Here is a 144,179-nt window from a genome sequence, read left to right on the forward strand (position 1 = left end):
CTCACACCAGGTCCAGCTTACAGTTTCATTCTGTGACTAGCCCTCCCCCACCTGCCCAGCAATTTCCTCTTAAAGAGGTGGCTGGAGCTAAAGGCATAGTCAAGGTTAGTGCTCCTTTTTCTTTATCCGACCTCTCCCAAATCAGTTAGCATTTAGGCTCTTTTTCATCAAATATAAAAACCCAGCCTGGTTCATGGCTTGTTTTGCAGCAACCCTGAGAAGCTTTACAACCCTAGACCCTGAAAGGTCAGAAGGCCGTCTTATTCTCAATATGCACTTTATTACTCAATCTGCTCCCAACATTAAATAAAGCTCCAAAAATTAGATTCTGGCCCTCAAACCCCACAACATGACTTAATTAATCTCACCTTGATGGTGTACAATAATAGAGTAGAGGGAGCCAAGTAGCAACATATTTCTGAACAATTCCTTGCCTCCACTGTGAGAGAAATCCCAGCCACATCTCCAGCACACAAGAACTTCAAAATGCCTAAGCCGCAGTGGTCAAGTATTCCTACAGGCTCTCCTCCATCAGAATCTAGCTTCAAGTGCCAGTAATCTGGCCACTGGGCCAAGCAATGCCCACAGCCCGGGTTTCCTCCTAAGCCATGTCCCATCTGTGTGGGACCCCATTGGAAATTGGACTGTCCAACTCCCCTGGCAGCCACTCCCAGAGCCCCTGGAACCCTGGCCCAAGGCTCTCTGACTGACTCCTTCCCAGATCTTCTTGGCTTAGCAGCTGAAACTGATGCTGCCCAATCACCTCGGAAGCCTCCTGGACCATCACAGATGCTTTTGGTAACTCTTACAGTGGAGGGTAAGTCCGTCCCCTTCTTAATCAGTACGGAGGCTACCCACTCCACATTACCTTCTCTTGAAGAGCCTGTTTCCCTTGCCTCCATAACTGTTGTGGGTATTGATGGCCAGGCTTCTAAACCTCTTAAAACTTCCCAACTCTGATGCCAACTTGGACAACATTCTTTCATGCACTCCTTTTTAGTTATCCCCACCTGCCCAGCTCCCTTATTAGGTCTAGACATTTTGATTAAATTATCTGCTTCCCTGACTATTCCTGGGCTACAGCCACACCTCATTGCCACCCTTTTCCCCAGTTCAAAGCCTCCTTCACATCCTTCCCTTGTATCCCCCCACTTTAATCCACATGTATGGGAAACCTCTACTCCCTCCTTGGTGACCGATCATGCACCCCTTACCATCCCATTAAAACCTAATCACCCTTACCCTGCTGAACACCAATATCCCATCCCACAGCACACTTTAAAAGGATTAAAGCCCGTTATCACTCACCTGTTACAGCATGGCCTTTTAAAGCCTATAAACTCTCCTTACAATTCCCCCATTTTACCTGTCCAAAAACTGGACAAGTCTTACAAGTTAGTTCAGGATCTGTGCCTTACCAACCAAATTGTTTTGCCTATCCACCCCATGGTGCCAAACCCATATACTCTCCTATTCTCAATACCTCCCTCCACAACCCCTCTACAACCCATAATTCTGTTCTGGATCTCAAACATGCTTTCTTTACTATTCCTTTGCACCCTTCATCCCAGCCTCTGTTTGCTTTCACTTGGACTGACCCTGACACCCATCAGCCTCAGCAACTTACCTGGGCTGTACTGCCACAGGGCTTCACGGACAGCCCCCATTACTTCAGTCGAGCCCAAATTTCTTCCTCATCCATCCATTACCTATCTTGGCATAATTCTTCATGAAAACACAAATGTTCTCCCTGCCAATCGTGTCCAGCTGATCTCTCAAGCCCCAACCCTTTTTACAAAACAACAACTCCTTTCCTTCCTGGGCATGGTTGTATACTTTTGCCTTTGGATACCTGGTTTTACCATCCTAACAAAGCCATTATACAAACTCACACACACAAAAAACCTAGCTGACCCCATAAATTGTAAATCCTTTCCCCACTCCCCTTTCCATTCCTTAAAAAACAGCCCTAAAAGCAGCTCCCGCACTAGCTCTCCCTAACTCATCCCAACCCTTTTTTCATTACACACAGCTGAAGTGCAGGGCTGTGTGGTCGGAATTCTTACACAAGAGCCAGGACCGCACCCTGTAGCCTTTCTATCCAAACAGCTTGACCTTACTGCTTTAGGCTGGCCCCCACATTATTCTGGATACCACACCTGACCCCCATGACTGTATCTCTCTAATCCACCTGACATTCACTCCATTTCTCCATATTTTCTTCTATCCTGTTCCTCACCCTGATCACACTTGGTTTATCGACGGCGGTTCCATCAGGCCTAATAGCCACTCACCAGCAAGGCAGGCTATGCTATAGTATCTTCCACATCTATCATTGAGGCTACTGCTCTGCTGCCCTCCACTACCTCTCAGCAAGCTGAACTCATTGCCTTAACTGGGGCCCTCACTCTTGCAAAGAGACTACGCATCAATATTTATACTGACTCTAAATATGCCTTCTATATCCTGCACCACCATCCTGTTATATGGGCAAAAAGAGGTTTCCTCACTACACAAGGGTCCTCCATAATTAATGCCTCTTTAATAAAAACTCTTCTCAAGGCTGCTTTACTTCCAAAGGAAGCTGGAGTCTTTCATAGCAAGGGCTATCAAAAGACGTCAGATCCCATCACTCAGGGCAACGCTTGTACTGATAAGGTAACTAAAGAAGCAGCTAGCATTCCAACTTCTGTTGTCATGGCCAGTTTTTCTCCTTCTCATCAGTCACTCCCACCAACTTTCCCACTGAAACTTCCACCTATCAATCTCTTCCCACACAATGCAAATGGTTCTTGAACCAAGGAAAATATCTCCTTCCAGCCTCACAGGCCCATTCTATTCTGTCGTCATTTCATAACCTCTTCCATGTAGGTTACAAGGCACTAGCCCATCTCTTAAAACCTCTCATTTCCTTTCCATCGTAAAAATCTATCCTCAAAAAATCACTTCTCAGTGTTCCATCTGCTATTCTACTACTCCTCAGGGATTTCTCAGGCCCCCTCCCTTCCCTACATAACAGGCTCAGGGATTTGCCCCCGCCCAGGACTGGCAAATTGACTTTACTCACATGCCTCAAGTCAGGTAACTAAAATACCTCTTGGTCTGGGTAGACACTTTCACTTATTGGGTGGAGGCCTTTCCCACAGGGTCTGAGAAGGCCACCATGGTCATTTCTTCCCTTCTGTCAGACATAATTCCTCAGTTTGGCCCTCCCACCTCTATACAGTCCGATAATGGACTGGCAATCGTATTCCGTGGAACCTTCATACCCCTTAACTATCCTTAATCTTCAGGAAAGGTAGAACAGACTAATGGTTTTTTAAAAACAGACCTTACCAAGCTCAGCCTCCAACTTAAAAAGGACTGGACAATACTTTTACCACTTGCCCTTCTCAGAATTTGGGCTTGTCCTCGGGATGCTATAGGGTACAGCACATTTGAGCTCCTTATTGGATGCTCCTTTTTATTAGGCCCCAGTTTCATTCCAGATACCAGCCCAACTTGGACTGTGCCCCAAAAACTTGTCATCCGCACTATCTTCTGTCTAGTCATACTCCTATTCACCGTTCTCAACTACTTGTAAATACCCTACCTTTGTTTACACTGCCGGTTTACACTTTTCCTTCAAACCATCATAACTGATATCTCCTGGTTTTAACTCAAACCACCACCCTTAAGTCTCTCTTAAAGTGGATAGATAATCTTTGCTCACAAGGTACACTCCAATACTTTCACCCTGATGAAGTCCTATTTTTTACTTTTATACTCACTCTTATTCTCGTTCCAGTTCTTATGCCACCCTCTACCTCTCCCCAACTATCTCCACCATGCTATCAATCTCACTCACTTTCTCCTAGCCATTTCTAATCCTCCTTTAACAAACAATTGCTGGCTTTGCATTTCTCTTTCCTCCAAAATCGCCGAGGCCTCGACTTACTCACTGCTTTAAAAAAAGGGGACTCTGTATATTTTTAAATCAGAAGTGTTGTTTTTACCTAAATCAATCTGGCCTGGTATATGACAACATAAAAAAACTCAAGAATAGAGCCAAAAAGCTTGCCAACCAAGCAAGTAATTATGCTGAACCCCCTTGGGTAACCTCTAATTAGATGTCCTGGGTCCTCCCAATTCTTAGTCCTTTAATACCTGTTTTTCTCCTTCTCTTATTCGGACCTTGTGTCTTCTGTTTAATCTCTCAACTCATCCAAAACCATATCCAGGCCATCACCAATCATTCTATACAACAAATGCTCCTTCTAACAACCCCACAATATCACCCCTTACCACAAAATCTTCCTTCAGCTTAATCTCTCCCACTCTAGGTTCCCACACCACCCCTAATCCTGCTCGAAGCAGCCCTGAGAAACATCGCCCATTATCTCTCCATACCACGCCCAAAAATTTTTGCTTCCCCAACACTTCAATACTATTTCATGTTATTTTTCTTATTAATATAAGAAGATAGGAATGTCAGGCCTCTGAGCCCAAGCTAAGCCATGATATCCCCTGTGACCTGCATGTATACATCCAGATGGCCTGAAGCAAATGAAAATCACAAAAGAAGTGAAAATGGCCGGTTTCTGCCTTAACTGATGACATTCCACCATTGTGGTTTTTTCCTGCCCCACCTTAACTGAGTGATTAACCTTGTGAAATTCCTTCTCCTGGCTCAGAAGCTCCCCCACTGAGCAACTTGTGACCCCCTCCCCTGCCTGCCAGAGAACAACTCCCTTTGACTGTAATTTTCCATTACCTACCCAAATCCTATAAAACGGCCCCACCCCTATCTCCCTTCTCTGACTCTCTTTTTGGACTCAGCCTGCCTGCAGCCAGGAGAAATAAACAGCTTTATTGCTCAAACAAAGCCTGTTTGGTGGTCTCTTCACTGGATGCGCATGACAATGTATATGCAGATTTTTAATATTACTATGCATTTTGTGTCTGTGAAATATTTATAATAAATTTTTTAAGTCTTCAATAGAGCGCTAGGCAAACTCTAAAGAATCTAACATGGATTACAAATGCCTTCACAGTTTTGCTGACCTTGTTTATGTCTCTAATCTTGCCACTTCCAGTTTGTACACTATAGTTTGGTTATTCACATTTATTCCTCAGAAGATCTCCAAGCCTGTGCCTGTACTCTGCTGTTTCTTTTCCTCTTCTCATTGAGTCTCACCTTAGTTGTCAATATCTTCTCTGGCACCTTGTTTGTGTCTAGGTTAAGTACTTCTATGTACTCCCAGCATATTTATTGTTTTCTTTTTCTTTTCTTTTTTTTTTTTGAGACGGAGTCTTGCTCTTGTTGCCCAGGCTGGAGTGCAGTGGCGTGACCTCAGCTCAGTGCAACTTCCGCCTCCTGGGTTCAAGGGATTCTCTTGCCTCAGCCTCCCAAGTAGCTGGGATTATAGGCACCCGCCTCCATGCCCTGCTAATTTTTTGTATTTTTAGTAGAGACGGGGTTTCACCATGTTGGCCAGGCTGGTCTCAAACCCCTGACCTCAGGTGATCCATCCACCTCAGCCTCCCAAAGTGGTGGGATTAAAGGTGTGAGCCACTGCACCCGGCCCAGAATATTCATTACTTTCACCGTCACTTATCACTTATATATTGTAATTGCTGACTTTCTTCTCTGTATCTCCCATTACAATATAAGTGTCAAAAGCATGCAGACTGTGTCTTATTCACCCTAATATCCCTGGTCCTGGCTTAGTGTCTTGGACTAATGGACCTTCAATAAATATTTGCTCTGGGAATTCATTAATAATGGGATGGTTTATTTCACATTCTTGAGGCAGCTATAATTTTCCTTTTAATGTGAAGCCATTTTATAATCAGTATTTAGATGAAATCATAAAGTCCTATCATCCCATAGTGTGTAGATTAGAAATCACTACTTGGAATAAAGTTCTCTCCTGTCATTCGTATTGCAAAGTTTGGTTTCAACATCATCTGTCACCTAAACTACATCTTGATTTAGTTATTAGGATTAGCGCATCATTTAAGTGTTCATCACACTCTACTTTTGCAGCTTCCAAAATGGTATTATCTGGGTCATTTTGAGGCATGATCAAGAGTAGAAAAATAAGTGAAGCGATCATACAGTTAATGAGGGCATCCTGTTGCTAAAATCAAAACCTAATGTGGATCCTTGACTTGTTATGAACATTTGGCTCAGGGAATGCAAAGGGCTATTATTTGGAGAATAGTGATTGACAGTCAAGAGACTTATATGGTGGCCCTTACTACAATGGACTTACCATTTTCCGTAAGCCGGTCCTTAGTGTAACAAGTACAGAAATCTAATTTTGTCAGCACATTAACAATGGGTCTATTTTCCAAGGATGGGCTCGAGATAGGCAAGAATAAAAGACTAATACATCAAAATTCCAATCTAAAATTAATGGTTGAGTGGACTAGAATCACTCATCAGCACATCCCTGTAGATAAACTGCATACAAAGTCAAATAAGCAGAAGGCTGCTTGGTGAACATGGGATACAGAATAAGGGGAGTCAGTTGTTTCATTATAATGTTTAATGGCATTGCATTTTGAAAGCCTGATGTGTCCTGTTCCATGGGAATTAAATTTCTGTGACTCAGATGAAGACTCACAAAACCTGAGAAGCACCATCCCCCTCTTCACCAACCATACCTTGCCAGATGGCCAGTGACAACTTGGGCCTCTGTGACCCCTTTTTCTTTGCATTCCTGGATGAATAACATCCCATCCCCCAATCTTATATGCATCTGCTTGTCAGTTTTTTCTTTTTGTTATATTAGAATCTTCAGTGTGGTTATTGCTAAGTTGGTCCCAGCAAGCCATTATGTCTCTTTAGATGATTTTGCAGATCTCTATTCCAATTCACTGTGTGATCATTTCAAATTTTTAACTTTCAAATAACTTTGCTTATTTCTATGATTCTTATATTTTGAGGAAGCATTTCACTTCAGTGTCTGTACACTGAAAACACAAAAGCAGAATATTTTTAATGTTGCATCTTAGGGAATAGGAATTAGGAATATTACTAATGATGGGATCTACTCATTCGAATATTTATTAGACATTTTAAACTATTCTTCTGCATGGGCATTCATACACACACACACACATAGATGCACACAATATAGGGCAATTATTCTTAGTTCTTAAAGCTTTTCTAATTAGCTCTTAACCACAGATAACACAAGAGGAGGGGGAAGGAGAGCAGGAAGAAAAGGGGAAGGAAAAGAAGAAGGAACTTAATCATCCAGATTTATATTAAACAAAATATATTGCAACGTGTGTATAGCTTCAGTTTGACGAATCAGCCCCATCCAGCTGTTTTTTTGTTTGTCTGTTTTTGAGACGGAGTCTCACTCTGTCACCCAGTCTAGAGTGCAGTTGCCCAATCTCTGCTCACTGCAAACTCCGCCTCCCAGGTTCAAGCGATTCTCCTGTCTTAGCCTCCCCAGTACCTGGATTACAGGCGTGTGCCATCACGCCGGGCTAATTTTTGTATTTTTAGGAGAGACGGGGTTTCACCATGTTGGCCAGGCTGGTCTTGAAATCCTGACCTCAAGTGATCTGCCTGCCTCGGCCTCCCAAAGTGCTGGGATTACAGGCATAAGCCACTGCACCCAGCCCCCATCTAATTTTTAATACCATCTTTTCCAAGTATTCTTTCATACTAACAATGATGTTTTTCTTCTTCTTTTTTTCTTTTTTCTTTTTTCTTTTTTTTGAGATGGAGTCTCCCTCTGTCGCCCAGGCCGGAGTGCAATGGTGCCATCTTGGCTCACTGCAACCCCCACCTCCCACGTTCAAGCAATTCTCGTGCCTCAGCCTCCCAAGTAGCTGGGACTACAGGTGCACACCACCATGCCCGGCTAATTTTAGCAGAGACAGGGTTTCATCATGTTGGCCAGCCTGGTCTCAAACTCATGACCTCAGGTGTTCCACCTGCCTTGGCTTCCCAAAGTGCTGGGATTACAGGCGTGGGCCACTGCCCTGGCCTTTTTTTTTTTTTTTTTTTCCAGACAGGTCTGTCTCTGTCGTCCAGGCTGGAGTGCAGTGGCATGACCTTGGCTCACCACAGCCTTGCCTGCTGGGTTCAGGCAATTCTTGTGCCTGAGCCTCCCGAGTAGCTGGGACTACAGGTGCCCACCACCACGCCTGGCTAATTTTTGTATTTTTAGTAGAGACGGGGTTTCACCATGTTGGCCAGGCTGGTCTCAAACTCCTGACCTCAGATGATCCACCTGCCTTGGCCTCCCAAAGTGCTGGGATTACAAGCGTGAGCCACCAGGCCTGGCCTAACAAGCATTTTCTATTGTTCTTTATTTCTGAATTTTCAACAAGTCCTAGATATGTGCTGTTGTTTCTTTTGATGCTCTATTGTATGCTGTACAAGGATTATTTCATTTTGAACATAATTTCAGTTTGATGCTATGGCTATTTATCATATGTGTTGTTTTGCTGTACCTATTTTTTTTTTTTTTTTTGAGAGAGAGTTTCACTGTTGTCACCCAGGCTGGAGTGCAACAGCTTGATCTTGGCTCACTGCAACCTCTGCCTCCTGGGATCAAGCAATTCTCCAGCCTCAGCCTCAGGAGTAGCTGGGATTACAGGTGCTCGCCACCATGCCCAGCTACATTTTTTTTGTATTTTTAGTAGAGAGGGGGTTTTGCCATGTTGGCCAGGCTGGTCTTGAACTTCTGATCTCAGGTGATCCACCCACCTCGGCCTCCCAAAGTGCTGGGATTATAGACGTGAGCCACCATGCCCGGCTTGTACCTATTTTTTTTTTTTTTTTTAACATCCAGCTTATGTTACTTCAGCATCTCCTTACTTTCATCTTCACTGAAGCCTTTTTTTTTTTGCTACGAAAATGAAAAATTTAAATGTCATACAACATTGTATTAGATTGATTTGCCTTTTTTTTTTTTTTTTTTTGAGACGGAGTCTTGCACTGTCACCTGGGCTGGAGTGCAGTGGCACAATCTCAGCTACCTACAACCTCCACCTCCTGGGTTCAAGTGATTCTCTTGCCTCAGCCTCCCAAGTAGCTGGGACTACAGGTGTGCACCACCACACCCAGCTAATTTTTGTATTTTTAGTAGAGACGGGGTTTCACTATATGTTGTGCAGGTTGGTCTTGAACTCCTTGACCTCAGGTGATCCACCCACCTTGGCCTCCCAAAGTGCTGAGATTACAGGTGTGAGCCACTGCACCCAGCCCCCAAAATTGTATTAGATTGAAAAGACATAAAATTACTCTGTTAAATTTCTATAAAAGTTTCTTAATACTTATTCTTAACTTCTGATCAGTAACAAATAGTTCTTTGACGGGTACTGATGTCCAAACTACATTTTGAGTAGCACTATCCTGTAAAATCGGGATTATTATTTCTATTTTTTGTTGAAAACAACAACAACAACAACAACAGAGGCTTGCATAAGTAAAGTAGCTTACTTGCATTTGTTGTTTTCCTTTTTTGTTTGTTTGTTTTTGAGACAGAGTTTAGCTCTTGTTGCACAGGTTGGAGTGCAATGGCGTGATATTGGCTCATTGCAACCTCTGCCTCCTGGGTTCAAGTGATTCTCTTGCCTCAGCCTCCCAAGTAGCTGGGATTACAGGCGTGTGCCACCATGCCCAGCTAATTTTTGTATTTTTAGTAGAAACAGTGTTTCACTATATATTGGCCAGGTTGGTCTCGAACTCCTGACCTGGTGATCCACCCACCTCGGCCTCCCAAAGTGCTGGGATTACAGGCATGAGCCACTGCACCTGGCCCAGCTTACTTGCATTTATTCAGATAATTAATGGCAAAGACCAAATTTGTACCCAGGATTGATTCCAGGTTCTGAAGTTTTAAATAAGCATGTTATAATAATTCTGTTCTACAATGGTTCGACAAGAATTCTAAACTTGTGCTGCCCACTAACTGCTAGCCACACATGGCTTTTTAAATTTAAATTGATTTAAATCATATAAAACTAATTTTATTTCTTCAGTTGCACTAGTGACATTTCAATTACTGAAAAGCATGGATGTCTAGTGGCTACCATATTGGATAGTACAGATAGCAAGCATTTGCATCCTCACAGAACGTTCTATAGGACTGTCCTGCTCTAGAATATCAATAATTTATCTTAGAGATCATTTGTTTAACTTATAAGTTTGTATTAGATACTTTTGGGTTGCCTGGTTGGCACACAACAACACTCCCTCCCTCTTCATGAAATTTCCCTTTCATCCCTAAACAATAAAACAAGGCAGGTTTTATCTTCTATGACTCTCTGACCCATCTCATCAGTCATGGCTGATTGAACCAGCTAAAGCCAAGCCAGATACATGTGTCTTTTATCTTTAGGAGAAAATGTATAGAGATTTTTAAGTAATTTACTTTGGTGAAAAAGTAATAATAATTTACTAATTTGCTAATTAGCTAATCCCAATTATGTTTGGTTTCTTTTGTTTGTTTATTTTGTTTTGTTTTTTTGAGACACAGTTTCACCCTGTCACCCAGGCTGGAGTGCAGTGACAGATCTTGGCTCACTGCAACCTCTGTCTCCTGGATTCAAGCGATTCTCATGCCTCAGCCTCCCCAGTAGCTGGGATTGCAGGTGCACATCATCACGCCTGGGTAATTTTTTGTATTTTTGGTAGAGGCAGGGTTTTGCTGTGTTGGCCAGGCTGGTCTCAAATTGCAGACCTCAAGTGATTGACCCACCTCAGCCTCCCGAAGTGCTGGGATTACAGGTGTGAGCCACTATACCCGGCCCCAATTATGTCTTAAGAGGAAAAAAAAAATAAAGGCCTACAAAGGGAAATTGGACCTAGGGTCTCAAAGAATACTCGGTCTCAGGTGAAACAACTATAGTCAAAAGATGAGGCTGCATTGTAATAACATGGGGGCATGTAGCACTCTGTGGATGAGATGAAGGAGGGGTAGTTACCAATGAAGAGGAACTAGTCATGGGCTTTGTACGTGTACTTATAGCCAACAATGAGTGTGTACTTACTACCTACTAAACTTTAAAAAAAAAAAAGATTCCATAGAGGGTGACTGATTCTAAGTCTTAGGGTAGAAAAAAAAAATGGAAATTTATTTATCTATCTATTCATCTGTCTATTAATAGTATTACTAAAAAGCAAGGATAATTTCCAAAATTTTAGTGACAATGTTTAAAGGACAAAGGAGACATCTTAAAGCAGTTCCCACCCACCACATTTGAGTATCAAAATTATTATTATTATTCTTAATTGGAACAAATTGCATATATAAAGCTCATAAATTAATAATTATACTGGAAAAATGAAGATTAGTATAATATGTGCAAAAGTTAGTTTTAATATAAAAGTGTGAATATAATAGGAGATATTCAATTTTTACTGATTTTTTTTTGAGACGGAGTCTCATTCTGTCACCCAGGCTGGAGTGCAGTGGCACGATTTCAGGTTCAAGTGATTCTCCTGCCTCAGCCTCCTGAGTAGCTGGGATTACAGGCATGCACCACCAAACCCAGCTAATTTTTGTATTTTTAGTAGAGACGGGGTTTTGCCATGTTGGTCAGGCTGGTCTCGAACTCCTGACATAGTGATGCGCCCACCTCGGCCTCACAAAGTGTTGGGATTTCAGGCATGAGCCACCGCACCGGGCCAATTTTTACTGATATTAATTTAAAAAGGAAACATTAATATATAGGTGTTCTAGAACATGTGGAAAAGATGATAAAAAGAAAAAAACACATATTTTAAGTATGCATCTGTTTATAAAATATAGGTGTTTACTTTTTTCTAGCTGTATAAACAAGATATAACTACATAGAGAACTCTAACTGACCCAAATGCTTCCTGAAAAAGTAGATACTATGTTGGAATCAAATAGACTGATCAGCCCCATTGGTAATATATGATAACCAAGCAGAAAGTAGATTTAGCAAGTGATTAGTACTAGTGGTCATAATAACTACTTTGAAGGGGATTCATATAATATTCCAAAATATTATATAACCAGCTGTCCCAAATATAAGAATTAACTGAAAGGTCGATCTTCTGGTAGATAAAAACCTTTAAAAGACCTTTAGATGGCCCTATTTACTGAATTATAAGTGAGATTCTGATATGGCCTATAAAGTTTCCAGTATTTGTTTCAAACCAGATCCAGTATATTACAATGACATCACCTTACAGAGCAGAGTGGGTCAGTGATTGTATGAATAGGGAATTGTCATTCACAACCAGTTGGGTTGTGCTCAGACTAACTTCTTTAGGCAAGTTATTTGACTTTTCTGTATCTCAGTTTCCTTACCTATAAAGGAATTATAGTAGTTTCCATTTCATATGGTTATTATGAGGATTAAACAAGTGAATACATATGAAGCACTTACAATAATGCTTTGTACATAGTATGTGTTAAATATTGTGATTTCTGGGAAAGACCCAGACATTTTACTGAAAACACTGAAATCTGTATAACCGTGTGCATTTACAGCTTCATTGAGAAGACTCATGAAGCTTTATTTTAAAAAGTACACTACTTAAATTACTCACAGCTCAAAAAAACTAAGCAAATGGCCAGGTGCAGGTGGCTCAAGCCTATAATCCCAGCACTTTGGGAGGCTGAGGTGGGCAGATCACTTGAGCTCAGGAGTTCCAGACCAGCCTGATCAATATGGCGAAACCCCGTCTCTACTAAAAATCCAAAATTAGCCAGGTGTGGTTGCGGGCACCTGTAATCCCCAGCTACTCAGGAGGCTGAGGTAAGAGAATTGTTTGAGCCTGGGAGGCAGAGGTTGCAATGAGCCAAGATCGCACCACTGCACTCCAGCCTGGGCGACAGAGCAAGACTCTTCTCAAAAAGAAAAAAATAAAATAAATAAAAGCTTCTGTCTAATGTCTGTCTAATGACCATGGCTTGGATATGAGTTCCATTGGACTATACAAGGCTCTATCCTGACTAAGAACCAGTGAACCGCAACTGATATGAGATTGTTGAAGGATGAAGCTTTTGGGAGTGCAGGGAGGTCAGAAGAATATGGTACGTTTATTGCAACCTTAGAGAGTGTGAAAATACTATTTGGCAAACAAATGCAACACCTTATTGAACTGGTGTCAGGACTCACGCAGTGAATAACAAACCACCACCCCTAATTCCAATACTAGTGGCCAACTGAGAGGATAAGTGTAATTTTTTCAGCTGTTGGCATGCCCTGCATAGGTTTCTCCTTCAGGGATCTTTCCCCATCTCGGATAACTTTCTCAGGATTTAGCTCCCCCACCCTCCAACCCTCTATCCGTCTTCCATCTTCTCTGCTTTCCAAAGAGGGCACTCTCAGGAACTTCAGAGTACTTAGGTAGTGGGTTGAGTTGATCTTTTACAGTAATTCTTTATCTGGGCAAAATGTGTTTGGTTAATCTTACCTGAAATCTTACAATAACATAATTTCAGGGACTTAAAGGAAACAAAATGGCAATGACAACCAAAGAAACAAAGTAAAAAATTGGACAATAGCAACCCTTAGCACACTATCACAGGACCCTAAAAATAGGTGACTTTTCCTTAACTTGGGAATCTTCATTGTTCTTTGTAGAAATAAAAGTATTACTCTCATTCAGTTATTGACCAGTCTTTACATACTGGATCTGGACTGTGGATTCTGTAAGTCAATCTCCTGTAATTGTTCACTGCCTGCCAATGAACCCTGCCTTCCACTTACAGTTGCCTCTGGGAATGTATCCATGTTCTGTTTCCTTAAGTACTTTCTCCTTCTACTAGGTTTTTTGTGGTGAATCTTTAACTTTAGATCAAATTCTCACTTCCTCCTTGATTTTGCAGCCTGCTGTCACCCAGGACCTTGCAACTAAGGGCTGCTTTGCACTAGTTCCTGTGTCTTTCACTGGTCTTGTTAGTTATTCCAAGTTTATGGCAACATTTATTGAGGTATTACTACATAGGCTTTGCCTATATTAACTCATTTATTCCTATGAGTTAGATACCATGATTACCCTCATTTAAAGTTAAGTAAATTGGGCTTCAAGATTAAAAAAAAAGGTATACATGGTAGAACCAGGTTTGGGTTGGGCAGTCTGGGTTCAGAGTGATGTGCTTATTATTGTCTTCACCCCAGCAAGATACAGTCTATTCTGCTATAGCATATGTATGTAACAACAATTAGCTAATACACAATTGGCATATAGGACATCATATCAGTATAATTTGAAAGTTGAATAAATTCAGAGCAATTTTTTGTAGGCAAAGGGAGCTGTATAACAATAATAGAATTATAACCTATTGCAGGAGTGATAAAATACCCTCAGCTTGGATGCTGCACAGGCAGGAATCCCTTCAGGTCTATTTTAAGAAATAGAAAAATGAGTACTTTGTTTCATAGCTCCTCCCCAGGGAGGTGCACCTCTAGCCTTGCTGAACTATCAGCTTGTACAGGTTGTACTTTCTCCTCTGCATACCTTTACAGATGCCCCTCTATAGCTCAGTGGTCTTCCATCTACACTGTCTTCACAACTGCATGCCAGCATGCCAGCATTTCTACTCTATTGCTGTTTTGCATTTTTAGTATCCCCTGAAGCAGTTTGCAGATACAACGAGCTGCCTACTTGACCGTCCAAAGTTTCTCAGGGGAGGAGGGTGAGGGGGGACCAATTGTTTTTTGAGTTTTTTTAATAGAAGTTTGGCCATAGATTTGCATAGGTTTTGAGTGGTCTTCCCCAATCCCATTTTGTTATTTTTATTGCACAGCAGATTGTGAGGCTCGTCAGTGGTATATACGTCATACATAGGTTATAGCATCAACTCAAACACCCCCAATTAATCATCATTCTAAACTTGTAATTATCATCCCAAGCTTAGCATTTTCATCATAATAAATAAATTTTTATGGGGTCAAGGCACTAGACTTATTGTTTGTTTTATTACGAACAATATTATGAGGGTATTTTATCACTCCTGCAATAGGTTATAATTCTATTATTGTTATACATCTCCGTTTGCCTACAAAAGTGATACAAAATTTATCTAAAAAACGGTTTCTGCCAGTAAGATGCTTAAAATCTACCAATGAAGAGAAAATATGTACATTAAAAAGACAAATAGTAAGGTTGTTAGTGATAGACAAACATGACAGCTAAGCAAAATGTATGGTACCTTTATGATATTGTAGGAGAGACACTAAACTTATAATCAGACAAGCTGGATTTGAATCTAGACTCTATCACTTGCTTTGTGACCCTGGAAAAACACGTAAACTTTATAGGCACTAGTTTTCTTAGCTTTAAAACAGGAATAAGTCTAGGCATGGTGGCTCATGCCTGTAATCCCAGCATTTTGGGAGGCTGAGGTAGGCAGATTGCTTGAGGCCAGGAGTTCAAGACCAGTTTGACCAACATGGCGAAACCCCATCTCTAGAAAAAATACAAAATAAAATTAGCCAGGTGTGGTGGTGCAGGCCTTTGGTCCCAGCTACTTGAGAGGCTGAGCCATGGGAATTGCTTGAACCCGGGAGCTGGAGGTTGCAGTAAACCCAGATCATGCCACTGCACTCCACCCTGGGTGACAGAGCGAGACTGTTTCAAGATAATAACAATAATAATAAAATAAAAATAAATAAAACAGGAATAATAATACAAAGAATAATTAAAAATTAAAAACAGGAATAATAATACTTGTTTTACAGAATTTTGCAAGAATTAAATGAAAAATATATGTCAAAGTGCCTGACACTTTCAATGCAGGCACTGAATAAATGTTAATTTTCTTTCTTTCTCTCAAACAGTGCACAAACATCATTCAGGTGTCTCAGTGTATGTTTCTAAGGGCTGTACATAAATACAGCTGGGTCATTATTTTGTAGTAATTAAGAGTATGTTATAGATCTGTGCCTTCAATGCTCAACAATGAAGTCACTGCAAAGTCAATCAGGGTTTTTGATCACTGGGAAGTCAAAGTTGTGTCCTCCTGACTCTGTCCCATTCTTCTTGGTTTTTGTTCTTTGTTTTTCATTGCGGCTTTATTGAGATATAATTTACATACCATATAATTTACTCATTTAAACTATACATTCAATGTTTTTTCATATATTCAAATAATTGAGAATCATCACCACAATCAACTTTAGAACATTTTTTTTTTCCAGATGGAGTTTTGCTCTTGTTGCCCAGGTTGGAGTGCAGTGGTGTGATCTTGACTCACTGAAACCTCCGCCTCCTGAGTTCAAGTGATTCTCCTGTTTCAGCCTCCCAAGTAGCTGGGATTGCAGGTACCTGCCACCATATCCGGTTAATTTTTGTATTTTTAGTAGAGACGGGGTTTCGCCATGTTGGCCGGGCTGGTCTCGAACTCCTGACCTTAGATGATCTGTCTGCCTCAGCCTCCCAAAGTGCTGCGATTACAGGCGTGAACCAGTGTGCCTGGTCCCAGAACATTTTTATCACCACAAAAGTAAATACCGTATGCATCAGCAACCACTCACTATTTGCCCCCTGTATTAGTCCAATTTCACACATCTATAAAAAAACTACCTGAAACTGGGTAATTTACAAGCAAAGGAGGTTTAATTGACTCACAGTTCTGCATGGCTGGAGAGGACTCAGGGAACGTACAATCATGGTGGAAGGTGAGGGGGAAGCAAGGCACTTCTTACATGGTGGCAGGAGAAGAGAGAGAGCACAGAGAAAACGGCCACTTTTAAACCATCAGATCTCATGAGAAAACTCTTATTATCACAAGGACAGTTTGGGGGAAACCACCGGCATCAGCCAATCACCTCCTACCAGCCTCTCCCTAGACACATGAGGATTACAATTGGAGATGAAGTTTGGGTGAGGACACAGAGCCAAGCCATGTTACCCCCAAACCCTTTATGAATAATTCTATATAACCTGGAAAAACCCCTGAATGTCTCACCATTTCCTCAGCTTAGTCTAAGAACCTGCCACATTTTGAAATGTGTTCTTTTCTTTCTAGCATGGTTTGGATAGATATGTACAGAATGGATGGAAACAAGGCAAAGATCTTATACCAGCCACTGGTCAATGGCTAAAGTGCTGAAGGTGATTGAGCAGAGCAAATAGGGAGCATGGTCTGGTAGCTCTGTTTTCAGCCTAAGGTCAATTCTTAAGGACTCAACATGCAACCAGAAAGGAATCTGGTGAACAGCTATCCTGATGACCAATAAAATTGACTCACATGTGATATTCAATATGTATGTATAACGCTTTACTGACTCCTAAACAAATATCTACTTCCCACTTGTGTATCTAACCTGAAATACAGATGGGAAGTAGACATTTCTGTCTCCTTGTTTTTCTTACTAAATTCTTTAATTTTTCTGTAACCAATAAAATTGACTCATATGTGATATTCGATATGTATGTATAACTCTTTACTGACTCCTAAACAAATATCTACTTCCCACCTGTGTATCTAACCTGAAATACAGATGGGGAGTAGACATTTCTATCTACCTGTTTTTCTTACTCAATTCTTTAATTTTTCTGTAATTTTTATAGGTAGATCAAGTATTATGGATAAGCGTTAACATTTGGAATCACAAGACCTGGGTTTGAGTTTGGACACATTCATTTACTTATTAGTTGTACAAATTCAAGCAAGCTACTTAACTGCTTTGAGCCTCAGGTATCCATCTGTATCATGAGATCATGATAATACTAATCTCAAAAGATTGGTGTAAATATTATATAACACAATGTGCATGAGAATTATTTGAAAATTAAAAGTACTATACAAATGGCTAGGTTTTAAAAATTATTATTGCTGTCATCTGCACTTAAAAAAGCTATATATGTCAATCTAAAATATCAGCACCAGTTTTTCCATGTTGATGACACAATTTTTTTCAACTAAATTAACACCTCATCTCTACTGTTTCATTTGACAAGAATAATTGAGTTCCGCAATGAACCAAATTATTCCTCCCTTGAAAAATACGAAATGTACTACTGTATTTTCTTTTTTAAAAAATAATTTTTAAAAGTCTACACCCTTGATATCTGATGCACTATTGTATTCTCAATTGGTAAGTATTGAGAAAAAAATAAGTTTATCTTTTTTGTCATTGACCCACACTAGTCCTCTTTTGAGGTGAATGGGCCCAAGACAGCCAGGTAGAACAAGTGAATGGTTTTAAATGAATTTGCCTTCTAACTTCAGCTCACTCTGTGGTAACTTTTTCTTTAGACTAGAAAATTGATGAACATTTGAATTTTTTTTTTTTTTTGAGGCAGAGTCTCACTCTATTGCCCAGGCTGGAATGCAGTGGCACAATCTGGGCTCATTACAACCTCTGCCTCCTGGGTTCAAGTGATTCTCCTGACTCAGCCTCCCGAGTAGCTGAGATTACAGGCAGGCACCACCATGCCTGGCTAATTTTTTGTATTTTTAGTGGAGACGGGGTTTCACCAGGCTGGCCAGGCTGGTCTTGAACTCCTGACCTTGTGATCCGCCTGCCTCTGCCTCCCAAAGTGCTGGGATTACAGGCGTGAGCCATTGCACCTGGCCGAACATTTAAAATTTTATATGAACCAGGAAACAGGTCCTCAGCAGACACAGAATCTGCGGGCACCTTGATCTTGGCTCTCCCAGCTTCCTGCACTGTGAGAAATAAATTTCTGTGGTTCATAAGCTACTCAGTCTATGGTATTTTGTTACAGTAGCCTGAGCAGACATGGAGCACAAGCAGACTAAGATATAGGGTCATTGCTGAATGCCCCAGATGTTTGAGGTCTTTACACCCTGGTATGAACTCAAATGTCTCCCAGGATTATGAGCTCTGGGAACTGCTCAGCTTTCAGCTACCTAGCAATTGTTCTTTACCTAGCCTTATGGAGTATCAGCAATGCATGTACAGCTTAGTTTTCAACCAAAGACACAAGGAAATGACTTCTAAAGATTTCTAGAGCTCTTCCTCTGAATAATTTCTTCCCCTCTGGTACTCTGCCAGGCCTGTGGATTCTGATCTCTGCCTCCTTAACTAAAGGAGACCATCATGCTCTGCTTGGGATCCCTTTCCTGCACTGTGGTCTGGAAGGTTTCTCCAGGCAGAAAGCTAGGATGACAGTAGGGTTCATCCTATTTGTTTCCCTTTTCTAAGATATCATAGTTCCACATGGTCTGTTGTCCGAATATAGTTTTTAAAAACCATATTTTGTCCAGTTTTTTAGTTGTTTACGGTGGGACAGGATGTAAGATACCAGTTACTCTGTCATTGTTTGAAGCAAAAGCCCAATTCTCTTCTTTGGAAATGCATTTTCATTTGAATACCATAAACTGTTTTCAAGTCCTTTTTGAAAGTTTGTGGGAGCATGCTGTTAGAAAAAATGAGGTCAGTCCTTAGGGTATCTTCTGGGTCTCCACTGTGTGTTTCCTCATTAAGAGCAGAGTCACTCTTTCTCTAGACAAGGGCTGTTCAATGGAACTTTCTGTGATGATGGGAATGTTCTCTCTCTGGGCTGTTCACTACAGTAGCCACTGCTCACATGTGGCTGTTGAGCTTTGAGATGTAATTAATGCAATGAAGGAACTGAATTTTGACTTTTTTTCATATCAATTAATTTAAACTTGAATAACTGCACATAGCTAGTGGCTGCTGTTTGGACAGCACAGATCTAGAAAATTATTTCTGTGTTTTAGAACCCAGTTGTCACCCTAAGGCCCTTTTGTTACCAGCTGCAGCTGAATAAACCTTCTAATTTTCTAGTTCTGAACTTTCCCCCAATCTCTTTAGTTAGAATACTGTCCCTGCTCCTCCATATCTATTAAAATTCTACCTATCCCTGAGATTAGGATTTGTGAATTCCTTCTTTCCTTCTTTTTCTCTTCTCTCCTCCTTCCTTCCCTCCCTTCCTTTCCTTCCTTCCTTCGTTCCTCCCTCCCCCCCTTCCTTCCTTCCCTCCTTCCTTCCTTCCTCCCTCTCTGCTTTAATTCCTCTCTCCTTCCCTCTCCTCCAGCTTTCCTTTCTTGTTTCCATCTCTCCATTAACAAGCAGTTGTTGAGAACTTACTTTGTGCCAGGCCCTGCCAGACTATGAAGGTGAACAGATAAATAATATGTCATCTATGACCTCCAGGATATATGAGTCCAATAAGAAAGGCAAATATACAGACAAGTAAATTATAATACAGTTTAGTAAGTGCAACAACAGAAACAAATAAAAGATTAACAAATAACATCTATGTGTGTTTGTTGTAGGGGGTGCTTGTAAGGAGGATGGAATTGGGCATGGAGAGAGAAGGCTTGCAGGAGGATAACTTGATGTTAACTCTGAAGTTTGAAACAAAAATTGGAGGTTGCCAGGTGGAAAAATGAGGTAGAACATTCCAGGTCGAAGGTGTGAATTATGAAACATCTCTATCTGTTAAGGAGACTATTAGCAGTTCAATATTACTGGAGAGCAAAGTAAGTTTGAATATGAGGAGGATGGAGAGGAGTTTTTGGAAAGTGCTAGATTATGAAATTTAAGAAGTAAGCAGGATTTACTACTTCTTTGATATTATCAAGGATCCTTGACTATATTGTGTCAGTGAAAGAGAATATTGAAGACTTTTAATCACAGGAGTGAGAGGGAAGCTAGATAGAAGGCTGTTGCAATAGCTTTGATAACAAATAGTAAGGGTTCCAATCAACATAGTGGCAGTATGAATGAAAAGGACAAGACTACTGGAAGAGACACAAATGGGAGAGAAGACTAATGAGAGGATGTCAAATTGGCAGGGCTTAGTTGGCTAATTGGGTGTGGGATGAAGAAGTGGGAAAAGCCCTGAGTGACTTAGATTTATGACTTTGATTATTAGATGGGTGGTGATCATTCCAACCAAGATTAGAAAGAATTGCAGTTTTGAGGTAAAGGATAATGAACCCTATTTTGGACATACTCAATAATCACTTGGCTATATAGCTCCAGACTTTAAAAGACATGTCTAGACTGAAGGCAGATAAGATTATATCTCTACTTCATTATATACAAAGTGAAGTATAGTGCCATGTATATACTAGATACATTATATACAATGCCAAGCATAGTGCCCTGTATATAATATGTACTAAGTAAATATTTTTGACTTGACTTGATTTTTAAAATCAGGATGAGCAAACAATTGAGACTTCTTGGTAGCATTTTGAATGGGCTTGTAAGCAATATTCTACCTCTTTGAGTGTATTTTTGGGGAAACAAATTTGCATTATTATAATAGGTAACATTTATTTTGCATTTACTATGTGCCAAGCACTGTTCTAAAAACTTTACTTGTGTTAATTCATTTAATACAACAACCAAATGTAGAATCAGAGGATTAAATGTGACATATCTCAACTGTTCATCAATTGTTTATCAAATGTGACATATCTCAAATGTATTCAAATGAATGCATTTTGAAGTTTATTTAAGGTTTTCATTTTATTCTATACTTACCATTCAATGTTAACAAAAGGAATTCCAAGGCTGGGAGCCGTGGCTCATGCCTGTAATCCTAGCACTTTGGGAGGCCGAGGCCGGCAGGTCACCTGAGGTCAGCAGTTCAAGACCAGCCTGGTCAACATGATGAAACTCTGTCTCTACAAAAATACAAAAATTAGCTGAATGTGGTGGTGCGTGCCTGTAGTCCCAGCTACTTGGGAGGCTGAGACAGGAGAATCGCTTTATTCCAGGAGACAGAGGTTGTAGTGAGTCAAGATCACACCACTGCACTCCAGCCTGGGCGATAGAGCGAGACTCTGTCAAAAAAAAAAAAAAGAATTCCTATACTTGGCTTTTAAGATTGTAAGGCATCCTGGTGAACAGCTATAAGTTAAAGGAATTTATAGAGATAAATAAGAGATAATTTTTATTTTGAGGCTGCAGAGGGCAGACAGAGTTCTGAAAGATAAAACTAGTTTAAGTTACAGATTCTAAAAAGGCAGTTAAGTTGAGAACATTTTCAAAAATATCAGTTTTCTCTTTTGTAGTATAGAGACATGAAGGAAAATTTATACCTTCAACCATCCTGTTCACTTTTCTTTTACTTTAAAAATATCCTTTTAGTATTGATAGAAAAATAAGTTATTCAAGATGCTTGAGCTTCAAAGATTATGGCTTTATTAGGCAAATGTATCCTTTATTCTCTGAAGCATTTTTCTTGTTGAATTCCTGTTCCACTTGTTAATTGGTCATCTTGAGTAATAATAATCAAATGAACATCTGTGATTTCTTAAGAAATAAATACTAGTTAGGTTGCTTTTTTGTTTGTTTGTTTGTTGAGACGGAATCTCTCTGTCAGCCACGCTGGAATGCAGTGGTGCCATCTCAGCTCACTGCAACCTCTGGCTCCCAGGCTCAAGCAATTCTCCTGTTTCAGCCTCCTGAGTAGCTGGGACTACAGGTGTGTGCCACCATGCCTGGCTAATTTTTCTATTTTTAGTAGAGACGGGGTTTTGCCATGTTGGCCACGCTGGCCTCAAACTCCTGACCTTAAGTGACCCACCTGCCTCAGCCTCCCAAAGTGCTGGGATTACAGGTGTGAGCCACTGCGCCCGGGAAGATTGCTTTTTTAGGCAGAAAAACCTTGGAATGTATCCTTTTCTTTTTATGTATAAAAGTAAATTTATGGTTTAATAGATTCCTCGTTTCATTTTATTTTATTTACCTATTAAAAATTCTTTTTTTTGATACAGGATTCCTCTCTGTCACCCAAGCTGGAGGGCAATGACACAATCATAGCTCACTGCAACGTCAAACTCCTAGGTTCAAGCTATCCTCCTGCCTCAGCCTCCCAAGTAAATGAGGTAGAGCTACAGGATAAGCCACCATGCCCAGCTAATTTTTCAATTTTTTGTGTAGACAAGGTCTCACTGTGTTGTCCAGGCTGATCTTAATCTCCTGGGGTCAAGCAATTCTCCTGTCTTGGCATCCCAAAGTGTTGGGATTACAGGCATGAGCCACCCTCCCCAGCCAGAGTCATTATTTTAAATTGATGTGTGAGAGTCTGTTGTAACACCTGTGGTGTACAGATCAGTAATAATTGTTCTTGTGTTTTGTAATTGGAAAGGATCAGTAATTTGCCCAACGTCACAGAACTAGTAAGGAGTAGAACTAAAATTTGAATCCAGGTGTGTTAATTCCAGACATCAGTAGCTCAATCACTAGTTTTTTGTTTTTGTTTTTGTTTTTTTTTAGATGGAGTTTCACTCTTGCTGCCCAGGCCACAGTGCGGTGGTGTGATCTCGGCTCACTGCAACCTCCGCCTCCTGGGTTCAAGCAATTCTCCTGCCTCAGCCTCTGGAGTAGCTAGGATTACAGGCCCACACCACCACACCTGGCTAATTTTTTGTATGTTTAGTAGAGATGGGGTTTCATTATGTTGGCCAGGTTTGTCTTGAACTCCTGACCTCAGATGATCCACCCACCTTGGCCTCCCAAAGTGCTGGGATTACAGGTGCTCAATCACTATTCTATTCAGCCTCCCTAGAGCAAGACACATACCACCTCACCACAAACAGCCACACCGTGAATATAATTATTAGGAGATAGAAAACTCTCTGCATTTTCTGAGCATCTCCAAAGCTTAGCTACTCTGACTTTGTGCTCCTATGGTATCTTGTACATTCCTCTATTGTGATAGTTAATCCAACAAGATGGAATTATGTGTTTATGTGTCTCCCCCACTAGTATATGAGTACCTCCAGGACAAGGACATGGTTCTATTCATCTTCTACTTACAGTATCTGAATCATAGCTTATGTTCAATGAATTTGGCTGAGTCAATAAATGAATAAACACTAGACTTCCTTTTGTCCAAGCAGGAGGTAGAGTTTTTAAAAAATATTTATTTACTAAGAAATATTTATTACACACCTACTATGTACCAGACCTTGTTCTAGGTGTGATATATATAAGGAAACAAAACAAAAAAGGTATTGTCCCTATAGACATTAATTCTAGCGAGGAGACAGATAACACCTAATAAACACAATAAATAAGTAGTTTATAAATCTACAGTCTTCTAGGAAGTAATAAGTGCTATGAGGAAATTAGAGCAAAATAAGGGACATCAAGATTTGGGGAGGAGGCTGGATGTGGTAACTCATGCCTATAATCCCAGCACTTTGGGAGGCCAAGATGGGAGGATTGCCGGAGGCCAGGAGTTTAAGATAAGCATGGGCAACACAGTGAGACCTGATCTCTATAAACATTTTTTTAAAAAATAGCTAAGCATGGTGGCACATACCTGTAGTCCCATCTACTCAGGTGGCTAAGGTGGAGGATCGCTTGAGCCCAGGAAGTTGAGGCTGCAGTGAGCCGAGATCACACTAGTGCACTCTAGCCTGGGAAACAGAGTGAGATCCTGTCTCAAGAAAGGAAATTTACAAGAAAATGGGTTGAAATTTGAAATAGTGTAGTCAGGGTAGTCTCACTGAGAAGGAGGTGTCATTTGAGCAAAGACCTAGAGGTGATGGGGGAAACAGCTGTGGGCTATTTGGGGGAAAGGTATTCCCACAGTAGCAGGAATGAGGGAGTAGTTTGTGCAAAGGCCCTGTGCAGGAGCATACCTGACTTGTTCAGGGAATAGGCAAGGAACCCACTTTAAACGGAGGACAGAAAAGTAGGAGATAACAGCAGAGAGAATATCGTAGGGCAATTAAAAAACTCTGGCTTTGGCCGGGCGCGGTGACTCACGCCTGTAATCCCAGCACTTTGGGAGGCCGAGGCGGGCGGATCACGAGGTCTAGGGATCCAGACCATCCTGGCTAACATGCTGAAACCCCGTCTCTACTAAAAATACAAAAAAAATTAGCCGGGTGTGGTGGCGGGCGCCTGTGGTCCCAGCTACTGGGGAGGCAGAGGCAGGAGAATGGCGTGAACCTGGAAGGCGGAGCTTGCAGTGAGCAGAGATCAGGCCACTGCACTCCAGCCTGGGCGACAGAGCGAGACTCCGTCTCAAAAGTAAAAAATAAATAAAAATAAAAATAAAAACTTTGGCTTTTACTCTGAGTGAGATGTAAAGACATTAGAGTCTTAAGGAGGAGGGACATAACTGGACATGTATTAAAAGGATCACTGGGGTTGCTATGTTGAGGGTGGACTGTGAGAAGGAAGAAATGAGGTCAATTTGGCTGCTGTGGTAGTAATCTAAGAAAGAGACAGTCAAGGCAGTGGAGGTGCTTGTGTCTCTGAGGGTTTAAATGAAGGAATCAACCATAGTATCAGTTGGGTAATGTCATAATGATACTTTATAAAAATGACTCTACAGGCCGGGCGCCTTGGCTCACACCTGTAAATCCTAGCACTTTGGGAAGCCAAGGTGGGTGAATCACAAGGTCAGGAATTCAAAACCAGCCTGGCCAACATGGTGAAACCCTGTCTCTACTAAAAATACAAAAATTAGCTGGGCATGGTGGCGAGCGCTTGTAGTCCCAGCTACTGGGGAGGCTGAGGCAAGAGAATCGCTTGAACCTGGGAGGCGGGGGTTGCAGTGAGCTGAGATCGTGGCTTTGCACTCCAGCGTGGGCGACATAGCAAGACTCTGTCCCCCCATAAAAAAAAGACTCTATGTGTTATAGTTGTTTGGTCTAACTCTCTCACTCTCCTGTAAACTGTTCAACACTAGGGACTAAGTTTGTCTTTGTGTGTGTGTGATACGGTCTTACTCAACTCAGTTCACACAGCTTCCACCTTCCAGGCTCAAGCGATCCGGGTGGGGGGTGGGGGTAGGTTGCAGTGAACACAATAAATAAAATAAAATTTTTGAGCGAATGACTGGATGGTGATATTATCCACCCTAATGCTTGTGACCCAAAACTTTTGATTAAGGCTCTGTTTTAATAAGCGAACATTTAGCAAGAAACAGGGAAATGGACTTAGAATTTCTGCTTATGGAAAAAATGCCTCAGGGGCTGTATCTAGTCTCAAAAAAATGTCCTGTAAAGATTAAAGACATTTTTAATAAGTAAATATGAAGTTATAAATGGGAGAGCATGACTTCAGAACTATTTATAATAAAAACTATTCTACTAGAAACTCAAAAATGCTCCAATATAATTGGATAAAATTACCCAGTAGTCTTTAAGGTTAAATAATAAAAAAAAATTTTTTTAGTGACAGGGTCTCTCTCTGCCAGCCAGGCTTGAGTGCAGTGTTTCAATCATAGATTACTGCATCCTCAAACTCCTGGGCTCAAGGGATCTTCCCGCCTCAGCCTCCCAAGTAGCTGGGACTACAGACAATGCCACCATGCGCAGCTAATTTTTAAAAAAGGTCTTTTAGAGATGATGTCTCAACATGTTGCTCAGGCTGGCCTCAAACTCCTGGCCTCAAGCCAGCCTCCTGCCTCAGTCTCCCAAGTAGCTGAGATTACAGGTGTGAGCCACTGAGTCCAAAGCTAATAATTTGGTTTTTTGCCATTTAAATAAGGTGGTTATGTAGTAGGCAAACTCTTTTTGGTTTATGAGTGTCAATCTGAAGATATAAGACTTAGAAGCAGTAGCAGATATGCTTATTTTTTCTCCATTTTTTTCTTGAACTGCAACTAGAGGAGGACCAAATCAGTCTAGCTTACTTTCTCTCTCTCTCTCTCTTTTTTTTTTTTTTTTTTGAGACAGGGTCTCTCTCTGTCACCCAGGCTGGAGTGCAGTAGCACGATCTCCGCCTCACTGCAACCTCCGCCTCCCGGGTTCAAGCAATTCTCCCACCTCAGCCTCCCGAGTAGCTGGGATTAAAGGTGCTTGCCACCATGCCAGCTAATTTTTGTATTTTTAGTAGAGAAGGGTTTCACCATGTTGGCCAGGCTGGTCTCGAACTCCTGACCTCAAGTAATCTGCCCGCCTCGGTCTCCCAAAGTGCTGGGATTACAGGCATGAGCCACAGAACCCGGCCTAGCTTACTTTTTCTACTGTCCCATTTTTCCTCCCATCTTAATGACTTTTCTTATGTTTTCATATTCATTTTTTTCTTTGGACAGATCTATACTTCAGAAAAATCACTCCAGTGGGCTTTAAGCAGCAGCAGCCTATCTATTTGTAGATTTCCTACATATGCTGGTTTATAATTCATTTTGGAACAAAGTTCCTTTATTAAAAAGTTGGCTTCATTTAAAGCAAATAACACAGTAAATAACTTGGTGATACTGATGTATTCTGATTATTTATTTTTTAGACTTCTTCAGGACAAAGATTAAGTCTTGGTATCCCCTTGATTGCCTAGCATTTATTCAGTCATTTAACAAATATTTATGGGGCATTTTCTGTATGACAGATACAGAACTTGATGCTGGTGACACTAAGATAAAATATTGCTCCGTTACTTTCAGAAATGCATAACTTAGCAAAAGACATTTAAATAGGCAATTACAATGAAACACAATAAGAATTCTTATTGAGACCACATCTGTGGTAGGGAAACTAATGCTGGGGGTAGTAGCTTCAGGTATATTTTAACTAGAAAAGGAAAAGCTTGAGCTGAGATGTAGAGAATCAGATGAGTGTTAGTTCATCTGGAAAGGGGAAGGAAAATTCCAGGATAACAATATGTATAAAGACTCATAATCATGAAAGGATATTGGCATATTCAAGGAACTGAATGTAGCATGGTATGGTTGGAGAAGGGTAGGGAAGGCAAGATCATGATGGGTTTTGGATGGTAGGTGAAGGAATGCAAACTTTGTATTATGCAAATCACTGAACAGTTTTAAACCGGGGCATACTATGATCAGTTTTGCATTTTCGTTTTCAAAGTTCTTTCTGATAGCAGAATGGAAGCAATACAGACAGACTAGGACACATAATAAAATACTTCAGCTAAGACAAACTATTATGCTTGCACATAATTGGCACTGAATAACTGTTGAATGAATACAGGAATGAAGAATGAATAGAGTTCAATATTTGTACTCTTGACATATCACACACATATATACAGCTATAGAGACACAGTACAAATAAAAGCCCTTTCTTGAGAGGAGGGACTTGAGAGTATTGACATGATCAAAGCTGCACTTTAAACGAATTATTCTGGCTGTAATGTGCAAGGTGAACTAACAAGGGTGCAGGCTGGAGCACACAGTAGCACCTGATCAATGATGCTGCAATGAAGTCTGGGCGTGGTGGCTCAAGCCTGTAATCCCAGCACTCTGGGAGGCTGAGGCGGGCAGAAACGCTGGCGTTTGAGACTAGCCTGGGCGACATGATGAGATACCATCTCTTAAAAAAAAAATACAAAAATTATCAGGGTGTGGTGGTATGTGCCTGTAGTCTCAGATACTTGGGAGGCTGAGGCATGATCGCTTAAGCCTGGGAGGTTGAGGCTGCAGTGAGCCATGATCTTGCCACTGTACTCCAGCCTGGGTGACAGAGTGAGACCCTGCCACCCTCACCCACACCACCAAAAAAAAAAAAAGGAAGAATGCTGCAAGGGGGATGAGGAAGAGAGAACACATTTAAAAGATACTGTGATTGGGTGGGCGTGGTGGCTCACGCCTGTAATCCCAGCACTTTGGGAGGCCAAGGTGGGCGGATCACTTGAGGTCAGGATTTCAAGACCAGCCTGGCCAACATGGCGAAACCCTGTCTCTACTAAAAATACAAAAAATTAGCTGGGTGTGGTGGCACATGCCTGTAATCCCAGCTACTCTAGAGGCTGAGGCTGGAGAATCACTTGAACCCAGGAGGCGGAGGTTGCAGTGAGCTGAGATCATGCCACTGCACTCTAGCCTGGGTGACAAGAGTGAAAACTCCGTCTCAAAAAAACAAGAAAAAGATACCATGATCATGAAGAGATTAAGAGAGAATTGAAGCATTTGCTGGAGAGGGATGAAATATTAAGAAGATTTTTTTTTAAAGGAGTGTCTTGAGCATGATTATACACTGTGGGGAAGGAGTTGGAGAAGAAGACATGACAAAAATGTTGGAGAAGGTATGAGAGAGGATGGAATCTGGAGTTTAGATTCTTCATTCACTGGTTGTGTGGCTGGAGCAAGTAACGTCAATTCTTTGAACTTCAATGTGTTCACTTGTAAAACTGAGATAATTTCTGTTTTCTGGAATGATGTAGGACACTAGAATAATAGGCATTCAACAAAAAGTAGCTGTTTAGCTATTACTATTAATGTAAGGGCATAACTTTCAGGTAGGCGAAAAGACACTAAGTGGGTGGAGGAAGTTTAGGGGGGCAGAAAGGAAAATGAACAGAGTTCACACCTATTTTCTATAAATATGTCAAGAAGAGAATACAGAAGAGAGTCCTAGAGAAGGGGTTTAAAAGGGAGTGATAGGCCAGGCATGGTGGCTAAGGCCTGTAATCCCAACATCTTGGGGAGCCGAGGCAGGAAGATCGCTTGAGTCCAGGAGTTTAAGACCAGCCTGGGTAACATAGGGAGGCCCTGTCTCTAATTTTTTTTTTTTTTTTTTAAAGACAGAGATTGGGGAAAGCATATAATAGCTGTGGTGGTCATTCAGAGAATAAACTGACTAACTGTGGACATCTAAAGAAATTTTTAATTGGTTTTAAAAGATCAGAGGAGAGAATCAAAGTACTCTCCATTTCTTTCTCATAAAAAATAGCAAGTGGAGGAGTTTGGAATTACTATTTATCATGTTCTCAAGATATCTTTTCCTATACCAGAATTATTTTATACTTTTTTTTTTTTTTTTTTTTGAGACAGAGTCTTGGTCTGTCACACAGGCTAGAGTGCAGTGGCACAATCTTGGCTCACTGCAACCTCTGTCTCCCGGGTTCAAGTGATTCTTGCGCCTCAGCTTCCAGAGTAACTGGGATTACAGGTGGCGTGTTTTAAAACCTGTCCAGAGAAGCTCTTTAAAATTGCTGTTGGCCAGATTTGGAAGCTAACGCCTGTAATCCCAACACCTTGGAAGGCCCAGGTGGGAGGATCGCTTGAGGCTAGGAGTTTGAGAACAGCCTGGGCAACATAGAGAGACCCTGTTTTTATAAAATAATAACAATTAACTGGACGTGGTGGCCCACACCTGTAGTCCTAGATACTCAGGAGTCTGAGATGGGAGGATAGCTTTAGCCCCAGAGTTTGAAGCTGCAGTGAGCTATGACCTTGCCACTACACTCTAACCTGGGTGGACAGAGTGACACCCTGTCTCAAAAAAATAAAAATAATGAATAAATAGATACATTGTTGTTACAAGAAATCTATTACAATAGAAATGGGAGACAGGTGATAGGACAGGAGGAAGTTAATAGGTGTATGAAGAAAAGAGTCTTCTCTTTTGAATTATTTCATATATAGAGGACAAAAGAAAACTTCCTCTTCACCCTCTGAAAGTTCACTGAAAATCACTGACAAGAGGCAGATTAATGGGAGAAAAGGCAAGCAAATTTATTTGATCATAGTTTTACGTGACACGGGAGCCTTCAGAATGAAGATCCACAGATGCAGGGGAAACAGTTCAATTGTATGCTTAGGTTCAAGAAAGTATGGACAGCTGTTTTAAAATATGATTGGACAAAAGGGTTGTGATCTAATTTTTTTTTTTTTTTGAGACATAGTCTTGCTGTGTCCAGGCTGGAGTGCAGTGTGCGGTGGGGCAATCTTGGCTTACTGCAAAATCCGCCTCCCAAATTCAAGTGATTCTCATGCCTCAGCCTCCTGAATAGCTGGGATTACAGGCATGCACCACCATGCCTGGATAATTTTTGTATTTTTAATAGAGACGGGATTTTGCCATGTTGGCCAGGATAGTCTTAAACTTCTGACCTCAAGTGATCCACCCACCTCGGCTTCCCAGAGTACTGGGATTATAGGCATTAGCCACTGTGCCTAGTCCATGATCTAATGTTAAGGGACTGAGTTGTAAAACCCAGCAAGATCTGTCTATCTAGATTCTTCTTGACCTCTCTGAGCATGCATTTCTTCCTTCTGAGTATGGGGCAGGACCCCCTCTGGAATGGGGGTCTTATAACCTATAGTAAAAAAAAAAGTTTGATAATTTTGTTATGGCTAGTTTTTACACAGAAAGACAGGAAGAAAGTTACAGTAATATTTTCAGGTTTTATGGCTGCCTTTGGGAAAAAGGGGACCAGGTTTCTGTGACTGGCATTAAGGAAGAGGGATTCTAGTTTCTATGGCTATCCTCAGGGGAGAATGAAAGGCCAGAGGCAGAAGGGCAGAAGGTCAGAGAGAGCTACTTCTGAAGCCTTCATTTTCGGGTATCATTTTTGAGACCCTATACATACTTGGTTTCTTATTCTAAGGCTTCTGTGACCTTTTATCATCCTAATGATAGGCATTATGAATCTAAAGATAGCTGATTAAATGTATACCGTTTCATAGAAAAATTGAGTCAAAAGACATGATATGGTGGGGAAAACAATAGTATTTATTGTACAATTTGGCTGTGTTAGACACATTGATTTCTTTTCCCAGAGTCTCCTATTTTCACAACAAATGTTCTCTCATCACCATGGTTACTATGGGAGCAACCATTATTAGAGCTGCCTCATATTATTATATCTTATGAAGCTGTTAGTATCTCTTTCAACTCCACATTCAGTGATATCACATTGGTAGCTTGAAACTAACCATAGTGAGAATATTTACACTTCATATTGGCAAGGGGCAAGAGGCAAATTGACACCTCCTCCCTCCCCACTCCAACAGCCAACTGTTACATATTGTCAGCACATCACTGCATTTAGTATTCGATAATTGTCCCTTTGGCTATAAACACTTACACAGAGATGGGCACCTGACTCCGGCTGAACCAACCAGACCTTTTCCTGCAATTCATGAAACTAGAACTGAGAATAAAAGCCAAATACTCTCCAGTGGCAGACACAGTAATAAGTAAATCTTAGGACATGTTGGAGAGAAAAGGGGGAATGTATATGTCAATTAGGTCGGAGAGTTAACAACAACAGACCTACAAAGAGAGAAATAAAAATGAAATAGAAGTACAAAGGTAGGCTGGGAGCGGTGGCTGACGCCTGTAATCCCAGCACTTTGGGAGGCTGAGGTGGGTGGATCACCTGAGGTCAGGAGTTCAAGACCAGCCTGACCAACATGGGAAGCCCTGTCTCTACTAAAAATACAAAGATTAGCTGAGTGTGGTGGCAGGTGCCTGTAATCCCAGCTACCTGGGAGGGTGAGGCAGGAGAATTGCTTGAACCCAGGAGGTGGAGGTTGCAGTGAGCCAAAATGGCGTCACTGCACTCCAGCCTGGGCGATAGAGCGAGACTCCATATTTAAAAAAAAAAAATAAGCAGAGATGAGAGATGGTGAGATAATTTAGGAATATTTAAGCTACTCTTCTATTCCTAAAAACACCTCCATTTCTATTCATGGGTTCCACTAGACACTTCATTTTCATTATAACAAATTCTTCTTTGTGCTAATTTAATTCAAATAAGATTTCTGAACTTTACAAGCTAAAAGAGTCTTAATTCATATGTGGGTCCTCAAATATCTGCTCTTTTAATCTGAAAGTCTCTCAAAGTCTCTTACGTAGTGGTGCTGAAAAAGGTTCCTCTTTGCTGTGGCAGGATAGCCACCAGGCTATCAACTGAGAATTTGATTTCTGTGCTGTTTCTATAAATCAGGTGGAACCAATCCTACCTCTTTGCAATTTGGTCTCTTATCATTCTTTTTACAAAATAACAAATTAATGTTCTCTAACTTTAAAAGTTTTCTGTAATTTTTAATTTTAAAATAAGCTTCTTCTTATGCTTGAAGTTTTAATCTTCTGTATCATAAATATACCACCTGGATTATGAAAAAGAGGGATAATATTTATAACCTTTTTGCTCACCTCAAAACTGCTGTTTACATAAAGCCATACTTACCCCAAGTCAAGACTGCAGGGTACAGTCGTGCGAGTTGTGTTCTTTGCAAAGAGAAGACTTTGTGTCCTGTACAGGACTACCCTGCAGTCTTGGTACAGTTGTTCAGGCCGTGAGTGAGTAGAGGCCCATCATGGGGTTAGGGGCTCAAGCTCTCCAACTTTGTCATGGGCCTACCAACCTACCTGACACTACCCAATAGTGAACTTGCTCTTCTATAAATTCTTATAAATTAGTTACCATCCTTTATAGCACATTCATTTGCTAAGTTTCATTTCCCCTTTATTACATAGTGAAATATCTTGAGGATGGGAAACTGCATTTTATTATTCCTCCAGGTGCCTAGAACTGAGACATTTGATTTGGCCAATGAATACCTGATAAATGAAATAATGTGTTTATAAGTGAGCCATTGTACATCAAAATAGCACAAACCTTTAGGTGTGTTATATTTTGTTTATTATGTAAACATCACTTTCACTACAACTGAAGAGCTCTGTATTACAGCAATATCTATGGGCCAAAACTCTGAGCTAAATAGGCCATGAAAAATGGTATAAGAAAATATCCAACTTACAAAAGAGTAATACAGGCACAACTTAATCTCAAACTGAGACCAAAATATAACTAGTTATTTATTGAAACATAAAGTACTTTGCCTCATTGAATATGTATGTGCCAGGTAAGGGAAATAAGCATTCTAATCAAATTGCAATGCAGGATTGGAGCAAGTCAAAGGGAAGACCAATCATTTGCAAATAGAGGAAATTAATTCCATTAAGTATGCCACAAAAATTCTGGCATTGAAAAATTCAAAAATTTTAGCTCTGTGAACTTGAAAAATATCTAGAACCATTGTTCTAAATAGACATATTTTACTCAGTTCTCTATGTGGGCTCTATTGATAGGCCATTCTTCCCAAGTTCTTATTCTAAGATTCTGATCAGTATGTATCAAGAAGCAGGAACAACTCCAATCTGTGGTTACATTCAAAGCAGGATGTGTTGATTTAACTCCAAAGATTGGACTACTGGGAGCCATATAATCAATAACCTCCAGTGATCATATTTCAGTATCTCTGCCAACTTAATTAATGTCCTTGGGCATGGATTTCTGTGTACAATATGTGCATACTGGAGCATCAATCACTCTAGATAGACCTGAATGCTTGATCTTGATTTTAGATTCCTAGGATATACTACCAGTATATCACGGGCAATAGAGAGTCTCTGGGATAAAAATTATTTGGATAGAAGCTTCTTCTCCTGCTCTCCCTTGGCCAAAATTTTCATGTTGACTAATTGCAATCTATTGATGGTTAGAATCTTACTTGAGTGCCAGTGAACTTCATTTCTGATGGGAAGATTGCCTACAAAATGGGCTCTGAATTTTCAGATAATTTTATTATTAATTCCATAGTTTAGGCCCAAGAATTAGCTTGAACCCAAGTGCACAGAGCTAAATTACCTAGTTTGTGTCACTGAAGTAATTCATTGAGAATCAAAGTCTCTGAAGGTGAACAGTATCAATTTCATTATATATAGAGGAAAATAAGCACATCAGATAAACTATTTTCTAAGCAAAAATGTCAAATTTCCTGCAGGAACCACAGCTGGGCCCTGGGCTCAATTCCTTGGAACATGCCAGTCTGACACAAGGAGTAATCAATGGCCCTTGGAGTCCTGTCCTACCTATGAAAGAAATAGGTGAAATTTCTCTATTATTCCTTCCTTCTGACTATAATCTTCTCTCACTGCCCGCTCCTCTTTAGGGATCCTCCATTTCCCAATTGCCTGCATTTTGATACTTGATACTCTGAAGAACATGGAGTAAATCAACAAACTAATTCACTAAGATGGTAATGACTAATTATATTTATTAAAGTTTCTGATCTTGTGTCCCCTTTACTATTATGGAAGGAGCTCCTAGACCTCTGAAGTGAATGAGAGGGGGACCCCAGGACCTAGAAGCACGCACCTTAGCATGAATAACACTCCCTTAGTGAGCCAAATGCACACCTGGGCCTGTCTCTCTCAGCATGACTTTCCAAGCCTACACCTCTTTTGTTCCCCCTACAAACAGCCCTCTGGCAAGCCCTCTCTCCCTAGCTCAGCCAAACATATCTGGCTTCCTCTTAAACTCAACCTGACACTTAAGAAAAATATACACACAAACACACAGGCACAGGTACAAACTCACACATGCACGTAACATCACAAAGAAACCTAGAAAACAGTGGGGACTGTTTGAAGGGAGGGGTATTTTCTTCTCTTTGTTTATCTATCTTTTCTAAATTTTTGTGGAGTTGATTTGAATTACTAATTCAATTTGAATATCTAATAACAAAATAAAGATGTGATTTTTAAATAAAAAAGACATTAATAACTAAAACATATTATCTCCCTCTCACATCCCTATTTTTTTTTTTTTTTTTTTTTTTTGAGAGGGAGTCTGGCTCAGTTGCCCAAGTTGGAGTACATGGTGAGATCTCGGCTCACTGCAACTCCACCTCCTGGGTTCAAGAGACTCTCCTGCCTCAGCTTCCCAAGTAGCTGGGATTACAGGTGCACGCCACCACACCCGGCTAATTTTTGTATTTTTAGTATAGGCAGGATGTCAGGCTGATCTCGAACTCCTGACATCAAGTGACCTCCCTCCTCAGCCTCCCAAAGTGCTGGGATTACAGGCGTGAGCCACTGCGCCTGGCAACACAGATGATAATTTAACTGCTCCCCCCTCCTCCAGTGCCACATCCTTCCCAGGATATCTGTTTCCCAAGATTTACCCTCTTATGGTCACTTTACTCTCCAATCTCTAGTACCAAGCAAATCTCAAATCACCCCCTACGGTTTTTCCTCTCAGCTCCACAGGAACCCAAGTGTGGAATTCAGCCACTTTTCCTTGATTTTTATTAAAAAACTTTTCTATACTGCAGACTTTAGTGGAGGTTCTGGGGAAATGCATAAAGTTTATGTCAATGCTGCATGAATAATCTAAAATTGCTACTAGGCTTACTTGTTTTTAAAAATGTACACTCAACATGTCTGCTGACTTGGGTGCAATCTCTAGCTGTGTTGCTCAGCTGGTGTGCTTTTCCCTCTGTCATTCCTACTTGATTGTCATTGGCAATTCCTCCCTCTCATGGCCTCCAAGTCTCTCCCTATAGCCTCTACCCTACCTGAGATCTCGCCTTTCACATCCCAAGGCTCATCCTTCCATATGCTCTGCTTCCCCATGGGCATGATCTCTCCTCCACCCATCTCTGCAAAGAAAAGGGACCAATGTGGAGATTATTTCTCTGCTGATATGAAGTATGCTGCCCCTCTCCTGAAGTTAATTTCAGTTTCATGTCACATTTTTTTTTCCTTTGTAACTTTGGTCATTGTTAAGACTTAGTACAGGTTTGGTTTCCTTGAACTAATTTTCCTGACCCACTACCCCTAACCTTCCTATCTCCACCCTATTCTCATCAGGGTAAAGTGTCTATCTTTTTGCAAGATACTAATAATACATGTTTTAGAAACCTCTTCTCTCCTAGAAGACTACATAATTCTCAAATAAAGAAACCAAATCTTATATGTTTATTTAATGCCTCATTTCCTGACAACATCCCTTTGATAATTATGTGCATAATAAATGTATTTTAAAATTTTCATACCTTAGAAAAATTTGCATGTCGAGAGGGCAATCTTTAATGTCTTTTTAACCCTTGGAACTCCTAATTATTCATCAAGATTTAGCTTAATTTTCTGTCTTTCATGAAACTTTCTCTGAGTCCCTATAATACTTTATTCCCACCTTTATTATAACAATACAATATTTTCTTTTCTTTTTTCTGGGCATGGGGGTGGACAGAGTTTTGCTCTTGTTGCCCAGGCTGGAGTACAATGGCACAGTCTCGGCTCACTGCATCCTCTGTCTCCCTGGTTCAAGCGATTCTCCTGCTTCACCCTCTGGAGTAGCTGGGATTATAGGCGCCCGCCACCATGCCCATAGTTTTTGTATTTTTAGTAGAGATGGGGTTTTACCATTCTGGCCAGGCTGGTCTCAAACTCCTGACCTCAAGTGATCGACCAGCCTCGGCCTGCCAGTGTTGGGATTACAGGCTTGAGCCACCGCACCTGGCCAAAATTATTCTTCTTTAATGAGCAGGTTGTCGAATGAATTTAGAAATTTTATTAACCTTCACAATTTTGGCGTAAGAGCCTGTTCAAACACAGCTGCACTAAGCTAAATTACACAATCTAAATCATTAAAGTAGTTGGATAAGTGTCAAAACTTCTGGAGGGATTCCACATTGACTTCATTTTACTTAAAGCACATTTCAAAGCGAACAGGCGTTGGTAACAAAGATCTCTACTAGAACTGAACAGCAATACCCCCAAGGTATGCCTGTATGTAGTGTTTCACTAACATTTCTGGCCACAGAGCCATTTGTTCATTACAAACTTTTCTAGGGACACAGTTTGGGGTGGTTTTCTATTAAATATGTCTTATATGGCCGGCTTTCTTTTTCCTAGATACCACAATCTTCAGTGTGAGTTCATTTTTTCTCAGATTTCTCTATATGTCTTCATTGTCAATCCATTCTTTTTATTGGTAAGCTTAAATTCAGAGCAACCCCGTTAGTTCCTTTATCATTGTTCTCAACTGGAGTTGTTGTTTTGTGATTGGAAATATGTGGGGTTGTGCAACTAGCCACCAGGGAAGATGAATGCCCTGCAATTAGCCAAACAGTCCCGCAACATGGAGAATTGCTCCCCCTAAAATGTTTTCTCTCTGATATAAAGTTATAAGCGAAAGTCAAGAGCTTTTCAATTGCTGCATTACTAGTTGAATAAGACATCTGCATGCCTGGATAGTGCAAATTACCTATCTTTTTTTTTTTAAATCTCTGTGCCACTTATGAACATTGCAAAAGATATTGCTTACTTTCTGTATTGGGTCACACGACCTCTGCATAGTATTCCTCTTCAAAGGTACTGCAAATATCAGTTTTGATAGAAAAATATCAAAAGTAGCTCTCTGACCTAAGTGCTTCCCATTTATTCTACTTGCCTTATACCCCTTTCCTGGCCTGCCAGATGCTTTTAAGAACCTATTTTTGAGAACTGCCAAGTATTATTTTACCCATTTTACAGAAGAAAGTGAGACTTACAGAGATTAAGTCAATTGCTCCCTCAAGGTCACAGAGACAGCAGGTTCCAGAGGTGAGCTTCAAACCCAAGCATTCTGACTCCAAACTTCAGGTGCTTAACTGCTATGTCTGAGTTGTTATTTATATTATGTTTTTCAGTCATATTTGACTCCTTTTACATCATTGTGGAATGCATCCAAATGATTTTGGGATTACTTCTTCATCTTAAATGTCTGAAGCTGTACTCAATTCTCAGCCTAGATACTCGCTATATTAATATGAGTATGTCGCTTATCTTCTTTGTATCTATCACTAAAAGAAAGCAATTGTGCTAGAAATTTGCTCTCCAGTGTCTCTTGATATTAACTTTAATAATTCCATCAACAATATCTAGACCTTTTTATTCTCAAGACATATAATTTTCAATTATGCCATATCAAAACATAATTGATATGATTGCATAATATCTTTTTGTTACTATTTTAAAAAATTGTTTCCACCAGGAAGTGAAGGTAGGTGTCATAAGTGCTATCTGGCTTGGTGCAGTGGCTCATGCCTGTAATCCTAGCACTTTGGGAGGCCAAGGCAGGTAGATCGCTTGAGCTCAGGAGTTCAAGACCAGCCTGGGCAAGATGGTAAAACTTCATCTCTACAAAAAAAACCCACAAAAAATTAGCCTGGCATGGTGGCGCATGCCTGTAGTCTCAGCTACTTGTGGGGCTGAGGTGGGAGGATCACTTGAACCTGGGAGGCAGAGGTTTCAATGAGAGCCAAGATGGCACCACTGCACTCCAGCCTGGGGAAGACTGAGACCTTGTCTCAAAAAAAAAAAAAAAAAAGTGCTATCTGACAGGCTTTGGCCCATTGTAGTAATCTACAAGTCTACCAAATTTAGATCTTATATTGTAATATCTTCTTTCCCCTGATCCCCAAATTCCCTTCATAATTCTCATTATTTCATTGACAAAAGCCCAAGGATGAACAAATTGTTTTCTTTTGAGGTAAAACAAAACAGATCTAATAATTGCGTATGTTTATGCTTGATAATAATAATAATATATTTTATGAACATCCCTCCCAAGTCCCGATTGCACTGTTTTGATATTCAGTCACGGTATCTTTATTCATAGCCTGCCTTTAATGAGAATAGTAGAGGTCTTTGTGCATAAACACAAGAAGTACAGTGCTATTTTCATAGTGTTTAAGAAGTACTTATTATAAAATAATGTACTCTGTGTTTTATAAAAGGATCAAACAGTAAAGAAATATAAAAAATGAGAAGTTTCCCATTTCCTCTAAAATATCTGCTTTTGCTGAATCTCCTTCCCAAGAAGAATTAATAATTCTTCTGTAAGTGTTATGATATTTTGTTGTATGCAACATAATTTATATGAAAAATTAGCACACACCTCAAACTATATACCATTTATTGGATTTAAAGTGGCTATCATTTAATCATTTAAAAAGCTTTTTTTCTAAATACAGTTGTCTTTCTAAAATGTTTAAATTAGGGTTTTTGGTAGTATTATTATTGTTGAAAAGGTAATATGTGCCCATGATATAAAACTTGAACACAAAAGAGAATAAAATGTAAAGAAAATCACCTTTCCACTGCAGATCCATAGTCTCTATGACCAGAAGGATTTTTATACATATGAAATCATAAATATCTGTCTGAAAATAATGCAACATAGTATATATTCTTTTGAAAAAGTGGAAGCATGATGTATACGTTACTTTGCTTTGCTGTCTTAGATATTAGAGATCAATAGGCCAGGTGTGGTGGCTCATGCCTGTAATACCAGCACTTTGGGAGGCCAAGGCTGGTGGATCACTTGAGGCAAGGAGTTCGAGGCCAGCCTGGCCAACATGGTGAAACCCATCTCTACTAAAAATACAAAAATTAGCCAGACATGGTGGCTGCATCTGTAGTCCCAGCTACTTGGGAGGCTGAGGCAGAAGAATCTCTTGAAACCTGGAGGCAGAGGTTGCAGTGATTCGAAATGGCACCACTGCACTCCAGCCTGGGTAACAGAGCGAGACTCTGACATACCAGCACATCTCAATCTCTTCCTGCTTCTTGGCCATACTGTAGCCATCACAGAGTAGTATCATAACCAGTTAACCAGTCTTTTAAGAATGAATAATTAAGCCATTTTTCACTCTTTTGCTATTAAAAATAGTAACGTAGGTTTAAAAAGCATCCTTGCTCATCTCTGTACACATATTAAGAATATATCTAAAGGATAAATTCCTGCAAGTAAAATTTTCTACAAAAGAAATTGCTGAGTCATAGAAAGGGGATATTTTAAATCCTTGATACATATTAAGCTGCATCCAATAAAGTTTTCTCAGTTTAAGAGAGTAAAAAAGGCCTGATTTATAGCATTTGTATTGGGTGCTATCTTTTTTTTTTTTTTTTTTGAGATGGAGTCTCACTCTGTGGCCCAGGCTGTAGTGCAGTGACATGATCTCGGCTCACTGCAACCTCCGCCTCCTGGGTTCAAGCGATTCTCCTGTCTCAGGCTCCCAAGGAGCTGGGATTACAGGTGTGCACCACTACGCCCAGCTAAGTTTTGTGTTTTTTGTAGAGATGGGGTTTCACCCTGCTGGCCAGGCTGGTCTCGAACTCTTGACTTCAGGTGATTCGCCCACCTCGGCCTCCCAAAGTGCTGGGATTAATAGGCGTTAGCCAATGCACCCAGCCTAGTGCTGTCTTCTGAATGATTCTTTATTACAGTACACTAAATAAAATGTCTGTATTTATGCAACTCAGGGTTTGTCAGCAAATATTAGGAGGTAAAACTAATTGGAACTGTTTTAGACCCTTTTGGCCCCTAAATGCCATATCATATTACACAAAAATACCCACCTATAGTTATACATAAATATTGAGGTGAGTTGCAGTTGATGTTATATTTTTAAAAGAAAAATATTAATTAAATATGTATTAATATACATTAGTGTTTTGAAGTCTATCCATTTTTTCCCCCAGCCATACAAAGTTTGGTAGGATTCTAAAAGCTTGTAGGCCCTCAAGCACCACTCCTCTAGTGCTTAATGGGTTAAATGTCCCTAAAGCTAATTTGAAAAGCAAATTGCCTCATTCTTTCTCTTCATATCTTTCTTTCAAACTGTAAATTTTAAGAGCTGTTTATTCCTTATTCTCCTTGTTCTTAATTTGTTTAATAAAGTTTTAGATCTTTAGCGAATATTTTGCAACAACAGAAATATCCCCAAATTTCCTGGTGCTAGAAAACAGCCACAATAGTAAGTAGGTCAAGTCTGTATTGCTTAGGGAACAGGGAGATTTTTGTTTTAAAGCAGTGATTCTTCTGAGAGTAGGGCTCTGGGCGCAGGTGAGTGGTAAACAATCCTTTTTCCTGCAGGGATGTTGCTGTTGTGTAAAAGCAAAAGCATTTTGTGTAAGGATGTTAGGCTCCAGTAAGTATTTCAAAGCCACATTATCTTTCTCATTAGGGGGAGTTTCTCTCTGTACTTTAAAAGAAGATAATGATGCTTGAAAAAGCTCAAGATTGACTAACTTTTAGGAAGCTGCCAGAGTTGTGCATAGACGTCCTCACTACAGTAGCTTCGTTATGTCTTACGAACAATTTAACCTTCACTTCTAGTCATCGTTTCGTCATCGTAAGCACTGGGTCATTACAGAGTTCAGTGTACCTAAAACGCAAGCTGTGACTGATGAGAATCCAAGCTGCAAACTGGGCGGCTTGGGCAACTGTTTTCTTAACCACCCTCCACGTTGTGGCTTACGTCTTTTAGCACCGCCCTCAGGGCAAAGGATGGTGGTCAGAGGTAACTACCACAGTAAAAGAAGGCTATTTATGTGGTCTGTTTACAGTTACCCGGTTTCAACACTAAGCCAGCTTTCCGCCACGTCTCGGGCGAACCTCCGGCCTGAGGTCACAGAGACGCCCGGGTGGCTCTCAGGAGCCAGCATGGCAGCCTCCTCAGGACGGGTACTCAGGAATTTCGCCCGCAGGGACTAACACCACTTGGACCCAGGGACTCCAGCTTCACTCCGCTTTGTGCACTGGGTGGGGCGGTCGCGGTGACGTTTCAGGCAACGCCTCTGCTGTCAGCCAATAAGGAGCGGGAGACGCGTCGGGCCTGCGCTCAATGGGCCGCGCTGGTCCCGCCCCACTGTGATCGTGAGACTGCAGACCCGCTAATAAAATCCACCCCAACAATCGCTGTGTGCCGCTTTAGTGCGCTCGCCGTCGGCTCTACCTGCGTGCTTTAGCTCCTTCTCGCCTGATCCTTCTGTCTCTCCCAACCCCGGACACCCGGCTTCGACTGGTTATATCTTCGGTGTTCTTTTCCTCTCTTCTTCTTTCGCGGTTCAGCATGCAGGAAAAAGACGCCTCCTCACAAGGTTTCCTGCCACACTTCCAACATTTCGCCACGCAGGCGATCCATGTGGGCCAGGATCCAGAGCAATGGACCTCCAGGGCTGTAGTGCCCCCCATCTCACTGTCCACCACGTTCAAGCAAGGGGCGCCTGGCCAGCACTCGGTGAGCTGGGTCTGTCTGGGGCTGTCCACAGTTGGGCGGTAAAAGAGATACGGCTTATGAATTTGAAAGGCATGTAAGTAATTTATAATATGACTTATAAATTAGGAAGGCAACCGAAAGATGTTTCTACACTGTAATTCTTGCAGCACAGCTTTGTATCGGATGGTCCAGTGATCGTATTTCTTTTGATAAGCAGGACTGGAAGGAGCCGTTTGTCCAGCTTGCCATTTAGATTTGGCCTGAAATTCAGGTGATTTTGACAAATTTGCAATTAAAAATCGAAGGTCATAACTTTTTTGAGTTACCTTTAGCAGCATAAATTTTAAAGATGTAGTACGGAGTCAGCTTAAAAAATATTAAGGGTCTGATAACTTGACTAGAATTAAGATTGTTTCCAGTAGCTGTATGAATAGTTATTGAGTACCTACTATATGCCAAATACGTGCTCGTATATATCATGTGTATTACATGTATTGTCTCATCTAATCCTAACAACAACCCTAGTCTGAACCGAATTCTCATTTTTTCCCAATAAAGAAGCTGAGATTTAGGGAGTTAAGTAACTAGCCTTAGACTAGTAAGTATTGGAGATGGAATTCAAACTTTAGAAACTTGAGGTTGCTTTAGGAACCAACTCCTAGGCACTCAGCTACACTATGCTATCTCTAATAATGCTAGTAACAATTTAGCCTATTGCGTCATTTAAGCACTGTGGCTTAGTGATTAAGAACACAACTCATGACCGGGTGCAGTGGCTTACGCCTGTAATCCCAGCACTTTGGGAGGCTGAGGCGGGTGGATCACCTGAGGACAGGAGTTCGAGCCCAGCCTGGCCAACATGGTGAAACCCCATCTCTACTAAAAATAAATAAATTAGCTGGGCATGGTGGCGGGTAATCTCAGCTACTCGGGAAGCTGAGGCAGGAGAATCGCTTGAACCCAGGAGGCAGAGGTTGCAGTGAGCCAAGATCTCACCATTGTGCTCCAGCCTGGGTGACAAGAGTGAAACTCCAACTCAAACAACAACAGAAAAAGAGAACACAAATCTTATAGTCAAAGGCTAGGTTTGCATTCTGACACCACTTCTTCTGAGCTGGGGGACCTTGGGCAAGTTAGTTAACCTATCAAAACCTCTGACTGATCCTGTATAAATGGGGATAATAATAGTATCTACCACATAAGTTGTTGAGATGTATTTAAGGCTGTATAGTACATAATAATTACTCGATGGTAATTTGTTTTTTCATGATGTTCACATTTACACTATTTCCATTTGATCCTCACAACAACCAGGTCAGAAGGCAGGACAGGTATTATGTACTTTTTATAGAAAAGGAACTGACACAGAGTCATACATGAATGATCTGTAAAGCCTACGAAGGAGCCCTCTTTGTTAATCACATAGCTTTTTTCCCCCTTTTGGTGGCATACTTGATGGATCTTAGAGAATTTAAAAGTTGCTGAGATTTGTAAGAATTAGTTAAAGTCTGTAAGTCCAAAGCCTTGATTATGCTTTGGAAACCACTTCAGTGTGTTATATAAGTTGAGGAAAATCCTTACAGACAGTCCCTTGTTTTGTGAGATACAGTTCTAAGGCCATTTCTACAACTGGTTTAGAATACTCTTTACTGTATTTTAGAATCAAAATATGTACACAGCCTCTCTTTCTTTCTTTCTTTTTTTTTTTTTTTTATTTTTCAGAGAGAGTCTTACTCTGTCACCCAGGCTGGAGTGCAGTGGTGCGATCTCGGCTCACTGCAACCTCCGCCTCCCGGGTTCAAGCGATTCTCCGGCCTCAGCCTCCTAAGTAGCTGGGATTACAGGCGCCTGCCACTGCGCCTGACTCATTTTTTATTTTTTTTAGTAGAGACGGGGTTTCACCATGTTGGCCAGGCTGCTCTTGAACTCCTGACCTCGTGATTCACCCGCCTTGGCCTCCCAAAGTGCTGGGATTACAGGTGTGAGCCACGGCGCCCGGCTCACAGCCTCTCTTTCAAACATGCAGTTCGTTTCTTGTGTAGGGTTTAATGAAAGTGTAGCTGCCCAAGCTTTGGAACTTAGTGCAAAAGTTTACCATTCAGGTGTGATATTAATAATTAAATGTTTCCAGGAAGCCAGCAGGGATGGTTAAATCCACAAAAACTCTGCTTAATATCTTTTTTTTTTTTTTTTTTTTGAGACAGAGTCTTGCTCTCTTGCCCAGGCTGGAGTGCAGTGGTGCGATCTTGGCCCACTGCATCCTCCACCTCCTGGGTTCAAGTAATTCTCCTACCTCAGCTTCCCGAGTAGCTGAGATTACAGCTGCCCGCCACCATGCCCAGCTAATTTATTTATTTTTAGTAGAGACGGGGTTTCACCATGTTGGCCAGGCTGGTCTTGAAATCCTGACCTCAGGTGATTCACCTCTGAAAGTGCTGGGATTACAGGCATGAGCCACCGCGCCCGGCCCTTTTTAAAAATCAGCTAAGACCACTAAAGGGAATTTGAAGAGCTGAATGAGAAACGGGAGGTACCTTTCTGTGGCAGAAGCCACGTGAATCCAAACTTTTTTTTTTTTAATCTGCAGGGTACAGCTGCAGGTCATGGTAAGAAGGTGATGGTGGGGAGGGGTAAGGATATCCTGGAGCCCTATAAAATATGTCTGCTCAGGTTGGGCGCGGTGGCTCACGCCTGTAATCCCAGCACTTTCGGAGGCTGAGGCGGGTGGGTCATGAGGTCAGGAGATGAAGACCAACCTCCCCAACGTAGTGAAACCCCATCTCTACTAAAAAAGTACAAAAATTAGCTGTGTGTGGTGGCGTGCCTGTAGTCCCAGCTACTCTGGAAGCTGAGGCAGGAGAATCGCTTGAACCCGGGAGGTGGAGGTTGCGCCACTGCACTCCAGCCTGGCAACAGAGCGAGACTCCCTTTCAAAAAAAAAAAAGTCTGCTCAACTTGTCATAAACAAGGGCACATAGCAACAAAACTTTTAGAAGTTATTGTTGTTAATACTGGGAGCTTCTGAATCAGAAACAAAGGTGAAAGAGTGGTTGTGTTTTGTTATGTTATGTGAAGCAGAGGGAGAAAATTATAGGACTTCTAATTAATGTTCGAATCCTTGGTTCACAATCCGGTTTTGACACTCCCTAGGTACTATTGCATTTGGCTTCACTTTCCTCAAAGCCAGTCATAAGGATTAGTAGAATGACTGGATGAATATAGCTAGCAGGGTGCCATATATGTAAAAGGAGAATAATGCAATTTTTTTTTTTCCCGAGACAGAGTCTCGCTCTGTTGGCCAGCCTGGAGTGCAGTGGCACTATCTCGGCTCACTGCAACCTCCGCATCCTGGGCTCAAGCAATTCTCCTGCCTCAGCCTCCCGAGTAGCTGGGATTATAGGAATGCAAATTTTTAAAAAGTATTGTGTGGAGCTGTTTTGCCAGGAATTGCTCCCTATGCTTTGAGCCACTTTTGTAGAGCCAAGATGTGAATGAATGTTGAGCATTGGTAGGATGTGATCATAACTTCCTGTTGTATGCTAAATAGAACTTGAATCAGCCTGACAGATGGCTCACTCCTGTAATCTCAGCACTTTGGGAGACCAATGTGGGAAGATTGCTTGAGGTCAGGAGTTCAAGACCAGCCTGGGCAACATAGCTAGACTGCCTCTACAAAAAATAAAATTAAAATATTTGTTAGGCATGGTGACATGCACCTGTAGTCTTAGCTACTCAGGAGGCTGAGATCGGAGGATTGCTTAAGCCCAGGAGTTTGAGGCTGCAGTGAGCTATGATTGCCCCACCGTACTCTAGCCTGGGCAACAGAGTGAGGTCCTATCCTTAAAAAAAAAAACTTGTATCACTTAATCATTTATTTCTTAGGAAATGAAATACAGGTTAGAATTAGGTTTATTCTGTTGGCTCATGCAAGTCCCTTTTCCTAATGTTTCCAGATTAATGAAAAAAGGTGAGTCTAACATAATAAACATACTAATAATAAAAACTGTCATTTATTTAGTGATTAGCATGTGCCAGGAAACATGTAGTGAATTTGTGCATTATCTCATTTTATCTTCACAACAATTTTATGAACCAGATATCTGTATTTTATTCCCATTTTACAGATATTGAGATTGACTCTTGGAAATGTGAAGTAACTTACCTAGTGTCATGCAGCTCATAAGTGGCAGATACAGAATTCACATAGAGTTTGTTTGACTTCAGAGCATCTTGACTATAGCCACAGCACTGTTCTGCTTCTGTATTAAAGCAAGACATATCATGACTAAAGAATAGAAACTAATTATGGTAGGGTGAAACTATAGTTCTCTATGTTAGGACTCTGATAATAAACTGAAATCTCTTAGGATGAACTCGAACTTGTTTTTTTCAGGGTTTTGAATATAGCCGTTCTGGAAATCCCACTAGGAATTGCCTTGAAAAAGCAGTGGCAGCACTGGATGGGGCTAAGTACTGTAAGTAATTTCCATTTCACAGTCTAGAATCTATTTTTAAATGTATAGAGAAAACCATAGAGGCACAGAATGTGGAACTGAAAAGAAACAGATTTGCTAGTTCAAAATTCCTGTTCTACTGCCTTTGAATTCTTTGCCCAAGGTCCCTCAGTTGGTATAATATGCATATGTGTAATCATCAGGTAAAAATACGTATGAATAGAGGACAAATGAATAAAGGAAAAAATTCACACGAATACTACATTTATTAATACTACATTTATCATGTAGTATTCATGTGAAAACAATCTTCATCTGAAACTGTCAGTATAAATAAATAAATGGAAATTAAATTTAATAACACCACCTATTAGAATATAAAATCTTTTTTTGAGACAGGGTCTCTCATTCTGTTGCTCAGGCTGGAGTGCAGTGGCACAATCTCTGCTCATTGCAACCTCCTCCTCCAGGATTCAAGCGATTCTCCTGCCTCAGCCTCCTGAGTGGCTGGGATTGCAGGTGTGCACCACCACACCCTGCTAATTTTTTTTTTTTTTTTTTTTTGAGACAGAGTCTTGCTCTTGTCGCTCAGGCTGGAGTGCAATGGCAGGATCTCGGCTCACTGCAACCTCCGCCTCCTGGATTCAAGCAATTCTTCTCCTTCAGCCTCCCAAGTAGCTGGGATTACAGGTGCCTGCCACCACGCCCAGCTAATTTTTTGTATTTTTAGTAGAGATGGGGTTTCACCATGTTGGCCAGGCTGGTCTCGATCTCCTGACCTCGTGATCTCCCGCCTTGGACTCCCAAAGTGCTGGGATTACAGGAGTGGGCCACCACGCCCAGCCTTTTTTTTGTATTTTTAGTAGAGATGGGGCTATTTTGGCCAGGCTGGTCTGGAACTCTTGGGCTCAAGTGATCTGCCCACCTCGGCCTCCCAAAGTGCTGGGATTATAGATGTGAGCCACCACACTTGGCCTAAACTTGCTTATCCTCTGGTTTATTCACCTAATAATTTGTGCCTGAGAATAGCACTAAAGTTATTTTCAGTGGTCAATAACTCCTGATAATGTGCTGTCAGAGATTAGAGATTAACTCCCTAAACTTTTTTTTTTAATGAAGAGAGTCTTGTGTATTCATTGTGATTACACTTATCAGACAAATCTCAGGTCTGATTGCGAGTTTTGTTAAAATATTTACTGAATTGCATATTCATATAATTAACGTATGAATCATATCTTTGCTCTATTCTTTATGTTTGAAATTTCTCTTTTCTTTCTTTTTTTTTTGATATGGAGTCTCCCTCTGTCACCCAAGCTGGAGTGCAGTGGTGCAATCTTGGCTCACTGCAACCTCCACCTCCTGGGTTCAAGCGATTCTCCTGCCTCAGTCTCCCTCGTAGCTGGGATTACAGGCATGTGCCACCATGCCTGGCTAATTTTTGTATTTTTAGTAAACACAGAGTTTCACCCTGTTGGCCAGGCTGGTCACGAAATCTTGACCTCAAATGATCCACCTGCCTTGGGCTCCCAAAGTGCTGGGATTATAGGCATTAGCCACCACGCCTGCCCTGAAATTCCTTTAGTTTGCTATTTTTAAACTGTAGTTTAACTGGCAATAGGCCTTTTATCTCAGATATTTGTAAAGAATTATTTTCTTGAAGTGTTTCAGAGAAATATTATTACCAAGGCAAAATTGACTTAACACAAAAGTATCTGTCCACATTATATATTTTTTATTTTAAAGATATCTTATTCTTGAAATAGAAAAGGAGATTTTGTAATGGTATTAATCAGGGGCCTCTAGCAACTCAGCAGTGATGGCTTCCTATCTGCATTAAAGTAAGTCAGGTAAATACTTGGAGGTGTGTTGTAACCTATAGGCCTGACTTTTCAGCTTACTCTAACTTGATTTTTATTTTAGGTTTGGCCTTTGCTTCAGGTTTAGCAGCCACTGTAACTATTACCCATCTTTTAAAAGCAGGAGACCAAATTATTTGTATGGATGATGTGTATGGAGGTAGGTGACCCCTCTCATTTATATTCTGTAAACTTGTATTTTACAGATAATAAAGTGAGCCCTGAATTAATATTAACAATGTTGCCAGTATTTTTGATTATTTATTATAGTTTACAGGTGTGACAGGTACCTCTATGCTCTCTCAGACTTGGGAAAAGAGGAGCATAAACACTTAGGGTCCATGTTCTGGAACTGCTTATAAGAGAGATTATTTATTTATTTATTTGTTTATTTTTAGATAGGATCTCACTCTGTCACCCGGGTTGGAGTGGAGTGGTACGATCTCAGCTCACTGCAGTCTCCGCCTCCTGGGTTCAAATGGTTCTCATGCCCTAGCCTCCTGAATAGCTGGGACCCCAGGCGCATGCCACCACACCTGACTAATTTTTGTATTTTTTGTAGAGACGGGGTTTCGTTGTGTTGGTCAGGCTGGTCTGGAACTCCTGAGCTCAAGTGATCCTCCCTCTCCAGCCTCCCAAAGTTTTGGAATTACGGGCGCGAGCCGCCTCACCTGGCCAGAGATTATTTACTAAGAATAGTATTTAAGGTGCTAGAATGAATACGTAGCACTTGATCAACTTGCAGACATATTCTGCTCTAGAGAAGATAAGGTTTAGAGAGACAGTGTTCTCCTGTAACTTAATTTTTACCTGTAATAAAGATGAAATACAACTCAGGTTACTCTCAAGAGTTCAACCCCACACATCCCCTTTTGCTTTTTATTTTTTGTTTGGCACCAGGGAAACTTTCAAAAATTTGTTGAGAGATATGGGCCTCTTTTCCCAAAAAATGTTCTTAAGACTACACTGAGTGATTAGCATTTTAATTTTAGGGGTCTCATGGATTGAACCGCTGAAGCCCATCTATGGCTCTAAATTTAAGAACTTCCCATTAACTCTTCATTTAGCATTAGGTATATCTCCTAATGCTATCCCTCCCCCCTCCCCCCACCCCACAACAGTCCCTGGTGTGTGATGTTCCCCTTCCTGTGTCCATGTGTTCTCATTGTTCAATTCCCACCTATGAGTAAGAACATGTGGTGTTTGGTTTTTTGTCCTTGTGATAGTTTGCTGAGAATGATAGTTTCCAGCTTCATCCCTGTCCCTACAAAGGACATGAACTCATCCTTTTTTATGGCTGCATAGTATTCCATGTGTATATGTGCCACATTTTCTTAATCCAGTCTATCACTGTTGGACATTTGGGTTGGTTCCAAGTCTTTGCTATTGCGAATAGTGCCGCAATAAACATACATGTGCATGTGTCTTTATAGCAGCATGATTTATAATCCTTTGGGTATATACCCAGTAATGGGATGGCTGGGTCAAATGGTATTTCTAGTTCTAGATCCCTGAGGAATCACCACACTGACTTCTACAATGGTTGAACTAGTTTACAGTCCCACCAACAGTGTAAAAGTGTTCCTATTTCTCCACAACCTCTCCAGCACCTGTTGTTTCCTGACTTTTTAATGATCGCCATTCTAACTGGTGTGAGATGGTATCTCACTGTGGTTTTGATTTGCATTTCTCTGATGGCCAGTGATGATAAGCATATACCTAACGCTAAATGATGAGTTAATGGGTGTAGCACACCAACATGGCACATGTATACATATGTAACAAACCTGCATGTTGTGCACATGTACCCTAAAACTTAAAGTATAATAAAAAAAATTTAAGAACTTCCATTCCAAAGAAATTAAATGTTAGCTATTTAAAGTGGTGAATGTGGAGAAGACAGGCTTGCCCTTGCCTTTAAGCCCACTGATTTTTGTATTTAAAACAAAAGCAAGGAATTTTGTGAATATACATATACATATATTCCAGATGCTTCCAAATAATTAAAATGTGATTTCTAGAATATTATCATTTTATCTATTTCCTATCTGAACAAAAAGTTAAATCACTAAGTCCTTTAAAACAGCAGTTCCCAACCTTTTTGGCACCAGGGACCGGCGTGTTTTTTTTTTTTTTTTTGAGGTGGAGTCTTGCTCTGTTGCCAGGCTGGAGTGCAGTGGCACGATCTCGGCTCACTGCAACCTCCGCTTCCCGGGTTCAAGCGATTCTCCTGTCTCAGCCTCCCGAGTAGCTGGGATTACAGGCATGTGCCACCACGCCTGGCTAACTTTGTGTTTTTAGTAGAGCCAGGGTTTCTCCTTGTTGGTCAGGCTGGTCTCAAACTCCCGACCTTAGGTGATCCACCTGCCTCGGCCTCCCAAAGTGCTAGGATTACAGATGTGAGTCACTCGTGCCCGGCCTCAGGGACTGGTTTTGTAGAATACAATTTTTCCAGGGACAGGGGGATGGTTCCAGGATGAAACTGTTCCACCTCAGATCATCAGGCACTATTTAGATTCTCATAAGGAGCATGCAATCTAGATCCCTCGAAAGTTAGATTCTCATAAGGAGTGCACAACCTAGATCCTTCCCATGAGCAATTCACAGTAGGTTTCCTCCTGTGAGAATCTGATGCTGCCGCTGATTTGACAGGAGACTGAGCTCAGGGAGTCATATTGCTTACCCGCTGCTCACCTCCTGCTGTGTAGCTGGATTCCTAACAGGCCACAAACCTGTACCTGTCTGTGGCCTGGGTTGGGGACCCCTGCTTTAAAGGAAGGGACTTACTCTTAGTAATCATTTTATCCCTCAGAAATTTGCACAATGTTTCGTATTTTATCTTAGTTTCTTATATTAGCTTGTTGAGTTGAAATTATAGAAATCTGAAACCTTTAGATACTTTTATAATGCAATATAAAAGTCTCATGGCAAACATAGGTATAAAATCCTGAAAATTGTTGATTTTAAAGAACTTTTTACATTATTTTTCAATTTTATATTACCTAGGGTCAGTCTACATACCATCAAAAGTCTAGTTTCTCATTAATGACAGAATATTCTTTTGTTGTTGTTGTTGTTATTGAGTATCAATATCAATTTTTTCTTTAAGTTTTTATGTGTAAAAATCAAATCTAGGTGTATTTATAAAAAATTATTTTAAGTCAAATGATTTACCTTGTTTCACTGTAAAAATCTGGTAGTTTGATTTATATTGTCTCATTTTATCGATTAAAACTTTCAGAACTACATAACAAAAAGATCAAAAAAGTACAAAGAATAGTAACCAATTCTTTTCCATTACAAAGTATATTGAAATTTATTTTGAACCTTTCATTGACATTGATTCATTTAGTTTAGAGTTGAGAACTAGGTAGAAATTGTTTGAAAAGATATGATGTTTCAGGAAGCATGTCACTTAGTGGAGATTGGATGTTTTGAAAAACATTATTTGCTTCATGCTACTTTTGGATCTCAAGTGTGTTTTATTTGACTCTTGAGCCTTTAGAGAACAAACCTTATTATTCTTTACTATATCAGATAGCCAAACTATTTAACCAAACTAGAATTGCTTTTAGTTGCATTTTCCTTGGTGACTGAGAGTTCCATATATTTTGTAAGTGTTTATACATAGAAGGAATGAATGTTTCTTAATGCAATGTTCTTTTCATTTTATCTGATTCCCTTCTGTCTCAGGTACAAACAGGTACTTCAGGCAAGTGGCATCTGAATTTGGATTAAAGATTTCTTTTGTTGATTGTTCCAAAATCAAATTACTAGAGGCAGCAATTACACCAGAAACCAAGGTAACTCAGCTCATTTTCAGTTTTGCCTGTTTTTCCTTCGATGTTTTGTTTTCATCATTTCTGTTTACTAGAGGATATAATTTAATGTGAATAACAAATTTTATTTTATGCCATTGGAAACATCAACAAAATTAAGATAGACTGTCATCTCCGGGGTGTTATAGCATAATGGTAGTACATGATTTCTGGAGTAGAATTCAAATTGTGATTCTGTTATCTTAGTTAGTATATTATCTTGGGCAAATTATTTAACCAAAGTCTCAGTTTCTTCATTTGCAAAATGGAGATAATTATACCGGTTTTATAGAAACGGGAGTGTGAGAATCAAATGAGATAATGAATATGAAATGCTTAGTATAGTTCCTGGATACATGGTAATTGTTAAAAAAATTTCTATGCAGGAGCACCTAATTTTTAACTGCATAGCCAAAAGAGTATTGGTAACAGAAGTCATCACAGAGATTGGACTATAGAAAAAGAAGCCTGCCAAACCCCCAAACTCGAAGCACAGTGGCTTTGCCGGGCTGTAAGGGATGCTGCCCAGATACTAGTTAGATGTGGAGAATAGGCCACAAGCAATCTTTAGCTTCCATCCTGGGAAATTTGTATGCCACCGGAAGGTGTTTTGTGTCTGAGTGAATGGCATATGTGATATTCTTTCTTGGGACCTTATTTAAATTCTGTGTGGATAAAAGAAGGACCAGTGTCTTTTATAAGTCAGCTGTTTACAACTTTTTGCTAATGATTAAAAGGTTAGAATTGTACCCAAGATTATGTTGCAATGAATGCTAAAAAATAAATATCTTTTCATGTACAAATAATTACTTTGCACATTAACATGGTTGAGCTTTTGGTAATTAAGGTTTGTTTCCAGAAGAACTTGTTTTTTATCTTGCTTGGGAGAAAAGTCACATTAAAATAGCTGGTCTGAGTCTTTTTTTTTTTTTTTTTTTTGAGACGGAGTCTCACCCTGTCACCCAGGCTGTAGTGCAATGGCGCAATCCCAGCTCACTGCAAGCTCTGCCTCTTGGGTTCAAATGATTCTCCTGCCTCAGCCTACCGAGTAGCTGGGATTACAGGCGCCCATCACCATGCTCAGCTAATTTTTGTATTTTTAGTAGAGATGGGGTTTCACCTTGTTGGCCAGGCTGATCTTGAACTCCTGACCTTGTGATCCGCCTGCCTCAGCCTCCCAAAGTGCTGCGATTACAGGCATGAGCCACCGTGCCGGGCCCTGGTCTGAATCTTTCTAAGGGAGGAAAGCAAATTATGAGTACAGTAAGTCTTGTCAACAGAATTTTATATAGTGACTCTACCAACTTGAATTAATACCTTTTCCTTCCTAAAATATCAGGTTTTTCACTTGAAGTAGAATGTTTAAGTCCATGTAAAACCTACTTTTTATTTATTTGGTAATTTTTATTTTTTTTATTATCAGTAGGAATAATAAATTCTTACCAGGAATAATTTTTATAGATTCTTTAAATAATTCAAGATTTTTGTAGAATATGTATTATTTAACCATCTTATCTTTTCCAGAGTAAAACTCTAAAGTCAGAAGAGTTTAAACCAGATCTCTTGCCCATTTAAATAACAGGTAATAAAAAAAGAATCAGCTGGGCACAGTGGCTCATGCCTGTAATACCAGCACTTTGGGAGGCTGAGGCAGGAGGATCACTTGAACCAGGAGTTCAAGATATATAGCGAGACCCTTTCTCTGCAAAAAAAAAAAAATAATAATAATAATTGGCCGAGCATGGTGGCACATGCCTGTAGTTCCAACTACTGGAGAGGCTGAGGTAGGAGGATCACTTGGGCCTGAAAGGTCGAAGCTGCCGTTAGCTGTGATCATGCCACTGCACTCTAGCCTGGGCAACAAAGTGAGACCCTGCTGCTTAAAAAAAAAAAAGAAAGTAATTCAGTACAATGGCATTTCGTTCAACAAATAGAATTCTTTTCTTTGGTCTTTTTGATAACTATCAAGCATCTACCATGTGTCTGAATTGTGGTAGGTTTTGAGATATAAAGGTCATTGTTACTTTTTAAGTAGGCGGTAACCACGTTTTCTGTTGTGGGTGTCACTTTTCTTCTTTAGTCTAAAGCCCATGCTCTTCAAGTCTTAGATACTTATTCTATAGTTTCTAGAGTTTCTGGCATTAAGTTCATATTAAATATATTTTTGGCATCATAGGGATAATTCTCTTTCATTAAAATTCTAGGATGTATTCTTACACAATCTATGTTATTCATCTCTGAGACAAAATTTCCAGACACTGAGCTGTCTTTGGAATACACTTTCTTTTTTAAGAAAAGTACAATAATTAACTTTAGTACTTTTCTGTTTACATGTACGTTATCTCACTTGATCTTTACAAAAAATTCTGTAAGATAGGTATTACCAACCCAATTATACAGATCAATAGGATACATTACATACCTACGGCTTCAGAAATTTGCAGGTAAGGCTGGGATTCAGATTTGAACCTCCCAACATCATCATCCATGTGTTTCCATTATACAATGTAGCTTCCCAGATTGTTACAATATATGAGATGTATGTTTGTAAAGTATATTTTTACAAACTACTGTTATTTGCTGAATTATTTTAGCTTGTTTGGATCGAAACCCCCACAAACCCCACCCAGAAGGTGATTGACATTGAAGGCTGTGCACATATTGTCCATAAGCATGGAGACATTATTTTGGTCGTGGATAACACTTTTATGTCACCATATTTCCAGGTAAATGAAAATAATTTTTTTTGGCACAATTAGTAGACCACATATATCTGTAATTAGGAAAGAAAGGACTTGCTTAAATTAAAATCATGATCAAATTCATGAAATCTAATCATAATTAATTATTTACTGGATCGAGAATTAAATTTGGACCTCTTCTACCATTAGTTAATATCTTTTCAAACCTATGTTAATATCCTCTATGTTACTTTGTGTTTTTTATTTATTAAAGCTTACCAGTTCTCAGGGCTGTGCGTGGTGGCTCACGCCTGTAATCCCAGCACTTTGGGAGGCCGAGGCGGGCGGATCAGGAGATCAGGGATCAAGACCATGGTGAAACCCCGTCTCTACTAAAAATACAAAAAATTAGCTGGGCGCAGTGGCGGGTGCCTGTAGTCCCAGCTACTCGGGAGGCTGAGGCAGGAGAATGGCATGAACCCGGGAGGCGGAGCTTGCAGTGAGCTGAGATGACGCCAGTGCACTCCAGCCTGGGTGACAGGGTGAGACTCTGTCTCAAAAAAAAAAAGCTTACGAGTTCTCTTAGAGTGTGTAAACTCTGAAGAAATGGCCTTATTATGTGATTGTATCTGCTAATACCTTATGCATAGTAAGGACTTGAATGTTTATGCATTGATTACAAATCAGTCATATTTTTCAGTCACCTTGAATATTTTTATATATATTCTAAAAGAAAAGTGATGCTCAATGATTTCAGTATATATTATACATATTATTTCTCTTCTTCTAGTTTTTATTCCTTCAGCACTCCATATACTATGCCTAGATCTCTTTAACTTATTATTATTTTGAACTTTTACTTTATTTATTTTACATTATAGCTGTAAGTATTTATAGTGCTCTTATGTTAGTCTCTTTGGGTGGCCATAACAGAATACTATAAACTGGGTGGCTTACAAACAGCAATTTATTTCTCACAGTTCTGAAGGCTGGGAAGTCCTCAATCAAAGTGCCAGCAGATTCAGTACCGGTGAGGGCCCACTTTCTGGTCCATAGATGGAGCCTTCTCGCTGTGTCCTCACATGGTAGAAGAGACAAGGCAGTTATCTGGGGCCTCTTTTATCAGGGCACTGTATTAGTCCATTCTCACACTGCTATAAAGAAATAATCCGAGACTGCGTAATTTATAAAGAAAGAGGTTTAATTGGCTCACAGTTCTGCAGGCTGTACAGAAAGCATGATGCTGGCATCTGCTTGGCTTCTGGGGAGGCCTCAGAAAACTTACAATAATGGCAGAAGGCAAAGGGGAGCAGGCACAACACATGACCAGAGTAGGAGCAAGAGAGAGAACGAGGGGGAAGGTGCTACACACTTTTAAACAACCAAATCTCACAAGAACTCACTCACAATTGTGAGGACAGTCCCAAGGGGAGATGACTCTAAACCATTCATGATATATCCACCCTCATGAACTAATCACCTCCCTCCAGGCCCCACCTCCAACATTTGGGGATTACAACTCAACATGAGATTTGGTGGCGACACAGATCCAAACCATATCAGGCAAAAATCACCCTAATCACCTCCCAAAGGCCCACCTCCTAATCATACTAGTGATTAGATTTCAATCTATGAATTTTGGAGGACACAAATGTTCAGACCATAGCAGCTCTCTTTAAAGATTTCTTTCGCTACCTAGCCCCCTCTGCATTTGTTTCCTCCCCAGACCACCCCTCCCATACATCTATCCTTTCCTTTTTTCTCTGTCTTGTGTCTAGTTTCATCCTCTTTTGTGTTTCACTTTCTTTTGTAGATCACTTTGGGATCTCTTTATAATTAACTTGTTTCCTGCCTTTTCCACACAAGTTCTCCCTCTCTTTCCTCTGAGTAACCCAACTCTTTCCTTTCCTTGTTAGGAGATACCTTCTTCCTGCTCTTTTCTTCCTGCCTGTACCTTGTCATACTTAGTACACTTCCTGTAGTTCATCTCTATTCTGCAGAGTTCCTGAAAACCAGCTCATTTTCTCTGGCTCTTCAATTGGGCAGATGTTTACAGGTTTTATTGTTTACATTTCCCCCCTTCTGTTCTGGGTCCCTGAAGTTGATCCAGGTTGCTGCCTCCATGTGACTGGCTGACTCCCTGGGCAGTTGGTATAAACCTGCTTTTCACCTTCCTCCATTTTATTCGAAGGCATTGTCATGGTTTATTTTCCTTTCCTGAAGCACACTTCCTGGCTACATTGCATTCAGACACCTTCGTGGGCCATCTGCCTTTGGCTCATAATGTATCTTTGATTGCTGATTTTATCAGGTAAAGCAGTCTGTTTCCCAGTGAAAAATCTTCTGGCATTGTCTATTTGGCATCTTCTATTTGTCCCAGGTGGTTTTCAGTGTAAGATTCCTTATCGCAACTCCTTAGCCCATATGCCACTTACATTAGGCCAGTTAATACAGCATAGGATAGCTTTAGCTGAGACACAGTGAGTCCTGTATATTCCCAAAAAGATTGCATACGTTTTGTAGCCTGGACCTGCCCGGGTTACTCATCAAACCTGGCCCTCTTTCTCCTATTACTGTCACTAACATAGGTCTAGTTTTTCTACCTTTTTGAAGCCCACATCACATTCCGCATGCCAATGATTGGAATTTGCTTCATTTCAATTTGGATTTATTCCAGCTGAAATACTCAGAATCGCATCATCCCTAAGTAGCCACATGTGTTGTTTCCATGAAGCAAATCTTCCTGAAAAAAATCTTCTCATTGTCTTACCTTAATGAAAATGGAATATATTCTCTTTCTTCCCAGTCTTTTGTCCTCTGGATCTTCTGTAAGTCTCACGAAAGGCAAAATAGACCTACCATCATCAAGTTTCAGAGTAGCACCTCTGGAGTCAGGCAGTCTGGGTGTGAGTCCTGGCTCTACCAGCTTTTTAATCTGAGGGATCTATCTCATTTTTCTTAGTCCCCTTTCCTCACCTGTATGATGAGAGCCATAAAGGTACTGATTTTATTGAGTTAGGTATTTTGTACACTGCTTCCCTGGGTTATATAAAGTACGTAGCATGATTCTCAGAAGATAATGAGATCAGAGGTGTTAGTGATTTGGTTTTTATTTTTCCTTCTCTTTTGGCTGTAGAGTTTACAGAATGTTAGCACTAGAAAAGACCTTAGGCCTCACCTACTTTGACCCCATCCCTTTAGGAACCCTAAATGAAAAGTTCCCATAGCCACCTATACTAATATCTTCCAAAGACTAAACAGCTCTAATGAGGGTGAAATAAAAACACACAGTTCTATGTTTAGGAAAATGTAAAGGGAAAGATGTTGATAATGTATGTTTTTGTTTGTTTGTTTGTTTTGAAATGGAGTCTTGCTCTGTCGCCCAGGCTGGAGTGCAGTGGCGCGATCTCAGCTCACTGCAACCACCGCCTCCCCGGTTCAAGCAATTCTCCTGTCTCAGCCTCCCGAGTAGCTGGGATTACAGGTTTCCACCACCACCCCCCGCTAATTTTTGTATTTTTAGTAGAGATGGGGTTTCACCATGTTGGCCAGGCTGGTCTCAAACTCCTGACCTCAAGTGATCCACCTGCCTAGGCCTCCCAAAGTGCTGGGATTACAGGCGTGAACCACCACTCCCGGCTTGACAGTGTTTTATTAAGTGGAAAGTCTACACTTTTCACTCTGGTTGTAAACAAATACATTTTAAGACTACAGGATTAACCTAGAGGACATTATGTTAAGTGAAATAAGCCAGGCACAGACAGACATATATAGCATGATCTCATTCATGTGTGGAATGTAAAAAATGTTGATCTCATAGAAGTAGTGAATAGAACAGCGGTTACTAGAGTCTGGGGAAGGGAGGGTGGAGGTGGGGAGGACAGAGGATGGTCAATGGGTACAAAGTTACAATTAGAAGGAGGAATAGAGGAATAAGTTTTGGTGTTCTACTGCACAAAAGGATGATCATAGTTACAATAAGATACTGTATATATCAAAATAGGAGAGAGGATTTTAAATGTTTCTACTACAAAGAAATGATAAATATTTGAGATGATGGGCATGCTAATTACCCTGCTTTTGATCATTACACAATTACACATGTATTGAGCATCACATTATACTCCATGACTTAAAGGATTAATTTACAGGAAAATTGGGTGAAAGAAAACACTTTTAAAAATTCCTTTTCATTTTTATTTTTCTTAATTCTCCCAGTTTCAGACATATTTATTTATTTATTTATTTATTTATTTGAGACAGAATCTTGCTCTGTCACCCAGGCTGGAGTGCAGTGGTGTCATGAAAAGCTCACTGCAACCTCTGCCTCCTGGGTTCAAGTGATTCTCCTGCCTCAGCCTCCTGAGTAGCTGGGATTACAGGTGCGTGCCACCATGCTCAGCTAATTTTTTTGTATTTTTAGTAGAGATAGGGTTTCACCATGTTGGCCAGGCTGGGCTCAAACTCATGGCCTCAAGTGATCCACCCACCTCAGCCTCCCAAAGTATTGGGATTACAGGTATGAGCCCCCGCACCCAGCAAATTTCTTTCTTTCTTGTTGTTTTTTAAGATAAAGTCTTGCTCTGTCACTCAGGCTGAAGTGCAGCGGCTTGATCATGGTCCACTGCAGCCTGAAACTCCTGATCTCAAGTGATCCTTCTGCCTCAGCCCCCTAAATTGCTGGGATTACAGGAGTGAGCCATTCTCCAACTCCCAGCCGTCTAGATTTCTTGTAATACCTAATACAATGTACATGCTTTATAAATGGTTGTTACACTATATTGTTTAGGAACTAATGACAAGAAAAAAGTCTGTACATGTTCAATACAGACACAACTGTTCATCTATTTTTCCAAGTATTTTTTTACCCATGGTTGGTTGAATCCATGGATGTGAAACCCACACATAGGAAGGGCTGAGTAATTAGGAATCAAGATCATGACAAACCCCAAATGTAAATAATCACAGCATACGTCATGAGGTTTTAATGATTAAAAATCTAAGCAGATGAGTTTATACTTACTCTACATAAAAATTGCTGAATGTTCATTTCAACTATTTTATGTGTTTAATGAGTCATAAAATACTAGAGTCTCTACTGTAGGTAATAAATTTAGAGTCCTGTCAGCAATTGCTATAAAGAAACAGGTTCAAGAGACCAGTTGACCTGGGCTTATCTGCGCTTTCCAAGAAACTTTTGCCTTCAGATTCAATACTGGATTCAATACTTTACATTTTTCTTTGGTGGGAGGGAGGCAAAGGAGAAATAATATCAGAGATCCTGGAAAATTTTAAGATGCACATACTTTTGCAAAGTTAGTATTGATTAGAATAAGAATGGAATTTATAATTGCAAATAGGCAGGTAATGAAGCATATTTTCAAATTGTTTCTCATTTAAAGTAAAAAACTTGTTCTTTCAGCGCCCTTTGGCTCTGGGAGCTGATATTTCTATGTATTCTGCAACAAAATACATGAATGGTAAGATGCATACTTTGAATGTTCTTTTTCATGGATAGGTGAAAATTGCATAGGGCTTGGCTTTTGATCCCTTTTCTTTGATTATTTTGTAGATTATTTCCTGTGACTCATAGAGAGAGTAAAAAAAAAAATCCTTTGATTAAATGTAGGATTTCATTAACAGTACACAAAACTATGCTCATGATTTATGAGAAGAGGATTAAAGTTGGCCATAAAAAGTTATGCTTTTATCTTGCTGACACCTTAAAGAAACATTTTGTTTTTATATAATTTTTATTTTCTTGTTTTAGACATAGCTTTTGCTACTGTCCAGTTGAATAAAGGTTACTTAAACTTATTTTATAGAGCTTTTTCCCTGAGAGTTTTTTCAAGTGAAAATCACATTTTGAAAATTATAAAATAAAGAGTAAACATAAATTGTTTCTAACTGAAATTTTTGTTTGTTTGTTTGTTTTTTGTTTTTAGGCCACAGTGATGTTGTAATGGGCCTGGTGTCTGTTAATTGTGAAAGCCTTCATAATAGACTTCGTTTCTTGCAAAACTGTAAGTATTAAAAAGTGCAGGTTCCCTATGACACTCTCAGTGACTACATTTGATATTTGTATTTCCACTAAGTGATGTGAAGTGATGGCATTCTAATAATTTATGAAGAAATGAAAAATAGAGGAGAAAAATTCTGATTTTTTTTATTTATTAATTTTTTTTTTTGAGATGGAGTTTCACTCTGTTGCCCAGGCGGGAGTGAAGTGGCGTGATCTCAGCTCACTGCAACCTCCACCTCCTGGGTTCAAGCGATTCTCCTGCCTCAGCCTCCTGAGTAGCTGGGATTACAGGTGCCCACCACCATGCCCAGCTAATTTTTTATATTTTTAGTAGAGACGGGGTTTCACCGTGTTGACCAGGCTGGTCTCAAACTCCTGACCTCAGGTGATCCACCTGCCTTGGCCTCCCAAAGTGTTGGGATTACAGGCATGAGCCACCGTGCCTGGCCAAAAAAATTTTTTCTGATTTTAGAGGAAAGTGTTATAAAAATAGTTATTGCAGGCTGGGCACGGTGGCTCATGCCTGTAATCCCAGCACATTGGGAGGCTGAGGCAGGTGGATCACTTGAGCTTAGGAGTTTGAGATCGGCCTGAGCAACATGGCAAAACCCTGTCTTTACCAAAAATACAAACCAATTAGCCAGGTGCAGTGGCATGTGCCTGTGGTCCCAGATACTCAGAGGCTGAGGCAGGAGGATTACCTGAGCCTGGGAGGCGAAGGTTGCAGTGAGCTGACATCGTGCCACTGCAATCCAGCCTGGGCAACAGAGTGAGATCCTGTCTCAAAAAACAAAAAACAAAAACGGTTATAGCATAGCAAGGCTTTATGATATGATATAAGAAATGAGTTTTTTTATTTTCATGTCCATCTTAATTATAATCATAATTTGATAAAGCCCTAGTGAATTTTTAGTTTCAAGACTTAATGGTTTTTTTTTCTTTTTTAAAATTACATTTGAAATGAGGGCTTTCATATACTATACCTTTTATATCACGAATGATGGTTAATTTTAAATAGCACTTACAGTATAAACTTACATTTTTCAATAGATGTCTAAACACCATTTCCTATTTACATTGCTTAGTTTATCTCCAGTATAGTTAAAGATTAAGCCATTGTAACTTGACAGGTAAAATATAAACATGATTAGGAATAAAAATGTCCTCCACAAGGGAAACTGAAACTTATTGCTTGATAAGTGTCCTTTGGTTTATAAAAAGTAGAAATGAAGTATATATCCTGGAGGCATGTGAAATCATTGACCGCTTTGCACAAAGGCTAAATAGAATATTAGTAGAATATTCAGTAATAATAGGACTTGAACTGCTGTTTTTCTCTGTATGTTAAAATAATTTTTCAAAGAAATACAAGGTTAGGCTATGAACAATTTATGATTTTATTAAAATCATAGAAAGGACTACTTATCTTCATATTTGAGAAGTTTATATCATTGTGCTTTTACTTAGTTTTCAGCATATTTGCTTCCCCTCATTTTAAAGTAAATTTCTCTAAGCATATTCTATGCTTTGTTCTTCTGCTTCTGATTTGATATATTATTTTCCTCCTAGAACTCAAACATTGAGCTTTACACCTAGCTTCTGAGAGTCACTGTAATGGAAAAGAGAAGCCAGATAATTTCTTGGCCATACCCTGCCTTCAAACTTATCCAGGATGTGTTCATTTTGCAGCTCTTGGAGCAGTTCCATCTCCTATTGATTGTTACCTCTGCAATCGAGGTCTGAAGACTCTACATGTCCGAATGGAAAAGCATTTCAAAAACGGAATGGCAGTTGCCCAGTTCCTGGAATCTAATCCTTGGGTAGAAAAGGTTATTTATCCTGGTATGTTAATTTGATTTCTAAGCAGATCTACTAGGATTTCAGCAGTTATCCTGAGCATCGTGTTTATGTAACATTTATTTGTAAGTTAGGTGCTTTCACGTATTGTTTTTGTTCATTTATTATTGAGCACTGCCATGTGTCAGGCTCTGTGGTGGGTCAGGTGGAAAGAAGATAGACCTGGTCTCTACTGTTGTATTGCCTCTAGTTTAGTGGATGCTTGGATAGTAGAAAATCAGTTTTATGCATTAGTTGTTCCTGTGGTGGTCTGTGATTTGAAGGCTTGTGTATACCTATTCAAAGATTTTAACATTAGACTTTTCAGTTGATTTGCTTATAATCTTGTCTGTCTGCTATTCAGCATTAGCTGTCACTTTAATCTGATAGAGGTTTGTCCCAGTTGAGACTTGATATTAGGTGCTAAAATTCCCCTGAGGTTCTCTCTCTCTCTTTTTTTTTTTTTTTTTTTTTGAGACGGAGTTTCACTCTTGCCCAGGCTGGAGTGCAATGATGCAATTTCAGCTCACTGCAACCTCTGCCTCCCGGGTTCAAGTGATTCTCTTGCCTCAGCCTCCCGAGTAGCTGGGATTACAGGTGCCCGCCACCACGCCCAGCTATTTTTTGTATTTTTAGTAAAGACGGGGTTTCACCATGTTGGCCAGTCTGGTCTCGAACTCCTGACCTCAGGTGATCTGCCTGCCTTGGCCTCTCAAAGTGCTGGGATTACAGGCGTGAGCCACTACGCCCAGCCCCCTGAGGTTCTCTCCTGTATTTCTCTCCTGTATTTTTATTCCTTCACCTCTTCCAGCATCTAGAAAGTCTTCTGTGGAGTTGGCTGACTTACATCTTACTTTTTGAATTTATTTTTACCAGTCTTTTAAGCTGTGGTGGTCCTAAGTAGTTCTTTTCTTTTTAGATCCTTTTGAGGGTTCTAGCATCTAGAATATATAGAAAAATTAAGACTGGAATTTCACTAGGAAATTCACAAGGAATTTAGAGAAACCAAAGCGAAATACATATGAAACTAAATGCCCTAAAGGTACTTTAGGTAAAGAGCTGTTGATTGATATATATTTTGGATGGAGGGAGAGAGAAGAGTTTTGAGCTATGCCATGAAGAATGGGCAGCATTGGTTAAAAGGGCATAGACAAGGTATTGGAGATTTATTCAAGAAATTTTTATTAAACGCCAGCTATGAGCCAGGCTTTGCACTAGGAACTGGGATCCAATTAGTAACAAAAGAAATGGATTTGCCCTCATGGAGCAACTCTGGTGGCTAAGACAGATACTAAGCAAGAAATTACAGGATATAATTAACAAGGGAAGTCCAGGTTGAAGGGACAGCATGTGCAAAGGTCCTGAGATGAAAGGGAGTGCAGTGGTGCTGGCATAAAGAAAGCTGAAGAGGGTAGAAAAGATGAGGCAACATGAAGCTGGAGAGATAGGGGCCCAAGCAAGTAGTCAGATGTGAGCATGGCATAATCCTCGTCTTAGGCTTATTTGCAGTTAAGTAGACAGTGAAAAATACCACCCTCCCCCCCCAAAAATTACATGTTTAATTCTAAAATAAGACTTATGATACCTTATGATTACAGGGCTGCCCTCTCATCCACAGCATGAGTTGGTGAAGCGTCAGTGTACAGGTTGTACAGGGATGGTCACCTTTTATATTAAGGGCACTCTTCAGCATGCTGAGATTTTCCTCAAGAACCTAAAGGTAAACTTACAAAATAGGTTTAAAATTGTAGGAGGTAAGGCCTTACAGCAGTTCACTATCTCTCACTTCTACTCAAGCCAGATAATGTTTTTGTATCTGCAGGTTACACTCATAAACCTCTTTATCATGAAATGCATTGGGTTGAAAACAACTTAAACAACAATGTAGCAGACATCTAAATATGTTCACTTACTTAACTCTCCACATACTACAATCAGTTTGGAGACACAGAGTATTCTAATGCATTTATTTAAAAGTGAACCCCTTTTTTCAGATGAAATAGGTAAAACCTCGAAGTAGTGTGCAGTTAGTGCACTGCACAAGGGCTGTTCTAAAATCCATCCTGTGAATGGCTTTCCAAACCCTGTGCCTCCTAAGCTGCATCTGACTGGGGTGAGGCCTTTGTCTAATTTTCAAAAAGCCAGGAGGAGGCTCTCAGGGGCCTTGAGCAAGAGGCCTGTCCAACTCCATACACTGGGCTTAACCTTGAGCTCATGCAGTTTATATACTACAGAATAGATTAACAGAAAGCTGCCAGATTAGTCAAAGTGTTCCTGGTGTCACCTTAATTTAATACATTTACCAAAGTAACTTTTAAAACATTTGTAAAGTTTTATGACACTATCACACTCAACATAAAAACAGTGGTTTTTTTTTTTTCCCCTATTCCAGCAGGGATTTAAAGGATGTATTTCATAAGTGATATATATTAACAAGGAAGTATGTATAACTTGGGAAGCATTTAGAGATTTTTTTATTTAAGTGGTAACCACAGAGCAAAGTCTCAAATGCAATAATTTTTTTTTTTTTTTTTTTTTTTTTAGGCAGAGTTTCACTCTTTTGCCCAGACTGGAGTTCAGTGGCATGATCTCGGCTCACTGCAACCTCCACCTCCTGGGTTGAAGTGATACTCCTGCTTCAGCCTTCCAGGTAGCTGGGATTACAGGTGCGTGCCACCATGCTCAGCTAATTTTTGTATTTTTAGTAGAGATGGGGTTTCACTAGTTGGCCAGGCTGGTCTCGAACTCCTGACCTCGGTGATCCGCCTGACTTGGCCTCCCAAAGTGCTGGGATTACAGGCATGAGCCACTGTGCCTGGCCTAAAAACATTTATTTTTAGATTTTAGTATTTTTATTTTACTAGAAAATCTAAATTCATGTTTTCTTTGCTATAGCTATTTACTCTGGCCGAGAGCTTGGGAGGATTCGAAAGCCTTGCTGAGCTTCCGTAAGTATAGTTCTGTTTTTCTCAGTATTTTAAATTTGATGTCAGCTTTAATGATTGGGAAAGAAATATGATAAGGTCAGGGATAATTCAAGATATTTAACAATAAGAATAGCAGGACATTAATCAGAATGGACTCTAACCCTGTCAAGATGGAGACCCTGATAAAATCTCATGGAGGGCTTCTTGTTAGTGAGCGGTGTCCTCCCAAATGTTGCTTCCTTCCCTGCTCTGTCAAAAAGAGATTCCAGCAGTAACTGTATTCTAGGATCTCTGATCTCTGACCTCTAAGCAAGGGCCACATGTTCTACCCTACTCAGCCTTAGAGGGGATTGGAGACTTTGTACTAGAAAAGCTGTTTTCAAGGCTCTTTGGGAAACAGAAAATGTGTCTCTGATGAAACTCCTCCATGCCCTTGATTGTTGGAGAACAGCCCTACTAGATACTGTCAAATCTTTTGTTTTCTGTTCTCTGTAGGATAAACCTTTAATGTCTTCATGTTGTGTACAAGATAAATCCAAACCCTAACTTGGTACCAGGCCCTTCAGTATCTAACCCAATCAATTCATCTAGTTTTTTCAAAGCATCAGAGGATATTGGTACAAGAAGCAGTCTAAGATCATACAGTCCAGCAGCTTATTTTACAGGCAAGGAAACAAAGATCCAGAAAGTTGAGCTGATTGACTCAAGTGTCACACAGGAACGTGTTCGCAGCTTCACTCTTGGATTTGCATCAGAAACAGTGAGGGGAGGTAAAAGGTGCTTGGATCTAGATTTGAGATCTGCTTCCACCAATTAGTTAACCTTTAAACTTCCATTTTTTAACACATAAAATGAGATTAATAATTAATGATTTTCGGCCTGGTGCAATGGCTGACGCCTGCAATTCCAGTACTTTGGGAGGCCGAGGTGGGCCACTTGAGGTCAGGAGTTCAAGACCAGCCTGGCCAACATGGTGAAACCCTGTCTCTCCTAAAAAAAAAAAAAATTATCCGAGTGTGGTGGTGTACACCTATAATCCCAGTTACTTGGGTGGCTAAGGCACGAGAATCGCTTGAACCCAAGTGATGGAGGTTGCAGTGAGCCGAGGTTGCAGCAAGCCAAGATCGCACCACTGCACTCCAGCCTGGGTGATGCAGCGAGACTCTGTCTCAAAAAAGAACCAAAACAACAACAAAAAATTAATGATTATCATTTATTGATTACCTGTCCCCCCAAGCATTCCTGATATATATATTACCTTTATTATATGCTACTATGACCATATGTTGTAATTACTGCAGGGTTAAGTCAACATCATAACCTAACTATTTTTAACTGTACTAAATGTATACGGTGTATTTCTGTGTCTTCATTTTTATAAACATTTATGGAATAACTTGTTTTGCAAGCATTGTGTGGAGAAATGTCAGGTCCCACCAAAGTTTAGGCCTATTTTCTGTCTTTGTATAGGAGTTTACAGTTAGACCAAAAGTCAGGCAGTCTCACCAAGTTAAAAAAAAAAAAAAGATGTCTAAATAATGACTTGAAATAATTCATGTAACGCAGATTTTTGTTAGTCTTTCCGGAAGATGCCTGCTAGTAAGTTTGGATGCACAAGAGGGCACACTCAGCATGTGAAATGGGTTTGTTTTTCACAGTAATGAAATGTGTATTACGTTAAGACTCTCTTGTTTAAAAAATTGTCTTAAAATAAATCTCTCCTGATTTATTTAGGGATTTTTGTTTAAAGTTGCTTGGCCCCCAGACACTCTGGTTTAGGCTATAACCCCGATGCCAGAGGATGAGTGGATTTAGGTCAGGGCTTGTCTGTTCTATCACCCTTCATTCTGTGTCTCCCAACTCTGCTGCTACTAGTGCAGCATTGCAATATGGGAGGAAGGAAGTGAAGCTAATGTGTATTAGCTTAGTCTCCCAGCCTCACAACACATGTAACTCTGTGACCTTAGAAAAGTTACTCATCCTCCCTAAATCTCAATTTCCTCAATTTTAAAATGTGGACAACACTCTACATAGCTCTTAGGTTTGTTGCGAGAACATGGGGAAAAAAATCCCTAAGCTAATGCCTTCGTTCATACTAAGTACCCAATAAACGTTAGCACCTACTATGAACTATTATCTTTTATTAGACATCTCTACTACATTCCAAGTGCTTAGAAGTGCTTTATACATGTTCCTTCAAATTAATGTCTGTGACAAACCTTTAAGACAGGTGTTATATCCAATTTTTATTCATTAAAAAAATGAATTAATGCACACAAACCACCTAGTAGAGTATCTGTCTCATGGTAAGCACACAGTAGATGCATCTATTATTATTTCAGATAAGGAAATAGGCACTGAGGATGAGTAACTTTTATAAGGCCACATAGGCAGTATGTGGAAGGGCTAAGATTCATACCCAAGTTTGTTGGTCTCTGAGACCTGAGTTCTTATTTCTACATGTACACACTCTTTTAAGGAATTACGAGTCTCCCAGGGCAGAACATTTTAAGATGGATGTTTGTATCTAAACAACACTTTAGTAAAGTGACAAAGGAAGATATCCATCACTCAGACCACAGCTGAGATTTTTTTTTCCCCATGGCTCTCATGTAAGAGAGGAGAAAGCAGCTTAGGTATTGATTTTGCTGGTGGTGTGCAGGGAAAGGAAGAGTGTTGGTTGTAATACACATACTGGGGTTAAGTAAGATGCTAAACCTCTCCTCCATTATTCTTCACAGAAATTTCTCCTTCCCTGGAACTTGGCAGTCTTTTTGTCTATACTTGTTTGGCATTGTTTATATAGACTATTTTGTTTTGTGAATTGTCATCGCTTTTACCTCCTGCTTTGTTATTTAGGTTAAAGAAAATATCTCATTCTTCTTGGTTTCCCAATTTTTACTGCAGTGCTTGACATATTATGGGTGGTTTTCCTTTACATCTGTTGATGATGGTAATGGGCTGCTAGATCGTTTGAAAAATCCTTCCAGGCCTCTATGCCAGGAGTTATATTGTGGAATTCTGAATGCTTACTGGTTGCTACTAGTGATTCTTGGTCATCTTTCTCCGATGTGCCTCAGAAGGTCTAGCTCTGGATTGATTCAGAGGAAACTAATTATGACAGGCTCTTGGTCCAAGAGACCTCTTATAAGTAGCAATCCAGTAGGTTGGTCATGGAGTACATGATTTCTGGCCAAACTTCATTTAGGCAGGTATTAAAATATACACATTGGGGAGGCTATGCCTTACCCTACTGCATGGGGGTACTTGACACACACTTTCAGTATTTGGATTGAGCATATCTTACCAATGGTATAAACAGGATAAAAACAATCTTGCTTTTCATTTAAAATCATAGCTAGAAGAGATAAGTTTCGTAATTTTCTCTTTTTTTGCCTGTGAATTATAGGGGTATGCAAAATTTGATATTTGGACCAGAAAAATGTTGAGGGTAATTGCAGTTTATGAGACAGAAACATGCCTCCACTGACACAATATAGTGATCAAAAATTTGCTCATGTCTTCTTTCAGGGCAATCATGACTCATGCATCAGTTCTTAAGAATGACAGAGATGTCCTTGGAATTAGTGACACACTGATTCGACTTTCTGTGGGCTTAGAGGATGAGGAAGACCTACTGGAAGATCTAGATCAAGCTTTGAAGGCAGCAGTAAGTCTTATTATTGTGTGTGTGTGTGTGTGTGTGTGTGTGTCTGCTTTATCTTGGGCATGGGGGGTCACTATATTTACAAAGTGTGGTCTCACTGTGAACTCTAAAGCTTTTCTGTTCCTGTAATAGACCAGGTGTATAAATAAACGTATAGGGAGCTCAGTCAAAGTGCATATTTAAAGGATGGTAGTATTCAGAAAAAGGACTTCTTGAGGAGTTGAAGCTATGGCCTATATGTTTAATAACATATTTTTCTTGTGCACTGTTATTATAGCACCCTCCAAGTGGAAGTCACAGCTAGTATTCCAGAGCTGCTATTAGAAGCTGCTTCCTGTGAAGATCAAATCTTCCTGAGTAATTAAATGGACCAACAATGAGCCTTTGCAAAATTTTCAAGCGGAAATTTTAAGGCACCTCATTATCTTTCATAACTGTAATTTTCTTAGGGATCATCTCTGTTAAAAAGTTTTCTGTATGTCATGTTATAATTACAGGTCAATTCTGTTAATATCTTTTTGTTAATTTTGCTCTATGTTTGCCTCTGAAGGAGGTGAGATTTGTGCTACTTTGGGAGATTATGTTCTTTTTTCATGTCTAAGATTTATTTTGATCATGTTTATAATATAATGGTAATTCATTTTTGATGTTTTGTGAAGAATTTAAATTTAAACGAATGTTCTTAAATCAAGTGTGATTTTTTTGCATATCATTGAAAAGAACATTAAAAGCAATGGTTTACACTTAGTTACCATAAGCCGAAAATCAAATACTTGAAAAGTTTACTGTGAAATTCTACTGATTTAAGACTATACTTAATATTTTTAAAAAAATAAATCAGCTGGGCGCGGTGGCTCACGCATGTAATGCCAGCACTTTTGGAGGATAAGGCGGGCGGATCACGAGGTCAGGAGATTGAGACCATCCTGGCTAGCGCAGTGAAACCCCCATCTCTACTAAAAATGCAAAAAAAATTAGACGGACGTGGTGGCGGGTGCCTGTAGTCCCAGCTACTTGGGAGGCTGAGGCAGGAGAATGGCGTGAAACCAGGAGGAGGAGCTTGCAGTGAGCCGAGATCGTGCCACTGCACTCCAGCCTGGGTGACAGAGCGAGACTCCGTCTCAAAAAAAAAAAAAATCTAATTATCAAATGCATCCCATTGTGATATTCCTACATTATGTGACATTAACCTATATTCCTGGGTCCTTTTAATTCCCAACTACTGCTCTTAGAGGTCTTAGCCTTTTATGTTAATTTTTATAAATTCAATTAAATAAATATTATTCCCAAATCTTAGTGTTTGCAGATTAGTTATAAATCCTATCCAAGGTAGGTTAAAGGCCACCGTTTTACAGATAAATAGTACTTTTTATATTTTTATCTGAAATAGTGCATTTGTTGAGAATAAAAGAAGGTATGTTTAAAAATAGAATCTTTTGGGCCTGGTGGTACGTCCTTGTAGTCCTAGCTACTTGGACAGCTGAGGTGGAGGATCTCCTTGAGCCTAGGAGTTCCAGACTGCACTGGCGTCACTGCACTCCAGCCTGGGCGACAGAATGAGACCCTGTCTCTAAAAAAAATAATAAAATAGACTATTTTATAGTTGAATGTATAGTTAGCAAGTTATCATCTGAGCCATAAGTCAAAAATTAAATCTTAAAAATTGTTTTTATACTAAAGGTTTTTCATCTTATAATATATCTTGATATTGCCATTTGTTTCGGTTAAAATAATATCATACAGCCTGATGAATAACAGTGCTGTTTAGGAGGAGAATACATAAAAATATACATTCTTCTATATTATCCACACTCTTGAGTTATACCTATTGAGTCTGGAAATTCTGTCTCTAGAGGCAGTAGCATTTTGAGGCAGGTCCTATCTCACTATGGTTTCTGCCAGAACTGATTTCTTGCCATCTCAAGGCCTTAGGGCTGTGGAAATAAATGATCAACCAAATGAGAAAAGGAAAGGCTATTCTTAGCTTACTATAGCAAGGGAGTTAGCCACCATCACCTGGGTTTTGGCAGAAAGTCAAAGGCGGGCAGATGGGTGGAAAAGTTTTATAGCAGAAAAAAGGGAAGCCTTCAGATATGCCCTGGTTGAAGACTGTTGGCATAGGGAAGCCAGAAGCAGGTTGACTGGAGTCAGTGTTTCACAGTGGGCAGGTCTGTGTAATCCTACATCAAAGTCTAAGGAAGTTGAGAGGCCAAAGAGGCACCCAGTTTCTTAGAAAGAAACATTTAATAGGGATTTAGGAACAGAAGCCGTGACTATATCTTGGGCAGTGATGAGGCAAGTTGGTGGATCCCAGCATAATTACCCCCAAGACCTGGGACTTTTATGCCATAGGGAGAGGAGTGGTTGAAAAGGAATTTGTAAGACAATTATGATAACATCAAAGCTGTTTGACCTAAGGGCAGGATTTACTGTATGTATGAGTTTATCAAGGTGTCTTACTCTAAGGGCAGGATTTACAATAAGTACCTGCTCTTAAACAAGGTTCAAATAGATAAATTGGAATGAGGGTTAATCAGAAGCTAACAGGGCAGATTAGCATCCAAGATGGAGTTGCTTTGGCCTCTAGATGGGGCATCCTGTGCAATTTGCTAAGGTGCTTATTTGGCTTTCTCTGGTCCTAAGTTGGAAGCAGGGGCAAAATTAAAGAAACTGTCATTCATTCATTTCCTGACGATTCTGGGCCAATTGTTACACAAGTTATTGTTTAGCTTCCTGGATTGTCACTAAAGAAAGCAATCTGGTTTCCTGCAATTCTGACTTACAGCAGGCTGATCTCCTGGGTTGTTTATTGTTGATGAGGGTGTTGGTTTCTCGGGCAGCTTGCTGCAGGTTGTGGGTCGAATTTCTAATTTTACATATGGCATGGCCACTGTCCATTTCTATATTCAGTCTCTTAGGGCTTCTGGTGAGCAGTAAGTAACTACCATCGTGTTAGTCAAGGTTCTCCAGACTAACAGAGCCAGTAGGGCCTGTGCGTGTGTGTGTGTGTGTATAGAGAAAAATAGAGAGATAGAGATTTATTTTAAGAAATGGCTCATGTGATTGTGAGGCTGGCAAGTCTAAACTCTATTGTAGTCTTGAGTTTGAAATTTGCAGGGCAGACCATTCAGCTGAAAATACAGGCAGAGATTCTGTGATGCAGTTTTGAGGCAGAATAGCTTTCTTTAGGGAAACCTTAGTCTTTGCTCTTAAGGCCTTCAACTGATTGCATGAAACTCATCCACATTATAGAGATTAATCTCCTTTGCTCGAAGTCTATTTAAATATTAGTCACATCTAAAACATACTTTTACAGCAACATCTAGACTGGTGTTTGACCAAACAACTGGGCATCATAGCTGACACATAAAATTAACCATCACAACCATGTTCTAGGCACTGTTCCTCACTGCCTGAGAAGACACCGTTATGTTTATTAGGGTTTTTGAGTTTTATCCACAGCTTTTGGTTATCTGCAACCATGTCTCCCACCATTAACATAGTTCACACTGAGATGAGGATTCCCTATTTAACACTTGGTCCCAACTTCTTCACAGTCCATCTGGTTTTGTAGAGGGAACATAACTGGACATTCTGGTCAGGTTAGGTGAGGTCAGGCCTTCAGGACGCTATTTTCACTGAGTTGCTTTATAAGGCACATTATGCAAAATTCCATCAGCTCTTCTGTTCACTACATTCACTGTTGAAATTCTAAGAGTGAGACTGCTGTCTCACACCAAAGCCAGTGGGTACTATCTTCAGTAGGCACGCAGCATCATGTTTGTATTTGATCCAGCTAGATGACATGTAAGAGAAAACTTTATTGTGGACTCTGTAAAGTGTGACATTCGTTTGTGACTCAATTTGCTCATGTATTTGTTCCTGGGAGTTCATTACATAGCTAACTTCCAGCTGCTTTCAATTTACATCATAAAAGAAATGCATCATATTCTTCTCAGTGTCCTGGTAGTGCATTTTCCTTTAGTTTTTCAGTGAATTCTGTTGTAAGTAAAATGGATAAGATTGTTCATTATTTTGGATTATTTTGCTGAAGATGACCAGCTCTGAGATGTGAGGAGTAAATAAGAAAGTAACAGTAGAATCTGGAATATCTTTTAAAAATTAAGACATCATTTTTAACAGCAGAGTAGCCTTAAATGACCTGATTCCACAGAGGAGCCAGGAAACAGTATGAAACTACAAATTTATTTTGTAGAAATATGGAAACCTTAATACTATTAAGATGTAAATCTTAATACTATTAAGATGCAAATCTTAATACTATTAAGATGCAAATCTTAATAGTATTTTTATAAAGTGAAAACAATATGATCACTTAATTACTCAAGTGGAGCTGAAGAAAATTTCAGAGAAAAAAAAATAAAGCTTGGAATGCACTTTAGAAAAACACAAAAGGGAACACAAATGCTTCATAACAAATCTCTTAGGAGGCCAATATTGAAAGAAATAACAAAAGATGGTAAACATGATTAAACAAAATGTCATCAAGGAGTAACAAAAGTATTACTCAAAATAAAACTTCTCTTAGGAATTATCCAAAGAAAAGTAATTGTTTAAAAAAGAATTTCCACTTCTATACAACAAAAGAAACCCTGATTTCATTTATTTCACAATACAATACACATTTACTTAGAAAAAAATGAGTGCAATAAAAAATGAAATTGCTTTTAAATTGAAGAAAGGATTGCTATGTCTTCTTTTAAATAAACACATTTGATTCAATTTTGACTTATTGCTCACAAAATAAATTTATATTTATTACAGCGAGAACTGTCAGATATTGCAAACTTCTTTGTCTTTTGAATAGTGTGCCTTTAATAGAACACATATAGCATAGTTCTAGGGATTAGAGTCTTCTGACTTCATTACTATTTTTACAGTAATTTATATCTTGGTTTCTTCAATTAGAAAAAAAAATCGGGCCTGATTTTTTATTTCATTTACTAGCTCAGCTGTTCTCACACCTACCTGCTGAATTAGAAGGGACAAGTATAATCCATCTTCTTACAGAGAAGGAAAGGAAGGTTCAGAATGATTATGTGACCATTCCACATCATTTGACTAGCAAAAATAAGTGGCAGAGGCAGGGCTAGAATGTTGGACTTCAGATCTCTTACTTCTGTGTGCTAGTGCACCATTCTTAGTCCAGCACAGACAATTCTCAAACAGATTAGCAAACCACCCTCTTGAAATTGCAAGAATTGTTACCATGTGATCAAGGCATCATAATTAATGCAAACCCTAGTTTCTAGTTGGGAAAGAGATTAAGATGGAGACTTTGTAGTAAAAGATGGACATATATTTTATTCACATAGCTTATTTTATTTTGAATGAAAGAGCCAAGCAAACTCTAGCCTTGGCCTGTTCCTGAGGAGGTGATCTCTGAAATAAATGTGCTGCAGAGTTGGGGACATGGGGGCTGGCCTTTTATAGCCCTGTATTATTCAACCATTAGTTATGAGCTGGAGATGGGGAGGGACAGGGAAGTTGAAGGGGGAGGCATGGGAAACCTTCCTGGTGAAGTGGCTCTAGTCAGCAGATGGCAGTTCTCTGGTGGAGGGTAGACTGGTGCTGGGGCCTGGTAAAGGGAACCTTAATGGTGTGTTATAGCATCCAGTATAGGTAGTAATTTATGTCTCACCCATTTTATCTAACAACCTCTATAAACTAGCCTAAAAAAAGTAACTGTGGCTATAATGTTGTGGTTATTGGTGTATAATGAAATTGTTCACCCCTTCTTTCCTTCTTTTCTTCTTTCCCTCCTTCTGTAATAATGTTTTTCTATTTTGCAGAGGTAATTTTTTTTTTTTTTTGAGATACCGTCTTGCTTTGTCACCCAGGCTGGAGCACAGTGGTGCAATCATGGTTTGCTGCAGCCTCAACCTCCTGGGTTCCAGCAATCCTTCTGCCTCAGCCTCCTGAGTAGCTTACTACAGGCATGTGCCACCATGCCTGGCTAATTTTTTGTAGAGATGAAGTCCTACTATGTTGTCCAAACTAAAAGTAATTTTTTTTTCTAGAGAGTTTAGAGATTTAGGAGGAAAAGGTGGTCTTTAATAGGCTTTCTTTTTTTCCTGGGGTGGGGTGCAGATTCTTCCTCTGTTACCCAGGTTGGAGTACAGTGGCACGATCTCCAGTCACTGCAACCTCTGCCTCCCAGGTTCAAGCTATTCTCCTGCCTCAGCCTCACGAGTAGCTAGGATTACAGGTGTCTGCCACCACGCCCGGCTAACTTTTATATTTTTAGTAGAGATGGGGTTTTGCCATGTTGGCCAGGCTGGTCTCGAACTCCTGACCTCAGGTGATCCACACGCCTCGACCTCCCAAAGTGCTGGGATTACAGGCACGAGCCACAGCACCTGGCCTTTAATAGGCTTTCATAACAGAAAAGTAGACATCAGACTTTCTAAGTTCAAAACCTGGCTCTGGTGCTTACCAGCTAGCTGACCTTAAACTTAAACTATCTAAACTTTAATGTTCTTCCTCATAGGAAAAATGGGGCTAATAATGTTTCCTGACATAATGCATTTAAAGCATGGATGCATTAGGTGCTCAATAATTGTTATCTATCCCTTTGGCTTAGTAAAAACCATTGTCAAAGTTTTTGTGTATATGACTTTTAAGTTTTCTCTAAATTATATAGACAGTATTTTGAATATTGGAATCATGGCAAATAAAACTGTCCATCTAAATCTTGTCGTGGTTTAGATTTAGAATATTCTGTTGTTGTTACTAAGTAACAGACTGGTTATCCTGGGTTGGAGGGTGGTTCTCATTTTAGCCTAGCTACAAGCTGTTTTAACCAACTGGTGTGATAATTTTTTGGCTTTTTGTAAAAAATTGAATAGTGGAGAAAGAAATGCCAGAAGACCTGACTGGCATTTCTAGATGCCATGACCTAGAGAAATTGATACATAAAATTACATATACATACATATGTGTAGCTAATACAAATGATAGTAGATCACTTTGAAAATATAAAGCAAGCTTAAAGCTTAATCATCACCAAATAGCAACAACGACAATTGTAATATTATGGAAAGGTTTGAAATTGTTTGTGTCATAAAACGGCAAAGAAAGGAAATTTCCTGTTATATGTTTTTCATATTGCATGAATTTTTAGCATGGAACATTTAAAAATATTTAATGCCAGGTATCCTCTTGTGCTTTTGGTTCTCAAAAATCAAATACCCTTTGTAGAAGGCAAAATAACACAAATTGCAGAGTGATTTTGTTAAGCAATTAGAGTGGTTATCTCTTGTTCTTGTCTGACTAGCATCCATTTAACCTTTTTCAGGCAACATATATACAGTGGAAAGCTACTCTGTCCTCATTTTCAATCACTAGTTTAGTGGGGAGTCTCAGCATTGAGCACAGATTAACCAAGACCAATCTACATATCTAGTCTGGTCACAGTGATGGTTTTGAATGAACACTTGTTCTAGGTCAGTCCATTAAGAGTGAGTCTCTCATGCCTGTAATCCCAGCACTTTGGGAGGCCGAGGAGGGCAGATCAGGAGATCAGGAGATCAAGACCATCGTGGCTAACATGGTGAAACCCCATCTCCACTAAAAATACAAAAAATTAGCCAGGCGTGGTGGCAGGCGCCTGTAGTCCCAGCTACTTGGGAGGCTGAGGCAGAAGAATGGCGTGAACCTGGGAGGCAGAGCTTGCAGTGAGCCGAGATGGCGCCACTGCACTCCAGCCTGGGTGACAGAGCAAGACTCCGTCTCAAAAAAAAAAAAAAAAAAAAAAGAAGAGTGTGTCCCATAACTTTTATGGGAATTATCAGAAAAGATGCATTCTTATTCACTTGTGACTTGAACCTGAAAATGTGTGATGTGGAGCTGCTATATCTATCTCACCACCACAAGAAGAACTTCTATCTGAGAATGAAACCCCATGAAGAGGGCATCTCTGAGAGGTGGACAGAAACTGGACCCTGGTGATATTTTTTGAGATGTGCATCTAATTATCCCAGAAGCTGGATATATGCCAGCACATGTCAGTCACATGAGCCAATGCATTTCTTCTCCTTCTCTCTTCTTCCTCCTCTTCTTTCCCCTTTTTTTAGTTCTTATATTAAGCCCGTTTTTCTTTTGTTGTTTTTGTTGTTGCTGCTCTTAATAACTGAAAGTCTCATGTGATATTGAAATTAAAGGAACATTTACTTATAATGGATAATAGGAATCTACATATCTTCCAATTTTCATTTTTACAAGTTGTACCTAATAATGTCATCATATTTACAGGTATTGTGTATTAGTCAGGATTCTTCAGAGAAACAGAATCACTGGGATGTATGTGTGTGCACACATGTGTGTATAGAATTGGCTCACGCAGTTATGGAGGCTGGCAAGTCCAAAATCTGCAAGCAGGCTAGAGACCCAGATAACTGCAAGTAGAAGGCCATTTGCTGGAGAATTCCTTCTTGCTCAAAGAAGCTGATTTTTGTTCTATTTAGACCTTCAGCTGATTGGATGAGGCCCACTAGATTGTGGAGGGCAAACTACTTCATTCAAAGTCCACCGAATGTTAAACTCATCCAAAAACACCCTCGCAGAAACATCTAGAATAATTGTTTGACCAAATATCTGTGCATCATGGCTTAGAGAAATTTATGCATAAAATTAGCCATTGCAGATATCTAGTAATAATAATGGCCAATTTTTCTGTTTTAGCTCTTACTATTTCGTAAGTACCTGGATAAATATTTTATTTTTTATTATTTTTATTTTTATTTTTTTCCCGAGATGGAGTCTTGCTCTGTTGCCCAGGCTGGAGGGCAGTGGCACAATCTCAGCTCACTGCAACCTCCGCTTCCTAGGTTCAAACGATTCTCCTGCCTCAGCCTCCTGAGTAGCTGGGATTACAGGCGCCCACCACCACGCCCGGCTGATTTTTGTATTTTTAGTAGAGATGGGGTTTCACCATCTTGGCCAGGCTAGTCTTGAACTCCTGACCTCAGATCATCCACCCACCTCGGCCTCCCAAAGTGCTGGGATTACAGGCGTCAGCCACCACACCTGGCCTCAGATAAACATTTTATAAGCATCATTTCAGTGAATTCTCATGCAATCCTTTGGGGCAGGTGTTATTATTACAACTGAGGAACTAACACTAAAGGAAAGAAAGAAACTTGTTTAAGGCCATATACTTAATAATTGGTAGAAGCACGGCATGAATCTGGTTTGTATGATTCCAAAATCCATGTCCTTAGCAAACAAGCTATACTGCCACTCCAGGGCTGCAAATCTGTTTGCCATGCTTTGGTCACTTTTAAGAGAATACTCTAACAGCATACGGAAAATGTATTCAGGGGAGAGAGTGTTTTTATTTTTTTAGCTATAGCGAGTTATAGCTCAAAAAATATATCATTTTATTGAGTTACAGCTCAACAAACATTCAATGTTTGTTGAATTGAATGAATGAATGTTTGTTGAGCTATAACTGCTAATTATTTTTTCATTCAATGATTATTGAGCTATAATAACTACTGGGATGTGTTAAGCTAAAAAAATATCATGTTGAGTAAGACAAAGTCCTTGCCCTCAAAATCCAGTAGGGAGTTCAGAGAAATAGGCAGTGTGCTAAAGCATGCATGAAATGTTTTGAGACCATGTAATACGAACACCTAGTCCTGGAGGGCCAGGGAAAACTTACAGAGGAAAAGACATCCAAGTCGAATTTTGAGGGCAGACTAGATGCTAGTCAAATGAATAGGGTTAGAAGAACTTTTTACAGCATAACTAGGATCCAATTTTCTCACTGGTAAAATGAGTGTTAGAACTGAAAAAAATGTCTTGAAAATCTCTTCTGTATTTGTTTTCTGTTGTTGCCGTAACAAATTACTGCAAACTTATCTTGAATAACACAAATTTATTGTCTTGTAGTTCTGTAAATTGAAAGTCTCACACAGGTTCCACTGCACTAAAATCAGCAAGACTGTTTCTCTCTGGAGTCTCTAAGGGAGAGTCTATTTCCTTGCTTATTTATTTATGTATTCATTTTTATATTTTTGAGATGAAGTCTCACTCTTGTCACCCAGGCTGGAATTCAGTGACGCGATCTCGGCTCACTGTAACCTCTGCCTCCTGGGTTCAAGCAATTCTCCTGTCTCAGCCTCCCGAGTAGCTGAGACTACAGGCGCCTGCCACCATGCCTGGCTAATTTTTGTATTTTTAGTAGAGATGGGGTTTCACCATGTTGGCTACGCTGGTCTCGAACTCCTGACCTCAGGCGATCCGCCTGCCTTGGCTTCCCGAAATGCTGGGATTACAGGCATGAACCACCACACCCAGTTGCCTTGCTTATTTAGATCGATAGGAGAATTGAGTTCCTTGTGATTGTGGGACTGAGATCTCCATGACCTTGATGGCTGTTATCAGAGGGCTGTTCTCAGCTTCTAAAGGCCATCACATTCCTTATCTTCTGGCTCCTTCCCCCATGTTTAAAGCCAGCAACGAGTCGACTTCCTTTCATGCTTTGAATCTTTCCTCCTTTAGCCTTCTCTCTGATCCAGCTGGAAAGATTCTCCACTTTTAAGAACTCATGTGGTTAGGTTGAGCCTGCTTAGATAATCCAAGATGATCTTCATCTCAAGATCCTTAACCATAATCACATCTGCAAAATTTCTTTTGTCACGTAAGTTCACATAGCAATGGGCTCTGAGGGTTAGGGTGTGAACATCTTTGCAGGGGGTGGGGACAGTCATTATTTTGCTTTACCACACTTTCCAATTTTAATATTTTCTTATTTTATGGCAACTAATTTGAACAAAAGTAAGGCAGTGGTAATTTGGAGAGACAGCACCTTGATTACAAATGCTTAGAAACAATTGTTAAAGTAGTCTACACCTATAAGTCAAAGTTCTTTCCCTAGCAGAAGGTCATAATCTGGAGGAGCCCTCAATGCTTCTGCAAACTTGAAGGTCTTTCTTTTTCTAGGAGTAGTCTAGGAGTCTATAAATAGCTGGGAGAAGGTAGGGATGGGGTTCTGGCTAATGAGAGTGGACTCAGTGTTAAATCTTTAGGTTCTTCTGGAAAGATTTACAAAGTGCCGTGTATTCTCTAGTCTGGCCTCTGGTCTCTAAATTACAGAATCAAGCTGATTCTGTTTTCGATTGGTTATCCCTCACCAAAGTTGGGGTAATGGCCTGCAGTACTACTTCCTTCCTATGCCCAGGTCATCTCCAAGGTCAACTGAGTCTAAAGATATGCCTGAGAACTTGGTGGATTCTTCTTACACATCAGATCTGCAACAGCCAGGACCTACCCTCTATATTGAAGTAAGGCACCTGGGGATAGGGAGGAGCTATGCTGTTCAGACTATAATCCCCATTTTGGTGGGGGATAACCACCCTGAAACCATCAGCTTAATTCTCTAACCTGGATGCCAAAGGCCAGATTTCCTAAATTCAAGGAGAAAATGGTATAACTGTGGAGGGAATATTAGAATTTTCAGATCTGGAAATCCTTTCCTTGCTTCATTCACCGAGCTGCTGAAAAATATATTGTATAGAAGGGAAAAATAGATCCAAATACCATTTTAATATAATTATTATAAAATATACTGATTTTTAACTTGTAAAACTACATATTTTGTAATACTGTGAAGTATACCTTATAGCATACCTCACATGCTATGTTTATCTCTAAAATACACATTTAAAAAAAACCAAATTAAGGTTACGAGTATGGATTCTGGAGCCATGCTGCCTGAATTTGAATCCTGGTTTTACTTTTTTTTTCTTTTGAGAGAGAGTTTCGCTCTTGTTGCCTATCAGGCTTGAGTGTAGTGGCGTGATCTCGGCTCACCACGACCTCCACATCCCAGGTTCAAGCGATTCTCCTGCCTCAGCCTCCCGAGTAATTGGGATTACAGGCATGCGCCACCACGCCTGGCTAATTTTGTATTTTTAGTAGAGACGGGGTTTCTCTATTTTGGTCAGGCTGGTCTCAAACTCCTGACTTCAGATGATCTGCCTGCCTCGGCCTCCCAAAGTGCTGGGATTACAGTCGTGAGCCACTGCGCCCAGCCTGAATCCTGGTTTTACTTGTTATATAACTTTAGACTATGTAATCTCCTCTTTTCCCTCATCTCTAAAGTAGGGATAATACCTACTTCTCTGGATTATTTTGAAAAATAACTGATATAATATTTGTAAAGTGCTGAGCACCATGTCTGACATATGAGTTTCTCTACATTCACTTCATCAATGGAGAAAATAATGAAAAAATGACCACTAAGTATGCATTCTCTATAAACTTCAAAGAAGTGGCAAATTAATTCTGCATTACATAAAAAGATATTGCTTAGATATTGAAGCAAACAAAAATATAAACTATCTGAATCTTCATCACTTTCACTTTCAGATGGCACTCTGCTTTTAGGTAGAATTCACAGCTCTCATTTTTTATTTGTTCATATGTAGTAAAACCTTCATGTAATATATTTCAGAGCTTTTTTACTGTGACTTTGCTGGCCCTCTCTCACTTCCAGTTTATTTGACATTTCTTGCTTAACGTTTTTCAACCCATCCCCTTCTAACGTCTAGAGAAATACTGATTTGCTAATTTCTCTGACTGACAAACTTTGATTTGTTCACCAACATGATCTACAATGCTATGATTGTTTCTGAGACCACATTCACAGAGAAGAAGCTGAGGGGGTGAATTTTGTGTGAAATACAGTGGGTAAAACAGAAAGGATTTATAAGATATGAAATAGTGATTTTTATGAGCTGGTGTATCAGCACATATGCTGATTTTTCTTCTTTTCTTTTTTTTCTTTTTGTTTTTTTGAGACAGTGTCTTGCTCTGTTGCCGAGGCTGAGGCTGGAGTGCAGTGGTGCAATCATGGCTCACTGTAGCCTTGACCTCCCTGGCTCAAGCAATCCTCCCGCCTCAGCCTCCTGAGTAGCTGGGACTACAGGCATGTGCCACCATGTCTGAATAATTTCTTTTTTATTTTTTGTAAAGATGGGGTCTCATTATGTTGCCCAGGCTTATGTTAATTTTTATTTAATATTTTTGTCATTGAAGATGAACTTTCTTCCTTCAGAGAACAATTTCTTCTCTCCTGGTCAGACTTTTAGTGAAGAGACCAGCTGGTGTTTGGGACATCAGAATCTACTAACATTCCCAGAAAAGTCATGCTGTGCTTTGATATTATGTACTTTTACTGAAGAAATAAAACTTTATGTGGGAGAAAATCTGTAAAACAGTTTGTATGTAGAGAAAAATTCTCCCACACAATGTGTATTACTTCGTTCTCACGAGGCTTTGAAGAAATACCCGAGACTGGGTAATTTACAAAGAAAAGAGGTTTAATTGTCTCACAGTTATGCATGAATGGGGAGACCTCAGGAAACTTACAGTCATGGTGGAAGGGGAAGAAAGGCACCTTCTTCACAGGGCAGCAGGAAGAAGGGCTGAGCAAAGAGGGAAAAGCCCCTTATAAAAACATCAGATCTTGTGAGAACCCAGTCACTGTCATGACAACAACATGGGGTTAGCCACCCCCATGATTCCATTACCTCCCACTGGGTCCCTCCATGACACATAGGGATTATGGAAACTACAATTCAAGATGAGATTTGGGTGGGGACACAGCCAAACCCTATTTTCCCTCTGCTCTCACAGCACCACAGCATCAACACAGTCCTTCCATGACCAAAGGAGTGGAGCTTTTTTTTTTTTTTTTTTTTTTGAGTCTTGCTCTGTCACCCAGTCTGGAGTGTGCAGTGGTGTGATCTTGGCTCACTGCAACCTCTGCTTTCCAGATTTGAGCAATTCTCCTGCCTCAGCCTCCTGAGTAGCTGAGTAGCTGGGATTACAGGCATGCGTCACCACACCTGGCTTATTTTTGTATTTTTAGTAGAGATGGGGTTTCCCCATATTGGCCAGGCTTGTCTCGAACTCCTGACCTCAGGTGATCCGCCTGCCTTGGCCTCCCAAAGTAGGAGTGGGTTTTTCCCCACACCTAAGCAGCAGACACCAGTTGGGTATCCTCCAATTTCATTCTGACACTATTTCCCTGGAGATAGCATCAGAGCCTACAGGTTGAGGGATCAGTCCCACAAGACCACCTCCTCCTTACACCCAGTCACAACTCCAGGCCTCTGGAACTTCTGACTGACTGGCTTCAAGTTGGGGTTCCCACCTCTTTGGAACTTCAAGGTGGAGCTCCCACCTCTTTGGAATTAATCAATTTCTTTGAGTTTGATTAATTTGCTAGAGTGGCTCACAGAACTCAGGGAAAACACTTAAGTTTGCTGGTTTATTGTAAAGGATATTACAAATGATACAGATGAAGACATGTATACCTTTATAAGGTAAGGTATGTGGGACGGGGCACGCAACTTCCATGCCCTCTGGGGGCATGCCAGCCTTCAGGAACCTCCATGCGTTCAGCTGTCTAGAAAATTCTGAACCCCATCCCCATGGGTTTTTATGGAAACTTCAAGACAAGCATTCCTTTCCCTCAGTGTATAGGGTGGGACCCTCTCTGCAGACAGTCTTAAGATGGGGGTGCAGATAAGAGTTCTGCCTTGGGGCAGGTGAAAAGAGGGAAGAAGGTCAGAGAAATTCTTGTTTTCTGAGGCCTAACATACCCAACGTTATAACAAAAGACTGTAAAAAGGGCTATGGGAGTTGTAAGCTAGGTACCATGGACAAAAACCAACATATATAATAATACCACAGTTTGCTAAGAAGATAAATTATTATTACAACTGGCAAGGTGAGTGATATGTGATACATGAGGGGCATAGATAAATGCTTTTAAGCAGTTAACAAATCACATTTTTTGTGTGTCCTTTATATTAAAAGAACTTTGTTAAATGTTTTTTTAACCCTGTAGAAAAAAAAACCCCACATACCTGTCTTGTCTATTTCTGTAATCAAGATCACATTTATTTCCTCTGAATGTGCCTTATGACATTGTCTCTCTTTGCTTTTGTATCTCAGGATCTATCTGGGGTGAGTGATGATGGGAAGTCAAAAAGACCATTTGTCCTGGGAGTTTCATTCAAAAAGCGTTTTAAATTTAGACTTCATTATTTTCAAATGGAATAGAGACATAAACAATGCTATTCTGTAAACTAGTATTTTTGCGTTTCTTTACTTTTAAAAAATACATTAAGAGCCTCAAAATTGAAAAATCTCTTGACTGGTGAGAAGCACTGCTTTTCTTTTCTTTGAATCAGAATTTTCCTTCCTTGCTTTTATTACCAGCTCTCAAAATCAAATCCATCCTGTATAAGCCATAAAGAAGACTTTAAAAAAAGATACACACACACATATATATAGATAGATACATATATAGATATATATCTATATATAGATACATATACACATATATAGATACATAGATAGATATAGATAGATACATATATACATACATCTATAGAGATAGATACATATATATATACATCTATATAGATAGATACATATATGTATCTATACATATATAGATGCCTTCTGGGGGCACACCAGCCTTCAGGAACCTCCACGTGTTCAGCTATCTGGAAACTTTCTGAACCCAGTCCCCATGGGTTTTTATGGAAACTTCAAGACAAGCATTCCTTCCCTCAGTGTATAGGGTGGGACTCTCTCTGCAGACAGTCTTAAGATGGGGGTGCGGTTAAGAGTTCTGCCTTGGGGCAGGTGAGAAGAGAGAAGAAGGTCAGATACATATATATGTATCTATATAGATGTATGTATATATATGTATTTTTTAAAAGTCTTATGGCTTATAAAGGATGCATTTGATTTTGAGACAAGGTAATAAAAGATATGTGTGTGTGTATATATATATATATATAATTTTTTTTTGATACAAAGCCTTGCTCTATTACCCAGGCTGGAGTGCAGTGGTGCAATCTCAGCTCACTGCAACCTCCGCCTCCTGGGCTCAAGTGATCCTTCTCTCTCAGCCTCCAGAATAGCTGGGACCACAGGTGCATGCCACCACACCCAGCTAATTTTTGTATTTTTTGTAGAGATGGGGTTTTGCCATGTTGGCCAGGCTGGTCTTGAACTCCTGAGCTCAAGTGATCTGCCCACCTTAGCCTCCCAAAAGTGCTGGGATTACAGGTATGAACCACCACACCTGGCCTGATCAGGCCGGGTCTAGTCTTTATACTAGTCTGTAGGCTGCATGTGCACAAGGGCCTTGTCTTATTCTCTCATGTGTTAGATGTCACTTAGAAACTTAACAAAAATTCTTTTTGAATGGAGGACTATGATAACTCCATTTCTGGAGAAGGAGGTTTAAAATAGATTTTATTATTTTCTCTGTCTCTCTGTTTCTTTCTCTGTCTCTATCTCTATTATTTTTTTTCTCTGTCTCTGTCTCTGTTATTTTCTCTCTCTCTCTCGTATGCATAAAACAGTTTTGCAGGATTGGATTAGGTATTCTATACATTTGCAAATATTTTAATTCTTGTAGCCCCTCTAATATAAGCCTAATTTAATGTGAAAGCTCAAAAAACTTTCTGCTTAACTAGAAAATCCTTCCTCTGGACATACTCAGGGCTACTTGCAATGTGATTAGTGACATCCTTCTTTAGTAGCAGAAAAGAAACATTCCCTGGAGCTCTCAGAGGTCATTAAACAGATGTCCAATTATTGTCTAGATGACGTTTGGCAATATCACTACCAGATGGCTTTATTCTGGTTATCTTCCAATTTTTATGTCTCTACCCCTATTTATCTTCATGGGGTTCTTTCTGTAGTTAACAACAACTACGTCTCTAGGAAATCTACATCACAGAACATATTGGTCTTGAGTTGGTTTCCTCAAGACTGTAGTTCTTTCTATATACATATGTAAATGAGACAGGGTCTCACTTCATTGCCCAGGCTGGTGTCAAACTCCTGGGCTCACATAATCCTCCCGCCTCAGTCTCCCAAAATGCTGGGATTACAGGTGTGAGCCACTGCACCTGGCCATGCAAGGCATTTTATAGAAAGTGTTGGAGTGTGTGGGAAATAAAGTAAATGAAAAAAATTTGTACAAGAAAGTAAATGTAGTCATGACACTCCACTTGACTCAACAGTGATGAATATTTACATAATTATAAGAATGAAACTTCTGTGTTTGGCTTTAAATGAGACAGAAAGAGAAGGAGAGAAAGAATTATATTGGGAGGAATAGAAGAAGGGGAAGATGGTGAGTGAAATAATTTACCATATTGGAAAGTTAGTAAATAACTAAAATGTGATGAATTGAGAGATAGTGATACACACATACCATTTAGAGTTTTAAAAGTAATATTAAAGAAATGTTAAAACTGCAAGTAGGACAACAAGGTTGGCAGGCAAGTAGAACTTGGAGCTATTATTTTGTTATTGTGGTAAGCCTTTTAGCTCTGCATAAACCTAAAAAAATTTTGTAAACATAATACTCTGATTAAAAATCAGTATTAATTAAAAAATTAGCCAGGTGTGGTGGTGCATGCCTGTAGTCCCAGCTACTTGGGAGGCTGAAGCAGAAGAATCACTTGAACCTGGGAGGTGGAGGTTGCAGTGAGCCAAGATCATGCTAGCAGTGAGCTGAGATCACGCCACCGCACTCCAGCCTGGGTGACACAGCGAGACTGCATCTCGAACAAACAAACAAAAATTAGTACTAATTAAAACAATCTATTGAGGAAAAGTTCTGTGTATAATTTTTTGTTTTGCTTAGTTTCAAGTCAGTTCTACCTAAAATAGATGGTGGTAGAAATTTAACAATTATCCTTAGAATTTAGATATAAAGATACATTGGATAATTAAAAGTAAAAACTAAAAATACTAGGAAAGTCAATTCACAGTGGTTAAGAGCCACCATACACTTTTCATACCATTTAACAGGTGTATTAGTCTGTTCTTATACTGCTAATAAAGACATTCCCAAGACTGGGTAATTTATAAAGGAAAGAGGTTTAATGGACTCACAGTTCCATATGGCTGGGGAGGCTTCACAAATCATGGCAAATGGCAAAGGAGAAGTAAAGTCACATCTTACATGGTGGCAGGCAAGAGAGCTTGTGTAGGGGAACTCCCATTTATAAAACCATCAGATCTCATGAGACTTATTCACTATCATGAGAACAGCTTTGGAAAGACCTGCCGCCGTGATTCATTTGTCTCCCACCAGGCCCTTCCCATGACCTACAGGAATTATGGGAGCTACAATGCAAGATGAGATTTGGGTGGGGACACAACCAAACCATATCAACAAGATATACTAAATGATCAAAATTCCTATATAACAGATAGCATATTATGACTAGAGAGGATCCTAGAAGTCCTTATATATTTTATCTTTTTTTTTTAAGACATTTTCCAGCTTGTCATGGTGGCTCATATCTGTAATCCCAGCACTTTGGGAGGATGAGGTGGGACAACCACTTGAGCCCTGGGGTTCGAGACAAGCCTGAGTAACACAGTGAGACATCATCTCATAAAAAAAAAAAAAGACAGAAGAAACATCTTATTGCCTTGAAAAAAATGTGAATCATATTTTGTTTTATAGACAGAAATTGATTACATGAAGAATCAAGTGGTTTGTTAAAAATATTGCTGTTTTAAAAAAACTTATGTGATAGAAAGTTACTATTTCATCAGTTAGTTTTGTCAAAGTCAAATAAAAATGTAGAGACAAATCTATACACAAAAGGTTTAATTTGAGAAAATAGAGTTGCAATTTGTGGTATACAAACAGCCTGGTGTGGTTTTTAGTATATCTGAAGAACAAAGAGAAGGTTGAGTGTTTTATTAGAAAGATACATGTTACATATTGTTTTGTAAGGAGCTTACTGGCAGTAGTGAAGTTTCTGGGAGCTGGCAAGCTCTGGTGAATGATGGCAGTAGGAAAAACTAACCTTAGAGTCATGGCAGGTCATTTAGGTAGCTGCTAGGTAAAAATGGTCTTACATTGCACAGGCCATTTCAGCAGCTGAGCTTGCAGGAGAATTCTTGAAGCAGGTGCTATGTACCCTGAGTGCTTTTTCCCCTGGTTCCTCCATTCCGATTCACTTGGGTATGACAAAAATAACTCAATTCATACCACCAGTTTTCAGTTTATTCTATATTATAAAACATTAGGATTGATTTGTTAATATATGAGCTGCTCTTATAAAAGGATCGTATTTTAGTGATCTGATCATTAGGGCTTTCTTTTAATTTCAAGTTGTACTTACCTGGGCTCTTGGATCACGGTGAGTAGCATGCCAACACCAAGGACATAGCTCTTTGGAAAGACTTTAATTTAAAATATTTTCCTTCCTTTTTTGTAGGCTGGATCAGGAAGCTGTTTCTGGTCTAGAAATGAAGTGTTGTCATGTTCACATCCAGCCAGCTTGGGGTCTGAAGGGAAGTGTACAATCTGTGAGAAGACTGTGTGCTACTCTGCAAATTGCAGATAATTACTCTGAACAGAGAAGTCCTTTGAAGTTGCTGCATGAGGTCAGTAGAAAGTGTGTGAAGCACCCACATGAAATGAATCTTTTGTTCATTACTTCTGTGCTCACAGAGGGGTTGACTGCATTGGGTTATTCATCTTCTTTCCCTATGGAAACTGACTGTGGAGTTCTGTGCCAGGCCCAGCATGCATCTTCTTCCCAGGCTGCCAGATTTCACAGAATGTTAAATAAAATCTGCTTTTATTTGCCCATAACTGCTCTTCTGTGGGTTTACTCAGAAATAAGACCTGTTAAAAATGAATTACTTTTTAGAAAACTAGCACAGTTTAAAACCCTTATTGCACTTGGGGCAAACTGAACTTAGTATGCTGTTGTGCAGCAGGCGATTGTTGAAAAATGCTGAAAAATAAAGCAGAGAGCAAGGGCCAGAAGCTCCTCTCAACATGGAAAGGGTGTTGAGAGCAAAGTGGTCCTACAGTTTAGTTTTGCAGACACCCAAACTTGCCCTTCTCTGGAAGTTAAAATGTTCTTAGAGAAATAAATAAATAAAATTCCAAATATGTTACATTGATGGTCTGAAAGAGATGGGAAAAAAGTCTTGGGGAATATTTCATATGAAGGCAATATCTGATCTTCTAAGAAATATCTTCTGAAGAAACTGGTTAAAAAATTAAGACTCCTTTGAGGGATGTAGTCTTGGTTACCTTGCTGCCAGAGCGGCAGACTAAAGATCACTAGCTTGTAGTCAGTCATGTTTGTATGCACCCATTTTCCACTCAATGACAAAGGGATTCAAGCTTAGGTTCTGGGTATCAATTTGCAGATGTGTCTATCTGCTTTTCCTAATTCCTCTAGTTCATTCTGCCCTCTCCCCTTTCCTGTTTTTTTTTTTTTTTTCCTGCAGTTTATTTGCTCTACCTAACACTGACTTTAAACTAGAAAAAGCGTTTTATTGCTTTCAGATTCTTTCAGACATATTCTTCTTGCCTCTGTAATGAAATGAAGCACTTTTCTGATGGCAAGACACATGCCTTTTTTTGACTCAATACCCCAATATTAAATCATTAATGTAAATAATTTTTATATTCATTTTCTGTTACTGCTTAGTACACCTGGCACATGGTAGGGTGTCCCCACATAATTCATTATCCAAAGTGAGACACTTCTGGGAACAAAAAGGTATGCAGTTAGTAGTTATACTAAGACACCAGGTGCAAATTGAAATGTAAGTTCAGTTTATCAATAAACATTTGTGAAATATAATTTATTTCTTTGGTGATATCCTGCCCATTATAATTAACTTTTACCTTTCTAATCTCAGGAATCTTCTTATGGCTGCTTGAATAACTTCTTTCCTTTTTAGAGCCTTTTTGTTTTTTTTCCTGAGATTTTTACTGTTTGTCGAGACAGGCTGTCAGTCTGTAACCAGGTTGATGTACAGTGGTGTAATCATAGCTCACTGCAGCCTTGATCTCCCAGGTTCAAGGGATCCTCCCACCTCAGACTCCTGAGTAGCCGGGACTACTGGTGTGTGCCATCATGCTTGGCTATTTTTTTTAATTATTTTTTTTTTAGTAGGTACGAGGATTTGCTATGTTGCCCAGGCTCGTCTTGAACTCCTGAGCTCAAGTGATCCTTTTGCCTTGGTCTCCCAAAGTGTTGGGATTAGAGGAGTGAGCCACCATGCCTGACCAAGATTGTACTTCCTAAAACCACATTAGATGACTCATGACTTATCACAGGCCTGGAGGCCTAGGAGAGGAGAATGGCTTCATGAGCCAGGCTCAGGGCCCTGCTCCTCTGTGCAGCCTTGGGACATAGCTCCCTGCATCCTGGCCTCTCCAGCTTCAGCCATGGCTCCAAGAGGCCCAGATATAGCTTGTCTGCTGCTTCAGAGAATGCAAGTGATTAGCCTGGCTGGTTTCCTCATGGTATTAAGCTGGCTGATGCACAGAGTACAAGAGTTGAGGCTTGGGAGCCTCTGCCTAGATTTCAGAGGATGTATCTGAAATGTATGGGAAAGCCTGGATGTTTAGGCAGAAGACTGCTGCAGGGGTAGAGCCCTCATGGAGAACCTCTACTAGGGAAGTGCAGAGGGAAAATGTGAGGTTGGTGGCCCCACAGAGTTCTCACTGGGGCACTGCCTCTTGGAGCTGTGAGAAGAGGGCTGAAGGGGTGGCCTGCCCCTCCACACTTGTGGGAGTTTCTCGTCGGGTGGAATGAGAGACTTAAGAAAAGAAAGAGACACAGAGACAAAGTATAGAGAAAGAAAAATGGGCCCAGGGAACCGGTGCTCGGCATACGGAGGACCCACGCCGGCACCAGTCTCTGAGTTCCCTTAGTACTTATTGATCATTATCGGGCGTTTCTCGGAGAGGGGGATGTGGCAGGACAATAGGGTAATAGTGGAGAGAAGGTCAGCAGGAAAACATGTGAACAAATGTCTCTGTATCATAAACAAGGTAAAGAAAAAAGTGCTGTGCTTTTGATGTGCATATACATAAATATCTCAATGCCTTAAAGAGCAGTATTGCTGCCAGCATGTCCCACCTCCAGCCCTAAGGCAGTTTTCCCCTATCTCGGTAGATGGAATATACAATCGGGCTTTACACCGAGACATTCCATTGCCCAGGGATGAGCAGGAGACAGATGCCTTCCTCTTATCTCAACTGCAAAGAGGCCTTCCTTCCTCTTTTACTAATCCTCCTCAGCACAGACCCTTTACGGGTGTCGGGCTGGGGGATGGTCAGGTCTTTCCCTTCTCATGAAGCCATATTTCAGACTATCACATGGGGAGAAACCTTGGACAATACCTGGCTTTCCTAGGCAGAGGTCCTTGTGGCCTTCCGCAGTGTATTGTGTCTCTGGGTACTTGAGATTAGGGAGTGGTGATGACCCTTAACGAGCATGCTGCCTTCAAGCATTTGTTTAACAAAGCACATCCTGCACAGCCCTTAATCCATTTAACCCTGAGTTGGCACAGCACATGTTTCAGGGAGCACAGGGTTGGGGGTAGGGTTACAGATTAATACCATCTCAAGGCAGAAGAATTTTTCTTAGTACAGAACAAAATGGAGTCTCTTATGTCTACTTCTTTCTACACAGACAGAGTAACAGTCTGATCTCTCTTTCTTTTCCCCATAGAGGGCCACCATCCTCCAGACCCCAGAATGGTAGATCCACTGGCAGCTTGCACCATGTGCCTGCAAAAGCTGCAGGCACTCAAAGCTAGACCTTGAGAGCAGCTGCTGGGGCTGAATCCTGCAAAGCCACAGGGCTGGAGCTGCCAAGGCCTTGGGAGCCCACACACTGCGTCACTGTGTCCCAGATTGGAGTCAGAGGAGATTATTTTGGAGCTTTAATTTTTAATGACTGCAGGGCAGTCATTAAATTTTTTTTATATAATTTTTTTACATAAAAGTCCAGCTCCCCCTTTGCCTTCCACCATGATTGTATGTTTCCTGAGGCCTCCCCAGCCATTTGAACTGTGAGTCAATTAAACCTCCTCCTTTCTTTATAAAGTACCGAGTCTCAGGTGGTATCTTTATAGCAGTGTGAAAACAGACTAATACAGAAAATTGGTACCAGGAGTGGAGTACTTCTACACAGATAACCTGGAAATGTGGATGTGACTTTGGAACTGGGTATTGAGCAGAGGTTGGAAGAGTTTGGAGGGCTTAGAAGAAGATAGAAAGATGTGGGAAAGTTTGGAACTTACTAGAGACTTGTTGAATGATTTTGACCAAAATGCTGATAGCAATATGGACAATGAAGTACAGGCTGAGGTGATGTCAGATACATGTGAGGAACTTATTGGGAACTGGAGCAAAGGTCACTCTTGCTATGCTTTAGCAAAGAGAGTGGCAGCGTTTTGCCCCTGTCCTGGAGATCTGTGGAACTTTGAACTTGAGAAAGATGATTTAGGGTATCTGGCAGAAGAAATTTTCCGTTCTTTTCTTTTGTTTTCTTTTTGTGGAGACAGGGTCTTGTTCTGTCACCCAGCCTGGAGTGCAATGGTGCAATCTTGGCTCACTGCAACCTCCACCTCCCGGGTTCAAGCAATTCTTGTGCCTCAGCCTCTCCAGCAGTTGGGACTACAGGTGTGCGCCACCATGCCTGGCTAATTTTTTGTATTTTTAGTAGAGATGGGGTTTCACCATGTTGCCCATGCTGGTCTCGAACTCCTGAGCACAGGCAATCCACCCACCTTGGCCTCCCAAACTACTAGGATCATGGGTGTGAGCCATTGCGCTCAGCCTGGCAGAAGAAATTTCTAAGCGCAAAGCATTCAAGAAGTGACCTGGCTTATTCTGAAAGCATTCAATTATATGCATTCACAAAGAGATGGTATGAAATTGGAACTTATGTTTAAAAGAGAAACAGAGCATAAAGCCTTGGAATATTTGCAGGCTGACCATGTGGTAGAAAAGGAAAACCCATTTTCTGGGGAAGAATTTAAGCTGGCTGCAGAAATTGGCATAAGTAACTGAGGAGCTGAATGTTAATAGCCAAGACAATAAGGAAAACGCCTTCAGGGCATGTCAAAGATCTTCATGGCAGCCCCTCCCATCATAGGCTTGGAGGCCTAGGAGGAAGAAAAAATAGCTCTGTGGGCTGGGCCCACATGGCTCTGTGCAACTTTGGGACTTGGTGCCCTGAATCCCAGCTGCTCCAGCTCTAGCTGTGACTAAAAGGGACCAAGTTACAGCTCAGGCTGTTGCTTCAGAGGGTGCAAGCCCCAACCCTTGGCAACTTTAATGTTGCGTTTGGCTTGCAGTGTGCAGAACACAAGAGTTGAGCTTTGGAAGCCTCCACCTAGATTTCAGAAGATGTGTGAAAATGCCTCGATGGCCAGGCAGAAGTCGGTTGCAGGAGTGGAGTCATCATGAAGAACCTCAATGGAAGGGAAATGTGTGGTTTGAGCCCTCACAGAGAGTCCCCCCGGGGACACTGCTGGAGCTGTGAGAAGAGGGCCACCATCCTCCAGACCCCAGCACTGTAGATCCACTGATAGCTTGTACCATGCACCTGGAAAAGCTGCAGGCACTCAATGCCAGTTTTTGAAAGCAGCCGCAGGGCCTGTACCTTGCCGAGGCACAGGGGTGGAGCTGCCAAAGGCCATGGGAGCCCTACCCTTGCAACAGTGTGCCCTGGATGTGAGACATGGAGTCAAAGCAGATTTTGGAGCTTTAAGATTTAATGACTTCGCAGCTGGGTTTTGAACTTGTATGAGGCCTGTGGCCCCTTTGTTTTGACCAATTTCTCCCATTTGAAATGGGAACATTCACCCAACGCCTGTACCCCCATTTTGTCTTGGAAGTAATTAACTTGCTTTTGATTTTACCAGCCTCTGTAAAGATATTACCTGAGACTAGGTAATTTATAAAGAAAAGAGGTTTAATTGACTCACAGTTCCACATGGCTGAGGAGGCCTCAGGAAATTTACAGTCATGGCAGAAGGTGAAGGAGAAGCAAGGTGCATCTTACATGGCAGCAGGAGAGAGAGAGAGTGAGGAAGTGCCACACTTTTTTTTTTTTTTTTTTTTGAGACAGAGTCTTGCTCTGTCACCCAGGCTGGAGTGCAGTGGTGTGATCTCAGCTCACTGCAACCTCTGCCTCCTGGGTTCAAGCAATTCTCCTGTCTCAGCCTCCCAAGTAGCTGGGATTACAGGTGTCCACCACCACCCCTGGCTAATTTTTGTATTTTTAGTAGAGACCAGGTTTCACCATGTTGGCCAGGCTGATCTTGAACTCCTGACCCATGATCCACCCACCTCGGCCTCCCAAAGTATTGGGATTACAGGTGTGAGCCACTGCGCCCGGCCGGAAGTGCCACACTTTAAAACTGTCAGCTCTCATGAGAACTCACTCACCATCATGAGAATAGCATGGGGAAACCGCCTCCATGATCCAATGACTTCCTACCAGGTCCCTCCATTGACAAGTGGGGATTACAATTTAAGATGAGATTTGGGTGGGGACACAGAGCCAAACCACATCATTCCACCCCTGGACCCTCCCAAATCTCATGCCCTTTTCACATTTCAAAACCAGCAGTCCCCCAAAGTTTTAAATTATTCCAACATTAACTCAAAAGAGTAAGTCCAGGCCAGGTGTGGTGGCTCACACCTGTAATCCCAGCACTTTGGGAGGCCGAGGTGGGTGAATCACCTGAGGTCAGGAATTCAAGGCCAGCCTGGCCAACATGGTGAAACCCAGTCTTTACTAAAAATACAAAAATTAGCCAGGCGTGGTGGTGGGTGCCTGTAATCCCAGCTACTTGGGAGGCTGAGTCAGGAGAATATCTTGAACCCAGGAGGTGGAGGTTGCAGTGAGCCTAGATCGTGCCATTGCACTCCAGCCTGCTTGACAGAGTGAGACTCTGAAAAAAAAAAGAAAGAAAGAAAGAAAGAAAGAAAATAGACTCCCCCAAGAAGTCATCCTATCAAGATATTTCAAATTATACTCCTGATCCTAGATATTGGTTATTAAACCATCAGTCTCCATCTTCAATAGGTTTATAATTTGGGGTGGGAGAAAATAGTTCCCATTTATTGAGGTCATACTCCATGCATCTTACTCCATATATAATTATCACAATGTAGTACACTCTTTTCAAAGCTTGTTTTTTGAAATATGCATATTAGGTCTTTGGGTGTATTATATAATATTATGTGAAAAAACCTTTCCTTGAGCAATTACATTTGAGAAATGCTATGCTAAAGTTAAAGAGGTTTCTTTACTCCAGCAATTCTCCATCTTTAATAAGCAACTGTGCATTATCAATTTCTATGAGAGGGCTATAATAAGCATTTACTGGACCATGGATCTAACTTCCCATCTTCTCCGTAGACACTGTCTCTTTTATCCTGAAACTAAATGACACATTTTCTAAAGAATACACTATGAAAAAATGTAAATTAGCATTATATGTTCCATTTCAAGATGGAAATAAGCTATATTACAAGACAATACTGCAAAATAGGCTGTTTCCTGATTACAACCACATAGTAAGATGACTTTCATTATTTTGCTAACTCCAATAGGGAACATAAAGATAATAAAATGGTTTGTTGCAAATAAATAAACCCAGATTAAGTAACAAGAAATGCTTATCTCATGTACTTACATATACAATAGTCCTCCCTTATATGTGGTTTTGCTTTCCAGTTTCAGTTACTAGTGGCCAATGACAGTCTAAAAATATTAAATAAAAAATTTCAGAAATAATCTGTAAATTTTAAATTGCACATCATATTGAATAGTGTGATGAAATCTCACAGTATCCCACTTTGCCCAACTCTGTCCTGCTTAGGATGTGCATTATTCCTTGTCCACCATCTTCATGCTGTCTGTAATCCTCCCCTTAGTCAGTTAGTAGCCTACTCTGTTATCCCTCTTAGTTTTTAGATCGACTGTCAATGTATCACAGTTCTTACGTTCAAGTAAGCCTTATACTACTTAATAATATCCCCAAAGCACAAGAGTGGTGATGCTGGCATATTGTTAAAACTGCTCTATTTTATTACTAGTTATTGTTGTAAATCTCTTACTGTGCCTGATTTATAAATTAAACTTTATCATAGGTATGCATAGGAAGAAACATATTGTTTTTAGGGTGTCGTGCTATCTGTGGTTTCAGGCATCTATGGAGGGTTTTGTAATGTACCCCTCATGGATAAGGAAAGACTACTCTAACAGATTTTAAAGGATTTTCAGTGATTTTAGAAACAATCCCTAATTATTCTTGCTGAGAACCCACTATCTATTGTAACAGAGAAACAATTTCTACTCTAGTGCTATCTTTATTCTGTTCTGTACTGTATGTCCCATGTGAGTCTCATCCCACATAATATGATCTGTCAGTTTTCTCCTCTAGGGCTTTTATTACAAAGCCAGTCTTTGATTACTCACTTACTCAAAGTGCAGTCTTTTAAGTATCAACTTCTTATTAACAGTCTATTTTTCAAGTCCAACAGAGCTTAAAGGAAAAAAAGTCTTTTATTTTATTTATTTTTAAATGCAAGCATTCCCATATTTATTTCAGACCTTGATAATTAATACACTGAGATCACAAATCTTATTTTAAGATAGAATACTTTTCTATGAAGGATATCAGCTCAATTATTTATTTTATTTATCTTTTTTCATTTTTTAAAAACAGCATCTGTTTTCTTAAGTTTTCATGATCCAGATAAAAAGCTCTTCTTTCCACGCATCTCATCATGCAATTGACCTACTTGTACACAGAATCAGAAGATTAATGTTGAACTTATTTCCATAACAGTGTAAGGTCCAACTACAAGCCACACAAAATAAATGTTAGTTGAGTAACATTATAAAAGTGGTAGTGATAGTTCTAAAATGCCTGTACAAAGGAAACTTGTCCACAGCTAAAGCCAAAAAAAACCCCAAAAAAACAAAAACCCAAGAAACAAAACAAACAAATGGAAAAAAAAAAGAAAAAAATAAGGAAACCACTTGAAATGAAACAGTCTTATAAATTTCTTATGTAAACACCCTTATTTTCTGTAGTTTGTACCCAGAATCTAGTTTCTGGTGGAATCTTGAAGTACATAGTAAATATTAATTAACAAATCCATACTACACTTCCTGGGTAATTAAAAAGAAAAGTGTGTAGGGATCCAGGCAGTTCATGGAATTTAAAGATGAGTACTTGGACTATAGGATCAGTCATAGCAATGACGTGTTGTGAAGAAAAGTATCAAAAAAAGTATTTTATAAAAAGATATGCTTTATCCTAATATATTCAGCAAACCACTGGCTGCCTTTTTATTTGCATTAACATATAGAAACGACTTCCTGATGTAACAGTTCTCTTCTACATGTTGTGTTAGTGAGGGGCTTATTTTAAATTTTCTTTGGAAAATTCTGCTTGGATTCTGAATTGAAAATAGACAATCCTGTCTCTATGTAGAAATCACAGATGTCATGAGATTAAAAATCCTTTGCTAGCTGTAGTTCCTTAGTATTATGGTTAAATCCCTTCAGTCTCTAGATTAATATAACAGACTTGTAATAAAATTTTCAGATGTGCTGTGCCTGTGCAAGGAGTAGAAGAAACAAAGACAAATAAAGACATTTTGGGCCCAATTCTGTGTAGCTACGGGTATATATTGTCTCTGTTTTTCAAATAGGGTTATTAGATCATTTAGGAAACAAAAATAGCAAATCTTCAGAGGGAAGGCACCGAGAGTGGATGGAGGGAAAACACAGAAGCCGAATTGAAGGGGAAGGAAACCAGGAATCTTGCATGAGGCTACCACACACCAGGACTTGTTCCTGGTCTCCAGCAACTCTACGGCAACAGATGAGTGGAACTGGCAAGAAGCAACCTGCTGTCCCCTCGAGCCTCTGGAATCCTGGCAGGAGGTGACCCCTTGACCACCATGGACACTTGAGTTGGCAGGGAGAGCTGCTTAGAGAAGTGATGGGGCAGCAGGCCAGCTAATATGAAGCCCAGAGGGTTTGGTGCGGGAGCGTCAGTAGTGGAGCACGGCCAGGACACCCATCCCCCTAGGCTTGACTTGCTCCCATAGGAGACTTCAGTCCTAGGAGAACTGTTGGACCTGAACTCTGCAGAGCAGTCTTGTCCATCAGATGGGGTTGGTCGGACCTGAGCAGCCCTTGATCTGCTGGCCTCTTCTGCAGCTCCAGCCTGGTTACACCTGCTTGCAGGTAATCCAGAGCACCCTGGGGGCCTGCATCATAGCTTCTGTGCTGGTGGACTGTGCCTGACTGGCAGAGAGCTCAGCGGGGTGGCCCCCACAGCCACAAGCCAGCCTGCCTGCTCTCTCCCTGCATTGCAGCTTCCCCCCAGCCCATGACAATGCCCCACATCTTTGCTGGCAGTATGTGCATAGGTGGGTTTTGCTTTCCTTGCCCTGCCAATGCACCTGTGTGCATGCACCCTGCCCTGCCACTGCTGCAGCAGAAGTGCAGTCCTCTCCCCAACCCCCTATTGACTGCCATTGCAGTCAGAGCCTTGGTGGGCACTGAGGGCCCACCCCAACCCCACCAACACCCTGCCCATGCATCAACACTGCCAGCCCCAGCCCCACCAGCACCCCACCCATGCATCAACACTGCCAAGGAGCAAAACTAGGCATGGAGAACAGCGGACCCTCCCCAACATGGAACAACCGCCCCTGCATGCGATGCACAGAAAAAGCACACACCAGCACCCCGCCCCTGTGCTAACACCACCACCAGTGTGACTGCACACACAGTTGCCAGCAGGGCCTTCCTGCCCCAATGAGCAGGGCAAATGAAGAGGGATCCCACTGTCATTATACTACGAACACTTTGGCTGACACCACCCATCAAAGTGTAGTGACCACAGATCCAGGAGCACCTAGGGTCCCCCCACAACACAGTGGATTTCTAACCTAGAGGAGCCAGAGAACAAAGTCTGGTCCAATACAAGTTCCCCAGAGGTAGAACAGGAGTTGGGAGCTGAGCATGGGTCCCCTAAAATCTTCCAGATATGAAGGCAGTTGGCTGAATCCACCTTATACCACAATCAAACTCTAAAGGTCATCAAATGGAACCTTGATGGTCAGCAACCTCAAAGACTGAAGGTAGATAAGCCCATAAAGATGAGAAACAACCACCTCAAGGACTCTGACAACACAAAAGGCCAGAATGCCTTCTTTCCTCCAAATGACCACACCATCTCTCCAGCAAGGGTTCTGAACTGGGCTAAGATGGCTAAAATGACAGAAATCGAATTCAGAATATGGACAGGAACAAAGATAATTGAGATGCAGCAGTATGTTGAAACCCAATACAAGGAAGCTAGGAATCACAATAAAACAATGCAGGAGGTGACAGACAAAATAGCCAGTATTTAAAAGAATATAACCAAACTGATGGAGCTGAAAAAACACACTACAAGAATTTCATAATGCAATCACAAGTATTAATAGCAGAACAGACCAAGCAGAGGAAAGAATCTCAGAGCTTGAAAACTGGCTTTCTGAAATAAGACAGTCAGACAAAAATAGAGAATAAAGAATGTAAAGGAACAAGCAAAACTTCTAAAAAATATGAGATTATGTAAACTGACTAAATCTATGACTCATTGTTATCCCTGAAAGAGATGAGGAGAGTATAAGCAACTTGGAAAACACATATCAGGATATCATCCAAAAGAACTTCCCCAGCCTAGCTAGGGAGGCCAACATTCAAATTAAGGAAATGCAGAGAACCCCAGTACAACGCTCCCCAGGAAGATCATCCCCAAGACACATAATCGTCAGATTCTCCAAGGTCAAAATGAAAGAAAAAATGTTAAAGGCAGCTAGGGAGAAGGGTCAGGTAAAAAGGGAAGCCCATCAGACTTCCCTTTGGACTTTTCAGCAGAAATCCTACAAGTCAGAAGAGCTTGAGGGCCAATATTTAACATTCTTAAAGAAAGAAATTTCAGGCCGGGCATGGTGGCTCACGCCTGTAATCCTAGCACTTTGGAAAGCTGAGGTGGGTGGATTGCTTGAGCTCAGGAGTTCGAGAACAGCCTGGGCAACGTGGTGAAACCCTGTCTCTACTAAAATACAAATATTAGCCGGGTGTGGCAGTGTGTGCCTGTAGTCCCAGCTACTCAGGAGGCTGAGGCAGGAGAATTGCTTGAACCCGGGAGGTGGAGGTTGCAGTGAGCCAAGATTGTGCCACTGCACTCCAGCCTGGGCGACAGAGCAAGACTCTGTCAAGAAGAAAAAAAAAAAAAAGAAAGAAATTTCAACCCAGAATTGTGTATCCAGTCAAACTAAGTTTCATAAGTGAAAAAGAAATAAGACCCTTTTCAGGCATGCAAATACTGAGGGAATTTGTTACCCCTGACCTGCCTTACAACAGCAACTCAGGTAAGCACTAAATATGGAAAGGAAAGACCGTTACCAGCCACCTCAAAATCACACTGAAGTACACACACCAGTAACACTGTAAAGCAACCACATTAACAAGTCTGCATAACAACCACCCAACATCATGATGACAGAATCAAATCCATACATATATCAGTACTAACCTTAAATGTAAATTGGCTAAATGAACCACTTAAAAGGCACAGAATGGCAAGCTGAATAAACAACCAGGACCCAGTGGTATGCTGTCTTCAACAGACCCATCTCACATGCAATGATACCCATAGGCTCAAAATAAAGGCATGGAGAAAAATCTACCAAACAAATGGAAAAACAGAGAAAAGCAAAGTTTGCAGTTTTAATTTCAGATAAAAGAGACCTCAAACCCACAACGATTAAAGAAAAGACAAAGAAGAGCATGACATAATAGTAAAGGGTTCGGCCGGGTGTGGTGGCTCACACCTGTAATCCCAGTACTTTGAGAGGCCAAGGCAGGTGGATCACCTGAGGTCAGGAGTTCTAGACCAGCCTGGCCAACATGGTGAAACCCCGTCTCTACTAAAAAATACAAAAATTAATCAATGTGGTGGCACGTGCCTGTAATCCTAGCTACTTGGGAGGCTGAGGCAGGAGAATTGCTTGAACCCAGGAGGCAGAGGTTGCACTGAGCCAAGATCATGCCACTGTACTCCATCCTGGGTGACAAGAGTGAAACTCCAACTTGAAAAAAAAAAAAAAAAAAGGAAAAGGTTCAATTAAACAAGAAGATCTAACTATCGTAAATATATGTGCACCCTATACAAGAGCACCCATATTCAAAAAGCAGGTTTTCAGAGACCTTCAAAGAGACTTAGACTCCATTGCAATAATAGTGGGAGACTTTAACATCCCCTCTGACAGTATTAGATCATTGAGGTAGAAAATTAACAAAGATATTCAGGACCTGAACTCAGCACTGGATCAAATGGTGATAGACATCTGATACAGTTTGGGTCTGTGTCCCCATCCAAATCTCATGTCGAATTATAATCCCCAGTGTCGGAGGTTGGGCCTGGTGGGAGGTGACTGAATCATGGGGGCAGATTTCCCGCCTGATGTTTTCATGATAGCGAGTGAGTACTCCCAAAATCTGTTTTTTTTAAAATGTGTGTGGCACCTCCACCTACCCTCTCTTCCTTCTGCTCCTGCCATGTAACATGTGCTTGCTTCTCCTTCACCTTCTGTGATGATTGTAAGTTTCCTGAAGTTTTCCAAGTCATGCTTTCTTTACAGCCTGCAGAACTGGGAGCCAATTAAGTCTCTTTTAAAAAAATAAATTACCCAGTTTCACGTATTTCTTTATAGCAGTGTGAAAATGGACTAATACAACATCTGTAGAACTCTCCACTCCAAAACAACAGAATACACATTCTTCTCATTGCCACATGGCACATACTCTGTAATTGATCACATAATTGGACGTAAATCACTTCTCAGCAAATGCAAAATAACTGAAATGATAACAACCAATCTCTTGGATCATAGTACAATCAAATTAGAAATGTAGACTAAGAAATTTACTCAAAACTATGCAATTACATGGAAATTGAATAACCTGCTCTGAATAACTTTTGGATAAATAATGAAATTAAGGCAGAAATCAAGAAGTTCTTTGAAACTAATGAGAACAAAGATACAACATACCAGAATCTCTGGGACACAGCTCAGACAGTGTTACGAGGAAAGTTTATAGCACTAAATGTCCACATCAAAAAGTTAGATATATCTCAACTTAACAACTTAACATCACAACTAAAAGAACTAGAGAACCAAGAGAAAACCAACCTGAAAGTTAGCAGAAGACAAGGAATAACCAAAAACAGAGCTGAACTGAAGGAGATTGAGACACCCCCAAAATATTCAAAAGATCAGTAAATCCAGTAGCTGGTTTTTTGAAAAAATTAATAAAATACATAAAATGTTGACTAGACTAATAAAGAAAAAAAGAGAGAAGATCCAAACCCAATTAGAAAAGACTAAGGGGATATTACCGCTGACCCCACAGAATACTATAAACACCTCTATGCACATAAACTGGAAAATCTAGAAGAAATGACTAAATTCCTGGACACATACACCCTCCCAAGACTGAACCAGGAAGAAGCTGAATCCCTGAGCAGACTAATATTGAGCTCTGAAATTGAGGCAGTAATAAATAGCCTACCAACCAAAAAAAAAATCCCAGGACCAGATGGGTTCACAGCTAAATTCTACCAGATGTACAAAGAGGAGCCGGTACCATTCCTACTGAAAGTATTCCAAAAAATTGAAAAGGAAGGACTCTTCCCTAACTCATTCTATGAGGCCAGCATTATCCTGATACCATAACTTGACAGAGACAGAACAGAAAAAGAAAACTTTAGGCCAATATACTTGGTGAACATTAATGCAAAAATCCTTACCAAAATATTGGCAAATCGAATCCTGCAGCACATCAAAAAGCTAATCCACCATGATCAAGTCAGCTTTATCCCTGGGACGCAAGGTTGGTTCACCATACACAAATCAATAAATGTGTTTCATCACATAAACAGAACTAAAGACAAAAACCACATGATTATCTCAATAGGTGTATAAAAGTCTTTCAATAAAATTCAACGTCTTTTCAGGTTAAAAATTCTCAATAAACTAGGTATTGAAGGAACATACCTCAAAATAGTAAGAGTCATCTATGACAAACCCACAGCCAACAACATACTAAATGGACACAAGCTGGAAACATTCCCCTTGAAGACTGGCACAATTCAATGAGTATTGGAAGTCCTGGCCAGAGCAATCAGGCAAGAGAAAGAAATAAAGGACATCCAAAGAGGAAGAAAGGAATTCAAACTATCTGTTTGCAGATGACACGATCCTGTATCTAGAATATCCTGTATCATAGTCTCTGCCCAAGAGCTCTTCAATCTGATAAACAACTTCAGCAAAATGTCAGGATATAAAATCAATGTGCAAAAATCACTAGCATTCATATACACCAAGAACAATCAAGCCAAGAACCAAATCAGAAACACAATCCCATTTACAACTGCCATGAAGATGATAAAATACCTAGTGACACAGCTAATCAGGGAGGTGAAAGATCTCCACAAGGAGAACTACAAAACACTGCTCAAAAAAAAATCAAAGATGACACAAACAAATGGAAAAACATTTCATGCCCATGGATAGGAAGAAACAATATCATCAAAATTGCCATACTGCCCAAGCAATTTATAGATTCAATGCTATTCCTATTAAATTACCAATGACATTCTTCACAGAATGAGAAAAAACTAATTTAAAATTCATATGGAAACAAAAAAGAGCATAAATAACCAAGGCAATCCAACGCAAAAAGAACAAAGCCAGAGGAATCATGCTACCTGCCTTTAAACTATACTAGAGTACTACAGTAATCAAAATGCACGCTATTGGTAGAAAAACAGACACATAGACCAATGGAACATAATAGAGGGCCTAAAAAGAAAGCCACACACCTACAACTATGTAATCATCAACAAAGCTGACAAAAATAAGCAATGGGAAAAGGACTCCCTATTCAATAAATGGTGCTTGGATAATTGGCTAGCCATATGCAGAAGATTGAAACTGGACCCCTTCCTTATACCATATACAAAAATTAGCATGGCTTAAAGACTTAAATGTAAAACTCAAAGATATAAAAATGTGGGAAGACAACCTAGGCAATACCATTCTGGACATAGGAATGGGCAACAATCCCATGATGAAGACATCAAAAGCAATTGCAACAAAAGTGAACATTGAAAAATGGATCTAATTAAACTAAAGTACTTCTGCACAGCAAAATAAACTATCAATAGAGTAAACAGACAAACTACAGAATGGGAGAAAATATTTGCAAACTATGCATCTGACAAAGGTCTAATATCCAGCATCTATAAGGAGCTTAAACAAATTTACAAGAAAAAAAACATTAAAATGTGGGCAAAGGACATAGACATTTTTCAAAAGAAGACATACATGTGGCCAAAAAGCATATGAAAAAAAGCTCAACATTACTGATCATTAGAGAAATGCAAACCAAAACCACAGTGAGATGCCATCTCATACCCGTCAGAATGGCTACTATTAAAAAGTCAAAATATAACAGATGCTGGTGAGGTTGTGGAGAAAAAAGAATGCTCATACACTGTTGGTGAGAGGGTAAATTAGTTCAACCATTGTGGAAAACACTGTGGTGATTCCGCAAAGACCTAAAGACAGAAATACTATTTGACCCATCAATTCCACTGGTATATACTCAGTAATGGGATTGATGGGTTGAATAGTATTTCTCTTTTTAGGTCTTTGAATATAAGAAATAAAAGTCATTCTATCAAAAAGACACATGCACATGTATGTTCATTGCAGCACTATTCACAATACAAAGATATAAAATCAACCTAAATGCCCGTCAATGGTAGATTGAATAAAGAAAATGTGATACATATACACCATGGAATACTATATAGTCATAAAAAAGAATGAGAGCATGTCCTTTGCAGGGACATGAATGGAGCTGGATGGAGACTATTATCCTTAGCAAACTAATGCAGGAACATAAAACCAAATACCACATGTTCTCACTTATAAGTGGCAGCTAAATGATGTGAACAAATGGACTCATGGGGGAAACAACACACACTGAGGCCTATCAGAAGGTGGAGCTTGGGAGGAGGGAGATAATCAGGAAAATAACTAGTGGGTACTAGGTGAAATACCTGGGTGATAAAATAATCTGTACAACAAATCCCCATGACACAAGTTTACCAATAAAACAAACCTGCACATGTACCCTTGAATGTAAAATAAAAGTTAAAAAAATTTTTTTAAATGGGCACATTTGATGAAAATTTATAAACCAAGTGAGAAAAGATATGGCAGAAGTTTGAATCTCAAAAATCCATATCTTAGTTTAAATTTTGTATTAGATAGATTCTCACACTTGTCTCTCACAAGTGTGAGAATATTTGTAGCATAAATTTCTAGCAGTAGAATTACAAGGCCAAGGACATGTGCTTTTAATTTTAAGAGCTATTGCTCAATTGTCTTTCATGAATGTTATTGTCAGTCTGCATTCCCTGTAGCAAGCAATAAAAGTGCCTCTTTCCCCAACCCTTGCCAACACGGTGAGTTACCAAAATTTTTGATCTTTGCCAATCTGATGGATGAAAACCAATATTTCATTATAGTCTTAATTTTCATTTTGTGAAGATCTTTTCTATATTTAAGAGTCATTCAGGGCCTAGTGCAGTGGCTCACGTGTGTAATCCTAGCACTTTGGGAGGCTGAGGCGGGAGGATCACATGAGGTCAGGAGTTGGAGACCAGCCTGGGCAACATGGCAAAACCCCATCTGTACTAAACATACAAAAATTAGCCAGGTATGGTGGTACATATCTGTTATCCCAGCTACTTGGGAGGCTGAGGTATGAGAATTACTTTAACTCAGGAGATGGAAGTTGCAGTGAGCTGAGATCGCACCACTGCACTCCAGGCTGGGTGACAGAGTGAGACTTTGTCTCCAAAAAAAAAAAAAAAGAGTCATTTAGGCCAGGCATGGTGGCTAACACCTGTAATCCTAGCACTTTGGGAGGCTGAAGCAGGAGGATCACATAAGGTCAGGAGTTTGAGATCAGTCTGGCCAACTTGGTAAAACCACATCTCTACTAAAAATACAAAAATCAGCCGGGCATGGTGGTGCATGTCTGTTATCTCAGCTACTTGGGAGGCTGAGGCAGGAGAATCACTTTAACCCAGGAGGTGGAGGTTGCAGTGAGCCGAGAGTGCGTCACTGCACTCCAGCCTGGGTGACAGAGTGAGACTCTGTCTCAAAAAAATATAAAAGAGTCATTTATATTTCCTTTCCTACAAACCTTCTGTCTTCTTCATTTTCCTATTGGGTGAGAAGTGACTTGGCAAAGATTTTTTTATTCAGTTGAAGACATTATTATTCTTCTATGTTCATATCCAACAGTAACACTAAATATAGATTTATTGGGCTAGGTAATTTTTAAAGGTGAAATTGGCAAAGAGTGAGTTTCATCATTTGAATGATTTAAATTTTTATTATAAAATTTTCAACCCAGGTTAAATGAACACATATCTCACAGTTATTTTTGTGCTGTAAAATGGCAGAATTGTTTAGTATTGTACCTACGGCAAAATGTTTTAGTGAGGTTTAAATATCTTGTGATTTTACTTTCTTTCTTTCTTTTTTCTGTCATCGGGTTGGCGTGCAGTGGCACACACAATCTAGTTTAACTAGATAAAATAGTTGGATAAAAGAAAAATACATAGAGATTTCACCCAAATAATTACAGTGGTATTTATGATATTAAGCACTTTAAAAACATTTATTATGCACTGAAAGTATTCCCATGACATAGACTTCAGCATAAACATCATGCAAGTGGGTAAACTGAGATAAGTTTACTTGTTCAAAGTCAATCGACATGACCACGGTATTATAATGCTTCTCCATATGACTAGAACACCATCTTCTTCTCCGAGTTACCAGCTACTACTATGCGTTATGCTTACCGTATACTATCCAGCACTCAGGGGTACAAAGACAATTCATATTTGGTCCCTATCCCTGAAGAGATATGTTATTTTAACCACTCTATTGAGGTATAATTGACTTACAACAGATTGCATATATTTAAAGTGTGCAATCTGCTAAGTGTTGACATATATACGTATCCATGAAGTCATTGCTGCAATCAACATAATGAACACAGCTATCACTCCCAAAAGTGTCCTTGCGCTTCTTTGTAATCTGTCTCTTTTTCCCTCTCTCCCTTCTTCAAACAACTGGTGGTCTGCTTTCTGTCACTGTAATTTATTTTGTATTTTTTAGACCTTAACATAGACATCCATAATGTACTTTTCGTCTGACTTCTTTCATTTGGCGTCATTATTTTGAGATTCACTCATGTTTTCGTGTGCATCAATAGTTGTTACATTTTTTTTTTTTTTGCTGAGAATAATCCAGTAGTATAAATAAACCTTAACTTACTAATCCATTTTAGTTTTTTTTTTTTGAGATGGAGTTTCACTTTGTTGCTCAGGCTGGAGTGCAATGGCGCAATCTCGGCTTGCTGCAACCCCCGCCTCCCGCTGCGCGATTCTCCCGCCTCAGCCTCCTGAGTAGCTGGGGCGAGAGGGGCCCCCCACCTTGCCTGGCTAAGTTTTGTATTTTTAGTAGAGATGGGGTTTCACCATGTTGACCAGCCTGGTCTCAAACTCCTGACCTCATGTGATCTCCTGCCTCGGCCTCCCAATGTGCTGGGATTACAGGCGTGAGCCACCACACCTGGCAAATCCATTTATTTGTTGATGAACATTTGGGCGGTTTCCCATTTTGGGCTATTACAAATAAATCAGCTATGATCACTCATTTACGTCTTTGATTGGACATATGCTTTCATTTCCCTTGGGTAAATTCCTAGGTGCAGAGTAGCTTAGTCCTATAGTAAGTGTATGTTTAACTCCAAATAAATTTCATTTTTCTGCCACCAGTGTCTGAGAGTCCCACTCCCTTGTCAACATTTGGCATGGTCAGTCTTTTTTTAAATTTTTAAATTTTTTATTTTTTATTATACTTTAAGTTCTAGGGTACATGTGCACAACGTGCAGGATTGTTACATATGTATACATGTACCATGTTGGTTTGCTGCACCCATTAACTTGTCATTTACATTAGGTATGTCTCCTAATGCTATCCCTCCCCCCACCCCACAACAGGCCCCGGTGTGTGATGTTCCCCTTCCTGTGTCCATGTGTTCTCACTGTTCAATTCCCACCTATGAGTGAGAATATGCGGTGTTTGGTTTTTTGTCCTTGCGATAGTTTGCTGAGAATGATGGTTTCCACCTTCATCCATGTGCTTACAAAGGACATGAACTCATCCTTTTTTATGGCTGCATAGTATTCCATGGTGTATATGTGCCACATTTTCTTAATCCAGTCTATCACTGATGGACATTTGGGTTGGTTCCAAGTCTTTGCTATTGTGAATAGTGCTGCAATAAACATACGTGTGCATGTGTCTTTATAGCAGCATGATTTAATTTTAGACAATCTAGTAGTTACATAGTGGTATCTCATTATGGTATTAATTTGCATTTCCTAATAACTAATGATGATGAACATCTTTTCATGTGCTTATTTGCTATCTTTCTAATTTTAATTCTAGTGACTAAGTCATGGAGAATGTATTGGTCAGTTTGGGCTGCTATTAAGAGAATAACATAGACAGGGTGGCTTAAACTGCAAACATTCATTTATTAGAGTTTTGGAGGCTAGAAGTCTGAGATGAGGGTACCAGCAGGGTTGGGTTCTTGATGAGGGCCCTCTTTCTGATATGCAGATGGCTGCCTTCTTGCTGTATCCTCACATGGCAAAGAGAACTCTGGTCTCTTCTTCTTACAAGGGGACTAATTCCATCAGGAGGGCTCTACACTCATGACCTTATCCAAACCTAATTACCTCCCAGAAGTTTCACTTTCAAATACCACTATACTGGCAATTAGGGCTTCAACATATGGATTTTGGGGGGACAGAAATATTCAATTCATAGTGAAGACCTCAGAGATATTAATACTGAACTGAGAATTGAAGAATGTATTAGAAGTTGCATGGTCAAACAAAAAGTATGTGTTTGTATGTGCATGTGTCTGCATAGAATAAAGTAGGCTGTCATTAAAATTTTGATGTGAATGTATTTATCAGATTGTTTTATTCAGATAGAACAGAATCTAAGCCACATCAAAACTTGAAGCACTCTGGCAAAGAAGCGCTGCTGAAGGAGGATGGGCTGTTTGGGAAGAGTAAAAAAAACAAGTGGGGGGATTTGACAGAAATCTCAAATACTTCATTCTTACCTTTTTCTCCCTCACTATTCTGTATCTTTCTTGTTTCGGATTGGAAGTTCTGAATATTTGTCACCTGGTAGATCAGGTGATTTGCCTCTGAGTACCTGTTTGAGAAAATGACTACCAGGTCAGAATGGGATCAATATAATTCATTAGAGGCTTCTGACTACACTATCCAAAGCTCATTGACAACCAAAGTACACAAATAACATCTCCAGGTCAGAGTAAATCAGACTGAGCTATTGAGCCAAGGATAAGCAGAGTGTAGTCTCCATTTCAGTAAACTGAATTATCCTGATTTGCCCACCTGCTACATGCTCTCCTAGCCAGGTCTGGGTAACTGGTCCAGTTACCCTGAAATAAGGAGCAAGAATTCTGTTGGCCAAGCCAACATTTGCATAAAGACCAGTATTCCCAGAAATAACCTGTGCTTTTGGATCTGGCAATCAAAAGCATTGATTACCTTGATGGCACTGAAATAAAGCTCCTAGTAGGTCACTAGTTGTCAGGCAGTTCTTTAAGACAGTAAATAGCATATATTTATTCTGAGAGAAATATATCCTGGTTTGGACACAAATGATGGCTACTTATATAAATGTTTATCTGTCATAAAAGTTTGTGAAAGCAGGTAATCATAAATGAATGATACTATAGTAAACATTTTAACTTATGAACATTTCAAGTCATCAATCTTTTGTATGGGGCCAAGGCCCGCCCTTCCCTCACTTCCTGCATTCCTCCCTTCCTTCTTTCCTTCCATAAATATGTATTAAACTTTTACTATGTGCCCAGTAATGTTTCAAGTGCTAGAGATAAAACAATAAGTAAAACAGAGAAAATTCGCAGTTCATATAAACATGACCTAGAAGTGGAATAGGGGAATGTGGGAACCATGAGAATGTTCCCACAGACTTCCTACTACAGAGACCATAATTGATTGCTAGCTTCTTGTCTGTGTTCTCCCTCCCTTCCTCCTTCTTTTCTTCAATTACATATACATGATCTATCTTATCAGCAGGGTCTCTGGCAATTGAGATTACTGTAATAAACATTGATTACAATGTTTATTAAAGGCATGCCTAAATTTGGGGACAAAGACAATCAAATGAATAATTATAATACCAAATATTTAGATACATGCTAGAGATATGAATGATGTATCATGAAGGCCCTCAAGAAGAGATGACTAACTGCGTTTGGGAGAATTAAGGAAGTCTTTATAGAGCAGGTAATACTGAACTGAGGTTTGAACAGATTGGAGAACTTGTCAGAGAAGAGGAGAGACTGACTGTTACCTCCTCAACATGAAAACTTCTGAAAGTCCAGTAGTTTGGGACACAGTGATTGGGCACTTCCATGAGCTAGTGGCTGTATAAGAGAGTGGAGACTTAAAAAACAAATCATGATTGAATAAAGACATTGTTTTTAATTTTTTTTGTGATAGTGGTATTATGGTTATGTTTTCTTTTTTTTTTTTTTTTTTTTTTTTTTTGAGACGGAGTCTCGCTCTGTCGCCCAGGCTGGAGTGCAGTGGCGCGATCTCGGCTCACTGCAAGCTCCGCTTCCCGGGTTCACGCCATTCTCCTGCCTCAGCCTCCCGAGTAGCTGGGACTACAGGCGCCCGCTACCACGCCCGGCTAATTTTTTGTATTTTTTTTTTTTTTAGTAGAGACGGGGTTTCACCGTGTTAGCCAGGATGGTCTCGATCTCCTGACCTCGTGATCCACCCGCCTCGGCCTCCCAAAGTGCTGGGATTACAGGCGTGAGCCACCGCGCCCGGCCATGGTTATGTTTTCTTAAGTGAGCCTTTATCGTTTAGAGATCTATACTACCTTTAAATTTTTAAAGATAAAATTATAGAACATTTGAGGTGTTCTTTAAAATTATGCGTTGGTATTTACATTTTTAACATGCTACCATAGTACGTTTAGAATGATTGCCTTTGATTTTTTAAAAAATTCTGTGTATGTGTGTGTGTGTGTGTGTGTGTGTGTGTAAAATGTCAATTAAAAACACTGGTTTTGTTCCATGTAAGCATTAAACAGTGTATTTAGGTTGCAAGAGATTGTGATGGTTGTTCTTACATTTTAACTACCTTCACTTAATATGCTTGAACTGTCGCCTTAACTATGCTAAGCATCTAGAGTAAAAGCCAAAATATAATTTTTGCTGCCTTTCTAAAACCCAAAATGTAGCTCTCTATTAACCTGAAATGTACACTAGCCCAGAACAGTTTAATGGTACTTACTGAGCTATAGCATAGCTGCTTAGTTGTTTTTGAGATTTTTTTAGTCAATGCATAATGGAAACTTCTTTCTTCTAAAAGTTACCAGTGCCACTTTGAGAGAAGCGAATTGCTATATATTTAATGTAAAAATTATTACACTAAACTTTTGACTCCTCTTTTGTTCATTTGTGGATTAAGTGGTATAATAGTAAAAATTATTACACTAAACAGGATAAAAAAATAATAAAATTATGTATGCATCGGGGGGAACATGAGGTTGGGTATAGATGGCTAGATTGGCCATATATTGATAATTGGTAAAGCTGGGTGATGAGTACTAGGGGCTCATTAGAATATTCTCTTTACTTCCTTTTTCTAAAAAAGAGGTTTCACTTATGAATAGAATATTTTCCATAATTAACATAAAAAAATAAGACTTGCTTCCTAACTTTGAAGAGTTCATAGTCTCTTGAGAAGAGAGGTCTCTTAAGAGATAGTTTTAATACACTAAACCCAATATGAAAGGATACATAATGTTGCAGAATAAAATAATAGTTCTTTAAAATAAAGAACTAACTTAACTGCTTCTACTAAGTAGGGAGTATACATAATTCATATCAGTGAGTAAAAAATCTCTACACAGCTTCCTTCTCTTTAAAGACTTGCGGGGAGAAAAATTAGATTCAGACAAGGTGAACTGTGTTTATCAGAGCATAAGGATGAGTCTTTGGATATATAAAGGGAAGACCAGAGGCATATTTTTGAAACGTTGATATTTGTAAAGAGGATGGAGCGGGGGAGAGGGTGTGAGAATGAGCTGAGTGATATTATGCGATGCTTCTGTCAAGTTGGTGGACATAATCTGGAGCTGTTTGTGTTGTTGTTATATAACCTCATCCATTGCCCCTAGACCTTCACAAAAGGCTGCCACATATATAATTTGTCATTTTTTTTTTCATTTTCTCTTTTTCCTTTTGCAGAAAACAAGAAAATAAACCTGAGTTCCACATGATGGAACATGTTAGTCATGAGAGGTGATGTTGAAAGACTCTTGGGAGTAAGAACTCCCATGCATTAGTGCCATGAGAATGTTAACTTTAAGACTGCACAGAAGTTCTAGAAGGAAGGATCCAGGTTGGGGATGCTGACATGTAGGTTAAATTGGAATTACCTGTGTCAACAAGGACGATGAAGCTAATGTATTTAAGTAACCAATATTTTGCTGGAAGTGGGTTATCAGCTGCTGTATTATGTAAAGCAAGGAGTCAGGGTCCTGGGCAACATCAAAGCCTGAGATGCCATGAGGAAGAGAAGCACCAAAAAGGTGCTTCTGAAGAGAGGATAGAAAATGTTTGAAGGTGGGCCAGGAGCTGTGGCTCACGCCTGTAATCCCAGCACTCTGGGAGGCCGAGGCAGGCGGATCACGAGGTCAGGAGTTGGAGACCAGCCTGACCAACATGGTGAAACCCCATCTCTACTAAAAACACAAAATTAGCTGGGCGTGGTGGTGCACACCTGTAATCCCAGCTACTCAGGAGGCTGAGGCAGGAGAATCGCTTGAACCCGGGAGGCGGAGGTTGCAGTGAGCCGAGATTGTGCCACTGCACTCCAGCCTGGGCAGCAGAGTGAGACTGTATCAAAAAAAAAAATAAATAAATAAATAAAAAAAGGGCTTCAAGGTGGGTGATTAAAAAAAAAGAGACCTTCTTTCAAATATGGGCACTTGGCCTTCATTTTATCTCATACCATACTAAAGGAAGACAAACAGTTGACTCTGAGGGCCTTAGCAATGACTTCTGTGGAAAATTTCAATTGCCATTCCGTAGAGATACTTACTTTCAATGCCTGTTTGCTTTGAAATGTGCTTTAAGTAAAATAAAATTAATATGGAATCTTTCCAGATACTTTGATCCTGATCTAATTACTTTAATGACTTAAATTGTGTAATTTATCTTGGTGCATCTGTGTTTGAACCAGCTGTTAGGCCAAAATTGTGGAAGTCAATTAAATATCTTAATCCTTTCACTTGGCAGTCTTGCCATTAAATAAAAATAATTTTACTGCCCCATATTTGGTAGGCAAATTATGGTTTGAATTAAATTATTATATCATAGTAAATAAGTCTGAGCTATTGAGTAAAGTGAAAATTCAGCTTTTATCCAAAACATTTTATAGGCGCTTGTGTGCCCTATAGCTACCACATGATCCCCATCATATCCGGGAATTAAATCCTATTACTCTGAAAAGTCAGTTAAGAATCCAGATTCCAGAATAATTAGTACACATAATCTCAAACACATTTCCTTATTGTCAACTAAGGCTATTCATCATCTGGGAAATTACATTAAAATAAAGTACTTTGCAGATAATTACTGAGCTTCAAAAAGGACGTTCTTTTGATTAGAGCCAATGTATTTTTGTTTTGCATTTAGACGGAAGATTAGAGCCTGCTCTTACTTGGTGACACTTACTGTTCTGGTTTCTAGCAGCAAGTCCTTAGAAAGATGGTCACGTTAGCTGGGCGTGGTGGCTCATACCTGTAATCCCAGCAGTGTGGGAGGCTGAGGCGGGCGGATCACGAGATCAGGAGTTTGAGACCAGCCTGGTCAACATGATGAAACCACGTCTCTACTAAAAACACAAAAATTAGCTGGGCGTGGTGGCAGGTCCCTGTAATCCCAGCTACTTGTGAGGCTGAGGCAGGAGAATCACTTGAACCGGGGAGGTGGAGGTTGCAGTGAGCCGAGACTGCGCCCCTGCACTCCAGCCTGGGCGACAGAGAGAGACTCCGTCTCAAAAAAAAAAAAAAGAAAGAAAGATTATATTAACAGAGGCCACATGTGGGCTGGAGTGGTTCTGAACTGCATTCACAGCATACTTTTAAATATAGGAAGATTTAAGGCACATGATGTGATTAAATTGCATTTAACCCATGTTGGACTGTGTACTTTTATGCTTTTCAGTATTATGTTATTTGAATAAAACAACAATCAGCACACTCTAGGCCTGGCATGCCGTCTACCAAAAACGCAACTATGTTTTTAAAAGTGAGTCTTTTAGAAAGCAATGCAAAATTTTTTCTAGATAAAATGATATGATGTCTCGGATTTTATCAGAATATATCCTACTCAGTTGTGTATGTATTGTCCATAGCAACTTTTATGCTATCATGGCAGGGCTGAGGCGTTTTGTCAGATTCCATATAACCCATACCTGGAAAGCCTAAAATCACATTTTCAGTCTAGTTTTACATACAGCAATTTATACACTGCCATTGATGGAGACATGGATACTGCTCTCCATCTTCTACTCGGCTTAATGACCCATTCAACAGATAGCATCAGAGTAGAATGTATCTTCAGGTAGAGTATAAAAGCATTTAGGCCGGATGCAGTGGCTCACTCCTGTAATCCTAGCACTTTGGGAGGCTGAGGCGAGAGGATCACCTGAGGTCAGGAGACCAGCCTGGCCAATGTGGTAAAACCCCATCTCTACTAAAAATAAAAAAATTAACTGGGCATGGTGGCAGTTGCCTGTAATCTTAGCTACTTGGGAGGCTGAGACAGGAGAATCGCCTGAACCCAGGAGGTGGAGGCTGCAGTGAACCAAAATTGCACCATTGCACTCCAGCCTGGGCAACAGAGCAAAAACTCTGTCATACACACACAAAAAAAGTATTTACACAACAATACAAATTTGTTAGATAGCTGTGAAGAATTTACAATATGCCAGTGTATTGTTATAACTGCTAACTATTTGGCTAGACTTTGTGTTTGATACATGTTAGGTATAGAAGATGTTATAGTAGAGATCTTGTTTGTTGGTTTGTTTTTTCCTTCTGATCATTCATCCTTATTTATCTGCTAATAGTGCCTTGATTTACTTAGGAAAACATTTTTGTAAATGTATATTGGCACACATAAGATGGTAGGATTCTGAAGTATTTTGAAAATAGAACCATTAGAATTTGCTGATGAATTAGTTATGGGGTGTGAAGAAAAAACAGGAGTCAAGCAAAACTAAATATTTTGGTCTCATCAACTGAAAAAAGTATCTACTATAACCATGTCACATAATTCATATTTATTTGCTTATTCTTTGCCTTCTTTCACTAGTGGTTTGAGGTCAAGGGCTTTCTCTTTTTTCCTAGCAACTGGAAAAATACCTGGAGTGTAACATATTTTAAGTATGTTAAATGAATAAATGTCTAAGTATTTCTGTGGCATACACTTCACAGGTGTGAAGTTACATGGAGTTAAAATGAATGTATACATTTAATTTCAGTATGTTTGGAACTACCATCCAATTTCCCAATTATAATTCCACTAACTATGCGTTAGAATGTTATGGCTGCAAATGAATGAGCAGTATGGTAGGCAGAATAGTGGACCCCCAAAGATGTCCATATCCTAATGTCTGGAAATTGTGAATATGTTATCTTACATGGTGAAAGGGACTTCGACTTTGTGGTTAAGGTTAAGAACCTTGAGACGGGGAGAGGCTGTGGTCAGAGAGTGATGTGATAGCAGAAGACAGAAGTAGGATCACAGAGGTATGACATTGCCGACTTAGAACAGAGTAAAAGTAAAAGTGGACATAAGCTGAGGAATGCAGGAGGCTCTAGAAACCAGAAGAGGCAAGAAAGTGGATTCTCCTCCAGAGCTTCAGAAAGGTATGCAGCACCTTGATTTTAGCCCGGTGAGACCATGTAAGACTGTGAACTTAAAGAACCTTATGATAATATATCTGTGTTTTTGAAGCTATTAAACTTGCAGTAATTTATTTCAGCAGTAACAAAAAACTAATATGAACAACATTTCAACCAGCAGGTGTTTGTGAGGATGGTGGTATGTCTGATGAAAAGATAAGAATGAGCAAAAATGGGCCGGGTGTGGTGGCTGATACCTGTAATCCCAGCGCTTTGGGAGGCCAAGACGAACGGATCACTTGAGTCTAGGAATTTGAGACCAGCCTGGGTGACATGGTGAAGCCCCATTTCTACAAAAAATATAAAAATTAGCCGGGCGTGGTCACACATGCCTGTAGTTCCAGCTACTTGGGAGACTGAGGTGGGAGGATTGCTTGAGCCCAGGTGGCAGAGGTTGCAGTGAGCTGAGATCACTCCACTAAACTGCAGTCTGGGCAACAGAATGATACCATGTGTCAAAAAGAAACAAACAAACAAACAAAAATGAGCAAAAATGGAGGCAGATTACATCACCAAGATAGTGGAATAGAAGGTAACCCTCTTATATCCTCCCAACAAGAAGAAATCTACACCAAGACATAGTTAAAAGTCACTCTATAAGAGCCTCAGTATTCAGGTAGATGCTTGTGAAACCCTGATGGAGTCCAAGACCTAGAAGGATCGTTTTGAGAGTCCAGACTGACAGTGCTGTCAAGCGGTTGATTCACCAAGTTTGCACCTGGGTTCAAGCCCAGAAGTGGCCTAGTCCTCCAAGGTGCTTGGCTCTAGTTCCATTTGGCTTTGAGCCTGCAACCAAAACCATCTGCCAAGGGGTCCAGAAGGAATTGAGCACACTAGTTCCTTGGCAGAAAGGTTAGTCTGCCTGCTGATATCAGTCTGGGCATGGAACCTGAAAGTTGCTGTATGGCTCTGGCCCAGCCTTCTTCAGCTGAGGTCCCAGCTCAGAGCTGCTTATAAAAGGGCCCAGAGGGATACTTACCCATCTCTTGCAGTCTGGTAGTCTGAGCCTCCCTGATGTGCTTGCCAACCTTGATCCCACAGCAGACCCTGAGCCAGTCCCAGCTCAGGGCCCTCCTTCTGCGATCAGGGAACTATCTCATCTGTGCAGGGAAGTCCTGGGAGACACACACACCTGCCTCTGAGTCACTGAGACTGGGCTGTCCAGCTTCTGCATCACAGCAGATCCTGAGGGAGCCCAGTTTTAGTTCTGGCCTCTCCTGCTGGAGTTTGGAAGCTATCCTGCCTGAACTGAGACCTGCTGGGAGACAAGCACCTTTCTGGCCCTGTGAGATGAGCTCTCCAGCCTCTGTCCAACAGGAGCTCCTGCCAAAACACAGTCTCAGCTCTGACCCCTCTTGCTGTAATCAGGGAACTATTCCATCTGTTCAGGGTTTTTCTGAGACACATGCACATTCTGAGCCAATGAGTCAGGGCTTTCCAGCCTCTATCCCACAACAGAACCTGAGGAGGCCAAGTTTCAGCTCTGGCCCCTCCAGCTGCAGTCAGGGAAATACTGCATCTGCAAAGTAACTTGCTGGGCAACACCCACCCCTCTGAGTTAAGATGGAGCTCTCTAGCCTCTGTCCCATAGCAGATCCCAAGGGGGCCTGGTCTCAGCTCTAGTCCTTCCTGCTGCAGCCAGGAACTATCTTGTTTGTGCAGGCACATGCTGAGAGATGCATACCTGTCTGAGTCAATGTGGAAGGCGTGCTATCCCTTCCACATTGGGGCCCAGTCTCATCTCCAGCCACTGCTGTTGTATTTGACGAATGACCCTAGTTGTGTAGGGACCTTTTGGGTGATGCATGCACATTACAGTCAATGAATTGGGCCTGCCAGCAGATCCCAAAGAGGCCCAGTTTCAACACCAGTCCCTCACGCTGCAGTCAGGACACATATTGACTGTGCAGAGGCATGCTGGGAGGTATACATGTCTGGGCCACCAGGGCAGTCTTCTGGACTCAAGACCTTGGCCAGAATTCCCATACAGCCCCAATACCCTCCTTGGGTCTTCCCTGGGTCTATCTGGGCCAGAAAGCCATGCCACCTTCTCATGAGACTCATAGCAAACCTGGGCTTAGAGCATCCTCTAGTGTTGAGATGGTTGCAATGGCCGCAGTCTCAAAAAACACAACAGTCAGTGATAAGGTTTCGCTGTTGCCTCCACTCAAAATCTCATCTTGAATTGTAATCCCCACAATCCCCATTATCCCTATAATCCTCACGTGTCAAGGGCGGGACCACGTGGAGGTAATTAGTTCATGGAGGCAGTTTCCTCCATGCTGTTCTCATGATAATTAGTGAGTCTCATGAGATCTGATGGTTTTATAAGTGCCTGGCATTTTCCCTACTTGCTCTTCTCCTTCCTGCTACCCTGTAAAGAGGTGCCTTCTGCCATGATTGTAGGTTTCCTGAGGCCTCTCCAGCCATGTGGAACTATGAGTCAATTAAACTTCTTTCCTTTATAAGTTACCCAGTCTTGGGCAGTTCTTCATAGCAGTATGAGAATGAACTAATACAGTCAGTATACTTAGAATCCCTGGAAGGCCTTTTGAAGGAGGACAGGCACAAACAAAGCCAGACTGCAATGACTAAAATAAACATCCAATCCCTGAATGCACAGACGTTGTCACAGATCCACAAGTATTAGGAACATTCAGGAAGATATGACCTCCCCAGAAAATAAGGTGCCAGAGACTGACTCTAGAGTGATAGAGATGTGTGATCTCTCAGACAAATAATTTAAAAAAGCTGTTTTTAGGAAGATCAATAAATTTCAAGAAAATAGAGATAATTCAGAAATTTATCAGAGATATTTAATAGGAAGATTGAAATAATAATAATTAAAAGTTTTCAAATCTGGAGAAAGATATAAATATCCAGGTACAAGAAGGTCAAAAGTCACCAATCAGATTAAACTCAAATAAGATTACCCTAAGACATATAACCAAACTCTCAAGGGTCAAAGACAAAAAGATGATTCTGAAAGCAGTAAGAGAAAAGAAGCAAATAACATGTAAGGAAGATCCAATACACTTGGCGACAGGCTTCCCAGCAGAAATCTTATAGGCTGGGATGAAGCGAAATATATTCAGAGTGCTAAAAGAAAAAAAAACCCTGTCAACCAAGAGCACTGTACCTAGCAAAACTATCCTTCAGAAATGAAGAGGAACAAATGAAACAAAACCTGAGGGAATTTATTGCTATCAGAATTGTCCTAAAAGAACCACTAAAGGGAGTTCTTCAATCTGAGCGGAAAGGATGCTAACGTGATTGTTGTACTAATGTTGAAATCATAGTGTTTCAACTATGGATATCTTTAGTAAAAAGACTAAAAGAATAAGAAAACTATTAAAAATAATAATGGCCAGGTGCGGTAGCCCATACCTGTAATCCCAGTACTTTGGGAGGCCGCGGTGGCCAAATCACTTGAGGTCAGGAGTTTGAGACCAACCTGGCCAACATAGTGAAACCCATCTCTACTAAAAATACAAAAATTAGCCAGGCGTGGTGGTGTGTGCCTGTAATCCCAGCTATTTGGGAAGCCGAGGCATGAGTATCGCTTGAAACCAGGAGGTAAAGGTTGCAGTGAGCCGAGATCATGCCACTGCACTCCATCCTGAGTGACAGAGCGAGACCCCATCTCAAAAAACAAAAACAAAAAAACTAAAACAATCAGTTAAGAGATATACAATATAAAAATGTAAATTGTAACATCAAAAATTTTTAATGTTGTGGGAGAAGGGAGTTAATGTGTACAGGTTTTTCTTGGGGGAGGATTGTTTGTCTTTATTATTATTATTATTTGCAATGAAAATTAAGTTGAAAACAGTTTTAAATAACTTGTTATAATGATAAGTTTTGTTTTTTTTTGTTTTTTTGAGACAGGGTCTGACTCCTGTCGCCCAGGCGGGAGTGCAGTGAGATCATGGCTCACTGCAGCCTCGACTTCTGGGCTCAAGCAGTCCTCCTGCCTCATTTTTTGATTTTTTTTTTGGTAGAGATGAAGTTTCACTATGTTACCCAGGCTTGTCTTGAACTCTTGGGCTCAAGTGATCCTCTTGCCTCAGCTTCCCAAAGTACTGGAATTACAGGTGTAAGCCATTGTGCCTGGCCTATAGGATTGTTATAACTATTTTTTTGCAAGTCTCATGGTAATAACAAAGCAAAAATCTATAATAGATACACTAAAAATAAAAAGCAACAAATTGAAACGTAGTACTAGAGAAAGTCAATTAACCACAAAGGAAGACAGTAAGAAAAGGAAGACAGACAGGAGTTACAAAACAACTAGAAAACAAGTAACAAAATGGCAGTAGTAAATCCTTTTCTATCAATATAACATTAAATGTAAATGAACTAAATTCTCCAATTAAAGACATAGAATGGCTGAATGTATTAAAAATTAAGATCCAACTATATGCTTCCTACAAGAAACTCATTTCACCTCTAAAAAAATATAGACTGAAAGACAAAAGATGATAAAAGATACTCTATGAAAATAGAAATCATAAAACAGCAGGAGTAGTTTTACTTATATTACATAAAATAGACTTTAAATCAAAATCTGTAAGAGACAGAAGGTTATTATATAACGACAAAGGGGTCAATTCAGCAAAATGATGTAAAAATAGTAAACATGTATGCATTCAACATCAGAGCACTCAAATATATAAAGCAAATATTAAAAAATCTAAAGGGAGATATAGGATGCAATACATAACAGTAGGAAACTTCAGCACCCCTCTTTTGGCAATAAACAGATTACCAATCATTAAAGAAACATTGGAGTTAAACTATACTTCAGACCAAAAGGGCCTAACATATATTTACAGAACATTTCATCCAACTGGTGCAGAATACAGATTTTTTTCATCAGCATATGGAACATTCTTGAAGGTATGTCAGGTCATGAAACAAGACTCAGTAAATTCAAAAGTGTCAAAATCATATTAAGTAACTTTTCTGAACACAATGGAATAAGACTAGAACTCAATAACAAGAGGAATGTTGGAAACTGGACAAATATGTGGAAAGTAAACATGTTTCTGAAGAATAACGAGTTAATGAAGAAATTAAGAAGAAAATTTAAAAATTTATTGAGACAAATAAAAATGCAAACACAATATACAGGAAGCTATGAGATACAGAAAAAGTGGTACAAAGAGGGAAGTTTATAGAAATAAACTTCAACATCAAAAAAGTAGTAAGGCTTCAAATAAACAACCTAATACACACCTCAAGGAACTAGGAAAGCAAGAACAAACCTAACCCCAAATCAGTAGAAGAAAAGAAACAATAACAATTAGAGCAGAAATAAATGAAATTGAGACTAAAAAAATACATAAAATCACAAAAACAAAAAGTTGCCTGTGGAAAAGATAAACAAAATTGACAAACCTAAGAAAAAAGAAAGAAGACCAAAATTAATAAAATCAGATGAAAAAGAAAACATTGCAACTGATAGTGTAGAAATACAAAGGATAATTGGAGAGTATTATGAACATTTATATACCAAGACATTGTAACACTTAGAAGAAACTGATAAATTTCTGCACACATACAACCTATCCAGATTGAACCATGAAGAAATAGAAAACTTGAAAAGACCAAAATGAATAATGAGATGAGAGCAGTAACAAAAGCTCTCCCATCTAAGCAAAGCCAAGGACCTGATAAATTCACTGTAGAATTCTACAAAACATTTTAAAAAGAACTAATACCAATACTTTTCAAACTGTGTCAAAAAATTGAAGAAGAAGGTATACTTCCAAACTCATTCTACAGGGCCAATATTAATACCAAAACCAGACAAAAACACAACAAAAAGGGAAACTATAGGCCAATACCCCTGGTGAAAAATAGATGCAAAAATCATCAAAAAAATACTAGCAAACCAAATTCGACAGTATATTAAAAAGCTCATTCACCATGATCAAGTGAGATTCATCCAAGTGGTGCAAGGAGGGCTCAACATATGCAAATCAATAAATGTGATACATTCTATTAACAGAGTAAGTACAAAAGCTATGTGAGCATTCAATAGATACTCAAAAAGCATTGAATAAAGTTTAACATCCCTTCATGATAAAAACTCTCAACAAATTGGGTATAGAAGGAACATACCTCAACAAGTTAAAGGCCATCTATTAAAAACCCACATCTACTACACTGAATGGGGAAAATTTAAAGCCTTTTCACTAAGATCTGGAATAAGACAAGGATGCCCACTTTCACCCCTTTTTTTCAACATAGTACTGAAAGTCCTAGCCAGAGCAATCAGGCAAGAGAAAGAAATAAAGGGCATTCGAATTGGAAAGAAAGAAGTCAAATTATCCTTATTTGCAGATGACATAATCTTATATTTAGAAAAAACAAAATACTCTACCAAAAAACTCTTAGAATTGACAAACCAATTAAGTAAAGTTGCAGAATACAAAGAAATGTACAAAAATCAGTAGGATTTTTGTAGGCTAACAGGAATCAATATTAAAAAATCAAGAAAGCAATCCTATTTACAATAGCTATTAAAAATCCCTATGAATCAATTAACCAAAGAAGTGCAGGATCTCCATAAAAGAGAAAGCATACAACAGTAATGAAAAACATTGAGGATACCAAAAAATGGAAAGATACTCCATGTTCATGGATTGGAAGAATTAATATTGTTAGAATGTCTTTACTATCCAAAGCGATCTACAGATTCAAGACAATCCCTATCAAAGTACCAATGACATTCTCACAAAAATAGAAAAAGAGATTGGTTCATGTGACACCATTTAACAAATAGTAGCGTAAATTGTCAATTTAAAATTTGAGATGTGAGAACTGCAAAAGGGAGAAAATTATTTTCTAACCTATAAATGAAATAGAAATGCTACATTTTACCATGGCATGTCACTAGCACAATTTTCAGTTATTACTACACATAAGCTTTATCAAAAAGTTTCTCATATTAAATTAACAAATATTTTTTGGTACCTTGGTATAAGGCAGGCACACCAACTTAATTCTGCCAAACATTTAATCCATTTGCCTTCGTCTGCTCAAGTTGTGTGTGTTTGTGTGTTGTTAAAAAGTGATCTCATTTTAGTTAACTGGATAGAGATTTTATTTCAAAATGCTTATCGTGAGAATTCCGCATTTGAAATACATATATTTTTCTATTAAGTTAAATGAGCAATCAACTTCCAGACTGAAGTTATTTTTATACATAATAAGTAGTTAGCAATATGACTTGATTTCTAAAGCCTTGAAAAAGCTGCCTTTTCCTAAACACCTCCCATGTCAAATGCTACCTGAAAGAACCAATATTACAACCTCTTAATTCCTTCCTCCTTCACTTCCCCACCCCTTCTTTCTCCCTTCTCCTTTCTTTTTCCTCCCACTGTCTCTCCCTCTTCCCTTGTATTCCACTTTTTCTTTTATAAATATTTACTGAATGCCTTTTATAATCCGGCAACGTAAGAGTTGGGGAGCTCTTTGTATTGTAATAAAGTACATACAGTTCTCTTTCCTAAGAAGCCCAGTGCCTAGTCAGGCAAAAAGATGTCTAACAACTTGTAAGAAAGATTGCATTGCCATAATGAAGGTGTGAATAAAGTATTGTAGGGAGCCAGAGAAAGTTTCATAGAAAGGAGACTATTTGAACTAAATCTTGATTAATAATTAAGCATTAAGGGTGAAAAAGACATTAAGTATTGCCCTCTCAACATGCAAATACTTCTGAGATTTCAAAATTTCAGAAAACATTATTATTATTATTATTATTTTTTAGTAGAGACAGAGTCTTGTTTTGTTGACCAGACCGGTCCCAAACTCCTGGGCTCAAGTGGTCCTCCTGCCTTGACCTCTCCCAATGCTGAGATTATAGGCATGAGCCACTGTGCCCAGCCAGAAAACATTTATTATGCACATAATTATCTAAGGTACTATGTCAGAAAATGGGGCATTAAGAAAAAAATAAGACTTGGTTCTTTTCCTTGAGGATCATAGTTTCCTAGGAGGAAAGAGGTTTCTAAAATATGTATTCTTAGGCTGGGTGCGGTGGCTCACGCCTGTAATCCCAGCACTTTGGGAGGCCGAGAAGGGTGGATCACGAGGTCAGGATATCAAGACCATTCTGCCCAACATGGTGAAACCCTGTCTCTACCACAAAATACAAAAATTAGCCAGGTGTGGCAGCATGCATCTGTAGTCCCAGCTACTCGCGAGGCTGAGGCAGGAGAATTGCTTGAACCCGGGAGGCGCAGGCTGCAGTGAGTCGAGATTGTGCCACTGCACTCCAGCCTGGGCGACAGTGTGAGACTAAGTCTCAAAAAAAAAAAAAAAAAAGGTATTCTTAGTATATTGCAAGGACAGACACTTTGCTTTTATGGGAGTAGGGGTAGAGGCAGGAAGGTTAGGGGTAGGGTTTCAAACAAAATTAGTTCACGGGAATTGAGCCTATAAGATGACAAATGTTACAGAGAGAAAAACTACCAAGTGTTATTCATGCTGAGATGGGTGTTTCTGGGTCCTGGGAATCTCCTCTCACTCAGTTTGCCTCTAATTCTGTACCTGACAATTCTCACACTGCTGAGACTCCACTGGAGCAGGGCAGAACCAGCCACTTACAGATGAGTTAGATGTAAGATACCTCCAGAGACTCCAGACTACGTACAGGTGCCTTCAGAGAGCTGGGAGCTCCTTCTATAGGAGCCAAGCTGACGCAAGACTAGCAACTTTGGTAAAAAGAGCTAGTCATTACCCTCTTAATGTGAATTCATTTATGTATTGATTTGCTCCATGTCCTGGGCATCAAAATCCAGGCATTTAGAAAAAGAAGGATCTCTAAAAAGGGGTGAGCAGTGAGAGAAGACTGTAGAAAGAAGGAAGGAATAATAGAGAAACTTCACCCACTTCTTTGATAAGTAGGACCAGACTCCATGAGCCATTGATTACTTCTTGTGTCAGACTGGCACATATCAAGGAATTGAGTTTAGGGCCCAGCTGTGACCCCTGCAGGAAAATTTTTATTTGTACTTGGAAAATTATTTGTTTTTTATGTTTATTTGCTTTTAAGTACAGTTGTCCCTTGATATATGCAGGGGATTTGTTCCAGGCCCCCATCCATACCAAAATCCTTGCATACTCAAGCCCCACAGTGGGTCCTGCAGAACCTGAGTATATACAAACAGTTGGCCCTCCATATAGGTAGCTTTTGCATTTCTTTAATACTGGATTTTCAATCTAAGTTTGGTTGAAAAATCTCAGTATAAGTGGACATACACAGTCCAAATCTGTGTTGTTGAAGAGTCAACTGTTTAATGAAATTGATATGGTATAACTTTAGGGACTTTGATTCTCAACTACTCTAATGATACAAACTAGGTAATTTAACTCTGTGCACCTGCATTCAAGCTAATTCTTGGCTCTAAACTGTGGAATATAGGAGCACATGTTCTCAGGATCTCCCGAGGGCTGTGTCACAGAAATTTATATATATATAAAACAAGAAAGCTGGCACCTGAGTACGATAATTAAATTGGCAGAGATATTGAAATATGATCCCTGGAGGTTATTGATTATATGGCTCCCAGTAGTCTAATCTTTGGAGTTAAATCAACACATCCTGGTTTTAATGTAGGCCATGAATTGGAGCCTGCTTCTGCTTCATGACACTTAGAACAATGATTCTAAATATCTTTCAAGTTCACAAAGCTAGAATTTTTGAATTTTTTAATGCTAGATTTCTGTGGCATACTTAATGGAATTAATTTACCTCCATTCACAAATGATTGCTCTCTTTTGATTTGCTCTAATCTTGCATTGCTGTTTGATTAGAATGCTCATTTCCCTTATCTGGCTCACTTATATATGCAAGAGGCAAATTACTTCATGTTTCAATAAATAAATAATTATATTTTGGTCTCAGTTTGGGGTTAAGTTGTGTCTGTGTTACTCTTTTGTAAGCTGGATATTTCCTTATACCATTTTTATGGCCTATTTAGCTCAGAGTTTTGGCTCATAGATATTGCTGTAATATAGAGCTCTTCAGTTGTAGTGAAAGTGAAGTTTACACATTAAATAAAATAAGAAACTTTAAGATTTGTGCTACTTTGGCATGTAAAGTCTCACTTATAAACACATTATCTCATTTGTCAGGTGTTCATTGGCCAAATCAAATGTTTTCATTTGGGGCACTTGAAAGGATAGTATAATGCAGTTTCCCACCTCAAAATATTTTTTTATGTAATAAAGGAGATAAGAAAGTTAGCAAAATGAACGTGCTATAAAGGATGGTAAATGAGTCACAAGAATTCATAGGAGAGCAATTTCACTCTTGGGTAGTATCAGGCAGGTGGCTAGGCCCCTGCCACAGTTGGAGACCTTGAGCACCTTTCCCCATGGCTGGCCTTTACTCACACCAAGGGCTAGATGCCTTTGTACAGGGCACAACCTGCACAACTGTACCCTATAGTCTTGGCTTTGGGTAAGTATGACTTTATGTAAACAGCAGTTTTGAGCTGAGCAAAAGGGCTATAAAAACTATCCCTCCTTTTAGTAATCCAGATGGTGTGTTTATGATACGAAAGAGTAACACTTCAAGCATAGAAAAGACATTATTTACATTTTAGAAAATTAAAAATACTTTTGATAAAAGAACATTTTTAAGTAAGAGAAAATTAATGTGTTATTTTGTAAAAAGATGATAAGAGATCAAATTGCAGAGGTAGGATTAGTTCCATCTGATTCACAGAAACAACACTGCAATCAAATTCCCATTCGATAGCCACCACTGCTGCCAAAGCAAAGAGAAAACTTTTTCAGCTACCACTATATGAAAGGCTTTGAGAGATGTTCAGATTAAAGTAGTATATATTTGAGGACTCAAATATTAGTTAGGAATCTTTCAGATAACAGTTCTGAAATTGTAATTAAATTTGATTAGCACAGAGGAATTTGTCCTAATGAAAATGAAGTGTCTAGTGGGACCCATGGATAGAAATGCAGGTGCTACTCTGGAATAAATAGAAGGGACTTAAATATCCCAAAGTTATATCATCATCTCTCATCTCTGCTCACCTCTGTATATTTATTTTGTTCTCTTTTTGTTTCTAGTTCTCTGATCTAAAGACAAAAAAAAAATCCCCCTTTTCCTCTCCAACATCTCCTAAAATTTACTTATTACTGTGTCTGCCACTGGAGAGAAATTGGCTTTTATTCTCAGCTCCAGTTTCACAAATTACATGAAAAGGTCTGCTTGGTTCAGCAGGAGTCCGGCGTCTATCTCTGTGTAAGTAATTATAACCTAAGGGACAGTCATAGCATGTTAATGCAGTGATGTGGTGACAATGTGTAACAGTTGGCTCTTGGGGTGAGGAGAGAGGAGGTGCACCAATTTGCTAATTTGAGGTGTAAATATTCTCACGATGGCTGATTTCAAGAGACCAGTATGATATCACTGAATGTGGAGTTGGAAGAGGTGCTAACAATCAACTTTTGTAAGATAATATGAGGCAGCTCTGATAATGGCTGCTCCTGTAGTAACCATGTGGATGAGAGATCATTTCTTATGAAAGCAGGATACTTTGGGCAAAGAAATCAATGTGTCTAGCACAGCCTACGTGGTATAATAAATACTATAATTTCCCCTTCATGTGTTTTTACTCATTTTTAAAACTTAAGGTAATAGCATAATATATGACACAATATTGTTTTAGCTTACTGAATAGACATGTTAACTCTAAAGTTACTTTGAGATTTAATGCCACATGTGAAAATTGTGAGTTCGATATTTCCTGTTGAATTAAATTGATAAATTAACTCATGAGACTTGAATTATATGTGAAATAAGATGGAGAAAAATGTGTGTGTGTGTGTTTTTTTAATTACAGGAGTGATTGGAGTGGCACATAACATGGCAGAGCTGTTTCCCAAGAGAAAAATATCAGAACGAGTTCAAGACAGATGATGTTTCTCAGGCTGTTTGTTACAGGCTACAGGAAAGGACGTGTGTGGGAAACTCGGCTTTGGAAAGGCAAGTGAAGTATGAGGGGCAGAACTAGTGAGTTGGCTAAAGACTATATGGCATATAAAATTATCCATCTAACAACTCAATTTTTAATAAAATTAGAAACTTTCATACAGTACAAAAATTACACAGTTTACTAGTGTGATTGGATTACTTGTGGGGGAAAAAAACTAAATCTGCTGACTTATACTGGGCCATACATGGGCCACAGTCATTGATGCATGGTGTCTGAGTACAAGCTGGGTTATGAGCAGGTAAAGACCGCAGGGAATGCTGACTTGAGAAAGGGCGTGTGTGTGTGTGTGTGTGTGTGCATGTGTGTGTGTGTGATTAGTAGAACTCCTGCTATGCAATGTTTCCCATATGAATATTTTAGTAAAATTTATATTATTCACCAATGCTTCATGAAATTGAAGTTTTAAAAAAACATGAGAAAGTCAATGAAATGCTATATCCTACTTTTAGCTCAGAATGAAGTGAAATCAGAGAGTTTATAGAAAGATAGCCATATTTGTGTAACATATAGAAAATCCTTATTTTCTTAGGAATTAAATTAAAAGCAAATGTTAACAAACTAAAGATAAACATGAACATTTCTGTTGATATAAATATTATTTTAACTATTATTTAAACACTAATTTTGTATTTGGAAATAATCATAGATTTATGAGAAGTTGCAAAATAGTCATCTCCTGTACACTTCACTCAGCTGCTGTAGTGCTATGGTTTTAGTGTTTTTGTCTTCTCCAAAATTCATGTTGAAACTTAATACCAAATGCAATAGTATTAAGAAGTATGGCCTTTAGGAGGTGATAGAGTCATGAAGCTGGAACCCTCATGATTGGGATTAGGTGCCTTTATAAAAGGGCTTGAGGTTGAAGAGAGTGCTCTCTTGCCCTTCTGCTTTTCAGCATGTGAGGACACAGGACGTGGCAATAGATGCCATTTTAGGAAGAAAAGAGAGCAGCCCTAGCCAGATACCAAACCCGCTGGTGCCTTGATCCTAGATCTCTCAGCCTATAGAACTGTGAAAAATAAATTTCCATAATTTATAAATTACCCAGTTTGTGGCATTTTGTTATAGCAGCACAAACAGAGGAAGATATATGGTGACATCCTGTATTGCTGCAATAAAATAGCAAAACCACGAAACTGGCACTGATACATTACTGCTAACTAGACCATGACCTTATTTAGCTATCACCAGTGTTTAACCTGCATTTATACTCATGTGTTGTATAACGATGTTTTGGTCAACAACAGACTACATATATGATGTTGGTCCCGTAAGACTACAATGGAGTAGAAAGATTCCTATTCCTTAGTATTTACTTTACTCTATTTTTTATCATTATTTTAGAGTGTACTCCTCATACTTATGAAAACAAGGTTAGCTGTAAGACAGACTCAGGCAGATCTTCAGGAATTATTCCAGAATAAGGCATTTTTATCATAGGAAATGATAGCTTCATGCATATTTTTGCCCCTGAAAACCTTCCAGTGAGATAAAATGTGGCGGGTGAAGAAAGCAATATTGATGATTCTGATCCTTGTAGGCCTAGGCTAATGTGTGCATTTGTGTCTCAGTTTTTAACAAAAAAGTTGAAAAAGTAAAAAATAAAAAATTTTTAAAATAAAAGAGTATAGAATAAGGATTTAAATATATTTTTACTATATTTATTATACTATACTAAGTTATTACAGAAGAGTCAAAAACTTAAAAAATTAAAAAGTTTGTAAAGTTAAAAAGTTGCAGTAAGCCAAGGTTAATTTATTATTGAAGAAAGAAAAATTTAAATAAATGCAGTGTAGCCTAAGTGTACAACGTTTGTAAAATTTGCAGTAGTGTGTGGCAATGCCCTAAGCTTTCACATTCACCCACCACTCACTCACTGAGTCACCCAGGGTGACTTCCAGTCCTGCTAGCTCCATTCATGGTAAGTGCCCTATACAGGAATACCATTTAAATTTTTTACACCATATTTTTACTGTACCTTTCTGTTTAGATAGGTTTAGATACATATTTACCATTGTGCTATAATTGCCTATAGGATTCAGTACAGTAAGGTGCTATAGAGATTTGTAGCCTAGGAGCAATAGGCTGTCCCATGTATCCTAGGTGTGTAGTAGACTATACCATCTAGGTTTGTATAAGTGCACTCTATGATGTTCACATTTCTCAGAATGTATCCCTGTTGTTAAATGACATATGACTGTGCTTGTCTGTGTGTGTGCCTTTGCTTGTGTGTGTGTGTGTGTGTGTGTCTAGTTTGGTGCAACTTAATCCCATGTATAGATTCATGTAATTATCACCACAATCAAATACCAAACTGTCCCATCAGCCTAAGAACTCCATCATGCTATTTTTTTATATTTACACTCTCTGATCCCTGGCAACCACTAATTTGTTCTCCATTGTCATTTTGAGAATGTTTATAAATGGAGTTGTACAGAATGTAACCTTTTGAAATTGACATTTTTTGTTTTCACTCAGCATACTGCCCTCTAAAACCTTCTGGGTTGTTACATGTAACAACAGTTTATTCTTTTTTATTGTTGAGTAATATTCCATGGTTCAATTATTCACCCATTGAAAGACATTTGGATTTCCAGTATTTGCTCTTACAAATAAAGCTGTTATGAACATTCATGTACAGGTTTCTATGTGCACATAAAGTTTCCACTCAAACCTTATTTTTAAGCTCCAAAATATTAAACATTATTTTCCTTAAAAGTTTTCTGACCAAGCTAGCTGTTTTTACTTACAACACTTACTACACCAAATATGTGTATGTTTTTTTTCCCTCACTCTAACCATTCTCCAACTCTCCAGATACCAACTGGGTGTTGAACAACTCAATTCAGTTCTGACACCATCTGAAATTAGCCTCAGACTCTACAAGTTTAAGGGGTCAGTCTCACAAGACTGCCCCTATTTCAGATGCCAATCACAAGTTCCAGGCCACTGTACATCTGACTGACCAGCTATTAATTGGGGCTTCCCACAGCCCTCTCTTTAGGTTTGATAATCTGTCAGAATGGCTCACAGAATTCAAGAGGGCATTTTGCTTACCATTAGCGGTTTATTAGAAAGGACATAACCCAGGGCCGCGTGCCAGTGCTCATGCCTGTAATCTTAGCACTTTGGGAGGCTGTAGTCCTCAGTCCTACAGCCTCCCAAAGTGCTAGGTGGATTGCTAGAGCTCAGGAGTCTGAGGCAGGTGGCTCACTTGAGCTCAGGAGATTGAGACCAGCCTGGACAACATGGCGAAGCATCATCTCTACCAAAAAATACAGAAATTAGCCAGGCATGGTGGCGTGCAGTCCCAGCTACTCAGGAGGCTGAGGTGGGAGGATTGCTTGAGCCCAAAAGGTGGGAGTTGTAGTGAGCTGAGATAGCACCACCGCACTCCAGCCTGGGCAACATAGCAAGAACCTGTCTCAAAAAAACAATAAAGAAAGGATATAACTCAGGAACAGCCAAATGGAAGACATGCAGAGGGCAAGGTATGTGGGGAAGAGGGGCTAGGGAAATTAGGGGTGTAGAGCTTAGCTTCCATATTCTCTCCAGATGTGCCAGTCTCCCAGAACCTTGATGTTTTCACCAATCTGGAAGTTCTCTGAACCCCATTTGGGGGTTTTTATGGAGGTTTTGTTATGTAGGAGTGATTAATCAAATCATTGGCTTCTGGTAATTAACTAAATCTCCAGTCCCTCTTCCATTTACAACCCTGAAGGCTGGGAGGTGGGACTGAAATTTCCAAGCTTCTAAACAAGGCTTGGTTTTCCTGGTAATCAGCCACCATTTTGAAGCTATGTAGGGGCTCACCAAGAGTTGCCTCCTTAGCACAAAAGACGCTCCTATTACCCTCATTACTTATGAAGCTCCAAGGGTTTTAGAGACTCTGTGCTAGGAACCAGAGACAGAGACCAAATAGCTTTCTATGATACCACTCCATTGTAGTAAGTTCTATATGCTGAAGCCTTGTCAGGATTGCAGTTGGTAACTTGAACCATTGCATCAATACAGCCTATTAAAGAATATATTTTTACTGAATATGTGATGTACTGTTCTGTGTGACTCAGGCTGTTTTTTAATCAACAGTGTTCACTTTATGCCTCATCTTTCATCAATAATGAAAGTAAGTGATAAAAAAGAGGCTCCTGGTGACAATTCTATTTCCTTCAAGTCTATCAGGAATAAATTGAATTATGTCTGCAGAAAGCCTTCTACAAAGAGATGACTGTCATTTTACTTTTAAATTTCTCTTTGGATGCAGGTACAAACCTGGAAGATTTGAAATTGATGGGGGTTATTACTGATATATTTCAGATAGACAGTGTCGCATCCTCAGGTCACACCGAGGAGAGAAACTGCCCAAGCCCCAGAGGTCCTTTGCCCTACTCTGAATCCAGTCCTTATGTAGGTGATGCTAGGATTAGAATCACTTCTACTGATTGCAAGAGATTAAGTAAACTGAATAGACAGGAGGCAGTTTTCAGAGTTTAACCCTTTAATTCTCAGATTTTCAAATCAATAAAACACATTGTTTGAATTGATGGTATTAGTTGCATGAAAGCTGGCTGTTGAAGTGTCATCTGGTCATTTATATCAGAATATGAGATGGTTTTGAGAGGGAAAATGAATTTGCCCATCTCTCTGCTTCATTGGCTCAGTTCCAAAACAGAGGGGGCACAGCTGGGATGGTTTTTGCTATCATCAAAATGAGAGTACATAAGAAATTCTATATACATATATTTCCAAAATAAAATATTATTACAGTTAGCAAATAAAAATATTACAAATAACAAAATGGCTTTCAACACTCTTACAAGACAATTATTAGCACGTTGCTATTTGAAGGTATAAGTTTTGCAAAGAGGCAGACCTAGCACAAATCTTAGCCTTCCCACTTAAGAGCTGTGAGGTTTTAGGCAAGTAACATCTAACATTTAAAAATCTGTGCTTCAGATCTTTAAAATCTGTAATATGGGATTATCATAGCATTTGCCATGCAGGGTTGTAAAAATTAAAATGTGATAATTTATATGAAGAGATCAGCAACAGCTGTCATTTAAGAGCTCCCAAATGGAACTTACTATTTAGACAAAAAATGTCCTCTCTTGTGACTGATTCTGATTTCCAGCTCAACCTGTCTCTGAAATAGTACAGATGACCCAGAAAGAGAGAGAATGTATGTTGGGCTGGTAGGGGATGCTTGGTTTAGTTTGGTATTTACTCCAGTTTATTTTACCTTGGAAAACAAGAAGGATTAAGGATTAAGAAGGCTCCAAGTTTTTCTTGTCTGCTTAAATTGTTGGAAATGGCAGGAATAAGTTAAGAAGTGAAATAGAAGATGCTAGTTCATCCAGGTTCACTCAGGTATAAACCACTCAAGTAAAGGATCTCAAAAACCAGCATCTTCTGCTGTCCATCTTTTCAGGTAAACATTCATACACCATAGGATACCAGCGCTCTTAAGTAAGGTCTCAGTTTTCTTTTGGAAATCTTAGTCATCTCTGTGTGGTTAAAGCCTCTGGAGAGCTGGATGATCTAGTTTTGACTCCTTAGCCCTTTGACATAAGGGACTAATTTCTCTGAGTGGTCAATGTGAGTAGAGGGTGGGGCTTAAGACTTTTTGAATAAATTTATAGATCAGGTTTCAGCAATGCACATCCAGTGGCATACATTTTGAATAGAAAGCCCAAATCTGTAGTTTATCCTATTCTTCCTTATTAAAACACTGACTTTCTATGACTTTTGTTTCCAGGCTCTGCCTACCCCTGTTTTGGGTACATTACTTGTATGTATAACCAAATCCCATCAACCTTTTCTCGTCCTTCATCTTTTTTCCTGTTCTACAAAAAAGAAAAGTTGTCGTCAAAGGGAACTCTTGACTAAATCAATTAGAGCAGTCTATAATGCCAAATCTCAATGAATAATTACCCCCCCCTTTTTTTGAGGCAAAGTCTCATTCTGTCGCCCAGGCTGGAGTGCAATGGCATGATCTCAGCTCACTGCAACCTCTGACTTGCGAGTTCAAGTGATTCTCCTGCCTCAGCTTCCCAAGTAGCTGAGATTACAGGCACATGCCACCACACCTGGCTAATTTTTGTATTTTTAGTAGGAGATGGGGTTTCACCATGTTGGCCAGGCTGGTCTTGAACTCCTAACTTCAGGTGATCTGCCCGCTTCGGCCTCCCAATGTGCTGGGATTACAGGCGTGAGCCACCGTGCCCCGCCTTTTTTTTTTTTTTTTTGGAGAGACGGGTTCTTGCCATGTTGCCCAGGCTGGCCTTGAACTCCTGGCCTCAAGCAATTCTCCCTATTGGCCTCTCAAAGTGCTGGGGCTACAGGTGTGAGCTACCTTGACCACCTGACTCTTTAGAGATTTATTTAGACTATAAATTTTGGCTGTTTTTATTATTTTTTCTGACACCTACAGTAGTTCTGTGAAGTAGTTATTCTCATCATCCCCATTTCAGAGATATCTTAACTTACAGAATGACTTGCTCAAGTCTAAAGTCATGTCAACACCCGGAGTGGAACCCATGATATGTGGGCTGTGTGACTCATATCACTAAAAGAGATGGCTTTTGCTGTCACTCAGGAGACCAAAGTCCATTGCAGAATGGGGATTATACAGATCCTTGGCTCCCCTCCAAATGGCACAATTCAGGGAAATGAAATTAAATGATATTTAAATCTGTCTATTTAAGCCTCTTAGAGAAGATGTGATTGATACCAGATAAGGAGTTTATTTATTTTTACTTAATTTTACTCCATGTAGGTTCATACTAGATCTATTGTTGAGAAGAACTTGAGAAAGGGACATTTTATATAAACAGAAGTAAAGTTCTGATCACTCACATTCTCCATTCTTTCTTCTCCCCAGCTCAGTTCTGGTTCTCATCGAGTGTTGCTGTCAGGCTGCCTGGAAGCAGGCATAAGAGGTGGAAAGCTGGGCGGCCTTCCAGTGCAAGGGTCTTTTCTGGGTCACTTTCACACATTTTTGTAAACTGAAATCAGGAATTTTTGTGGTCAAAAGAGAAGACTGGTTACTGTCTTGTCTTCCTTTAGCATCTCTTCAGACAGGCTCAGCATTTTTCATTGGACAAGACAGAGATGGAGTAATTAATAATATTTTCTCCTTAGTCATTTGGCCAGGTTTTTTTTTTTAACTGTAAATCCTCTGAGATGTTAAAACATAATTCATTGTAAAAATTTTCTTTTATATTGAGACCAGGTCTATCTCTGCTTTGAATGTCTCTATACATTTCCCTAAAAATAGCTAGGATCCTCCAATCCAATAATAGCTAGCTAGCTGAAGTTCACAAGAAGTGCATTTACATTTTACTTTATGAAGCAGCCAGTGGGTGATAATTTGTATATCTGACCTTTCAATGCCGTTGAATTTTTAGAAAACTTTGGCAATTTTATGAGTGTATTAGAATATTTCATGTTATGTCATTTAAGTAAGTTACAAATGAATGACATAAAGTGAGGATTTTAAGAACAATGTCCAAAGATGCTGGGACTTATATTTGTCTTAAAAAAAGTCTCTCATCACATTTTAGAGATAGAAAGCAACCAAATAACCTGTCACTTATGCAAGATCCGAATCTGTTTCTGGCCATCTCTAGCATTCCAGTAAGCTTGTCTGTTCTTGCCCACTTCCACCCTCTATTAATTAGTATTGCTTTGTAATATACTTTTTAAATTAACTGGACTGCTGCCTTTTCAAGAAAAAGAATGGGCTGGATGTGGTGGCTCATACCTGATCCCAGTATTTTGGGAGGCCAAGGTGGGTGGATTGCTTGAGCCCAGGAGTTCAAGACCAGCCTGGGCAACATGGTGAAATTCTGTCTCTACAAAAAAAATGCAAAAAATTAGCTGAGCGTGGTGGCACGTGCCTGTGGTCCTACCTACTTGGGAGCTGAGGTTGGAGGATGATTGTTTGAGCCTGGGAGGTAGAGGCTGCAGTGAGCTGTGATCATGCTGCTATACTCCAGCCTGGGTGACAGAGCAAGACCCTGCCTCAAAAAAAAAAAAAAAGAACATTAAGGAATTCTGATGAAATAATTAAAGACCTGTACTGCTTTTCAAATTAAATCTAATTAGCTTTAGATTTCTAAAAACCCAGAGTACAGACTACAGACTACAGACTGAGCTAATCCATATTACCCTTTCTTGGGTCAGGCATAAAAATCCAAACTTAGAGAAAAGCCAGTAAGCCATAATCTAGCTAGAATCTTGGTAAGGATTGTACTCACGGTGAGTATGATTAGAAAAGTAGAACACGGGGTTGGCAGGCTACAGAATTGTCTCTGGGCAGAAGTTAGAGCCAGAGCAACAGATAAGGCAAACCTGGGGAGTCTGTGAGGCAAGGTTATAGAAAGAGGTTACTTTGGTGAAGATGTAGTCAGATAACAAATGGCAGCGATAGGTGCAAGTTCGGATAGAAATGTACTGTAAGTACAGACAGTCTAGGAAATGATCAAAGCGGTTATGGTAGATAAGGTAGGAAATAAATGGATGCAGTTTGACAGGGCCCTTTGTGTTTCAGATGGCTTCCCTTTTTCCTCACGCGCATATCCAATTCATCAGTAAAAACCTTCACATCTACTCACATCTCTCTGTCGTTACTACTTCCACATGAATCCCTTCTTCACATAACAGCCAGTAGGGTCATTTTAAAAAATTAGATTATTTCACTCCAAAGCTCTGCAAAGTTTTCTCATGGTGCTTAAGCATAAAATCCAAACTTTTCACTTTGGCCTACGTGGCCCTAATGATTTGTCCCTTGACCATTTTTCCAACTCCATCTATTCCACTCCATACTCACTTAATGTACACTAGCCAAGCTGGAATTGTTTTCTTCATCATACATGCCAATCTTATTTCTGCCTTGGGGAGTTTGTCTCTTCTCCCTTCCCAGAACCTCTTCTCCCAGGTTTTCTCATGGTTGGTTCCCTCCTGGCATTTTAGACCTAGGCTACTCTCCAGCATTCTAACACTTTCTTTGTTGACTGCCACTGAGAAGCTGAGGATATACAAGCAAGAGATACTATCTGTTTTCCTGAACTATTTTATGAACTAGTGGGCTTGGTCATAAGCCAAGAATCATTTTTTGGGAGCATTCAATACAATGGATTTATCAACTCAAAGATTTTCTGGCTTCAATTGTTCTGTTCATGTCCACTGTCCCAATTTCTCACAGGGCAGCCTTCTATACCTACCTCAATATCTGCCCCAATAGCTAATGCAAGAAATATAATTTGATGTGGAAATGGTACTGAACTCCCAGAAATGCCAATCGCAATGCCTGACTCTATGGGAATTATAACAATCATAGCTAACATTTATTGAAAGTTTTCTACTATGTAAGCACTATGCTAAGCACTTTGTATCAATTGTTTTAATTGATCCTCACAGCAACCTTGTAGAAATAAAACCACTATTATTATGCATATTTCACAAAACAGAAAACTGCCCAAGGTCAAAGACCAGAAATTCAAACTCTAGAGCAGCGCCATCCGAAAGGAACCATCTGTGATGATGGAATAGTAACAGAAACTCATCTTACGTTATGATTATAGCAGACTATGTTAGGGCCTCAAAAATTCAAACTCAGAAAAACCTTGTCTCCTTAAGGAAGGGCATTTGAATTTGTGATGTTAGTATTTCCACCTATGGCTCTTTAACTGTATATGGTCTATCCAAGTCACAGTTTCACACTGCCCTGTGGATCCAAATATCCATGATTGTGGGTAGGAGACCTTTTCCGTTGATAACCTGATTTGGAGGAATTCTCATGATAGGCCAGTCCACCCCACCATCCCTATCAAGCTATGGGAATCAAGTATATATCTTTATTTATGAGATAGATGACTATTCACATTGGTATATAAAAAATGATGATCAAAGGAATAACTAGTGAGTAGTTGTTAATCTAGCCAAATTGGCTTAGTATATGTACTCATCTTTATATACCAACCCAGATTAGTATAATGCCAGGTTCATATTAGGTAAACAGTGAGTGGCTGGGTTCGGTGGTTCACGCCTGTAATCCTAGCACTTTAAGAAGCAAAGTCAGGTGGATTGCTTGAGTCTAGGAGTTTGAGACCAGCCTGTGCAACATGATGAAAACCTGTCTCTACCAATAAATAAATAAATAAATAAATAAATAAATAAAATAAAAAAAAATAGTCAGGCATGGTGGCTTGTATCTATAGTCTCAGCTACTTGGGAGGCTGAGGTGGGAGAAACACTTGAGCCCAGGAAGTCGAGGCTGCAGTGACCTGAGACTGCACCACTGCACTCCAGCCTGGGTGACAGAGCAAGACCCTGCCTCAAACAAACAAACAAACAAACACCAAAACAAAACTCCTAGAGTTGGTGGTATCCTAACATCTCTTTGCTGAGAGATGTCGGACCCTAATCTGCTAGCCAGGATTGCTTTTCTATAGTAGCTTGAAAAGAATAAGTACAGTCTTCTCCTCAATCCATTATGAGGAATTGTGGTTTCTTGGGATAGCTTTAGTTGGGCAATTAGAAACCATGGCTTCCAGAATTTGGAATGAAGAAAGTCCCTTCAATTTTTTTATGCCTTGGTTTCTCCCTGCTTAAAATGGTAAAGAAAAACTTCACTCTTTCATTCAGCAAATATTTATTGCACACCTATTCTGTGCTAGACTTTCCACTGTGCACTATAAAAATGTCCACTGCAGAAATAAGGTATAGAAATGATTATGACACAGCTGCTCTCTCTAAAGAAGGAATAACATAACTCACTGAAAAATAATGCTAAAACAGTGTGTGATAAGTGCCATGAGAGAGGTATGCAGACCACTGAGAAGGGGTCCCCAGTTCAGTTTATTTATTTGTTTTTTTAGGATAATGAGTATTCTGAAATGCTTCTATGCACCTTTTGAGACGATCCTGTGCATTTTGTCCTTTATTGTATTAATATAATGCATTACATGTTATTGATTCTTTTATATGTTCAACCAACATTGTATTCATGGAATAAATCTCATTTGATCGTGATGTATAATTCTTTTTACATATAGCTGGATTTGTTTTTCTAGTATTTTGTTGGAAATTTTGAGAACTTTTGCATTCATATTTTATTCTGAAGTGTTTGATTTTTGTATTAATTTAAAAATGACCTCATAAAATGAAAAATGTTCTCTTCTATTTTTTTTGGAAGAGTTTGTGAAGGAGTAGGGCTGGTTTCTCTTTAAATGTTTGGGAAATTTCAACAGTGAGGCCATCTGGTCCTGAGCCTTTCTCTATGAATACTTTTCTGTTCCTGATTCAGTTTAAGATGGAGGTTGGATAAAGATTGGCCAGATGGCATGAAGCATGAACTTATTTTTTTTTAATATTATTATTGCTATTATTTTTCAGACAGGTTCTCACTGTTGCCCAGGCTAGAATGTAATGGTGCAATCACAGCTCATTGCAGCCTTTACCTTTTGGGCTCAAGAGATTCTTCCTCCTCAGCCTCCTGAATATCTGGGACTACAGGAGTGCAATATCAAGCCTGGCTACATTTTTTTTTCTTTTACTTTTTGTAGAGACAGGGTCTCACCATGCTGCCCAGGCTAGTTTTAAACCCTTGGGCTCAAATGATCCTCCTGCCTCAGCCTCCCTAAGTGTGGGATTACAGGCTTAAGCCACTGAGACTGGACAATAAACTGATTTTAGGAGCAGTAAAACTTAAAGGAGAATTTTGAAGACAAATTTTTAGGAAATCCTCTCAAATAAGAAAAAAATGTCTCCGTTGGTCTTTGAAATATTTATTTGCATATTATTTAAACTTTCAAGAATAAAATTTCTATAAATCTCAAAGAATCATTGTTACTACTCTGTAGGGGACTTCTAGTATTCATTGCAGGAAACATCTTTAATTTGGACTTCATTTTATTGAACCCTACTGCAAGCGGGAAATTATCCTTAGAGCCATAGGGTTAGTTTACTTTTTACTGAAACCCTAGACTAAAACAACTGTGCTGTGTTCTTTGAATTTGGAATTTAGTATTTAGACTTCCCACTGGGCAAAGTAAAAATAGATGCAATTGGTGACAGAGTGGTGAACAATTGCAAGACATTATGCAATTCTCTGTTAATACAGCAAAACTAAGTGAATGAGTCACCAAAATACAATCATTCTCTAGCAAGATCTTGAGAAGGTTCTGCAAGAAGCCAAAGGAACTTCATTAATGGTTTGCTCCAGGGGAAGAGTCAATAGTGATTATAAGCAGAGCAGAAAGTGCCATCTAGTGGTCCTTGAGGGAAATATATAAAATGTGCTTCCTAAAGCAGAGTTGAAATTATTTTGTTATTTTCTAACCTTTTATGTCACATTTGCTTACTTTTCTTTTTTTTCTTTTCTCTCTTTTCTTTTCTTTTTCTTTTTCTTTTTCTTTTTTTTTTTTTTTTTTATTTGAGACGGAGACTTGCTCTGTTGCCCAGGCTGGAGTGCAATGGCGTGATCTTGGCTCACTGCAACCTCCACCTCTCAGGTTCAAGCGATTCTCCTGTCTCAGTCTCCGGAGTAGCCTGGATTACAGGCGTGCGCCGCCACGCCCGGCTAATTTTTTATTTTTTAGTAGAGACGGGGTTTCACTATGTTGGAAACGCTGGTCTGAACTCCTGACCTCCACTGATCCGCCCACCTCGGCCTCCCAAAGTGCTGGGATTACAAGCGTGAGCCACCGCGCACGGCCATTTGCTTAGTTTTTTTGAGTTGCAAGTAATTCGTATCGTGCACATCATGATAAAGTGTTTGTAATTTCAAACTGTATTTGTCAGGTTCTTGCAGGTAGCAAGAACAGAGACACACTCAGGTGACCTCAGGTGATAAGAGTTTATGGAAAGGATGCCTAAGAAAGGAAATGTGGGAAATTGAATTAGTGGCCATATAACCAGGCCTTTTAGAGAATTGAAACAAGGGCTTCCTGTTCAAAACTATAGCAGTTATAATGATCTAAAAGTCACTTTGTTTATCTTGTCTTCCTATCAGAGATATGGGTCATTGTGTCCCACTCTCAATGTTCCAACACAACACTAGCAGTTAGATACCTACCCTCTGGGCAAGAGACCCAAGATTTCTTCTCTGGAGAAATTAAACAGTCGCATAGAAAAGATCTCGCTGTGTGAATGTTCACTCCTCTCCAGGTAACTCCAAAGTAAAGCCTGCAAGTCATGGCTCAGTCTATGTGGTTCTCAAACTTTTGCGTGCATTAGGATCACCTGAAGGGTTTATTAAACCAGGTTTCTCCATCCTATCCTCAGAATTTTTGATTCACTAAGCCTGGTGAGCCAGAAAATTTGCATTTCTAACAAATTACCAGGTGATGCTGAATCTTCTGGTGGGGGTAAGCATATTTTGAGAACCACAAACTTTTAAAACCTTCTTTCATAAACAGAAAAGGCAAAGAAGAATAACTATATATTTGGTGGGGCAGGATCAGGAGGGGACTTCAACAATAAAAGAGAAAAAAATAAAATAAACGTAAAGCCAGAGATATGGCAGGCAAGCGAAGGGAATTAAAAAGAGGTTTGAAAACATATCAAATCCATTCATACATTAAATAAATATTTATTGAGTGCAAATATGTGTAAGGAATTATTCTAGGAGATGCAAGGAAGATAGCAGCAATGGTCTTCAAAGTTTGAGGGAAAATGACTTTCAACTAAGCATTCTATACTCAATCAAACTGTAATTCAAGTGGAGTGGCAGAACAAATGCATTTTTAGGTGTGTAAGAGTGTATCTGCCCTGAATGACTTATATTTTCAGTGAAGTTTCATGAAAATATACCCCAGAAAAATGAAGAAGTAAACAAACAGAGAAAAAGGATGAGATTCAGAAAGGCAGTCTGAGAAAGTCCTTAGGATGATAATCATGCAAGAAGCCTGACAAGAAGCTTCTCTGAAAAAATGAAGATTTTATAGACAATCAGATCCCATAAACCTTAGAAAAAGGAGGATTATTATTATTCAATGCATTATGAAAAATACATTGTATGAACAAAAGAACAACAAGGAGAAACTCCAGGAAATCTATACAGGAAAGGAAATAAAATTGTAAACTTCTTAGCTTCACAAATTCCTAAAGCTGTAAATGGAGGTTAACAACTTTAATAAAAATTTTATTATAACTGTGTTGGGAGGAAGATAGAGAGTAGATGGAAGACAGTAGAAGAGATCTAACTTCTTCATGTATTATAGAAAAATAAATGGCAAGATTAAAAAAAAGCAGCCTATTTTGAGAATTGATATAAACAACCAAAATAAATAAAGGAATTAACAAGTGTTTCCCTTTAGAGAATGAGTTAGATGAGTGAGGAGAGATTTCATGGAAGAGTATTGCTTTTCTTTATGAGCCTTTGATCTTATTTTATTTTTAAACTATATTCATATATTACTTTGATAAAAATAAAAAATATTTTAGAAAATAAAATAAAAAGGGATGGTCATGGTGGCTCAAGCCTGTAATCCCAGCACTTTGGGAGGCCAAGACAAGGGGATTACTTGAGGTCAGGAGTTTGGGACCAGCCTGGTCAACATGGCAAAACTCTGTATCTACTAAAAATACAAAAATTAGCTAGGCGTGGTAGTGCATTCTTGTAATCCCAGCTACTTGGGAGGCTGAGGCAGGAGAATCACTTGAAACCAGGAGGCGAAGGCTGCAGTGAGCTGAGATTATGCCACTGCACTCCAGCCTGGGCGACAGAGCCAGACTCTGTCTCAAAAAAAAAAAAAAAAAAAAAACAGCTGTAGGTTGAATTAATAAATTTTACTGTAGGAATTTTCTTATATTAGGAAAATCTGTCTTAATTCTTTGCTTTATTAATTGAAAGTAGAAAGCTCTTTGTTCAGAAAGAAGATCTGACATTTATAAATTTAGTGTAATTATTGTCTCTTCAATCAGATTGGACTTAGAAAAATAAGCTTAGAAAAAAATACTGGGGACTAATAGAATCTTGCTATGATATGCCTTGCCATGGTCTGGAATTTGATACCACATGTGGGTCATCTAAGGTTCTGTCTAAGTCTATTCAACAAATATTTATTGTGACTGTGTTGAATACCCGGCATTGTAAAGCTAATGAAATGTATTACTATTATTAAAATATTATTCTACCTATGTCAGTGTGTTTTCAGTGAGGAAATTAGAAACCAAGGAGTGGCATCCTCTGGATGGGGGACATTTCAGGGTCTTCAAGTAAGAGAAAGTGGTTTTTTTAGATGGAAAGGCTGCTTTTGATGGCAAGGGAAGCACA

At 39.7% G+C, this 144,179-nt stretch overlaps 1 protein-coding gene and 1 long non-coding RNA gene across 5 annotated transcripts, besides 8 other annotated features; both read left to right on the forward strand.

Annotated features, from left to right (window-relative positions):
- Positions 2,332 to 3,214: an enhancer, noted in NCBI's record as "H3K27ac hESC enhancer chr1:70837138-70838020 (GRCh37/hg19 assembly coordinates)". NCBI's record gives its function as "activates a minimal SCP1, AML or CMV promoter by ChIP-STARR-seq in primed H9 embryonic stem cells {active_cell/tissue: H9 hESC(primed)}" and the evidence as "EXISTENCE:reporter gene assay evidence [ECO:0000049][PMID:30033119]".
- Positions 2,570 to 2,770: a silencer, noted in NCBI's record as "peak282 fragment used in MPRA reporter construct". NCBI's record gives its function as "represses an SCP1 promoter by STARR-seq MPRAs in K562 erythroleukemia cells {active_cell/tissue: K562}" and the evidence as "EXISTENCE:reporter gene assay evidence [ECO:0000049][PMID:32103011]".
- Positions 3,215 to 4,096: an enhancer, noted in NCBI's record as "H3K27ac hESC enhancer chr1:70838021-70838902 (GRCh37/hg19 assembly coordinates)". NCBI's record gives its function as "activates a minimal SCP1, AML or CMV promoter by ChIP-STARR-seq in primed H9 embryonic stem cells {active_cell/tissue: H9 hESC(primed)}" and the evidence as "EXISTENCE:reporter gene assay evidence [ECO:0000049][PMID:30033119]".
- Positions 41,716 to 41,975: an enhancer, noted in NCBI's record as "active region_1194". NCBI's record gives its function as "activates an Ori minimal core promoter by ATAC-STARR-seq in GM12878 lymphoblastoid cells {active_cell/tissue: GM12878}" and the evidence as "EXISTENCE:reporter gene assay evidence [ECO:0000049][PMID:35858748]".
- Positions 42,036 to 42,185: a silencer, noted in NCBI's record as "silent region_989". NCBI's record gives its function as "represses an Ori minimal core promoter by ATAC-STARR-seq in GM12878 lymphoblastoid cells {active_cell/tissue: GM12878}" and the evidence as "EXISTENCE:reporter gene assay evidence [ECO:0000049][PMID:35858748]".
- CTH (cystathionine gamma-lyase) lies at positions 42,145 to 70,728 on the forward strand. Of its 4 annotated transcripts, NM_001902.6 has the most exons (12): positions 42,145 to 42,460; positions 46,833 to 46,914; positions 48,814 to 48,909; positions 52,443 to 52,552; positions 55,162 to 55,293; positions 60,671 to 60,728; positions 61,194 to 61,271; positions 62,960 to 63,112; positions 64,705 to 64,826; positions 66,002 to 66,054; positions 69,565 to 69,703; positions 69,978 to 70,728. In NM_001902.6, the coding sequence occupies exons 1-12, from the start codon at positions 42,293 to 42,295 to the stop codon at positions 70,002 to 70,004; spliced, it is 1,218 nt and encodes a 405-aa protein (NP_001893.2). In that variant the 5' UTR covers positions 42,145 to 42,292; the 3' UTR covers positions 70,005 to 70,728. The 4 variants fall into 4 exon arrangements, with proteins under 4 accessions (NP_001893.2, NP_714964.2, NP_001177392.1 ...); NM_153742.5 differs by lacking the exon at positions 55,162 to 55,293; NM_001190463.2 differs by lacking the exon at positions 48,814 to 48,909.
- Positions 46,872 to 46,921: an enhancer, noted in NCBI's record as "active region_1195". NCBI's record gives its function as "activates an Ori minimal core promoter by ATAC-STARR-seq in GM12878 lymphoblastoid cells {active_cell/tissue: GM12878}" and the evidence as "EXISTENCE:reporter gene assay evidence [ECO:0000049][PMID:35858748]".
- LOC105378793 (uncharacterized) lies at positions 79,957 to 92,473 on the forward strand. Its single transcript, XR_947499.2, has 3 exons — positions 79,957 to 80,366; positions 89,008 to 89,176; positions 92,278 to 92,473. It is a non-coding gene; the product is annotated as an uncharacterized LOC105378793 (long non-coding RNA).
- Positions 89,770 to 89,970: a silencer, noted in NCBI's record as "peak283 fragment used in MPRA reporter construct". NCBI's record gives its function as "represses an SCP1 promoter by STARR-seq MPRAs in K562 erythroleukemia cells {active_cell/tissue: K562}" and the evidence as "EXISTENCE:reporter gene assay evidence [ECO:0000049][PMID:32103011]".
- Positions 90,686 to 91,492: an enhancer, noted in NCBI's record as "NANOG-H3K27ac hESC enhancer chr1:70925492-70926298 (GRCh37/hg19 assembly coordinates)". NCBI's record gives its function as "activates a minimal SCP1, AML or CMV promoter by ChIP-STARR-seq in naive H9 embryonic stem cells {active_cell/tissue: H9 hESC(naive)}" and the evidence as "EXISTENCE:reporter gene assay evidence [ECO:0000049][PMID:30033119]".
- Positions 92,474 to 144,179: the final 51,706 nt, after the last annotated feature.

Source organism: Homo sapiens, chromosome 1, assembly GCF_000001405.40.
Source record: "Homo sapiens chromosome 1, GRCh38.p14 Primary Assembly".
Classification (NCBI taxonomy): domain Eukaryota; kingdom Metazoa; phylum Chordata; class Mammalia; order Primates; family Hominidae; genus Homo; species Homo sapiens.

Bases quoted from the DNA above. Each gene is read 5' to 3' on its own strand.
- CTH (NM_001902.6), top strand. From the start codon at position 42,293: ATGCAGGAAAAAGACGCCTCCTCACAAGGTTTCCTGCCACACTTCCAA. The intron at 55,294-60,670 runs GTAAATGAAAAT...TTGTTCTTTCAG, and splicing joins TTATGTCACCATATTTCCAG to CGCCCTTTGGCTCTGGGAGC. The intron at 69,704-69,977 runs GTAAGTCTTATT...CTGTTATTATAG, and splicing joins ATCAAGCTTTGAAGGCAGCA to CACCCTCCAAGTGGAAGTCA.